Source organism: Gymnodraco acuticeps, unplaced genomic scaffold (genome assembly GCF_902827175.1).
Source record: "Gymnodraco acuticeps unplaced genomic scaffold, fGymAcu1.1, whole genome shotgun sequence".
In the NCBI taxonomy this organism is placed as follows: Eukaryota; Metazoa; Chordata; class Actinopteri; order Perciformes; family Bathydraconidae; genus Gymnodraco; species Gymnodraco acuticeps.
In genome coordinates, this window is record NW_022990135.1 from 4,457,114 (window position 1) to 4,594,954 (window position 137,841).

At 42.1% G+C, this 137,841-nt stretch overlaps 3 protein-coding genes across 10 annotated transcripts; 1 reads left to right on the forward strand and 2 right to left on the reverse strand.

Moving 5' to 3' along the window:
• The first annotated feature begins 273 nt into the window (after positions 1–273).
• Positions 274–60,052, forward strand: filip1l (filamin A interacting protein 1-like). 3 transcript variants are annotated; one of them, XM_034217027.1, is made up of 6 exons: positions 274–528; positions 21,781–22,123; positions 22,667–22,840; positions 22,935–23,113; positions 50,301–53,136; positions 59,359–60,052. In XM_034217027.1, the coding sequence occupies exons 2-6, from the start codon at positions 21,791–21,793 to the stop codon at positions 59,578–59,580; spliced, it is 3,744 nt and encodes a 1,247-aa protein (XP_034072918.1). In that variant the 5' UTR covers positions 274–528; positions 21,781–21,790; the 3' UTR covers positions 59,581–60,052. The 3 variants fall into 3 exon arrangements, with proteins under 3 accessions (XP_034072918.1, XP_034072920.1, XP_034072919.1); XM_034217029.1 differs by lacking the exons at positions 274–528; positions 21,781–22,123; positions 22,667–22,840; positions 22,935–23,113 and adding an exon at positions 32,782–33,078 and having other exon boundaries at positions 59,359–60,045; XM_034217028.1 differs by lacking the exons at positions 274–528; positions 21,781–22,123; positions 22,667–22,840; positions 22,935–23,113 and adding an exon at positions 45,741–45,967 and having other exon boundaries at positions 59,359–60,044.
• A 56-nt stretch (positions 60,053–60,108) lies between these two features.
• LOC117546701 (epithelial cell-transforming sequence 2 oncogene-like) lies at positions 60,109–67,862 on the reverse strand. Of its 6 annotated transcripts, XM_034217034.1 has the most exons (21): positions 67,602–67,862; positions 66,893–67,005; positions 66,614–66,776; positions 66,274–66,526; positions 65,900–66,134; positions 65,566–65,701; positions 65,231–65,396; positions 64,831–64,959; positions 64,657–64,749; positions 64,113–64,319; positions 63,913–64,016; positions 63,681–63,806; positions 63,517–63,603; positions 63,307–63,416; positions 62,909–63,056; positions 62,300–62,373; positions 62,043–62,199; positions 61,881–61,946; positions 61,624–61,712; positions 61,275–61,447; positions 60,109–61,192 (listed from the first exon to the last, which is right to left on the reverse strand). In XM_034217034.1, the coding sequence occupies exons 1-21, from the start codon at positions 67,731–67,733 to the stop codon at positions 61,059–61,061; spliced, it is 2,895 nt and encodes a 964-aa protein (XP_034072925.1). In that variant the 5' UTR covers positions 67,734–67,862; the 3' UTR covers positions 60,109–61,058. The 6 variants fall into 6 exon arrangements, 5 of the variants coding, with proteins under 5 accessions (XP_034072925.1, XP_034072923.1, XP_034072924.1 ...); XM_034217032.1 differs by having other exon boundaries at positions 63,913–64,319; XM_034217033.1 differs by having other exon boundaries at positions 64,657–64,959.
• Positions 67,863–68,358: 496 nt separating this feature from the next.
• Positions 68,359–71,302, reverse strand: ccdc28a (coiled-coil domain containing 28A). The gene is made up of 6 exons (XM_034216801.1): positions 71,119–71,302; positions 70,673–70,857; positions 70,371–70,549; positions 70,059–70,213; positions 69,733–69,755; positions 68,359–69,572 (listed from the first exon to the last, which is right to left on the reverse strand). The coding sequence occupies exons 2-6, from the start codon at positions 70,837–70,839 to the stop codon at positions 69,494–69,496; spliced, it is 603 nt and encodes a 200-aa protein (XP_034072692.1). The 5' UTR covers positions 70,840–70,857; positions 71,119–71,302; the 3' UTR covers positions 68,359–69,493.
• Positions 71,303–137,841: the final 66,539 nt, after the last annotated feature.

The window sequence follows — 137,841 nt, forward strand, 5'->3', positions numbered from 1 at the left end:
TGCGCTCTCTTTCACACACACACACACACACACACACACACACACACACACACACACACACACACACACACACACACACACACACACACACACACACACACACACACACACACACACACACACACACACACACACACACACACACACACACACACACACACACACACACACACACCACACACACACACACACACACACACACACACACACACACACACACACACACACACACAGTCTGTCGTCACGGTCCCCAGCCTCACACACATACACACACACACAGAAAGCAGCTTGATCATTCAGTCAGGACACGCTCCTTTTCCTCCTCTTCTTCTCTCATACCTCATCAGACCACCTGGATTGTACCAAAGGGCCAGCTGAGGACGCGCCGCAGGAGAGGAAAAGCATTTTGGGAGCAGAGCAAACATTCTCACTCAGGATAACGCTTCATCTGAGCCGGCAGGCTGAAGGCACGGCCAGTGGCACTGCAGAGGCACAGCAGCACAGTGGGCTAAAGCGTCGCTGTGAGAGGTAAGACTGGAGCTGGGCAGCGGGAGGTTGTGTGTGACAGGGGATATGTTTGTGTGTGCATGCCCTGACAAACGCATATATTCATCTCTTTCAGTTTGAGGGGAATATGCAAATGCTAAAAGGTTCCTTTCTGTGTGTTGAGGGTTAGTCAGCACTATGAGTATCACCCACAAATCTATCTTGAATGCGAATTTATATGGCTATATGTTTGGAAATATCATAAGCCAGGGGTTATAAATGTTTTAAAATTATACATGCTTTTCATTAATAATGCATTTTAAAACTTTTCTGGATTTTATACTATTCTGTTGTTCTGCAGCCCACTATCAACAATTGCTGCATTGAAATGTCTAATTTAAGTTGATAGAATAGGCTCTAAATGAGCGGAAAGTAATCTGCATTGTGGCAGCTTTTCTGCAAGATTGCTGCTAATCAGACAGATATAGAGATTAGATGCTAGAACAAAGACTACAGGAGGCTCTGGGGGTCACAGGGAATGTCTGCTGATCCTAATCTAACTGGAGTGAATGTGCTTTAATTGGGTTTCATTTATTTGTCAGGGAGACAGAAGACCTAATCAACACAGTCATTTGGTCTCACATGACACTGTGTATTGTTTTTGAAAAACATGCATTTGAGCTCAAAGTCAAACTTTTCAGACTTACAGTAAACCACCATACGCTGCTCAATAGAATCTGCTGACCGGGGTTAAACATGATACGGCCCTGGCGGCAGTAACGGACCCCGTGGTCAAACTGCCCACCACTTCAAAGCTGCGGTTATAATTCATGCGCTCCTGTGCAGTGATACTGTCTTGAGTGGACCTGGTGTTGCATGACGGGTAGTATTGGTTGCAGCCAGGGAATTTCCAAAGGGCAGCGTGTCCATGAGCAGCAGTGTCATACAGTTCCTACAGGCAGGGAGGGAGGAGGTCAAGTTACAGGCCTCAGTTTGGCAACGTACTAACAGTAAAATGTCAGGCCAATGAAGCATTTTTACTTGACTTTAATTGTAAAACTCAGACAGTATTCATTTCCATTTTTCCAAAGATATAATTACACGCTCCGACAGGAAGTCCTGCGCTGACATTGATGATGTGTTGGTATGTAGTGGTCAGCAAAGTAAAAAAGAGATGTTACCAAGAAAAAGGATTAGCACAGCTCCCACCTATCATCGGCATGCAGCAAGGTTTGCAGTTACTCACAGGTTATGAATAAATGGAGCTTACAGTGGCATTAATAGGGACATAGAGCTGCCATTTTCTACCTTTTCTACTGACATGTACTAGACTACAATACACATTAAAGGAACCAACAGGTGTTTTAGCATTCCTCCCACAAACCTCCCTCCTGTGAGTAAATATTTGGGCTGACAGAAGGTCCCCCAGCACGCTCCAGATGCAGCTTTAAAAGGCTTGGGGTTTGGCATGCGACAGGTTAATTTGTTTAAGTACGTACGATAGCGGGGCGGGGGGGCACAGCCTTCTGGTGAGGCTAATCTGCCGTAAACCAACAACAAGGCAGCTGACCAACGGATTGATCAGCAAGGGGAATGGCCTAGGGTCATATGAGTTGAAGTACTTTGTATGAATTCATCCATATCAGGGCTGCCCAAAGTTGGGCCACGAGGGTGGATTTGGCTTGCTAGACGTTAAGCAGGTCAAGAAATATCAATAATAATTCAAATAAATAAATAATATAAGTTGCTTTAAGGGAAATTGGTATCCGATTGCCATTTTGTATTTTAACAATACAATATATATATATATATATATATATATATATACAATATATGTTTTCTTTTAGCTCATTGAACCCCTTTTAGATTGAGTCTTGGGCACCACTGGTCTATATGGCCATAACAATAGTGGGTAAACATGGCGGGAATGCACAACATCTCCAATTATTATTGTCACACAATTATTTTTGGTTGAAGAAATCTGACGAATAGCATGCGATGTTAGACAGTGCATAGCATAAACACAATGCATTATATGAAATATCTTTAGATTATCTGCAACAGAACACCTTGCTGCAAACTCCTTTTAATTTCTTTCAGAGTGATTGACAGTTTGAGGGTAGTGGGGCACGGATCATTAGACGAGACACGGTTTAATAAACCTCTTGGCACCTTGAGCTTCACCAGCTGTAGGTTGGATTAGAAGGTCTGGCTGTGAGGCTTTATTAAATGCGTTTGATTCATCAATGGGGAGAGCTCAGCGGTGTGTGTGTGTGTGTGTGTGTTTTTGTGTATTACTAGTAAATAATTGAAAAGGACTACAAAGAACTGAATTTAGAGGGGAACGTTGCTCATAGGTAATGCTTTGAATTTGGATGAACAGAACTTTCTCACAGTTCCTTGTTCTCATATTGAAATCATATCATATCATGCTTCACAACAGATAAACGTCACATGATATCAGGGGACGCTTGGTGAGAAGTTCATGGGTCGTAACTGTCATTCTGCGGTGGCTGCTCGTAATAACCAAAGGCCTGCTGAAGTGTCCTTGAGCACACATTAAAGCTCTGTGCTGGGGTGCCAAGGGAAAAGTCCACAGGAATACATAAAGTGTCATGTTACATATTTGGATCAGGGTAAAGTGAAACTTGAATCAGGGTAATCAGAATTCCCGATTGGTCTTTCCCTGGGCTAGTGTGATCAGTGGTTGAGGTGACCCATGACAGATTCATACATTAGTTTATATATATTTTGAAATGTCTACATTTTAAAAGGACAGACTAATTTCTATTCAGCTGTAGAAGGACAGAAAAATATAGAGGAAGATTTTAAAGGACATATGCCTGTATAGTTTTGGTCCAACATAAAAGAGAGACTTTCAATTATCCATCACTGGTACATTTATAGAAATGACTTCACTTTTGAAACTAGTAGTGTTCGCGCATATACAGACCTCTTTTCTTGACATTGTGATGAGAGCATTGGTGTTGAGTGAATTGTTTTGAAGAGTTAAAGCAAATGTATATGTACAGTACAATTTATGAAAGAATAGAAATGTCTCCTGATGCGCATTCTGCTTCAAAACAAGCAAAAGTTGTGTCTTCATTGTGATGTTTTTGCCAAGAAGTCATTGAGCAATGATGCGTTGTGGGGTCGATCAGTCTGAGAAGCATGTTGACTGGCGTTTGGCTGAGGGACCGCTGGCTTGTTTCAGTGCTAGGATCCTGTTTCTCTCACAGAATACCATGCGCTCGCAGCTCTGGGAAAACAGCACTATATATACCAGGAGAGTGGCTCAATGTTGTCCCACATTAGTCTCTTTTATGTCTCACAGCTTGATCCGGATCTACTGCTGTCAAGTGAAGTCAAAATAAGTCAGTGGAAATCCGTTTGTACAGCGGGGTGGGCTTTGAAAGATCAGCTGGAGGGTGCTTTCGCAGAGCGTGCTCCCATGAGAGCAAGAGACGACAAGCATACGAGGCTGAGGGGCATATGACTATATAAAGGGAAAAGTCTGTATTAGGAAGAAGCTCTGGTAGCAGCAGGTAGATTCTCATTTAGCCAATTAGCCTGTCTGTTCCCATAGACTGAGATATATCCTACCTCTTCCACATGATCCATCTATGTCTGTGTCACGTTGTTCGTGAACCAGGAAATACACATTTTTGTTTATAAAGAAGGCTCGGGGGTAAATATCTTTGGAGGAATAGATGGCTATTCAAGAAAGGTGAGACTTTATACTGTCAAAAAGACAACTGCAAAACGTTGCTAAACAGGAGTGGTGTTTTTTCATTTTTGTAATGGTTTTACCCACGAGACGGCTGTTCCTGGATAACTATTGTTCACAAAATGACGACTTGAATTTGAATTGTAGACAATTTGGTTTTAAAAGCATGCAAGGAGCTGATGCTGACTCGAAATTTGAAATGATTTGCATACGAACATGATGTTGCATTTAAAAAAAATATATATATAACCGCATACAATGTCTTGAATATATGTGCCGTCTTCACGTCACGTCAGCTCAAATGCTTCAGTCAAGATGTGGACAGAATTCCATCTTCTTTATGTTGCATTTTATTGCTGACACTTTACTTCAGCAAAGTGTCTTCCCCATGTGCATCACTATAAACACAGCTTAACTCCAGGTGCATGAATAATTCACACACATATCTTATAGTCGTTTGCTGCAGCAGACACCGCTCACTATCTACAGGGAGGCGTGTGGCGCAGTGGACTAGCGCGTTGGTGTTCGGATCAGGAGGCACAGATTCAAACCCCACTGCAGTCAGCATGTTGTTGTGTCCCTAAGACATTTCACCCCAAATTGCTCCTGTGGGGATTGCCCACAGTATTGAGTATGTAAGTCGCTTTGGATAAAAGCGTCTAACAAGTAACATGTAATGTATAGAAGGGTAAAAGTGAGTAATGCCTGTCAGTACCCCATGGAGTATTAGGGATGGATGGCTGCCTGCATACAAATCTATCAGCAGGGGATGAAATGTTATGTGTGGTGAAATACAAAAGAAGAATAGCTGCAATAACAACAAAACTCTTTGAACTTGCTTTAAAGTTTACACAAGTCCTGCCGAGTAAAATACATCAACCGGCTAAAAAAAGACAGTTTCTGGTTACATACAAATTCTAAATCAATCGCCACCAAAAATATGCTGTGAACAAACAAAACAGCTGGTGAATTCAGTCTAACACAAATGAAATGCAGATGGGAGAATAAGTAAGATTGACTACAATGTTTCTGAACAGATAATGTGCTAATAGTCAAGGTATGTCTTTTCATTTCCCGAATGCTATCAATTTACGTCATCCACATTGTTTGGATTTGCCAGTGCGTCACCACCGTCACTTTATTTAGTGTCTATGTTAAATATACAACGAGGGCCCACTCAAAAGTCAGCTGGTTGATGGGGCCAATGCTTTCCATGATGCAGCAGAAATGGTCAGGGCCATGTGGAAAGAAATCATTCAGGACCTTGTGATTCAGGACAAGTGCAGTACTGGGAAGTTGGTGAAGTGGAGTGTAGGTGTCCTGGTGAAAGTCAATGGTAAAAAAGTATTTTTGGGCCCGATGGCATTACGTAATGGCCCCAAAGTCGATATTCCACTATTTGTCCACCATGTCCAGTAGGGGGGCTACCATGGCTCTGGTAACACAATCTGCTCACCGGCATCTCTAAAGCTCACTTATTAACACGTGGTTTTATCTGTCAGATTATACTTGGCTGGATCTGTAACATCCCGATATTGTAACTATGACCTCATGATAGGCAACCGGCAGGGTATCTACTACAGATCGTTTTTATTTATGGGTGTCACAAATGAGATACAACATATTATTCAGTGAGTTTAAGAGGTGCTAGTAGGTGGATTAGGTTCCTTTGGATAGAGCCATGCTAGCTGTTTCTAGTATACTAGGCTAGGCTAACCGGCTGCTGGCTATGGCATTATATTCTCTTGAAGAAAGTGAATATTTAAAAAATGTCAAACTTATGCTCATCTGCTTGGCACACTGGATGATGTAAGCGACTACTGAAAACACTAAAACTTCGCAAAACCTGCAAAAAGTGACTTGTTCTGCATGAGTGCATCTTAGCGTAGCTAGCTTTGTAGCCATACATTATGTAAAACAACTCCCTACAGAGCTGTGTATCATGCAGGCCTCAACGTGAACCAGCTCACATCTCGCAGCTATTTCTGCATTGAATTTCCACCAGGGACTTGGCGTTGGTTGTGAAATTCTTGGCATATGTAACATGATTAGATATAGCGACACAGGTGGCAGCCTGGCTCTAAATATGCACCGGAGAAAAAAAGAAAACAAGGGACCTCGCTGCGAACACTCTTTGAGCGTTAGCCCCCATTGTTGCCCCTCTATGTGTTTGCTGTTGCTATAGAAGCGGACCCAGCTGAGATGAGGGAGCTTAGCATGGCAATGCGACTTTTGCATTTGCTAAATGACAGGGTCAATTATCAGGCTATTTTCTGATGACCCACTAACATTTTCCCTGCTCCCTCTTATTTAGGAGACATGTTAAGTGCAACAAGAACAGGAGGGAAGGAAGAGAGTGTTACAGTGGGGATAAATGTCGCCCTGTGACACCTAATGCACTCGCTTTACCCCGAACAGACCTTTGAATTGTCCTAAATGAGCGTGATTTGCTCAGACTGGGGTTGAGTTTGAGTGTTGCTGGGATGAGGCCCTTCACAGCGCATGGTGTCGGTGAGGGTGGAGGTGGGTGCATTAAACCCACCTGCCAAGATGACTCATATCCAGTGCAGGGGGCCAAAGCCACAATAGTGCTTCAGAGTGTGGTGTCCAAGTTGTGAAGGATACATCCTGAGAGTATAGTGCTTTTAATTCATACAACCTTGAATCCTCCCTAAGCTGTTTTCATCATTCTACCTGCATCGAGAGTTTGCAGAGCCCTTGTTCTAGATACAAAAACGTGACCATACTCTGCAATGCTGACTCATACTGTAACAATGCACTGATACTCGACTGAAGAACAGTAGCATGGTGACTGAAATACAATGACTTTTCTTCAAGAAAAACATCACTCTGAGAGATGCTGTTTTCCTGCTCGGAGGCAGCATAGCAGCTGAGTATTAACAAAGCTAGAGAACTGCAATATAATCCTGGATTTGATGACCTCTTGTGGTATGAAGCGATGCACGATGCGAGATACGCTGCTGGACTCCCACTGTCTTGATGGATTAGTTAACATGTATATAAGAGCAACATGTCACATGACATCGACGTCTAAGATTTGAATGGACTTAAAATCACTGACCGACTCAGGTAATCACCTCACCTTGAGAGATTCATACACTGCCAGATAATGCGATCCCATAGCAGGGACGCACAATAATTGCTTATTATAAACACATCACCTCTGCCTGTTAGTAAAGTCGATACAGTCCCCATCATTGATTTGCTGTTTTTTCATTATCTTGGCACTAAATAGCATAATATAATAAAGTCGATAAAGTCACATTTCAGCTTAGACAAATGACTAATCAAACATTGGTTGCTGAAGGACAAATGAGCAGACAACAGTACAGACCCTCAGTGGGACGTTGGTCCAACACCACCAGGCAATGTCTCCGCCTCGCTGGCCAGGGGATTGGATGAGCCCTAATTTTAGCCCGGGGTTTGTCGGCCACTGGACATATTAGATTACAAGCAAATAGGCGGTGATGCCACGGTAATTGGTAGGGGAGAAAATAAGGAATATCATGATATATTAGCCTAATATGCGACGTGATATTTGTTGTCCTGAAAGTCAGAGTCCTAAAGCCATGATGATCATTAACTGAACTCAAGTCCAGACATAAAAACATAGAGGAGGAAAGTAAGTGCATCTGCTTACACTCTACTAACTGCCAATCTAAAAACATCATATACATGAGTGTGTGTATATATATATACAGTATACATAATGAGCACGTTCATGACATATGTTCATGATTTGTGTGTGTATATATATATATATATCATGTCGTTTCAATAGCTGTTGAGACATTTCAGTGGATGTATACAAGGTGGAGTCACCCAATGATTAGTGGACTACAGTTTGGGAGCCTCTTGTTTGTCATTTTGGTTAAAGTTGTACGAAAAGAAACCCGACAACGCCCAAACCGGACAGCATCGTGGTGGAGACCTGTCAATCCCAAAGTAGCCACACCCTCAAGTGTATCCTGCTTTTTATCATCCATGTTACTCTAAATGGGACCGTAATTTCAGCCTGCTGATGACTCTAAAGAAAAAACACCGGAGGTTCAACAAAGTAAGTCGGCTTCATCCTCTGGGAATCCTGAAGATCTGTTAAATATGTCATGGCAATCCATCCTAAATGTGTTGAGATATTTCAGACTGTTATTGTCAGCTAAAGTGGTTATTAAGGGTGGATATTTGACTTTATATGCATGTATGGTTGCATCATTTTCTATTTTAAAAATGAATTGTTAAATGGATTCTAGTTATCAAAGCCAAAATTCAAAAGTGATGCAAAAACTGTAACTTTCATATAATACAATACTACACGAAAAATGACCGAGACTTCCAGGTTAATCTGTGAGTGAGAGGCAGTATGTGTGACAGCATGTAGACCTGATGGATGCTGAGACCCTGTAATATTCGACTGTCAATCCTCTGTCACTCCGCAGATGGATGGGTAGAGCGGGAATGCACCGGTGAATGTGTGCATGCATGCTGATGCATTCACATTGCTTATTTCTGTATCTTAAGTATGGAGTATAAGAGGCAGGTATGAGAGGAAAACATGAAGAGGATTTTATTTTAGGTCTCACTTTTTGAGAAGAAAACGGGACATTTTATTCTTAGGCTTAATTTGTACTTTATTCTCAACATTTAGACTTTCTACTTTATTCCAGAAATTGTATTAGTACATGTTTCTGGTATCAGTACTTTACTCCACTACATATTTTTCTGATGACTTTTTACTTTGACTTCTTACATTAGTTTGAATGTGTGTTTGGTGGCGTGATCATTATTATTTAGAGTCATTGCGTGCCTATTGATTTGAACACGATCTGTGTATCCATCATTTCCTGGTCTTCTCTAAAGAAGAGGGACCAATGGAAACGTTGTCATGTTGCCATTGTTCAGCATGGAAACATTCATTAGCTAACAATGACGTTATTGTTCTATTAATATAAAGGGAGGTCAGGTACTCTTTAAAACAGCTGGTAGTTATGGGTACTTTTTACTGAAGTACATTTCAAAGCCTCTTTACTTTCACTTGAGTAAAGAAGTTTAGTCAGTGCTTCTACTTTTACCAGAGTGATTTTAAACACGAGTATCTGTACTTCTACCTGAGTAAAGGATGTGTGTACTTTAACATCTCTGAGTATAAGTAACCCATAGCTTTTCTTGACAGTCGGTTAGTAAAAGGCCAGAGGGAAGCTGAACTAGTAGATCGATTTATTTCCATACTGAAACAGATGAGTACATTTACGTGACTTCTAAGATCACATAGTGCAGATGCAGTTACTGTGACAGCCTGCTAACTACCTGACTCTAATATGTGAGAGTCCTCAGTCAGGGGAGCTAACGTAAAACAACGTTACAACTATTTCTTTTTATCCCAACCAGTGACCAGTGGTCATTATTCCTGTACACTAGCTGTTTCCTGGTCAATTATCTTTGTCTAAATCAATTGATCTCTCTCAAAATAAACAAACAATATAGTGGCTGAATCAGACCGAAAGCATCTTAGGCATTTGATGACACAAGCTGTCTGCAGGCTGCTAATACAATGATCCATTTAACGTAGAGTAAACTAAACCATGGCAGATTGGAGGGGCAACAAACACCACACCTTTTGGAAGATTTGCCCCCCTAAGAACTCTGCTAAATGGGAAAATACATACAAAAATGCCCAACTACAAAACACATGTTTTACTTATCTTCTTCAACTTCATCCTTTGTTCGGCTAAACTGTTCCCCAGTTAAATCTGATTTTACTAGATGTGGTTGTGTTTTACACTTTCAGGCTTTGTACTGTGCTTCCTCTAACTAGTTTGGTGAAGTTGAATCAGAACTAGCCTCAACATGTTAATATAATAACTGAATAAATATGCCATGGCTGCATCACCAAGTACACAATCTCCAAAAGGCCATTTCAAAAACTAAAACAGTGCTGCCCTCTGCTGGCTGAACAGCAGAGTCTGTATATTCTCTGAACAATACTTCAAAATAAGGCAATGTTAAAATTGGGACTTGAATTGAAATGCACTCGAAAAGATAAAATAAATACTGTCGTAGGCTGAATAAACGAAAAATGCCATATATGGAAGCAGCCATGTGTGTCAGGGTTTTTATGAGAACGCTTTTTAATCAACATTATTTGGATCTGACTGTGATTTATTCTCTGGGTGTGTATTCGTGTGGGATGCAGGGGATCACAGTGTGAGGATGTTAGGGCTTGTACCGGAGGCCATTTGTCTTTCTCCCTGGTCTCCCATGTGGTGGCAGATCATTCCAGACATTCACACCTCCAGACCATCGGATCTGTCTGGAGCTGCTCTGTCACACAGGACACTTCAGAGGGGGGCGGAAGGGATCAAGTTTTAAAGCATGGAGAAGATCTGGATCTTTTTAAAATGTCACCTAATACATTCTTGTCCATTTCATTTTGAGTGGGAACACTTTTCGCAGCTCTGGCGGCATTTGATGTGAATTGAATGCACATGAGTGTTTTAATATAAAAGTGAATATCTGCAAGGGCCAATTGTAATGAATGCTATCAAAAAGATGCCCTGTATTTTCTAGTTCAGTGCATTCAAACATCAAGTTGGTGGTGGTTCCCGAGTGTTTGTTCCCACATGGGGCCGTTCATTATCAGCTTTATCAGCTAATGCTCAATATGTTCACCAGCTAGTTGCCCACTGTGGTTCAGTTATAGGTCATGCCATATCGGCTATTACTACTGTTATGTGTATGATATTACTATCCCGCAGCATTTCCTGGCCAACTCCCACCCCATCAGTCTCAAAGCGTCTCTTTCTCGTAATCACCTGCTCTAGAGAAGACACGGTTTCAGTCTGATGACACGACAGGAGCAACTGCCAATGCATGGAAGCCGATACAGGATATTAAATATATTGGGCGTGTTTAGAACGTGTACCGAGGCCGACATCAGGGTTAAACATAGAGTCAGAGAGCAGCAGCACGAGAACAAGTCTCACTCTGCGTGCGTCATGTTTTGCTGATGTTTGAATCCAAACTGAATGACTGGCCCCATTAAAAAGTCATTTGGTCCCGGTTATGGTTGAGAGGTCGCTGAACTTCTGTACTGCTGTGTGTTTTTGTTTTCACCAGCTTAACCTTGTTAAATGTGAAGACCTTGGCACGAGGTAGATAGGCTACAGTGAAGGGAGGCCTACACGATTACAGATGTTACACACAGTCAAACACAGCGCTTGGAGCCAGCCGTGAGATCACGAGAAAGACATTCTCATCGGCAAAACTGTTGGACAAAAGCGTGAGTGTGTGAGTGTGTATGTGTACATTCTGTACAGCAAGTGAGACTAACAGCATATAGCCTATGCTTGGCAACGTTTCATCAGACTTGGCTCTCCTCTCAGACTGAGAACTCCTTCAAATGTAAACCTGGCAGAGGAAGCATCAATGCTGTGTCTCTCCTCCTTTATTCCACTCTCCTGACTGTCACCAGCTTTATGTCATGAAACTTGAAGGTGATGAGAGATAACAAACAGATCCCGCTGTTTCTTTTCCCCCCTCGACGTTTATCTGAGATTTAAAAATGTACTCGTTTTTGTTTCACAGTGACATTTCATAAAATGCTTAAATGATCTCAAGCCAAGACAGTTTAATTTACATAGCTGACGATTACATATTTGTAAGGGCTCTGCAACATGTACCATATAAGGAATTAAGGCTCCAACTTCAATCAATTCATCTGCCAACTTTCATTTCCCCGTGTTCTGTCTGTTTAATGTTAGAACATAGTCTGACAGGCTGAGATCACATCTAATAATGACTGGTTCATCTGACCAAGACAAAGACATGTGAGCTAAATATAACTTAAAACAAAGAATAGCAGCATATTTTAACATTTGAGTTTAGTTTCGCTTGAATAGTTGAGACACGATTTAGGTCCAGAAAAAACAGCCAAAACACACGCAAAACAAGAAAAGGTTAACAACAGAGGAGATAACAGAGGAGTGATTTGTCTTCCAGCACAGGCAGACATTTAAGCTTATTGTAACTTCACTTGAAGTTTGAGATGAACCTTTACTGACGTGAAGGTGCAAGCTTTAATGGAAAAAGGGCTCCCTCTGGTGGAGAACAGCGTGTTTCTGTGTGTTTTTGTACCTGTGATATCTTTTGGTCAGATTTCAAATGCACAGTGGAACTATGTTAACACATATGATCTCTGTCCTTGAGACACACTTTCTAGTGTGCCAAATGGGATGCACCAGGCAACAATATGATCAACAACTATCTGAGTATCTTCACAAAGACCTTTGCAATTGTTCTAGCTAAGGCAAATCAGAGCAGACTGCCTTTTCCGCAGGAGGGCTTAAAAAGACAGGCTCTAAAACAGAGCAGAGATATATTCTGAAAGAAAGTAGGAGGAAAATAAAGTGTTTTTTGAACAATAAAGTGTGTAAACATGTTCTAGTAGAAATGCAAATATAGTATAAAGTATTATATATATAGTATTATAGTAAAAACCTATTAATAAGCATAATAAGTCAACATTTAAATAGGAACCAAACCAGTAAATCAGCAGTCATGTCACCTTTTTTGGCATAAATAGCTCAAAAATATTGGTTGTTTTTGTTTGTAAATTGATTTGATTTTGCCACTTCTTGAACCACTTAATGTGTAGGGGGGCTTTGCATTGCATGAGTAACAGCTTTGCTACATGTGAGCAGGGGGGGGGGGGGGGCTGAGCCGTGGGGCACTTCACTGCCGAAGAATTCCCAAACCACTTCTTTTGTTGCTTTACAGTCCTCACACTAATGCTCTCAGGAAACATCCCCGACGGTTTTATGGCTCTTCATCCGACCTCGAGGCCTGAAGGCTGATCGCTACCGTTACCACGGCAACCCCTGCGCTGTTTGTAAACATTTCAATTATTTTTATTTTTTCCCGGCTACTTGATAGAAACCTCTCCGGCACGGCATGCTACTCTGACAGCTATGACTTGGGGAATGTTAGCATTAAACCATGATTTAACACTTTTTAACAACATTTTAAGAGTTGCAATACAAGTAGAAACATTATTTTCTACTGTATATTCATATTTTACAATGGAACACCTAGTCTTTCACCCCAAAGGTATCTGCCTCAAACATATGTATTACCACTTAATGGTATTGATTAACACAGTACATTTTCCTGTATATCATGAAGTCATTTTGAAGGGCTCAGAAGCTTACTTTATTAACAGCTAAAAACAGTTAACTCCTGTACCATACAAAACAATATAGGCTATGTATTATATGAATTTTTATTCTTATCAAGCTTTAAGATGATTTTCACTTTTCAAAAAGCGCTGATTTTGGCTTTCTGACCTCCTCTGGCTCTGTAAGTTTGTAGTTTAATCATCACTGACACGTCTATTTCTCTTTGGCTCTTTCTGTGGCTTACACACAAAGACATAAACATGACTGTGAATACTGATGTGCATGGTTGAAATGTGGAATGTGTAAAGAAGAATGGATTCATTATTGATTGTGTGAATAATGCAAGCATGACTACTACATTCACTGCGAAGCACATTTCAGATATTTAACACTTGAGCTATATGAGCATGGATCTGAAAGCTGTACTACAGAACAAATATGATATTTGCTGATATTTGATTATACAGTCAAGCACATGGCTGTGACCCCACATTCATCACACCACACCAAGACGTTTAACCGTGTGAAGAATGTGGATTTTACATGAAGCAGACCGTGCCGCAGTGAGTTAGCGCTGATATTGATGCGTGAGTGAACAGTGGTGCTTTGAGTGGAGACGTGCTGGGATGAAAACAAGCCTTTAAGACCTGATTTGCTTCTCCTCCACATGATCAATTTATCATGGGCTACAAACAGATGGGTTATTGACACAGACACACTGCTGTGGTAGGTGTAAAATAAGTCACAGGATATCTATTTTTTTCCTTTTCAAGAGCCTAGGTACAGTATTCCAACACAACAAGTCAAAGTTGTGTCTAGGAATAGTCTGTGATTTGTAGATATCAGTTTTACGTCTTATTTTGTGTACAATTTATCTTTGGCAATTTTCTCAGAAATAAAAAGACAGCTAGCGTTAATCCAAAAGGCAGCATTTGCTTTGAATATTTCAAACTTTACTCCTATTGTTATTCTTATAGCCCTACCGTTATTTGTATAGTCACTGAGAAATATCAAACCCTTTTAGTAAGATGCATGTGGGCCAAGTTTATCATAAATTCATGTTGCATGTTGACAGGTTTATCTATGTGTGTTCACCAATTTTGCGAGAGTTGATATCACTTTTACGAATATGAAAAACTCCAGAATCTCATACACACTTCACGCTTTCACGCCACAATTTGCCACAGCAGACTGGAGTATTTCCTGAAATGATTGTTATGCACTGGATCCAGAATGCCCTTTTGAATCCGGAATCAATCGTGACTCCAAACTACAGCCAGCAGAAAATAACGCTATGTCCCAAATTGCTTACTATTCTTTAACTTTAAGTACAACACCAGTCAGACTAATGTGCTAGAAAACCTGTGGCCATATTTTGGATATCAATAAAGCATTAATACAAAATCAATTCTCCTCCTCACGCCGTGTTGTTGGAGAGCTACACTGTGCATGTCTGAGTCCATCCAAGTGGGAAAAAGTTTGACAAACGTTACATAATCTACTCGAGCCACCTGAAAGCATTTAGTCCCTTCAGAAATGATTGTAAGTGGTGATTTAGTGCACACTTTGTGTACAGTAAGCTGCATATAAACCCTCCAAAGGATACACTGCATCTCCTCCATCTTCCCCTCCCCTCTCTTCCCTTTCTCTGCCCTCTTTTGATCTGCCTTTCTCTCCCCCTCAATCACATTGACAGCAGCGTGATGTCAGGCTGCAGGAATTCACTCTGTAATTTGTGCCTGTGCAGCGGTGGGTGTGTACATGCAATGCACATGTTCTGTGTGTTAATGTCCACACACACTCCTGTTTGCATGTGTGTGTGCTGGAGGAAAGAGTAAAGAGGTGTGTATTCTCTTTGTGGCACACCTGCTTCCTCACCTTTAACCCTCTTGACTTTAACAGCCCTTCCTCTGCTTTACAGTACTTCCAGCTCACATGAGAAGTGAAGTCATCACTAAAAAGCCAGCTTGTTTGAGCTTAGAGACAGCAAGAGTGGGAAGAGTGCTCAAAGGTATATTGACTAAGTTTGGGTACATTGGGGAAAGTTATGTGGGGCAGGGGTGTGGTGCTGGCTTAGATTATAAGTCCCAACAGTCACAGAAAAGATCCAAAATCATAAAGCCCCAAAATAATAAGCTTAATGGTTTTCTAAAGTGTTCAGATGTGCGATGAAATGACTTGATTGGCATTAAAGACAGACTTTATGAGGGGGTATGAGTTGCTGACTGGCTGGCAGGCGCGCTTGGTGAGTTCATTGCCTAAAAACTCTTTGAATGAAAGAGCCTTTTGACCTGGTAGCTTTTCGGAGAAACCTTGGTGGTCCCGGCTAGACAAGCCCGAAACTGCCAAGTGTTTCCAGTAACAGCTTTGCTGTTGGCTTCGGACATTGTCCTCGCTGCTTAATGAGAGCACAAGGTAATGGAAGGGCCTCAGGGACGAAGGGGAAAGAAGGAAAGATAACTTATGAATGAATAAGAAAGCTGTTTTTATTAATATTGCTAATTTTGAGTGTGGCTCAAGGGATGGCAGTGGTCCACCGCTTTGGTCCATACTTAAATATCTCTTCAAGTATGAAATGGATTGCCAGTATCATTTTGTACAAACATTAATGGAGCCCAGATGATGTTTTTAACAAATTAAGTGATGTACTCTACAAGTACCATCATCGGGTCAACACAAAATAATCACATTTCAAATACCCTTTGCTTCGATTCTGTTTTAAGGCTATCGGATGTCATCAGAATACGATTAAATGTCCAAGGATTTGAACCCGTGCAATGAAATTCCCTGTTCTTTACCAAAGCCTGTATATAAGAAGGGGAATTGTCACCGGAGTGAACAAGACATGTTCAGGTGACCAATATTTTGCATTTTCATGATGTGAAAACAGTGAAGAAAAACGTAAAATAAAACCCAATAGAACAACCCCCGTTAGCCACGTAACTGTATATAAGAAGCCATTGTAAGCTTGTTAGCATTCAGCTCAAACCATAACCAAAATAAAGTTTCTGGATCCGTGTGTGCTACAACCTTGATCCTCTATAAAAGCTACTGTATGTACCTTCATATGCATACCTGAAGCTAAAAGTCATAGGGAACATTAAACCAAAAAAAAAACATTCATTAATCCTTCCTCTGTGTAAAATCGTGCTTGTGCTTGAATGATTCTTTTCAATGTGTTGCCTTTAATGCCGAAACCAAGCCAAGCAGCCAAGTCCCTTGTATTAAATCTTAGCACCTGTTAATCATAACATCACCTTCTGGCAGCGATCCCTGCTCACAAAATGAAAAGTGATCGGAGTTTGTTCAATCGGCTTTGACAAAAACGCCCAACACTGTCTGGATGGGATTAATAAGAGGACAAAGCATCGGTTTAGTAATCTCTGGGCAGTTGTACACATGTCATACACGCTCATTCAGGATGTTATTATGAGTACTTCAACAGATGAAAAGCATGATGTATTATTATTGCGTATGAAGCACAGGAACCAACATGATAAGTGTTGGATAATATTGTGACTTCAGGAGCAGAACAATACAAATCTATTTCATTTTCATTTCAAACCTTTATTTAACCAGGTGAATCCCATTGAGATCATCGATCTCTTTTTCAAGGGAGACCTGCTGCAAGTAGGTTCCACATGAAGACATAAACACAGAAAACAGAAAAACAAAAAGGACATCATACAACACAGATACAGGGATTTACAATGTGCATACCTAACGATATTTACAGGTACCAACAGAATCAGATTGCATAGCATCTATCCGAGCTTTAAAAACAGGCAGTGGAACCAAATTGCTCAGTTTCCATTCTTTTTGCAGACTGTTCCAAGTTAGTGGAGCTGCGCACCTAAAAGCTTTCGTCCCTAAGACAGGCCTAGCACTTGGCACATGTAATAAAACCACATCATGAGATCTCAGGCAATAGCTACTTGCAACTCTCTGTGTGATCAGAGAGCAGATGTAAGAAGGTAGTTTACCCAGCATGGCTTTGTATATGAACATGTACCAATGACTGAGCCTCCGTACAGTTAGTGAAGGCAAACCTGCCTTGGCATACAGGGTACAGTGATGAGTAAGTGCTTTACAGTTAGTAACAAATCTCAGAGCACTGTGATAGGCGGCATCTAACTTGATCAGGTAATGGACAGGTGCATTCATATAGATCAGATCACCATAGTCCAGCACAGGTCAAAAGGTCACAGAGCCTTTTCCTGGCCTCAAGTGAGAAACAGGACTTGTTTCTGAAAAAGAAACCTAGCTTCCCCCTCAGCTTTCAAAGCAGATTATTGACCTGACATTTAAAAGAGAGGCAATCATCAAGCCAGATACCAAGGTGTTCATAACAGGCAACCACTTCAAGTACTTGCGTAGTAACAATATCCAAAGTGGTCTCCGGTGTCTTTTGAAAATACCATTACCTTGGTTTTATCAACATTTAAAATAAGCTTAAGCTCCGCGAGCTGTGTCTGGATAATGTTAAAAACAGCCTGCAATTTAACAACAGCCTCCTTAATGGAGGGACCTGCACAATACATCACGGTATCGTCCACATAAAAATGTAGTTGCTCCATCCACATTTTGACCTAAGCTGTTGATGTAGATGGAGAATAATAGTGGACCTAAAACAGAACCTTGTGGTACACCATTTGTAATGTTTAACCACTCAAGAAGACAGCTCATCAAACTGAACACATTGGGACCTTTCAGTTCACAAACCACCCCACTGCATGGCTGGATATGCCGATACTGGCCAGCCTCTGCTTCAGGATTTGATGATCGACGGTATCGAACGCTTTGGAAAGATCAATAAACAGCTGCACAACTCTGCTTTTTGTCTAAGATATTAGCAATATCATTCACCACTTTCATTGTGGCAGTGATGGTGCTATGTTGCTTTCTGAAGCCTGACTGATGTTTAGACAGGATGTCATTTTTACATACAAACTGCTTTACCTGTTCACTCACAAATCTATCCAAAGACATCATCAGAGAAATATATGTATTCCCTACCATGAACATTTCAAATGTGCTAAATGGGCCCTAAAAGGCTCTCACAGGGTTATCCAAGGATCCGAGCAACAGATGGCGGCCAATTAACGGTGTGTGTTTGCAGTTTAGTCTTCACACCTTCTCCGAGCTGACGACACAGACAACAGCACTGTCATGGAGAAAATATGTGCGAACGCAGCGCACACAAACATTTTAAGAGCCAGTGTTTTTGCCTTCTTCGGCAAAGCAAGACCCAGAGGAAAATTCCAAACAGTGACTTTATTATGCCGCGCTTTCATTTGGCACCGCTTTCCAAATTCACACCTTGTGTTTATTTAAATTTGGACTGTTATGCTGGTGTCACGGATGAGTTTTATCATATCTACTTAAGGTCAATCCACTTAAGTGCAAACTGTTTTTCTCACGTTCAAACTGTTTATTTTAGATATAAACCTTGATAGTAAAAGCTCATTATGTTAATGATGTTAGTATATTTTGGCTTTGTCTTGATCTCATTCAAATCTTAAAGGCCAAGTAGATACTTGGATAATGGAAGAAAGGTGTTTCATGCTATGTAACTACAATTCAACACATGTTCTCACATCAGTTCATGTACACAAGGCAGTAGAGCTCTGGCCAGCATTGTTGCACGCTTGCTCACCATTCCAGTGTTTCCAATTTTGACCGCTTTCCTCCAAGTTTCAGGATCATCGCGCGCCAGATATATAACACTGATCTCAAAACTCATTTATTCGACTCCCACCTCGACAGTGAGGGAGCGATTTGGAGATATATAAGATCCAATACGAAGCTATTCTCCTGGCCCCTCAGTGAACCTTTTCATGAACTATGTGATATATTTCTGATCCATCTTGGAGATTTTGCAGATACGTGATACTTGCATATGTAGGAATCCCAGCGGGACCGCGTTACATGTCTGTGACCTTTGGATTGGTTGTGCATTCTCTGCTCAAATCTGCAGACTTTGTGTGTGTTGCATAATAGATAGTACATTTCAAGCTGCAGTTGTGCAGGAGTGAGTGAAAGTTGAGTTCATTATGTATCTAGTGCTTTAGAAAGGTTACATTCTGTTGTAATGACACACACGGGGTAAGGTTACAAACTGTTCTGTAAACTTAACATACTGGGCAAGAACGGTTTGCATGGACACTACGTATATCTGTACAAACACACACTGCGTATATCTGTACAAACACACACAGTGAGTGCCTGTAGCCCAGATCTCTGAGTAAGTCGATGTGGAGTCTGTCTTAGACTGCAGGGAATTACCTCAGCTCTGAATCATGTGGCGCCTTGCCGAGAGTGTGCACAATGCAATCATCTCGCCATCTTTCTTCCTCATTAACTGTCAGAGGGCCTCACACAGAGGGTGGACACACACAGAAACACGTTGCATAAAAGGCGCATTTAGGCGTATTCAGTTGGAGTGGTGTGATTTTGGTCTGTGGCAACTTTGGACCAAGTTTGAAATATATACAATTATAACATATGTTTTTGTTTGTTTCATTTGCGAGACGGAAAAGGTGAATGCTGGATGGATCTGTAAAGATAACTTGGTTTAGGTTTAATTAGTGGCTATAATTGCAAGGTGGAATAAGTCTCCATATTTGTACTTTTACAGCAATATTATAGTAAACAAACATTACATTGTGCAACAGGAAGTCTACCAAAGTAACAATAAGGTAGTACACTGTCTTGATAGTATACAGAAAAATATATACTAAGTATTCAAATGATCCTTGGCAAGTATGTGAGCAGGACCCTATCACAGATATGTTATTCACTATATTCTATTACTGGAATGTTATCACTAACAAATGATCATCTAAATACATGCATACATATACTTTACACATAGTAATGTATTTGATTAAACTGATATATCAATTGATTTAATTTAATTTGTAGCTGATACCTTTTTTTCATTCAAGTACAAGTCAATTGCTTCGTCACAAGATACCAGGAGGAGAACTTTATCATTCATTACCAGAAGCACACTTCAAATATTAGTATGTTGTGTTGCCTAATGGATACAAATGACTAAATAAAAGTCAGTTAGTAGCACACTGTTGTGAAATACCATCTTAAGCCGAAACAGGAACTCCCGAGCTCAGTTACTTGGAAACATTTTGATATGAGCCGCGCTGGGTAGAAGGTGATGTAATGCCTTTGGGCAGATTATTCTCTCTCACATCAAACACACACAAAATGAGTTTCAGCACGTTTTCATTCTAGTGCTGCTTTGTCTTTTGGGTATATTTACTTAAGCTGAGCATAATGCTGAAAAATAAATACATTACGGGCTTACAGTTGTTTGGCATGTAGGGCTGCAGTTTACAGCATACATCTATTTATCATAGTTCCATCTATCATAGTCAGTGAGTCACTAAATGGCCCATTCATAAACCAGATGTCACAAGAACACACTGTTCACTACAAACAGACCTTGGTAGGTAGCCATGATGCTTTTTTATTCGTACGTCATCTCCTCAGATGTTACGCCATCAGACCACCTATCATCATCTGTAGTAAAGACAAAGAAAGTACACAAAAAGACCACAGCGCTCGAGTGGCTATATCCTCTGGCAGGACTGATTTTGGCCGCCTTTTTCTAGTCATTTAACGTCAGAGGAAAATGAATTAGCCGTGAATGGCGGTCAAAGCACTGAAGGTCCAGATCCAAAAAGCCTTGGAACTGTCTGAACATGTGCGCTATAACCGCGCTTTGTGGCCGGCGGTACGACCGGGTGATGATGACTCTATTCTGCTGAGTGACTAATAATAACATGGAAGGCTATGACGACATGTTGCGCTGAGCCAATGACTAACGTGGGTCTGAATGTGACACGTAGGTTTCGTTTACGGATCATGATGAAAGATCAGTTGTTTGGAAAAGTGTGACGAGATCCAAATGCACAGTATGACATGTGAGAAACAAAAGTTATGTCGAGACATGCACAGCCTCCAAAGACGTTGAAAGATTGGAAAGACTCAAAGATTTCTGCTGCCTTTGGTAATGTACCGAACATTTTATGCTCACAATGGTTGGAGCTGATTAAGTGAAAGTGGGATCCATGTCTACTAATGCCAAAATCCTCTGGCCAGAAAATGTCAATTAAAACATCTCATCAGGCACAAAGTAACTCCTGGAACCCAACAAACCTCAAAGATTGATTACACATGTAAGAGCATCTGAGAGTGTTTTGTTTCTTTAAAGCCCTTCAAGTAAAGGTCATGGATTCAAATTGGCACATTTTGTATTCTGTTTGTTGTGTTGCCTGTGAGTACAGCCGAAAATATAGCCTCCAGGGCAAAACTAATAATAATAATGATGTTAAATATTCCTTATCTCTTCAACAGGTAGAGGAACATGCGGTCCCGCAGCAACAGTCTGGAGGACGTGACCAAGGCCAATCCGGAGCAGGAAAAATCAGACTCCCGCAAGGGGTCTGTAGAGCGAGAGGTGCCCTCAGGAAGGGCCGAGCGCCGCAGCAGACACCGGGAGCCGCCGGATGACACCGGCACCATTCAGAGGAATCACAAAACGGCCAAGAACAGCCCCTGTGCCGGTGGGAGTGGAAATGGAAGTAGTAGTGGGAGTGGGAGTAGCGGTGCTGCAAAGGGAGCTCGGAAGGAGAAGACCAGGGACCTTTCCCGAGATGACCTTGTCTTTCTTCTGAGCTTGCTAGAGGGAGAGCTGCAGGTAATCCAAAGTGTATGAGTGAGCCTTAGAACAATTAGTCGGTCCAGCAGACATGGCAAAGGCCCCAGTTGGACATATAGTCAGAAACAATGGGTCAGTGGGCCCTAAAGATGGACTGTGTTACAGGCAACAGCTGAGGCTACTTCCTGTCATTCCAGCCCTGGATCCAGGAATCTGCTGGCACTGTTTGTATGATAGGAACAAGGCTAAGTCTGCATTACGGGCTGAGGCTTTAGAAGCTACATACAAAGAATCAAAGTCAACAAAGATAGAAGCATCTATTGGAGGTGATTTTTAAGTCTGAATCTGTGGGCCTGCCTTCAGCTTGCTTAGTTTTGCCCTATTTGTGGGATTTTTTTATTTAATCTTAAAGACACTTAAGAAGTTCATGAGTAAATGTCCCTCACTAAAACGTAAGCCTGAAGTTATTTTAACCATCATTTGTTAAGAATAGAACCGTCTCTTGCTGTTCTGCTGCTGCATATTGGAAGTCTGCTTCATAAAGTTAAATCTAACCAAATCCACCTTCTTCCCCGACTACAGGCCAGAGATGAGGTGATCACGGTTCTGCGGGCAGAGAAAATGGACTTTGCACTGCTGGAGGCCAAATATGGCTTTGTCGCACCGCCAACAGTCCTGCAGTCCCTGCAAAGAGACGCCATCCAAGGCAAGGCTGAAATGTTCCAAGAGGACATCTACGAGAAGCCAATGATAGAGGTAACAGCAACTCTCAATCAGAATTAGCGACCGCATATATGGGTCTGAAATAAGCTCCATGACAGGTGTCTTCTATGTGCTTCCCCCCCCACAGCTAGACAAGCTAGTAGAGAAGCAGAGGGAAACGCACCGGCGGATGTTGGAGCAGCTCCTGATGGTGGAGCAGTCGCACAAACAGGCCCTGTTCAAGCTGGAGGACGAGAAGAGGAACCACGGAGAGTTCATGAAGAAGAGCGATGAGTTCACCAACCTGCTGGAGCAGGAGCGCGAGAGGTCAGTGAATCAATCACCACGAGCAAACTATTAGCTCAATTGTTTCTTCAACCCTGCAGTGTCAAAATGTATTTAAGTTGGCTTCCTTGGAGATATTTTTGGTGACATGTGATCTAAATGCAATTACTAATAACATCACATCTCAAATGCTGATTTTGGATGCCCAACTACATTCTTCCATCAACCTCAAGAAATAGGGTGCCAATGACCATTAGGCCATTTTGATTCCTGTTTTTCAAAGCCTTGTCAGAATGTTCTTCCTGACATCGGTAGAGTTTTATTTAAATTATGACTACAAAGAAACAACATACGAATGACATATTATGGGATACTCAAGTGGATGTTATACTAAGTTGCAGCAGTTTTAACTTCTGACTACTAAGCAAGTGTCGCATGAAGTATTATCGGATGGGACTAGACATTCCACAACGAGAGGTTATAACACATTTCGGACCTTAATTAGATTGCCTGATCCATTAAGATCTAACAGGCAGAACATAAAAAGCCTTAAACTATATCAAGTGACATTCATGTCATCACCACACATGCATGAGTTCAGCCCCTAAATGCAGTATCTAAGTGAAGCCAAATGTACGACTGATGCGGCTTTCCTATTTTAGGACTATCTGTCATCTCTGCTGTCCGTACAGTACAAGTGTCTTTAGGAATCAATGTCAACGCGCGCATGTTGGACGGCATCTAGAGTCATTTCAGCATTTAGAGGAGAAGAGCGATCAAATGTTTGTCTTTTTCTATGACAATGAGATGAAGGATAAGAATAGTGGCCTTAAATAAGCTTAAGCGCATTGCTCATAATTAGCTTGTCCGCTAGTAAAGGAGTTGTTAGAGTCCTCCTTCCAATCCTATGTAATGCTAGCATTAAATCAAATTGTTCTTCAGGATTACAGGGGAAACAAAAACAAAAGAATTCCATTATAGGTACTTAACTTTTATTATCACTGTTTATTGATGTGCTGTAGCACACCAACGTTTTTTTTCTTTCTGGAGAGGGTCCAGGGACTGAGAGTCGAGAGAGAGGGGCAAGAGTTTGTTCACAGATCATTTTGGTTTGAGCTTGGATACACAAATAAGCTTTAACTTTACAGCTTTGTTTTATGGTAGCACTGAGGATATACAGTATGTGAAGAGATACGGGGGAGATTCCAGGACAATTGTTGTAGTGAAACAGGTTTGTTTTACCAATAGAAAGCACTTTAAACGGAAACCATTTGTGCAACTGAAGATTGTGACTACCATGCTGTATAAGTCCTGAAGCTCAAATGAGTGACATACCTCAGGGCTGATACAGGGGGTCAAGCCTGGACAAGGTGAAGCAAACTTTTAAATAGTATCACCAAAATACATCAGGAACGACTAGCAACTAAGAGTTTTCTTGATGACATGGAAAACAGACTTTAGCCTGTACAGAAAGACCAGTGTAGATTGAAATGTCTTTGTTATAGTCAATATGGTGTTTAAAATGTAGCCCTTATCCAACACATTTAAAAAGTGTTGGTACGTGTCATCAGATTGAACAGGGGGAGAACAGCAGAGTCATGTTGGCGATGGTTGACTCTTCATATAGCTACAAAATCTCAAATTGTCACATTACTTATTACCTGGAAACATCATCCTCCCAATCTGATATATTATACCTGCAAAACATCTGAATTGTTAGATTGTCATCTTTAATCACTGCTAGAATGTTTGTACCGTACCAGAATTCCTGGTAGCACTTATTCTATCAAGTGCTATGAATTACAAAACGTCATTGAGAGGCCTTGATAACATATTACAGCATGTTGTGTCTGTTAGCTGTAATTTCATCTGTGTGATGTAAGCAGACATTGTACTGCGCTTGTGTTAAATATCCAACCTCACACTGGATTACGAGACATTACAAGTATTTTTTCTGACTGTACAGGCATGTTGTCGTAACGGCTCTAATGGTGGAACTGTGATCCATTAAATAGCGTAATGTGAGATAAGTCTGGGACGGAGCTGTTTAACATTGCCAGCTAAGACCTAATGTGGAAACATGTCCGACTGGTTTCTTCTGTAAATGTCAAACAAGAGAGCCGTCACTGGGCTGTGCTATGTTTACTGCTTCCTCAGCAATATCACATATCATACACACACACACACAGGGTATGTGCACTAACCCAAAACCTCACCTACGACTCAAAGGGGCACACTCACAGCCGTAAAACCACACACACACACACACACACACACACAAATGCGGCCTCAGCAAATCATCTCACAAAAGAAACACAGCTGGACGTCGGCCCGTGACCTATTTGGGACGGTCACATCATTCCACTTCAGCCGTAGCAGAGTGTTTGAGTTGGACCGGAGGACAGTTTGACGACGGTCTGCGCTTTGTCACCAAGCATGTCAGGAAGGACAGGCTGCCATGAAAAATAGGCCTCTCTGTCAAGGATCGGGCTAATTACTGCGTGAGAAAAGGCGAAAAGATTTATACGACTGAGAGCAGGCCAAAAAAAGAAGAAGAAAAACTAACCTAATGGCTCGAGAAGCATCAATCACACTGCATGTTCAACATGATGCCAGATTACCATGGAAATAGTTGATGATGGTGTATATGTTTAGTGTCGGGTGCGCCAAAGACTCCAGCCTGAGTACATGTATAGAATTGAGTCAAAATGTGTGTTAGCATCTGCTGTGTTCATCTGTCCTGAGATTGGACGCAGCTTGTGTACTCTCAATGGGAGTGTGTGTCATGTGTTAAGTTATTAGGTAAACGTGTCTCCTCTTACTGTACCTCATTCCCTCCTGGAGTTGTTTTCCTAGACAATCCTCACATGAGACATTAGATTTTTTAGTGCCGCTACACAGATAATGAGTTATAACATGGTACGGTACTATGCACATGAGTTAGAGTACATGTGGGGCTTCATAAATGAGAGGCCAACAGCATTCATAATATGAACTGAGCAGTTTAGTTTGATGGACCTATATTAGAACTTGGGTTTTATTTCTTCAGGGTTTGTACATAATTGGTTATCAAAACAATGTTATCAGCCTTCACTTTGTTCACTGATCTCCAACATTACAAGCAGCCAATACAATTAGGGATAAACTCTGCTGTTGAAAGGTCCAGTGCTGATCAGAAAAATAAAACCTTTTATTTCTGTATAACAGTCCACTGATCCTCTAAAGCCCGTCGCTCGAGCACAAAACCCAGTTTGTTCAGCGATCCTGCTCTGCTCTGCTCTCCTTCCAAAACATTATTACAGAGGGCTAGAAAAACTGCTAACCCAGAAATAACTTTGACTGAAGAGTGTTTTGAGTTTGGGCATGTATCATATTAGAGGCACCACGTCACAGCAGGCTTTCATTTCTCTCGCACCGATGCATCATTGTTTCATGCATTTTCGCCCGATGTAATCATTTCCTTTTACGGGGTTCTGGAAAGTTACATCCTAAGGTAAGAGCTGTACATGGGAATGGACTTTAAGCGCTGTACCTCTGCTGCCTTTTTTACTCTATTATCAAAGCAGGATGCTATTAAGACAGTAGACCCTGGAAGCTCTTAAAAAGCATGCAAATACGGACATGGGGGATGGACTGGACTCCCCTCTGATAAATTGGCAATCGAGCGACGAGTGATGACCTCATCGGGTGCCGGGTACAGCAGGAACAGCAGGAGTGTGAGAGCGAGAGCGGCATCCTAACCATCAGCAGATGTGACTTTAAACATGACTTCACACACACACACACACACACACACACACACACACACACACACACACACACACACACACACACACACACACACACACACACACACACACACACACACACACACACACACACACACACACACACACACACACACACACACACACACACACACACACACACACACACACACACACACACACACACACACACACACACACGCCATGTATACATCACTTCAGGGGACATTACATTGACTTACATGCATTTCATGGAGACTTATCCTAACCTTAACCAACACATGCCTAACCCTAACCCTTACCCTTAACCTTACCCTAACCCTAATCCTAAACCTAACCAAGTCTTCACCCTAAAATTAATGATTCCCCTTATGGGGACCTCCAATTTGTCCCCATAAGGGAAGCCAGTCCCCACACGTGACTATGTAAACAGATTTAGGTCCCCACAAGCATAGTAATGCTAGACCACACACACACACACACACACACACACACACACACACACACACACACACACACACACACACACACACACACACACACACACACACACACACACACACACACACACACACACACACACACACACACACACACACACACACACACACACACACACACACACACACACACACACACACACACACACACACGCTGTATGCAGCTACGCCACGGCAGGCTGTGTGCTGGCCTTTGTTCTTCTGCAGAGAAATGCATTTGATGACCATCTGTATCCTCTGATTTCATGCACAGCATAACAAAATGACTGATGCTAGTGTGTCATGTGAGAGAGTGCATGGAAATATGAGTCTCCTGCTATCTTTACCATTTAAAGCCACACCAGGCAACTCCACATGTTGATGTCTGCAGATGACAGCAAGGGGCAAGAAACATGAACCTGGACACGCAGAAATCCTGTGATGTAATGGCAGTAAAATGTTTATCGGGCCAGCTGGTCTGGGATCATTTTAAACCAGAGGGAGTAGAGAGGCAAAAGGTCTGTTACTGAATCCAGGGTTTGTACAATTTAATACTTTAATGAGTTTAATTTGGCAGTTAAACATAATAAACTCTACCACAAAATCATAAACAGAAAGACTATGTGCTATATAATGATAAGGTCTTTGGATTTTAATATTGTCAACACTCTGACCTAAGCCTGTTATATATAAGGGCTCACTTAATGGAACAACAAACTGCTACTTCCACCATTTTCTTAAATAATTTTCATTACTTTTTTATAATTTCTTTCTTTTATTCTTGTTAATACTTGCCTGTGTCCAGGCCTCTGAATAAGTCTGGCATTTTTAATCGGTTGAAAAATGATCAACCGATAAATGAGCATTGCATGTACAGTAGCAATTAGCTTAGCTTAGATTAGCATTAGGGACTAACCCCATTGTCAAACTATGCATCATAGAAGACTTTATCGCCGACATCCCAGCTTGTTTTAGTTTGATCTGCTGAACTCTGTCTGATAAACACAGACATAATGTGGATAAATCAAGCAACATTATCTTATCTCAGACATGTCAGTGTCTGTTTGTACTGTATGTTGGCCAATGAACATAAAGAATCGTCAGTAGAGGAATACCAAAACATAGAAACACCCTATAGTTCTACCATTAAAGAGAAATTACAATCTGATAGTGTCTTGGTTCATATATTTAATGGAGAACATAGTTCGTTTTTGTTATGTTTTCATAAAAAATATGTTGTGATATTGATAGTTAACCAAAAGTGGTCGTCACCGCAGAGTTTGTTATTTTGTCCATGCGCCATCACTGTGTGAGGCCATATCAATGTCAATATGATCCTAGGCTGCATGACAGCATACACAACACATGAATCAAATGTGCGGGGGTGTTGGATGTCCATCTATTTCCTTACATGATTAACAGTAATGAGATGGGCGTAGTTTCCCCCAAAAATATTTGTATTTCCTGTATTCAATTAGTCATCATGATGAAGCTCAACAGTTGTTCATTTGCCATAGAAACAAAGCGCTGGGAAAACAGCCCGCAGAGGATATGAAACAAAAGCGCGTTGACGTAATTGACTGGCCGAAGAACAAGTTGTTATCACTGAGTTTTCTTATTGTAGATACAAAGCACGGTAGCTGCTAACGTGACACCACATGACCTCCCTCCATTTTGATGGTTCGCAGGGCACACAATATATCTCCATGCCATCTGGCTGACTGCAGCAGTGACATCACTCATGTGGATCAGATCGAGAACATTCTTCCACGATGTCCTCACTGTCTCTCAGATGCTTATTATCAAGACCTGCCCTATTCTTTGAAACTGAACAGATTTTTTTACGATCTGGGATCTTTGCTTATTAATTATCACTGATCCTGTCTCTGCAGGTTCACCTCAGAGGCAGGTTGTGAGCCCTGCATGAAGAAAAAAAAGAAAAGTTATACAAGATTGTGAGGAAGTTGTCCAGCAGCTGTTTCACTCTATATACAGATCTGTCCTCACATATGCGTTGTTAGGATGTTATCAGTAACTGTAGCTGACATGTGATGGCTGAGGCTTTCCTGAAGCACACCTGTATTCCTCCTGAAAATATTTCAGCCCGCTGCAATGCATATTATACATTCCTCCTCAAGGCCAGATTTTGATATGAGGAATAGATGGAGAAATCGTCTGGTCAGTTTCCAAATATATCTTCTAAAAAAAGTCTTGTTTATTAAAGGCTGGTACGGGAAAGTACACACAGTTCTTCTGCGTCAAACACTTCCTTTTATGGGAAGGACAGCTTACTGTGACTCCTCTACATGACGCTACTCAGATATTTCTACGCTTTGAAGCCTCACCAGCATGTTGAGGTCAGGAATCACACGGATACGACACATTCAGGGACACCCTCTGAGCACACATATGACACGCAGCCTCCTCTCAAAACACATTCTGACAAATGCTTCAGTACCTTGCTCAAAAACCCTCACAGACAAAGAGAGTCAGAGTTTTGGCCCTTTCGTGGTAAAACTCAATACTGTATCTAGACTGTGGTAGGTAAACGTCAGTGGCTACTGAGCTAATTGGGTCTGGTCGGCCAACACTCCCTTTTCTTCTTTGGCCAGATACAGAGCAGATTGCTCCACTGTCTCCTCCACCTCACGCTAATTTATCTGACTGTACTGTAACTGTCAGGTTGACAGGATTAAGAGTAGGGAACTGATCCTCCTTTTCTTTCACTTCACCTTAAAAGCTGTTTAATTGCACAACTTTATCCAAAACCTGGAAGACATTGACTATGATTTATTTTAAAGCTATGTATTTAAAAAAACGATTTTAAGAAAACTTGCATTCAAAATGTTTCAGTCTGGAGGGTTTAAATAAACGCTTTAATGCATGAAAAGCGTTTTTGTAAGCAGTAGTGTAAATAAACATATTGCATGATCAGACAAATGACCTTAAACGTTTTTTCAAAGAGGTTTAGATAATGAGGGAAGCTGTTGTTCACAGGTGAAAGGAATGAGCTCATAGCTTTGCCTTTTGGATCTGTTGTGTCGTGTCTCTAAGCAAAGCATGTCCTTTGAATATCATGGACTGAATGCTTGTTTTGTTCTGGTTTCAGCACGGCCCCCTGAACACAGCTAAAGCAATTCATGATTTTCTGATAAAATATCTCTTTTTGATTTATCATGGAGTTATCTCATACACAAAATATGAAGGTATTCTTTAAAAAGATAGAGACAAGGTGCACTAGGGGTAACTCTGCACTGCAGATGTGCTGGGAGTGGTGCATCAGAAGATGTTAAAAGACAAAAGGCAGTAACATAAAACAGACAGCACTCACATGAAAGGGGTTTTATGTGTACACCCTTTCCTTAAAGTGTGTGTATTAGTATTAGTCGACTACATCTGCAAACTAGGTGGTAATCTGGCCCAGAGTCATTCCATGGCGTAATGTGATTACATCTCCCTGACAGAATGCAGCGATTAGACCTCACCGACCGCAAGGACGCAAGACTTACTTCTTGTTTCCAACTTGTTATAAATGAGAACAAAATCCTAAAATAGAACTTAAATGATGCAATTCTCTGTGAGCGTGAGAAAAAACACAGTTTAGGATTGGACAAAGTCAAAAGAGTGCAGAAGGTGTTGTCCTAAATGAGGTCTCATTATCTGCATTAACCATGTGGAACAATAACCTTTCCTAACAAGAATTTATGTAAGAGAGTCAAATACTCAGGGTTTTTACAAACGTGTTTCTGTTAAGATATTATTTCATTAAACAAGGACAAAACAGGTATATCTTTGTTATGGCAAAATGGCCTCAGTGTTCTCAGAGCATTTGAGCAGCATATTTGTGACTTCGAACGTCTGTCAGGGTAAAAAACAACAACAAGTGAATGGTCAACTGACTAGAACTTGACAAATGATTGCGGTGACTAGGAATCTGCAGGGCTGTTGAATGAGCTAATTTTCTATTTGTGAAAGGAAATAGCACCGAGGGCGGAGGGCCAGGGTCAAGGAGGAAAAATGCGGCTAATGTAGAGTTAGCATGACATTTCTACGCTTGCTGTGAACCATGCATGGCCTCTGCTAGAACTGGAGACAGTGAAAGATGGAAAAACTCAATTGCAACACACAACAGCGAAAGCCAAAGAATGACATGTAAGCTTGACATTGCGGAGGATACATTTACCCGCCAGCAAGAACTAATCTCTCTGATTTACCTTCTTCTCACATTTGTTCTAGCAGACACCTTCTTGAGTTACAGCTTGGCAAAACATGGCAAAGGGAAGCCATTTCTCCCTGCCGTCCTGTCAGGCTGGAAGGAAGCGACAGCGAGAAAGTTGCACATTACGTCTTTGTAGCTGGCAGCTGCAGAGTCTGAACAATGAGACTGAGCCTGTGCTGCCGGCCAACTAGCTGTCCTGATAGTGAGTGAAATATGGAGGAGGAAAGAGCCAGCCTAGATCTGCCAACTCAAATGTCTCATTGTGGTGAATGGGCTATGGGGACAGGGCAGCGATGAATTGTGCAAACAGGGGAAATGAATCAATGGTGGTGACATTTTACCGGATTGCTGCACTGCTGTATCAGGCCTAAGAGTCTAACTCTGGGTTTGAAAAGTGAGGCCAATGAAAAAGGTAATTTAAGTTGCGTTCAGTTAAACTGGGCGCAAAAAGAAGTCCAATTGTGTCGACGTCTATATTTAGAAAATGTGTTTTTACGGCAAGACCATGGCAGATGAGTCTAATACATACGCTCATTTGAACACAACTCATTACGTCATATCCTGTTTCACCCACTGGGAGGAAGAGTCAGATAAACCATGGGACTGTATTTGGCGCAAAAAATACCTATTTTGTTTATCTTTCTTCCTCTGCAGCATTAGTGATTTACTGTATGCCACCATTGTTGCTTTCACTTTCCTGTGTTGGAGCTTTCCACACCACCTTTACTTCAACTGGGTACAACAACACAACCACAAAAAACTAAACAACATAGAAGCATAAAAGTCTATATCAAGCTGAACATTTTTGGTATAAACACACAGGGGATGGAGATTTAGCTTATCTTTGAACCTTTTGCTATTTTAACTGTACATATATTATTTATTGAGTCATTGTGTCTGGAGGGATTTTATGGGAACTGTGTAAAATTGAAATTGCTCATGTAACTTCAGGAAGCACCTGATTTGGAGGTGGTAACTGTTCATTATGGGACATTTAGGGCTTCATTTACTTTTCCCTGACGAAGTTTGTCTGGAAAAACAAAGCTACTATTTAAGGTTTATGGCAGTTTACAGCCTTTTATTTGCAGCTAAGGAAGTTGGAATTATATTTGTACATTCTTTAACATTCATCATCAACTTTTAACTGTTAAAATCCCCGGGTTACGTATCAAATATTGAGGAAGAGAAAGTAAGAAGTGACTTTATGGTTATCGTGGGGGTGACAAAATCACTGCGAGAGAACCAGTCGAGGTGGTCCAGTGTCAGGATGTGATATGGAAACCGACTTTTTAAACTTGGGGATTGACTGTTTGGCAGGGAACAATAGAGAGCTGTCAAAGGGACCACCCTGCCGCAGTGCATCCTGGGATATTGACAAGACGCTCAGACTGCCCAGGAAATAAGAGCCACGGTTGGGTTTTAAATTCCCTCAGCCCAGATCCGATGGAAGGTGCTGGAGATGATTGATGAGAAGGTTTTCCTGTTAGCTTATGAGACTGGAGAATAGCTGGCACTGCTCTTTTTCAGGGTTGAGCTACAAAGGTAAACATTATCTTTTCAGACACACCTTATCCCTCAATAGCAAAGAGGGAGGACATTTTTTAAACTATCTGTGAGTCATTTTGTGAGAAATCTTTTTCATAAAAGAGTAATCTTTTACGTAAAACATTGCAGGAATGTAATTTAACTCTCAATACAATGCATGACTTAAAATAAAACCAAATGCAGCCTTTTTATGGAGGGAGACTAGCAGTGCCAAGCTAACTTATTTGCCACTGCTTGATAAGATATATTCACGACGACGATGTGGAATACACTTCTTTAGCTGCAACAACAAAAAAACGTCCACCTTCCTCTGCCCAAAACAGCCAACCGCATTCATCCTAGAAGTCATTTCCAGAGTGAAACTGCCTTTCTGATCCTAACCCAAAACCTCAATTACAATGCATTATTCCAAAATGTAGTTAAGCAGTCAATTTAGTTTGACTTGGAAATCTTGGAGTTGGGTTGACCTGGCAGCCTCAGTGAACGCTGGCACATTGTTTGATATCATTGCAACATTAAAGGATTAAGACGTGGCGAGATAATATTTTGCAGCAGGATTTAAGATCGCTTGTACACAATAAAAGCCAGGGATGAAATCAGACATTTGTCAAAGTCCAGTGGCTGACTTCTCAAGAGATTTGGGATTGAAACCAAGCAACTAGTGCTGGCAGAAAAGGCTGGGTGGGTTGTATGACTAAAGGGCGGAAAAACAGTTTGGAGGGTCGATCCAGTTTCAAGAGCCTCTAGTGAAGTAGGAGAAAGAGGAAGTATGCCTGTCAGCAAAGAGACAAGGAAGGTTGGATACTAAAACCCTTACGAGGCTTCTGAAAAGAGCCGAGTGTAACGTTCAATGTTTTACGTTAGATTTATTTTGTAGTCTCCTGGATGAATAAAGCCAGGCTTCTTATCTCATTCCTTCAGAAAGACACTGATGTTTTGTTACAGTGTACCAGGGTACCTGCAGTCAGGACACAAGAGGGAGAATAAATGCTATGCCTGGATCTCTTTAATGTAATGTAAGTACAGCGTGAGCTCATTTCGAAAGCCCACTCCTTTTTTTTTAAACAAAGAAAATGATGAGCTCACATTTCGACAAGCCTTATTTTACAGCCAGTTTATGCTCAGCCTGGAATATAAAAAAATGGGTTCAGCTGCTTATCCTTTTTGCTCAGTTAGGCCTTGGTGTCGTTTCAGAGGGACTGGATGGCATCCAAATGTGTATATTGCATTTCAATTGGAAGCTTTTCTTTTGCTGGGAAGAGGGAAATGAAATGCAATTTTTAGGATCAAATGAAAAACTGATTTAGTTTAGAGCCAACACACAAATATACAACCATTTGTACACAACGGCTCAGTGCGCATTTGTGAGACTAAAGGTTGAAAGGTAGGCATTTGATGGGAAGTTGGCTCAAAAAGTTATTTTAGGGTTAATTTGGACAATGTTTTAGAGCCCCAGTTAAGCCCAAAGTACACAGGTGGAGCTGAGTGGCATGCAGAGATCAATCATAATCCTTCCTTGTATAACTATCTTTAAAAAGAATGAAAGACTTTGCTCGCCAAACCCAAATCTAATGGGGCAGCTAAATAATACAACTTTAACATTTGCAAACATGTCATTGGATAACTCAGAACAGAAGAGGACAGAAGTGTATTTAAAGATCCAGATGTTACATTTCTGAAATATCTCGTAAAACCTCTCAAGGCTAGGCATCCTGCCAGAGCTAATTGCACTAAAAGAAAAGAGAATCACCATTGATCCTCATCAACACTGGACAAAGCTAAACCTCATAATCCTCAGTGCTAAAATGCCTCTCTGGAATCCCTCCAGATGTGAGCCATCTGTTGTGTTCAGTCACTGAGGTGAGACTAGTCGTGTCTCTGCAGACGGTGACATCACCCAGACAAGTGACGGGCTGAAGTCCAACATTCAGGCCTTTCATTAATAACGCTGCTGATGGGAGGCTTTCACGCAGCCCCTTGACATGCACTGAGGTATCCCACCAGTGCACTTCATCAACTTTAGAAGTGTTTTCTGTCACAGGGACACTGAAACGCCATGGCTGCACTTTACCACAGTGTCCCTAACATGCTCCTTCATTTGCTTCCCTGAGAGGTTTCAGATGTTATGGAGTGGCTTGGTGTAAAGTCACGGTTAAAGCAGCTACAAAATGGAGCAGATTTGACCTCTTCAAACCAGGTTGCAGAATGAAAAAGGTGACCTAAAGAATACTAGGGACAGATATCCGTTTACTGGCTTCAGTACACACATATGGAGATGGATGTATTCATGTATTCCTTTATTCCATCGATTTTACATGACGTCAAACTATTTAAGTTGTGTACTTAATTTCTCTTGGTCTTTTTCGGTTGCCATTACCTTAAGTTGGCCGAACTGGTGAGACACAGGACATCCTGCACAATCCGTCCATTATTATATAATCACTGTTATCAGACAACTGCAAAAGTACATTGTACACTACTGTTTTGACTATAGTGTCTATGCTTTATATGAGAATACTACTGTGTACAATACAATGTTGAAAACTAAGCTGTATTCTATGTGTGTACTACAATCACTATGCTCTATACTAGGATAGGATCTGGTTCCACATGGGAGTCAAGTTAAACTGAAACCAATACATTCAATTATATATGACCTCCTCCCCAGGACAATCATTCTCTAGTGACAAAGCAACCCACGGGAGATCAAAGGATGACACATAGCCAAGATAAAACATGTCTTTTCAAGGGATGATGTTGAGACAACAAATACAGATATTGGGATGACATAAAACAATCTCTGAGATTTTGAAGCAATGACGCGATGACTAAATGGTATGAGTCTGCTTCTTCTCAATTTAATTCAGAGACAATGTGAGGCCAGTGGCCAAGTCACTGCATTACATTACATTAATAAAGGATGCACGCATGGACAGGAAGTGAGCAGACATTAGAAAGAGCTTTTGTCCAGTATCCTAAAACGCCCCCAGTGAGCGCACTGGGGGGGGGGGGGGGGGGGGAGTGATGTCACGCCAACACACCCACTGAGACAGATGATCACATAGACTATCACAGCTCTGCCTCACTTAAGTCAATTCTAGCGTCACACCCTGCATCCAAAATCACTATCCTTTACATTCCTCCTGAACACAAAGAGGTGAGCAGCGAGTGGGAGGGTCCCGGGTGAGAGAGCATCTGGCTGAGAGAACACCAAGGGAGGAAAAGAAAAAGAGAGGAAGACGAGAAATGGTGAAAGGGAGGGACAACGTTTCTAATAAATCATGGAAAGGAAGTTGTTATAGCAGGCAGTGGACGGCAGGAACATCATATTAAACATTACTAGAAATGTTTAAATATAGCTGAAATGTTTTTACATTTGTTTCGTCATTTTTGTCTCAGCTCCAGTTACACGGATGGATTGTTTACATAACCGTCATGTGGGTTGTTTGGAAGGAATGAGGAAACGATTTGCCGATTTACAGAACACATATTTGTACGTTTTAATCCGATAGCATTTTTCCAGTTAAAGTAACAGCATGACCTGTCGTTTCTTTCGAACCGCTGATGTGTGTTATTACTGAGATACACAGGTCATCTGAGGTCTGGCTCTTCTATGGAAGGGAACAGAGCCAAAGGGTTATGGGACGGTTCAGATAAATGATGGAGTGGGACATCTGGAGAGTTTCATCAGGGGTGTGTCATAGACGGAGACAACGTGGTGGCACAGGCAGAACGATAGATGGATGGAAACGCACTTTAGTACATCTGAAGGTCTCATTTTATACACAGAGAATCGGATATGACTAATACCACAATCCATTATGTTCCCATTGACAGAGCATGTGTGATAGACTGGTCCCTAACATGGTGTTGTCCAGCTGCTCCTATGACAACTTTAGCCGACACAGTGCGTCTTCAATTCATGAAAGTTAATTGTTGGCCATTTACAAATATATTTATCAGCGTTTATTGCACTTAGCTTCATCCTAACGAGTCACTTTGGTTCCAAAAAATAACAATGCAAAAGCTCAATTTCACTACTACTTCCAGGTGAACTACAAAGGTTTTGAATTTAGGATCAAAATCACATTGAATTGAGGCAGCAACCTTCAACATAGTTGGAGGTGCCATAATGCTACTTAGCCCAAGTTAATTATTTGTATTATTATTTGTTTATGTCACTTTTATTTGTTTGTTGAGTACTTCCAGTAATTGTCACATGGTTTGTCTATACAAGTCACCTGTTTCATGTCGAGTGCGGATGACAGAGGGTGAGCTTGTGCTGTCATTTTTTCTGTTGACCGTTTTGTCCGTAGTTACTGCGTTTTGATTTTGTTTATTACATTTTGTAAAACGATCTTGCTTCAGTATGGACTTTCTCTTTGTAAACGCATCACAGTGTATAGCCAAGCTTAGCCTCTCGGCGACTCAAACTGAACTGGAATTTGAGCCGCCACGGGGTATGCTTTCTACAGAAGGTGTTGGCATCAAAATGGAACTGATGTAAGAAAGAAAAGTCTCACGATTCTCGCTGAACACCCTAAATAGGCACAGTTTAACACACTGTGATGATGCTAACGCCAGAATTTAGTTTCTCCACTTCATCAGGCTAGTGTTGAAATAGGAATGTGGTGACACCCCCATCACTACAGCGGATTTATTTCTCCAATAATACAGTTATGAAAGGATGATCATATTAGGAAAGCCATTTCCTGTGTTTAAAGATGTTGGACAGTGTTTGTAGATAAGTCAGAGAATGAGTAAATGGGGTCCGTATCCAAGTAGGAGTAGAATACACAGCACTGATGTAAGACTTGAGAACTTCACCAGAAGACAAGAAAAAGTGTTGGAAAGAGTAGGTGGGATAGACTGCAGTTTAAACACTATGCATTTCCCAAGACATTGGCTGGTGGTCACACTGTCATTTTTCCAGGCTGAACCAGCATTTAGACGCTGTCCCCTTTAAACACAGCCCCGGCGCTGCAGGCTTTGAAGTGCAGTAATCTTTAAATGCTTAAACACAACCTTTTGTTTGGCTGAGGGGCTGATTAGGAAAGAGGTGCGGCCGGGTGTTCATGATATAGATGTGAGAATACACTTTTAATAGTTCAAAAAGAATAGATTACCAGGTAAATCTACAAACACACAGGTGTGAAATATATCAGGGGGCTTTATAACTTGACAACTTGAGCGTGTTAGCTCCTTGAAATCTGATTAGAGAGTCTCTCTGGTGCGCCTCCACAGACTGTTTGAGATCAATGCTAATCCATCAGGAAAGCATCAAAGAGTCTCTGGAGGCAGATCTACCCTGCTCACCTGCAGATGGACAGATTACTGCATGTATGTGTGTCTTTGAGATGTGTTTGACACTTCCCTTCCTCCTGTGACTTTGCTGCCAAGTACATGAGCTTCAGGGGTACTTGTGCAGTTGTGGAAAGATTAAGGAAATATCTTTATATAGGTAGTATTTGATCTTTCTATCTGATGCAGAGACTTGCCACTCAGTACAAGTAATGGCTGCTGCTTGCTGCATAGCCCCTTAGCTGTAAAGCCACCAAGTCTGTGCAAACATTGATGGGAACAACCTCAAATGATGGCGATTTACATCAAAGTGCGGGAGCCGTAATGCTTCTCAGCTGTACCAACTGAAGCACGCCTGGCCTGTGGACTTCACACAGACACCTCTCTTACTTTCTCATTTCACGTGTGATCCTTTGTTATGCAATAGCTGTTGTTAGTGAGTAAATTACAGCCTGTCTACCTGGTCCAGCCCTTCAATCTGAAACTGCCTATAATCTTATATCCCTCCATGGTGGGATGACGTTATTACATTACATTGCATTTAGCTGACGCTTTTATCCAAAGCGACTTACAATAAGTACATTCAACCAGGAAGATACAACCTTGAAGAAAACAGAATCATATAAGTACATCAGGTTTCATAGAGCCAAACATTTCAAGTGCTACTCAACTGGCTTTAGATAAGCCAGTCCTTTATTAGTATATAAGTGCTTTGTTAATAGTTCTATCGCTCGAAGTGGAGTCGAAAGAGATGAGTTTTCAGTTTGCGCCGGAAGATGTGCAAGCTATCTGCTGTCCTGATGTCAATGGGGAGCTCATTCCACCATCTTGGAGCCAGGACAGCAAACCCACGTGTTTTTGCTGATGGGAACTTGGGTCCCCCTCGCAGCGAGGGCGCAGCGAGTCGTTTGGCTGATGCAGAGCGTAGTGCACGCGCTGGGGTGTACAGTTTAACCATGTCGTGGATGTACGAAGGGCCAGATCCATTCACAGCATGGTAAGCAAGTACCAGTGTCTTGAAGTGGATTCTAGCAGTTACCGGAAGCCAGTGAAGGGAGCGGAGGAGCGGCGTGGTGTGGGAACATTTAGGAAGGTTGAAGACCAGACGAGCCGCTGCATTCTGGATGAGCTGCAGAGGTCGGATGGCACATGCAGGTAGACCAGCCAGGAGGGAGTTGCAGTAGTCTAGGCGTGAGATGACGAGAGCCTGGACCAGAACCTGCGTCGCTTTCTGAGTCAGCTGGGGACGTATCTTCCTGATGTTGTAAAGCGTGTATCTGCAGCAACGGGTTGTAGCAGCGATGTTTGCAGTGAAGGACAGGTTGTTATCTAGGGTCACACCCAGATTCCTTGCAGTCTGAGTCGGGGAAACAACTGAGGTGCCGATGTTGATTGTTAGGTCAAGAGTGGGACAATCTTTTCCCGGGAGGAAGAGCAGCTCAGTCTTGTCAAGGTTGAGCTTGAGGTGATGAGCAGACATCCACTGAGAGATGTCAGCTAGACAAGCCGAGATGCGTGCGACGACCTGGATCTCTGAGCGGGGAAAGGACAGAATTAGTTGGGTGTCATCAGCGTAGCAGTGGTATGAAAAACCATGCGGGCTAATGACTGATCCGAGCGAGTTTGTGTACAGGGAGAAGAGGAGGGGACCAAGAACAGAGCCCTGAGGGACCCCTGTAGTTAATTGACAAGGGTCGGACTCAGACCCTCTCCAAGTCACCCTGTAGGTACGGTCTTTGAGGTATGAGGTGAGGAGGGAAAGTGCAGAGCCTGAAACTCCAAGTTTTTGGAGAGTGCGAAGGAGGATCTGATGGTTCACCGTGTCGAATGCAGCAGACAGGTCCAAAAGGATGATGACAGAGGAGAGGGATGCAGTTTTGGCAGTGTGCAGTTCCTCAGTGACAGCAATGAGAGCAGTTTCTGTGGAGTGACCTGCCTTGAAACCAGACTGGTGCGGATCCAGAAGGTTGTTCTGATTGAGATAACAGGAGAGTTGTTTAAAGACAGCGCGTTCAAGTGATTTAGACAGGAACGGGAGTAGAGAGACAGGCCTGTAGTTTATAACATCTGACGTTATTCATTTGTAATGCGGGTTGGGTATGGCCAACTATTTGTTCCCATCGACGGCTTTGGGAAAGATTTTTCTGTCAAGATCTAAGAAATATTGGCTGTGTTGTCTACACTTTGTAACCAATGTAGTCTGGAATGGTAGATGAATAACATTGTACTGTACTCCCAATATTTACAGAGAATAGGACATTTGGATTTCTAATCATAAAATAACTCCCCCAAGAGAACAACATGTACATGTAAAATACTGTATGGGTTTCTCGAGGTTGCATGAGATATTCTTTAAAAAAAAGAACCTTGTTATGTAACAAAGACAGTGAGTTATGGAGACAGGTACATTCAGACTCAACAGAAAATAACACATGTATGGTTTTTAACAGCTGTTGCCTAAAACAATGCATTTTCTGAGACTTAAACGCAGTAGCTTCACACAGCTCCTTTTTGAAAGGAATGAATGTGAGTGACACATATCTGGAATAGAAAAATAACCCAGTAAAACATAAAATGTTTTTATGAGGATTATAGACATATTTAGTTCGACAAACCTCCCCGTGTTACAACTGGAAAAAGGGGATGATAGGTCAAGGTCAACTTTTAATTAAAAAGTACATGACTTGTGCACAGACTAATATAGTTTAAGATTGAGACATTTCATAAAACAACATGACAAAAGAGAATGCAGGTTAAAGAGGGAGAACACAGACGAATCAAGCCAACACCTGACAGGCAATAGCAACTTTTTGGACTCTGCTACATTTGATCACAACATGAGCAAAAGGTCTTGAGCCACAGAATGGCCGTAAAAGCAGATTTTGGCCATAAAAGGCCAGCAAACGTCCGCATGAGGGTTGGAGCTTGGCAATCAAAATCACTTCCAGTTTAACAGCGAAGCCCATGCTGAGGCGCAGGCTGAGATCAGAAACAAGAGACAGACAGAGGCGGTCGACAAGGACAAGAGCAAAGAATGTTTAAAAAGAAAAACAAGCAGTAAGAAGAATGTGGAGGCAAAGTCATAGGTGGATAAAAAGAGTGAAAGAATGCCAGTGAGAGATAGAGACAGACTGAGAGAAGAGGCACGAAGCCATATGGATTTGATTACAAGGCGGTGATGTCACGTGTGTATGTCAGGTAATCAGGCCCAAGCATGTGTGTGTCAGACAGCGCTGAGTGTACGGGGGCACAGTTACAATATCTTGATGACAAATGACTTTGTCTGGTTCTGCTGCTCCAAAAGAACATCTTGAAATGTGTCACATGCACACACTGAGGCAGACTGAGTAAATCCCTCGCTTCCATCTGGTTTGCTCATTAATGGTTTATCAGATTCATGCTAGATATCGGATACCAGCCGGTGCACACACACACACACACACACACACACACACACACACCACACACACACACACACACACACACACACACACACACACACACACACACACCACACACACACAACACACACACACACACACACACACACACACACACACACACACACACACACACACACACACACACACACACACACACACTCTCTCACAGGTGTCTGATCTGGGAGCAACACTTATATCTGCTCATACGAACAGCTGTCATCTTTTGACGGGGACTGTAACGGAAATCAGAGATATCTCATATCATGTCTTGAGTCTCGTAACCTTAAAGATCCTTTCCCCTTAACAAATGTGTTTTCTCATGGTTGTGTCCCCTGAAATGTCTTACCTTGACTACACTGACTTGTATTGGTATTGGTGATAAAATACTTCAGAGAGCTCATTCAAATCGTTTTTTCACTTAGTTGTTGTTCTTTAGCACAAACCTAAAAACAAGCATTAAACAAGAGAATAGAAATGCACTAATATATCTATGAGATCTAAGAAAGTCATTATGGTTTAATTTCCACCTTCCTCTTGACTTTTGTCAGAAAAACATTCAGCCGTTGACCAAGTATATGCGCTAGCACTTCAATATAGTATAATAAGTATAATGCAGTGGTTAAAGTTGATCTTTGGACCTCACTGTGTTTTTCTTTGAGAAATCTTTTCTGGTGCTTTTTGATTGGATGGTGACAATGTAGATATAGACTCTAGAGACTACACTTGGAGAGAGGAAGACATGCAACACAGGTCCCCACTCAGAAATGAAACTTTGCAATTATATGGTAGGGATTTGAAGCCACAAAGACGCCCTAAAGCTGTGTTTTTTGAGAAAAGTAATTATGTCGGTCTGAACTGGTGGACTAGTCTCTCCAATGACACATCCTTTGCTACTTCATTGAGCAGATACATCTTTTCATTCATCCGTGGAGCTCATATTTAGTCGTTTGTATACTTTTCAAAGTTCCAGCATGTTGAAATGCCGAAGGACCATGCTTTGTGATTTAATGACCGCCTTGCACACGTAGCTCAGGCAAATCCAATCCCAAACCTTGACATTCTTTTGTGTATTGTCAGCGCGATAGCCATCCCGTAGGGGTTACATAATAAATCATCATCCCCCCACTATTTGTCATTTGGCAGAAGCTTGTCACAGCAAACATGTTTGTGTGGCCTGCTCTTGTGTTTGAGCCCAAACATATGTTTCATGTATACAGTACCCGAATATGTCCACATCCAGAAATAGAATCTACGAATTGTTTGTTCCAAGAACAGTTTGTTGCAAGGAAATGGCAGAGAACACACAATTATAGTTTGGAGCTGGAGGTCAGCAGTTGTTGGATTCTGTGACACTGACATATTGTGTTTTAAATTGCCTGAAATCAATCCTACTTGAACCAAGTGTGCACTACAGTTCCCCAATTCCCATTTGCAGAGTATTAGAATACCACTTTCAAGGCTTGAGTGTGGTTCAGGGAAAATGGCTCTCTCGGCAATCGAGTTGTCATGCTTACAAGCTGACATAAGACATGTTTTTTTGTGAGAGGCAAGGAAGAGTTGATACCATGTCATTGTTTTAGTACTCCTCCAGCCTCTGATCCCCTGGCCTTTGGCCGTCAACAACACATTTGACATATGGCGCTTTAAGAAAAGTCTACCCCGTCAGAGCGTATTGAATGACAAGTTTAAGACTTGCAGTATTCTCGAAACTGTTTGCAAAGGCAACATGGCAAGTTCCTCACCAAAAAGAAATGCCATCGTTGGCTTCTATTGGCGCTGGCCATCCAAACTTTTACACACAGCGTTATACATTATCATCCAACAATGGTCTCCTACAATTGGTAGAAAAGGCTGAGATTGATTGCAAGCTTTTTACATAAGTCACCGGGACACATGTTTTCGGTTTACCTCTTATAAGGAATTTGTTGCACGTCGTGTCTGGCTACAGCTGCGGCTCACGAAAGTGCTCCATCTGCCACTAAACAACCTTAGGTCACAGTGTGTACGCTGAGGATTCGTCAACATTTGGAGAACACCTAATTACATTTAGCTTGCAGTACTCTTGGCCAGAGATGTTAGCTTTCTGTTTGACATTTCTGGACTCAAAAGTTTTCCAGAAGTTGGTTACAATGGTTAGTAGATGCTTGTGGACTTAAAGCTAAACACAAGCCTCGTTTCCTATCATTATTCTACGTCTGATGTGTGATTACATCAGGCTGGAAATGAATGATAGCACAGAGAGAGAACAACCAGGGACTTGTAATTGTGCTGCGTAGCTGTTGGCAAACATTCAGTCAAATCATGAAGCCAGGTTAGATGACGTAGTTGATGCGGGTCAAAGGTATATGCTGTCTTTTTGTATTCTTACATGAAAACCCTGCCAAGTGAAGCATTCAATTCATCCAGCAAATCTCTGCGTCCCTCAGGTTGGTTGGCAAACATAGGTTGTAACGGTGACCTCAGTCATTGTAAAGCCATGAGATATTTCATTTAGTAGGCATGGAACAGGAACAGTCTTGCCCTTATTATTGTCTAGCACGGCTGGAATGAGTTGGAACTGCAACATTCTGGCTGAAACCACCACATTTTTCTCCTAACAATAGAAACACTGACAGCTAAGCAATAACCTCACTATCAATTTGCTCCCATCACATGAAAATAGATGACGCACAGTGTTAAGACTTTCAAAAGATGGATTTAGTCACAAGTTATTGTATTTGAAATGTTTGAGTAACGTTAGAGCAATCTGATAATAGAAGTTAAGACTGAGGCATTGTGAGCTGAACAATGTGCCACTGATAAAATGCAATGTGTGCTAACTTACGATATGATTACGCTGCTGTCTGAAAATCCATTATTTTGTTTGTGGAGCCATTAGCTCAGAGCCACTTATACACCCACAGGTGTTTGACTACCCCAGCCTCGCCTCAGATAGTCTCCCTTGGCTGTGGATTCCTAGTGGTGGAAAGTTACCAAGTACTTGCACAAATGCACTTTCGCGGCTATCTTGGGAGTCATTATTAGCACAAGCTTTAGAGGTGCTTGCTGGCTCATATTTGATCTTAACTGGTTCCCTTTGTGACCAGTTGTTATGCTAAGCTAACTGAACTTCTCATCTAATATCGGGCCAAAAAAGGAAATATCTCACCCTTATAAAAAAAACAATAAATCTCTTGCTTATAATAGGGGCAATTATACATGATTAGCTTTAATTTGATACTTACCTATAGTTTTAACTACTTTTATACTCTGCCTTGACAAATCTGTGAAGTTGTCAAGGCATGGCTATCACTTTGCAGCTTGATTAGGATCTGTAAACTTACTCCAATACTGATGTATACTGACAAAATGCACCAAATCTTACTCTAAATAATACAAGATAATTGTATAGAGCCTGTGTAAGGGAACATATTGGGAGAAAATCTAAATTCCTGGAAAATAGAACAATAAACTAATACACTTGTTTTCCTTAGTGAGACTGACATTGTGATGCTACTAAAATGAAATCACGCATGTTATTGCTAACCCTTCTGTAAATTGTCAGAATATCTCGACAAAAAAATATAATTTTCACTTTTAAAAGATACATGTCTAGTCTTGTCTTGTCCTTCATCACGATTACGAATTCTCTCAAGGCTTTGTTAATAACTTTTCAAGGAGATTGTTTCCCCTGTCCTGACTGAGTAAATGACTTATGTTGACAAGAGCCAGAAGAAAACAGTGTAACTGGAACTCCTCGTCTGTCTTCACCTCCTGCCCTGCCTCCGGAGCAGTGACAGAGCACGCAGATATTTCACACATTACATACGTCAAGAGAAAAAAAGCCTTTCCCTCTTTACTGACACATCCTTTAGTCAAACAGTTACTTTAGGAGACGCACTCAAACACAGCTACACATGCGAGCAAGCACACCCCCTTTTTGCGAGCCTCCGCAATGCAAAGCTCCATATAAGGGCATGGTGATGATGTAATGGTCCATAGGCAGGGAGCACATCCCTTATTGTTTGGGCCGCCTGCAGGAATGACCACATTACAGCTACTCAGGGAGTGAGACACACACAGAGAGGAAGAGTAGAGCGTCGGGTGTTGTACGGCAAGATAATGAGCTTATGGCAGTGAACCTGGGGAAGCCTTTGGCAGAGGTAGGCATGCTGAACATTACTACGGAGATCTTATTTGTCATTTTTTAAAAGAGTTGTGTGGCTTGGCTTAGTGATACATTTGAAACGTAGCATCCTTCCATGCTGGTATTCTGTACTTTTAATTGTAAGTTTTATGGTGTGTTTTTAATAGAATCTGTTTCGGCTTTAATGTTTTTATTGTGTAACTAAAGTAGATTCATTTTGTAAGTACCTCATGGTATTTACTGAATTGATTTGCGTGCTGAAATATATATAAACTATATCTGGAACTCAACTTCTCAGATCCAGTAAAACCCTAAAAAGGAACAATCCATTTTGCTTAGTGATGAATGAATGCTAAAACACATTTGGATTCATTGCTCAGAATCTGAAGGGAAAGCTATTTAAAAATGCTGCATTGTAAACTTAGTTATAAACTATTTAGACAGTATTTATATCTTTTCATATCAGAAAGTGGTGTTAAACATGTCACATTTCTGGCCCATGGGAGGAATTTCTGAAGGTAACAGAATCGTAGAAAACTTAGTTCAAACGTAAGGATCATGTGGCGTCCCATGTGTGTAGTAGAACAAAAAGGATATTGTAATAGATGCGGTATGGCAGAAACTAGATTAAACCTAATTTAACTATATTTCATATATATAGTATGTATAGTACAGCCGATTATTGTTTAGAACCAGATTTTGTGATATTTAAGCACTTTTAACAGCTTTTTATTGTCAGCTGAACTCATTTCTTGGATGTGGCTGTGAAATTCAAGATGAAACTCTAACTGATACAGAAATTGGTCAAATTAGGAGACGTTATAAGAACGTGTCTGCATTAAACAGCAAATGTTTTTTACGGAGATAATGGTGTGTGGTATTAAAGACTGTATGGGGGATTTCCATCATGTGTTTTCAGCATTTTGGAAAATACTGCATAATCTAACTCACACAACTTTTACGGACACAAAGTTAACACCCATGTCTTCTTTGGTAACACTCTATTAACCATTTCATCACTAGCAGGAAGTTAATAAATATCACAGCTACATATTTCACACATGTTGATTGCACTCTTGGGGCATATCACTTAGCCCGTGTGGACTTTACATTCAGTACAGGCACAGCATCAATCAGCGTTCCCCCCTCTTTCAAACTCTGTCACACATGAGGGCAATCGGCCCACAATCCACATGTTAAAGCGGAGGTGGCCATGAGGATATATCGCTCTGTACATACATGACCTAATCACTTGTGGTTAGGAAATGACATATGGAAGGTGAAACACAGCTTTAAGCAGCGGGTGAGCCACAGTTTCCAGCTCCAGGAGCCACGTAAAGAGAGGGGAAGCCCTCTGTGAAGCTGGGGCTAGTTGTGACTCCCTGATGGCTCACAACTGGACGTTTCCTTTTCTTTTTTAATGCCATGTATGCTTATATTTGAAGAACAGGCAAAAATACATTTGCACCAAAGCCAGAAACAGTCCCGTAAAGTTAAGACATTTGGCTAACCCACGAAATGACTCAAATCCACGCCCATGATGTCATGCATTTAAAAGGGGAATATGATTTGTATTGCAAAGGTTGCACAGAGTGGGTGGTGAGGTGACTTGTAATGTTGATAGCCATGAAACTGCTATGTCACAATCTTTATGTGCAGCACTTTAAAGTGTATTCCTCCAAAATAATGTTCTTTCAAGCTGTAGCCATCTCTGCGCTTTTAGGACACTGAGATGAAACCGGATTGGGAAAGGAAACGTGGACAAATGAGATCATAATAAGATAAGTCATGTTGATGTGTTCCCTGAATGCACATGGCAACTGCTTCTACTGACTTATGGCAGACGCTGGTCGGTTGAGCTACTACTCATTCAACAATGAATGGTCTCCAGCATTAGTTAAGGGTCAGAATATTCTTTCACCAAATGTAACTATCTATTTTCCCCCCTGCTTTCTAGTTCTAAGATGTGGCTCTTTTGGCCAAATACACTCATCTACGTGTGTGTCCATGACAAAAAGGATTTATATCCATTTCAGTTTCAAGTCTTACCAGGAAACAAAGTACATGTTCTTTCTATTTTGGCTGATGACTTCACTAGAAAAACATCAGGGACCGAGATAAGAGATCGAGTAAACAGTGATTATACAGGCGACATTTTGCAAGTGGGATGTCTGCCTGCTTTGCTTAGCAACTCAGTGTCTCTACGCAAACAACCCTTTGTGAAAAACAATGTCATTTTTCAACACATGCATGTTTCAGTAGAGGCTTCTGGCACAACACTCGTACCCAGAGTCCTTGAGAGTAACCATGATGTACATGTGTTATCAACACAGCAAGTTAATAACAAGGGCACACATGGAGTCAACAAGGCTAGGGAGAACATAATCTCAGCACCCGGAATACTCACATACCATCAAATAAAAAAGGGGTCTACGAACACATTCTGCTGAAAAACATGAGGCCTTTACGTCAAAGTAAAGGTACTGAATTTGCTATAAATACAAAGAAATAAAATATATTGCAGAATGGCCCATTTCACTATGAAACATCTATTTCATTATTATCTTTTCCTACGCAATAACGTGTAGGTAGTAGCTGGTGATGGGGTTAACAACTTTATTGTATGTTGTATTCATAGCCTGAAACTAAATAGCAGTACATAAAGCTTTTGAATAATGAACAGTACAATATCTGCATAATGTCACAGCATATAAGTAATAAGTCATTTGTATCAAGTAAGAGTATCGAGTTAATGTACTTATTATTGTTAACAACAGACTCTTAATATAATCTGGTTGAGTGGCACATATTTTCAGTTTTAACAGGATATGGTTCCCTTAAAATAAAGTTTACAGCATATTTCATAATAAGTAATAATAGTGAATTTGCTTCTGGAAATGTAGCCACAAACATCTCCGTAACCAACCACACCACATTCATAATGAATATGCATTCTTATAATACTTTATAGGATGTTGTTTGGTCTGAATGTAATTGAAACAGATGGATGCAGTTAAACATGCCCCCCCCCACCCCACCCCCTTTAGCTGCTACTGAAGAAAGAAATGATATACCCTCTACTGCTGAGAAGTGACCCACCCTTCCTCACTTACATCATGGCCCACAATCCAAGTGTACATGTGGAATTAGTGATCCCTAAGTGTGCGTTTGTGTGTGTGGGGGGATTTCTGTATAAACTCTGGGACTGTAATTGCCTTTAGAAGATGGGGGAATTCCTTTAAATGTATCAGGAAAAAACAGGGAGGGTAGGTGGTTAAAGAAGGGAGGGGGTAACGGGTTGGTAGTAGAGGAACCCCTTAATTAAAGGATTGTTCCATGCCAGGGGGCCATTTGTGTGGAAATGCCTGGCAGCTGCACACACATCCCCCCCGGGACTGTTGCCTGGGCGATGTATGTACCAGACGTACTGACCCCGGCACAAACTGCAACTGCATCCACTGGCACACATGCAATGCACCTTAACATCGTTTGTGTTCTGTACTCATGAGAAAATATGAGAAGTAGTTGAATAAATATCACCTATTGTACTGTTCTGCCTTTGGTTTGGTCTCCAGATTTAAGGATTGCATACCACTTGCTTTCATGTGCAAAAACCTTCTCTTCAAATAACCATTATACTTGCCTTTGTGCAATCTCCTCCATGTCAGCATTCATGTAATCAAAAAACATCCTGATTTGAAATGTCCTTTAAACAATATTGCTCCTCTTATCTGTTCGCATTATTTCCTGAGGTTAACATCAACATTTGGTTGCATGCCAGTCATGCCCAATTATTTCCCAGAGGACTTAATCGGCCTTGTGTTATACCCTCAACTGGATGGAAACTGATTGTTTAACTCAAGGCTTAATATGTACAGCAGGAACGTAGGTTTCCAAGCCATGGGAGGATTAGTTGGCAACAAGGGAACAAGAAAAAAGTAACCACAGGTATTTCAGATTACCAACCTGAGAGAGTTTAAGTAATGCTTTTTATGAAGTGTTGAATTTTCCATGACATAAAAATGTTAGTCCTCCGCAGAAATGCAGGGAAAATAACAGTGTTTATGATGTGTCAGGGCTTGGAGAAGTGGGCCTAATGGGTAAGGACAGTGGGGGTGTAGAGTTTCTTAAGCGCCTTTCACATATAACATATGAAGACTGACATGTTAGTTTTATCAATGATTTGAATGTGTGTTGCTCCAGAATTCACTGGAAGTTATCAAAACAACAGGGGAAAGTAACAATTTCGCAACACTAAACATTCACAAATGTTTTAAATGGATATGCCATTTCTATTTACAAGCTCTGAATTGGATTGCTCATGGTTCCCTTTTTTGTTTTTTGTACAGATTGAAGCTGTTAATTGATCAGGACAAGGCCTACCAGGAAAGAAAGGAGGAAGAAAACGACCAAAAGGTTGAAAGTCTGAAGGAGGAGCTGACAAAACTCAAGTCGTTTGCGTTGATGGTGGTTGATGAACAACAGCGTCTGACTGAGCAGCTGAAACAACAAACAGCAAAGTTCCAAGAGCTGAGTGTCACTGCTTCGCAAGCCCAGGAGGAGCTGAGCTCAGCTAATGCCCGGCTGCAGGAAGAGGATCAAAAGGTCTTTCGCTTGGAGGCGGAGCTGCATGACCACTCCGGTCGATTCCATCAGGAACAAGAGACCATGACTGCCAAACTGACCAGCGAGGACGCACAAAACAGGCAGCTGCGCCAAAAACTGTCCACTCTCAGCAGGCAGCTTGATGACCTGGAGGAGACCAACAAGACCCTGCGCAGAGCAGAGGAGGAACTGCAGGAGCTGAGAGACAAAATCAGCCGTGGCGAGTGTGGAAACTCTAGCCTCATGTCTGAGCTCGAAGAGTTACGTAAAAGGGTGCTTGAAATGGAGGGAAAGGATGAAGAGTTGATCAGAATGGAGGACCACTGCAGGGACCTGAACAAGAAACTGGAGAAAGAGGCCACTCAAAGCCGGAGCTTGAAGGCTGAAGTCGATAAACTGAACCACAGAATTATGGACTTGGAGAAATTAGAGGACGCGTTCAGCAAGAGCAAACAAGAATGCAACTCTCTCAAAAGTAACCTGGAGAAAGAGAGGACGGTGTCACAGGTTCTGACCAGTGAGCTGGAAGTCTTGAAAGTCAGGGTCAAAGAACTGGAGGATGCTGAGAGTCAACTAGGAAAGACGGAGCTGACTCTGAAGGAAGATCTGACCAAGTTAAAGACTTTGACAGTCATGCTGGTGGATGAGAGGAAGGCAATGGCAGAGAAGCTCAAGCAAATGGAGAACAAGGTCCACAACAGCACTGGCAAACTTCAGGCTGAACAGGACAAAGTGACCTCGGTCACAGAGAAGCTAATTGACGAGAGCAAGAAAGCCCTAAGGTCAAAGGCTGAGCTTCAGGACAAAATGTGTGGCGCTACAAAGGAACGGGATGACTTGAAGGCCAAGTTGAGTGCTGAAGAGGAGAAGAGCAATGATTTGGAGTCTAAGATCAATATGATGAAGAAAAGGTTGCAATCGCTTGAGAACATAGAAAGAGAATACGTGAGAAGCAGAGCTAAAGAGGACCACACCAAATCCCCCATTGCTAACCGCTTCCAACAAGAAGAGAACAAAGTAAAGGATTTGACGCAGGAGGTTGAACGCCTCAGGCACAAATTAAAAGACATGAAGGTGGTGGAAGGTGACCTCTTGAAAACAGAGGAGTTTGAATCACTGGAGAAAAGATTCAACAGTGAACAAGAGAAAGGTAAAACATTAATGGAGGAGCTGGAAATATCCAGAAATGAACTTTCAAAGTACCAGCTGGCTGAAAAGAAAGAGTGCAACCAAGAGCATGTTCTTTATAAACGCTTGAAGGAAGAGGAGGCTAAGTCTAGTCATTTGACCAGAGAAGTAGCAGCTCTGAAGGAGAAGATCCATGAATACATGGGGACAGAGGACTCCATTTGCCGCATGAAAACTGACCACTCGACACTCCAAAGAAAACTGACCCAACAGGAAGTCAGAAACAAAGAACTGGCCAGAGAAATGGAGACACTCAACAGAGAGCTTGAGAGATATAGACGCTTTAGCAAAAGTCTTCGCCCTGGCATGAATGGAAGGCGCTTTTCAGACCTTCATGTTGCCACCAAGGAGGTTCAGACAGAGCCCCAGGACCTAATGTCTCCCAACTGTACAATGACAATGGCCCCCCTGGAACGTGCTGTGGTGAACGGGAAGCTGTACGACGAGAGCGAAGCAGAGGAGAATGCAAACTACAGCAATGAGCTTCAGCTCACCAAATGCAGCCCCTCACTTTTAAATAATGTAAATAATCTAAACAACTTGAGAAGAGCTCGAGTCCCGTTTGTTAAAAACAAAGACACCTCCCTTCAGGTGAATGGTAAAGGGCAACCACGGCAGAATGGCAACCACGTTCAGCCTGGAGATGTGGTGTTGACCCACAGTCCTGGGCAGCCTCTGCACATTAAAGTGACTCCTGACCACGGACATAACACAGCAACGCTAGAGATCACCAGCCCGACCACAGAAAACACCCAGTCATTCACCAGCACTGCCGTCATACCCACAAGTGGAGGTCCACCCAAACAAAGAATTACAATCATCCAGAATGCTTCCATATCCCCGAATACTAAATCCATCTCCCCATTGATGAAATCTAAAGGGTCCCCCATCTCCGATGAACTGTATTCACCAGACAGGGCCCTATCACCTTTCAATATGGCTGCATACTCAAGAGCAATGTCTCCAGACTCTTGTGGCTCTGTAACACCAGACAGAGCCATTTCACCTATACAGATAGTGTCAGTCACAACAGGCACCCCTGAACGCTCCCTCTCCACGGAGCCACTGGAGGTTGTTGGAGGGCACGCAGTCTTCCGTGTGACCCCAGAAAGGCAAAGCAACTGGCAGATCCAGAGGTCTAACAGCTCTGGGCCGAGCGTCTTCACCACGGAGGACAACAAAATCCACATTCACTTAGGGAGCCCCTTCATTCAGAGCATCAGCACTCCAACGCAAACACTGAGTCCGTGCAACACACCTGGACTCCAGGAGCAAAGGACTCAGGTGATTGCAAATTGCAGTAATTCTACTATCAAAGCCACCAGCAAAATCACAAGTAGCATCACGATTAAGCCCACCTCCACCCAAATCCAAAGGCCATCACAAATTACAGTAAGTAATGTCTATGAGTGACCTCATAACCCCTGAAACTCTCCATCCCATCCTTTGTTACTGAGTCCTCCCCATGAGACCCAATACAACCATAGACCCTGATACCCCAACCTGTCTATACCATTTCATCTGTCCGTGATTTATGAACTTAAACCGTGGTTTGAATGTTTTTTTTTTTGGTTGGTTTGCTTGGTTATGTGTGATTAAATTGAAATCATTGTTTGCCTGCATGAGAGATCAATATCATTTGAAAGCACTAGAAATATTGATTTAATTTGACATAACACCTGGTTTTAACTTATGTGCACTTACTGTATTGTACTCAGTGGCACATTTGCCACGCAGTCAGACTATTCACACTGATGTATCATATCAGCTTTTATACTTCATATTACACATACTGCATTATGATTACGTTGTTTGGTTTTCTGAGGATTAAAGTGTGCAAACAAATATATGTTTTATAGTTTGTCATCAATGCTTGCCAATTTCATTTACTCACTAAATCCAGCATGTTATAAATGTTTATAAATAAAAAATAATTATCTGGGGAAATGATTTTTGGCGCATGCACAGTAACTTTTTAACACTTTAAATTTCAATACAATGTTTTTATGTTACAGTGTGTTAACAAAATATTTCAATTCACTTTCTCAAAATTGAACATAAAGACTGTCCAGACTTTGTTAGACCTAATTAAATAATACCCAAGTGGAAGAGTTGTCTGTAAAACCTTTGTGCTCACACTAACCAGAAGACAAGAAAACCTTCTGGGACTCTAACATGTGTTCGCTTGCTTGAGTTAAGATCATAGGCTGAGGTCATAGTTTCTTCTTACATTCAGGGCACAGAAACCAAGAGACCGAGAATGAGAACCAGCATGATGTGAACTCGCTGTTCTCCGAAATGATAGAATGGAAACCCTGCTTGAAACCTTTAAAACTCAAAAAGCTGCTTGATATGTGATTATAGAAAGTGCAACATTTTGAGTTAAAGTTGCTCTTCCCGTCTGTATTAACATGAATGAATGAAACATGGTTAGGATTGTAGGTTACTGAAACATGGTTACCATTCAGATAAAATCACCCACTTATAAGTCAAGTGTTGTAAAAGTGATTTAAACAAACACAAATTCTGTCAAATGACAAACTAAATTAGTAACATAAGTTAATCAGGCGATAAATTCAGTCTTCCTTTATCTCTTATTGGTGCTGTTCTCAAAAGTATACATCTGTAATCATCATATCATGACAAATAAATCCTTAACCCTTGTGTTGTGTTCAAAAGGTCAATTTTGACCCATGATTTATCTCAGTCCAAAACACACACAAAAAATGACTATCATCCAATATTGTTTTAATTACATCATAACTAACTTATAATGTATTCATAACCGTACAATCCTGTTGTAATTTAATGCTATGGCCCAAAACACATTACACCACATATTGCACACGTGCATATGCGTGTTAATGTTCAAGTGTTAGTGTACATATTCTTTGAGAAAGGTCGAGTTCCGGTGGGGGGAGGGGGCCAGAGGGAGGGGAGACCAGGCGCATGTTGCGAACACAAATTGTTACAGTGGATGATGGGGTGGGGGAGGGGTGTCTAAAGTCAAAGATGAAACTTGATTGCGCCAAATTTGACCTCGAGTCACCCAAAACAATTATGCTGGGTCTCCCCAGACCCAAACACCAAATTATACACTTTTTTTTTAGAGACCTTCAGACGTGGCAAAAATGGTCGAAATCAGTTTTGTAGTGTTTATATAGCTGTTGTGGAGGATATCATGAAGCCTTGTTCCAATAAAAAAAAATAGAGCGTAGTAATTATATAATTTTAACTTGAAACGGGTCACGGGAGACCCGAACACAACATAAGGGTTCAAATTAAAATATTTCACTACTGGTAGAAAAAAGAAAGACTGCCAAGTTTTTGCCCCTTTCTGAGAGTGCTGCCACCCCAAATTGCACCCCACACTTCATCAAAAAGCCCCTTCGGAAAACCTGATACAACGTCCCAAACTCAAAAATACTAATGCATTTGTTGATAGTTCAACCTCATTGGTCTTTTAGCAACAATTCTCATTATTCATCGGGTAGAAACCCAAACCAAAAACTCTGTTTTATTTTGCTTCCTCCCATGAATCATGTCCTTTGAAATGAATCATCAGTACAACTTACGAACGGTCCTCCATGTATATGCATTCTTGTACATGTGGTTTTCTATGCTCCCACAGTGGAAACATCACCACATATGATTTGTTAACTTTAATCCGTACCGAAGGTCAGAATAAATGGTGAAGGGATGGAGACAGAAAGACAAGAATGGGAGGGATGTGGGTGAGGAGACAGTGGGGAGGATGTGGGAGGATTGTATCTGTCATTAGTGTCATGTCTTAAAACCAAACTAATGTAAGAAAATGACATTTAAAAGAGAAATAAATGTAAGTATACAGCCACACTCTCTTTCTAGCAGAATGTTTTAGTATATCTGATTGAGCTCAACATCTAGCTAGTATAGTTCATAAATATGCTGGCTTTAAATTTGCCACTAAATTATCCACAGTCATGTTTACTGTGTCAAAGAAGCAACAGCCATATTTGAGGACAGCTGTCCTAAGATGTCAAGTCAAATAATGTCACTTGACCTCTAGGGTTCATCCTCATTCCCCAAACTCTTACCCACATGTTCCAAAAATAGAGCCATTTAATTAGATGCAACATCACTCTTTACTGATATCTTTGTAGCATGGACCAAGTCATAAGTGTTATTTAGATGAAGCAGAACAACTCAAACACACACACACCACACACACACACACACACACACACACACACACACACACACACACACACACCACACACACACACACACACACACACACACACACACACACACACACACACACACACCACACACACACACACACACACACACACACACACACACACACACACACACACACACACACACACACACACACACACACACAAACAAACCACTGTGACAAGTAGAAGATGATTTAATCAAGCATTACATTCAGTGAGAAGAGCAGCTGGAGAAGCCGGATCCAGAGCAGTCTGGGCACAATGAGATGATGCAGGGGCTAAACAAGGTGCTATTCATTAGACTCGAGCAAGACATGAGAGAGCATCCAGCAGCTGGGATTACTGTCTGCAACCTCAATCACCCCCTGACTCACTATAACATCACTTAATACTGTAGAGTGTACTCGTCTGGTTCAGCCAAGGAGGACAGAAATGCAAATAGTTTCTCTGCCAGACAGATAAAATGATCAAGTAACACGACGGAAGCCAAAGCCTACGGTGATCCACACTAAACTCACATTGATAATGCAGATTCAAAGCGGGTTTTGGGGGGGTGAGATAAAACATCAAAAACACCAAATACATGATGTAAGTTTAAAGTGTGATTACTACACTACACCCTGTAAAGACAAGGTGTGTTTGACACTGCAGGCGAGAGCGGATTTCCTCCTTTTAGCCCACTATGAGAATAATGGTGGAGGAATTTGCTCACCTTGATTGACAGGCACTATAAAAGAGGGGACAGACAATAACCAGCAGTATGAGGCCTTTAGCTAAACAAAAGGCCTCACAGTGCGTGTGAATGAGAGAGGGTAGCGATGTGAGAGTAGCCTCTCTCCCACCGCAACACTAGCACCAAAACAAACCCCGTGTTTAGTCGCCATGGAAACAGCCGGGCCGGTATTGCAGAGGAAGTACTTAGTTGAACTCCTGCTGCAGAGCTGATGTACGAGAGAACAATGCCGCACATTAAGGCCTCTCTCCGAGTTAAATCAACAACACCCCCATGACGTGGAGCCCTTCCACATTTTCTGGCCCATTACCTTTGTTGGAGTGTAGACCATACTTATACTGAAATGTACACCCCGTATGAATATTTAAGGATATAGTTCACTGCAGGTTTTTGCTAATTCTCAAACCCACAAGCCGCACATGAACAAATCCAAGTACTTCTCTCAAGCGAGTCGTTTGCTTGGGAAAAGAGTGGTGATGAAACTCATGGAAATACTGAAGAGTTTCACTCAGCTGCAGAAGTGCAGACCAGATTGAAGTTTGTCTTAGTTGCAAAGTCACTTGATTTAAAACAGGCATTAGGCATACAGATGTTTTAATGCTGCAGTTATAATAATTCAAATTGGATCTTTTAGGTGAGGGCATCTTATCAGAAATGGCCAAATGCATTACCTTACTAAGAAGAAACAAGTTGGGGCAGTGTGACTGAAAATGTGCAAATAAGACCCTATGGTAACTTATTGACTGCCAAGGTTTGCTATAGAGTCATTTAGTCTCTGGAGCAGAAACACTATTAACTTGAAAAGGAGTAGAGACACACACATGTGGCTTAATCTGTGCGGACTATTTGAAATAGCACTAAATTATTTCAAAAGCTCATTTAAACTATATGAAAAAGGTAGAACACATCATCCTTAAATAAATTGCAATATTTAAGATAAAATAAGATAAGATAAGATAAGATGAACCTTTATTAATCCCCGAGGGGAAATTCAGTTGTACAAAGCAGCAATAGGGTAAGCGTGAAAACACAGGACAGCAAAGATTCACACAGATTAATAAAATCCAAAAAAAATTAAATCAAGAAAAAAACGTTTTAGAAGTAGTATACTGTACAAGTGTACTCTGGCTGTTGTTGAGGTCACTCTTTCTCGTGGAAACATCTTATCACAGTAAACAGGATATGGTTGTACTGTAAAAGGCCTGATCCAAAGTGATACAGCCTCAGAGTCCTGGCACGCTGCTGCTCATGTAAACAAGTTGATTGAAATGTGATTACACAGTAAGCGGTGCAGTAAGTTGTTTAAGAATCTGAGAAATGTGATGTTTCCAATGATATTTCCTCTTCTTGTTTGCAGCCAAACACTGGTTTCCAAGCAACACACTATTATTCTTTGATACTGTTATTAATAAAGAGATAATCTGGTATTAGATTAGTGGAAATAATGAACAAAAAGTCTTCATACCGTACAAGGTTAATATGGTGAACATTTGTTTGGGGTGCAACTAACAATTTACTCAATTTTGTATTCATCTTTGGGCAATTTTTCACACTGTTATATGTGAGAAGAATACAGACAACAGGCCAGGTAATTATTGTAGAATTTCAAAAGGGGTATCCTATTCGTTTGGAATATTATTTGTTTTATTTAGCGATATCGGAGTTACAAGACAAGTGCATACATGTACAGTGTCACATATACACAGAAGACAATAAGGAGCATTTACAAGTATACAAGACAAATAACTAAATATACATGGAGACAAAAAAAGAATAGAAAAACAGTGTGTGTGTGTGTGTGTGGCCTAGCATTACTATACTTGTGGGGACCTAAATCTGTTTACACAGTCACGTGTGGGGACTCGCCTCCCTTATGGGGACAAAATGGAGGTCCCCATAAGGGGAATCATTAATTTTAGGGTGAAGACTTGGTTAGGGTTAGGGTTATGGTTAAGGTTAGGATAAGTCTCCAGGAATTGCATGCAAGTCAATGTAATGTCCCCTGAAGTGATGTATACATGGTATGTGTGTGTGTGTGTGTATGTGCGTGTGCGATCAGACAAAAAGAGAGTAATGGCAAAATTATAATTAAAATGAAATGAGTAACAATATAATAGTCATATATCCTAGGAGGGGGGGGGGGGCATATCAATAGTAGCATAACCTTAAAGAAGTAGAAAGGGGTGGTGGGTGATTATTAATTAAATGTACCAATGAATGGGTTCCAGATTGCATCAATATCATTGGTTTGTTTTTTTATGCCGGCAGATACTTTTCCCGTTGAAATATATTCCATAAGCAGGTTTGGAATTTAATAAAACAATTGACTTACAATTAAACCAGCAGGGGGGAAAAAACAATAAAGTTTAGTATCATAGTTTGAATATCTAGTTACTATGAGATCATTTTGACGACTATCAAAAACTGGACTGACTTCCAGAATTCAAAGCCAAAGTGCAGAAGTCATGCAGTACAAGTTGGAAAACATGATTTGATATCATCTAGTGGTCATTTACCAGTATTACATGAGAGCTTTACTGGATACTGGAAACAATGTAGCCTGTGGAGCAAGATAAAATCATGCATGTTGTCTTGTGCACTATTTCTCCCCAGTACAGTGTTCCCACTACAAAGTCTTTTTTATTTATTTTTGTACAGATACCTCCAGAAGCATTACGTCGACCAGGACCTACGAGAATCCCCAAACCGAAAGGCTCCAGCTCCCAGAAAGTGACAAACGGCACGGCAGCAAACCTGGGGCTGCAGAACAAGAGCCAGCAGGCGCCGTGCACACACCCAGCCGAGGAGAAAGAGCAGCACACACACTCTGCTGCAGGACAAAACAACAGCAACCCAAACCTGGCCAACCGCAGGCTGTGATGTCCCATGGACTTTCATTCATGTTTTCTTTAATCTTTAGGGGCACTAAAAAAAAACATAACTCAGCGTTTTTGCATCTATTGATATCAAAATTCAACGTGTCAAAAGTACTGCTTTCAACTATTAAATACAATCCTCATCTGTAGTGCTCTGAAGACAAGCATTTCTGTGTTGATGTGTAATGTGTACACACTGTAAATAAAGCTACACAATATTTTTAGAAAGTAGTTCCAATGTCACAGATCTTTGTGAGGATGTCACTGTGGTGAAAATAAATGAAACTGAAGTGTAATACTAGAACATTAAGTATGGTATAGTGTATGTCATGATGTTCACTGTAAAGGGATTTAGTTCCCTATTCTCTTTCTGTTGAGACATACAGATAATGACAGTCGTTTATTCATTCAAGTGGATATTTTGTTAAGTGGCAATAATGTACATAAGTGTAAAAGTGATGTGATGTAATGCAGCTCCTTGCTAGTGATTCATTCTTCAATGTGACATTTGTGTTATCAATAAAGATTTTTTATACCTGAAGAGAAATATTTCTGATCTAATTCTAAAAATGAATTGGATTTGAGAAATCATATAAATATCATGATGCAGTTTATGCTGATCAACCATTACCACATGTATACAGTTTGAAAGCAAAGCCAATTTAAAACATTCAATTGAAAATATTGCATTGAAATATTTTATTACCACTGAAAACTTGGAATATATGTATGTCAAAATTCTAGGTGGTGCAATGAGGAACAATAACAAACAGTGATTTTTGTAAGGTAAAATTAGTGATTATTTGTATAGATATACAAGGGAAAGAAATGCAAATGGCTGATACATACAACAAGTACATGCAGAGTGTACAACACACAGCTTCTTTACACAAAAGACAAAAAGCTACCGGAAAACGCAACACAAACCAATCTATAATATCCACTGTGATTCATACTGTTCGACAACTACTTCATAAAAACTACAAGTTATTTTATTAAACTGCAAAAGCTTCATGGTGCGCGAGTACAGGAATAACTAAAATATGTAATGAGCATCATTTGGTGTACTGCCATGAGGTAAATCAAAAATATACGTGTATAAATAGTTGTAATATTCCGTAAAAGTGGGTTCAAAATGTCAAGCTGACAAAGATGTGTAGAGATATTGGTTGATTTGTCACTGTCATTTGATAACCTTCCACCTGATGGAAAGCAGGATTGTGCAACATTTTACAAAATACTTCATTTGTCTTAGTTATCATTGTGACTCTAGGACTCTAAATACTTTAAGGTGGTATTGTGATACACAGTTTAAACAGTAGCAGGAAAGCTATGTTTGCAGGTATATAATATTGTGGAATGTGAAAAACAATTGGTTTAAGAGATTTTTCCTAAGCTTTAAAAACAAAGTAATCAGACTGTGGTGTCCAGTGGTGTCCAAACCTCCTCTTGTCCTGCCGGGGGGTTGTCCTGCCGGTGCCGTCACTGATGTACCGTCAGAGCAGCGTTTAAGGCGGGACGCAGCACAGACAGGAAGTGCTCTCTCTCCTCTCCTCTCTCTGTGGCACACACCCAGGAACGACAAGGACCCTCCAGGACAAAGGCATGACACACATCTAAAGAGACATCAACATTCCATCAACAAGATCAAAGACTTTTGCATCATTTGTATTATTTATATGGTAAAACAAAACTCACAGCGTGTGTGTGTGACCTCTCTGACGGACAGGCTGCAGAGAGCCACTGAAGCCAGGAAAGTGTGTGTGCTCTGGTAAGTCAGCGTGAAAGGTGTGTGATGAACACGTCGCCGGGTCAACACCAATGCGTCGTTAAACAGGAACAGGCCCACGTCTGACACATGCTCATAGATCCTGATCACACACACACAAATATAATCACACAGTTTGGCATGTAGCTGTAGGTACAGTGGCTGGTACATATAAGAAAATAGGAACAAGGGAAATGTGAAAATAGCCAATGGTGGATATGTTATGCATCAACGAATGACAGAAGAAGAACTTGAGAGAAATCAGCGCAGTGTTGTTACCTGAGCGAGTCAGGAATCTGCTCATCAGGGCTCCTGAGCAAGGCAGCATCCTGAGTTATTATCAGCTGCCTGTTTCCTTCACTGAGGTTCTGCACACACACACACACACCACAAACATTTAATTTGAACAAAAACGTCATCCTTCTAGTAGTGAAGCCTAATCTTTATCTGCAAATGGCTTTAAAAACAATACATAGACATACAAAAAAGAAGCTTCCAACTATTCGGTACAGCCAAAAAGAGGGTTCCGTCTTTACCGGGCATCCTTGGATCATCTGCTGCGTTTGCTCTATCAGCCTGTCTCTCTCAGAGTTACGCTTTAACTGAAACAGAAGAAACATGGCGCTGAGCACAGAAATGAGTCCACATTTAAAAAGTAGCGAGAGGTGCTACTTGTAGGCTCTGTGTGGGCATTGTACCTTTTGTGTGAATTCTCTGAATGTCACCAGGGTGTTGAGGGCAGAGGAGAGGTGTGTGTGGTCAGGGTGAGCGGTGTGTGTGTGCAAACACAGAGCTTGAAGCAGAGTCACATACTCCTGGATTCTCCACAGTGGACACAGCAGCAGTTCCTGTAGGCTTCACAAACACATGCATGGAAACATATCAAACACTAATCCATTGTATTTTGGTGGGCGTTGGATATAAAATAAAAATGTGTGTATGTGTGTGTTGTTACCTCAGCATGTGTGTTGAAAGAGTTCTGTCTGCTCTCTTCAGGAAAGCCCGAAATGGAGGCTTTGTCTCCCTGCACTGACACACACACACACACACACACACACACACACACACACACACACACACACACACACACACACACACACACACACACACACACCACACACACACACACACACACACACACACACACACACACACACACACACACACACACACACACACACACACACACACACACACACACACACACACACAACTTTATTGTCAATCTTTCAGTTGGTGTGGTACAGACAGAGATCGAAATACCGTTTCCCACAATCCCGAATACGAAAATACAAATATATATAAAAATATGTATATATCTATACACACAATCAACAGACACATTTTAAAGACATCAATAAATTAGTGCAACACTGTCCATAGCAGCGTTAAAAGTGTCAAATAAAGTGTCTTTACAGAACCTTGCTGTTAATAATAAATGATATTGAATTAAACCTTTACGTTATTTATTTATTTCTGACAAAAATATTTTAAAAAGCTAAAACAGAGGTTAAGGATTTCTCAGAACGCTGTACACTTAGCTAAGGCTCATTGGTGACAGTACCTTGTCGATGGTGTGGATGGCTGTGGTGTAGTTGTTGAGGTAGTTGGTGTAGACTCTAAGTTTTGAGCACAGTTTCACGAGCACATCTCCAACACACTGCTCTGCGCCCCACTGCTGCAGCCGGGCTTCTAAATCCACCTGAAACACCCTGTAACACACACACACACACACACACACACACACACACACACACACACACACACACACACACACACACACACACACACACACACACACACACACACACACACACACACACACACACACACACACACACACACACACACACACACACACACACACACACACACACACACACACACACACACACACACACCTGTCAGGCCATGTCTTCTCAGAGGGGCGCAAACAAGAGAGTGACAAATATGTGCGTGTGCCTGTTGAGCTCCAGTATCTGCGTGACAGGGCTGAGGACCATGCGGATGTCATTGTAGCTCAGAATGGCTCTGTTGGAGTTGAGCGCTGCTGTAAGAGGCTCCTGGTACACCTTCAGCACAAAGGAGGTGCAGGTATTATGACATTTTATGAATGAAATAAAGTTCAATTGCCTTTCTGCATTTCATATTATTGACAAGTTAACGGCGTACCTTCAGCACGGCGCCCAGTCTGCCCAGGTAAAGACACTCGCTGTGGTGGAGCTCTCTGGCAGCTGCCCCTCTCCAATCTAACGCTATCTAAAGATGAGAGAGAGAGAGAAATAGGTTTTGAAAACAAAGAATGCTCCATCAAACTTCACTGAAAGGATACACACCTGTGAGCTTTGTGGTGCTGACGAGAAGTCATCTGCTCTTTTGTTTTCGTCTCCACTGCTCTCTTCTCCCTCCTTATCATTAGTCCACCTTGTCAGGAAACCAGCAAGAAACTCCAGAGGTCTGGTCTGAAGAAATAAAGAATTAAACACTTATATGGACTGTTATAAGGGTTGATATGAAACGTTGTATCTTCTTAGCACTACTGTATTTGTGTATTACAGAGATCCCCACCTCTCTCTGTCGTGTGAGAGCAGTGAGTCCCTCTATCAGCGCCTCATTGAGATCTCTGGACACACACAGCTCCTCGAGGCACATTTTCTCCCACAGAAAAAGACCTACAAATGAGACGTTACAGGGCGTCATCCATTTCAACCTGAAATTGCTCCAGCCGTGTGTGTATGAATTTGAATCTACATTCATTTGAAACCCACCAAGAGCTCTGCCCCTGGCCTCCAGGCTGAGCCGATGTAGCTGTGGCCCCAGGTGGCCCCTCAGCGCCCCCAGGGCCTCCTCCATCCACTCAGCCTGTCTGCACCAGCCCTGCAGGACCCTCTCACACACAAACTGCAGCGCCGGGGCTGATGGTCCTTGGTTTGATAGTCCGGTGCACACGCTGCCGTCAGACCATTCACTCAGGACTGGGAGAGGGGGGGATATAATAAATAACAACATCTTTATTTATATAGCACTTTTCATACAGTAGGTGCTTTCACCTCAGATCAGATGTTAAGACCTTTTATGTGTTTCTTGTGGTTTTAACCTGATGCATTTCAGTTATTTTACACTTGGTGGTGGGTACTACAGTCTCGTAGTTGTAGTCCTCTATATTTCAATCCTGGTTGATGTGGTTACCGTAGCAACAGCAGGTGCGGTTTAATAGTGTAGCAAACACCTTGAATAGCTGCTTTGTTTTTAAATTCAGGAAATCTCTGTTTGATGTTTGATTGACAAATATCCTTTGGCTTCTTCACGTACTGTTTTGAAAACTTCCAGTTGCAAGACCCATTGGTGTCCGGACCTCCAGACCAGTCAGAGAAGACAGGGTCTGGATGAGAGCCGCTCCTGGTGCTGAGGGAGGGAAAGAGACAGAGAAGGGAAGCCATTGAGACAGACTCAGAGAAGTGTGTGTTTCTAACAGCGTCCACCTACCACAAGCAGCTAGCGGGGAGAAGATGTCAATCCCTCCTCCTTCCTCAGCTGGTGCCACCCAGCCACTAAGTTTTTCCCAGAAATCCCTTTGATCTGGGTTTAGCAGAGTCCTCTCTGACAGAATACACCCTAAAAAGTCAAAGATTAAAAAGTTAGCGTGGTGAGTCCATGCATAATGTAAAATCAATTCAAGATTTATGATAATTAGTCTCGGGCCAACTCCTAGCCAAGGGACCAGGATAGTCATGGACTGAGTGTAGACAAATACTATCAGAAAGAAAGTATCCATTAAATGGTTTTAGCAGATGTGCTTCACAGTATCCTGAGAGATACAGTTGGACTGGAACTCACCCTGGCAGTGTTTCCACACATTAAGATACACAGGATTATTAACTCTTACTGTGAAGCAGATGGATTTCTTCAGTTCCTCCAGGAGCAAGTAGGCCCAGTCTCTGAGCTCCCTGCCCAATGATAGCCCTCTCCACCTGGGCTAACAGAGCTGAGAGAGTCCCTCTGTGGTCGTACAGAACCACAATCACTCCTGCTTTCACACCACTCAGCAGCAGCTAGATGAAGCACAACGAGAGAGAGAAGGGGCAGACGGGGAGAAATAGGAGATGTTCATCTTCCCACTGTGCCTTTTTCTCTTTACACACTTCATCGCCGCTCTCTTCTCATACACAATAAATGGTGATTTAGGCTGTCTGACTGATAGGCTCTTCTTTTTTATTTTACCTCATAGGCAGGGATTCTGTTGGAGATCAGCAGTAAGAGGACAGGATGGGTCAGATGGGTGGGAGGGACTGTGTGTGTCAGTGCAGGTCTGCTGGTAAAAGAAGACAGCGCTCCACTTGCATTGTTCAGTCTTTCACTGAAAGAGAACAGACAGGTTCGATTAGCATCAGATAACAGCGTCATGTCTTATTACTGAAACCACCTAGACGTTGTTTGCATCCAAAGTGTCATCAGTTGTGTGAAAAAGCGTATTCATTCTTGTGTATGGCCAAAACATGTTTATGAGGCAATTGAGGGGGGTCAAATATGTCACAACCAGTGTGTAGACCCTCACCTGGAAGGACTGCAGGTCTGGACTCTGTCCCGGCTCGGAGCTGCAGACATGGTCTGTCCTCTGTCCAGGCTCTGACAGAGGCTGGGGGACCCTACAGTCCTCGGGGGCCAGGAGAGTGAGGGCCAAGAGCTAGATGTTATTCCAGAGCTGGGCCTCCCTGTCTGGGTACTTCCTCCTCTGGCTGCTCCTGGCTTTGTGTAGCTGCCCCAGGCTCTCCTGGTGCTCATAGACTGTCCTGCAAATGTCACAGATATAAACACTGGTAGGAGTTTTGTGATATCCGGTATCTTGTTTTTTCAGCTTCATCCAGAGTCCAAATGATAGTTCATAAGGTAAAAACCACTTTGATTACAGCAGATCTCTTTTCTACTTACTCTTATCCTCCTGTAGCTTGTCTCTGATCATTTGCCTGATCCTCCTCTCCTTCCTCCTCTCCTCCTCCTCTGTCATCAATGTGCTTTGTTGGTTAAGGGTCCCATACTGCTCGGCTGCCTCCCGTGGAGTGAGCCAGTCGAGGGTGGAGACGCAGGAGACGTAGTGGTTCTTCCACGCTCCATATTCTTTCTCTGCTGGAGTGTAGGGAAGGAACCAGCCTCTTGTGATGCAGCGGCTCGCCCACAGACAGTCCTGGGCAGGAAGAGGCAGAATTAAAAAGAAATATGAATAAAGTCTAAATAAAAGTTTAAAATAAGTTGTCTGTTCTGGGTCTCCCACCTGCTCAGAAAGCATTCTCCAGTGCCAGCTGACCTGGGCAGCAGAGCAGAGGTCACGAGGGGACAGAAATGACATCACGTACAGGGACAGGAAGCGTGGCAACACCGCCGTCAAGTCCACTTGTGTCACAGGAAGCGTCTCCATCAGAAGATCTCTGCAGTACCTGCTCACATTGTCAGAGGTTCATTTTAAAAATCACAATCTTTGGTTTCCATCTGAACAAAAGTTAAGAAATAATATAGCCCCAAAGTAAAGCAACTGAGAAGAGGAAGACCTTACTTGAGCTGTGACTTGGTGCCACGTGTGAGCAGAGAGTGCAACAGGTGTTTCCTCTGTCTGTCAGTCCACAGGTCAAACCAGTGCAGCACGAGGGTCATCCTCTCCTCAAATAACTAGGGAAAAGGACATCAACAAAGTTGGTAAAGTCAGTGAAGAATACATGGAAGGTGAACCTCATTGCATAAGAGTCTGACTGCTCTGCCAAAAGCTACACAACTGCTCTCCAAAACACTGATGAAGTCTGCAGGAATAACGAGAACAAAGAGTTGGGTTGATGGTGTGATAACAGCTGAAAACACTGTTCTAATGGAGCCTATTCATAACATATTAAAGTCCTGCCTTCCTTTTTAAAATATGTGGAGCACTGCCATTATTTATAAATATATCATTTCTGTATTGCTCATGGTCAATAGGTAAAATGATTATGTAATTAAATCCCTTAGTTCAAGAGAAAAAGCTTGCTGTCTGTGAACCATTTGTTCTACCCAAATGCATGAAATGGTAAAAAATGTTATATTAAGTACTAATGTTGCTTCAGCAGTTAACTATTTCGTGCTAGCATTATTGAGAACACGGGAAATATAGTTGTTAAATCCTTAAAAACCACATGCTGCATGCAAGTGTAATAATTTGACGATTACTGCCATCTGGTGGCTATAATTAAAATAAATCATAAAGGTTATTGAGCTAAGTTTTTGCCGGTTTTTACCTGCAGGTTGCTGCTCTGGTTGTTCAGGGGGGTCCAGCAGCTGAGGCGCGTGTCAGAGCGCGTGCTGCGGACCTGCTCATAGTCCGTCCCGCTGAGCTGCCACCGCTTCACCAAGTGAGGACTCGACCCCATGTTCTCACACAGGATTACCCGCTTTGAGAAAACGCCTGGAATTCTGTTTAAGTGTGCAAACGCCTATTCAATGCCAGATTTAACTCACTAAAAAGCAGATGCTGAGTACCAGGCTGCCATTGCCCCACTGCTCCCTGTAACCTTAGAGACGCGTCAACAACAGGATGCGCACATTCCTTCACAGGACAAAGGCACATGATCATTATGAAGAAAACAGACGATATTCTGCAAACCAAAAGTCAATAACATTGTAAATTCCTGTTTTAAACTTATTTGATAATGACTTTATGAATGTAAGGAATAAGAGGACTTTTCACAAGCAAATTATGCAATTTAAAAAATAATTTACAATATGCTTAAAACTAATCCTTATGATAATCGAATTTACATTTTTTCATACCCCCAACCCCTAATACTCATACCACATGATGACTTTATGGGTAAGTTGCAAGTATATGAAAAATAAAAGATAAAATTACAATCTACACAGTAATGTTATAACAAAAGTGTGATTCAAATTCATTTTGGCTTAACCTCTCCCAACTATCCCTTCACTTACCGTTTGAATGGAATATTTTCTCCCTTTTTCAATATTTTTAAATGAATGCTTTAAATGCTACAGCCAGAAGATTCAGACAACACATTTATTGGGTCAATAAAAGTCAAACCACAAAACAGTTAAAGCAGTAAAACACTTCTGAATAATCCCACATCCCCTAACAACACTGATTAAAATAAAGATTTACAATCAAAGCAGCATCAAATGATCTTTAAAACCACACAACCCAAACCAAATGTAAGTTGATTAGAAGGTAAGAACCAATAAGGCAAAAATGATGAAATGAAAAACATTAAGGCATGGTTGTGATGACAACATTTGGATAACTCGGCATGTTCCAGCATCACACCAATGAAAATGTGCAGTGTGCTCCGCGTATTGCATGGATATGTGCAAATATATATTCAACACTGAACAAGGTGTTGTAGTAGATATCAGGCTACTCATATGTAGCTAGAAATCATATGCAAAATCACTAACGTGGGTTATTTTTCTCAATAACATACGGCGCAGTCAACATGGTCAGAATCTACTGTGCATTTATGTCATTTTAAATGTAATCAATTGAACTAATTAGGATATATTGTAGGTTTTTGCTGTGTCTAGGATTAGATACAAGCTTGTGTTTAAAGCCGCTCTATGGGAAATAGTTCAAAACAAGAATTTCTCTATACATATATTGATAAGTTAATGTCTAGGTCCTAAGTTTGTGAGTGACACTGACCTGTGACATAGATAAGACAAAGTGCAACAGAGTAAGTTGATCTGAAAAGTGCTAAAGGAGCAAGTTTGCAGTCAGTTCACATTTAACAAACACTTTGAAGGAATTCATCAACTTTTGGACCAAACAAGGTGAATGCTGAATATCAATGTCACTTTGGCTAGCTATGTATTGCAAATCCAGACAGTGCGGATGTGAGTGAACTGGCTACAACTTGACTTTAAAACTGGCCAAGACAGGGATGCACCAAATACCAAAGTGTACTGTCAGATAGCAATGTAAAGATCTCAAACCTCACTAAATATAACACTGACTATCAGAAAAGGTGCTGAAATTAAAATCATGTCTATTGTTAGCATCCAAAAATAAGTGCATCCCTGTTGAGACATCTTACATCCACCCTGCTGTACAGACGCTGGTGAACAGCTGTGGCGCCATTTCTGCCACAATACTGGAGAGAACAAGTGCATCAAGCTGGCTTCAGACGGGGTTGTGGGAAGGGGTCTCTATACTGGCAGTCCTCGGGATCTCTTGGGAGTCGGCTAGATTGAGTTTCTGACTGGAGAAGTAGGTTAAAGGCAAACAAGCGTCAGGTATTTAACAATGAAGAAATCTAAAGACAAAGAGGTTTATCTTTCACTTAACAACCTTCTAAAAGAAATAAGGGACTACTATGATGCAGGAAGACCGCCCGGTGAATGTTAGATTGAAAAGGATACATGGAAGAACTCAGCTCCTCAAGCTGTGGACAAGGAGAACATTTTGTTAAACATGTCAGCAGTAGGTTGCAATCATTGGTCATGATGATGTAAAGGAATGTATATACTTGATCCTGCGACAAGTAGTTTACTACAATCTTAAAGAGTTTAACACACGGGAGTATAATCTGTTCTGCGATGTCGAGTCATCACAAGCTTTATCCAGAACGTAACGGCACAATGTGTACAAGGTATTTCCAGCTATTCAGGAAAACGACTATAAATCTTAAAATAAGAAATGTAAAAAATGGATTCATTTAAAACATATTATGCTATTGCAGTCTTACATTAAGAAGTAGTTTGTCCATGTTGGTGTCGCAGGCCACTTTCCTCTGGTCCTCTGGCATTTCATCCACCTCGCCGTAGAGGTCAAAGTGCAAACGGGCCAGTTTCTCCTGCATTTCTCTCACATGCTCCATCTGGCCAATGGAGCACTCATTGCCTGAAAACAACCACATATGTTAATGAATGTACATCAGGTATTAAAGGATTTGAAGGACATCTAGGTCTAAGACACCACTAGATGTCTCTCTAAGATTCTACAGTTTTGTTTATATCTCAAGACATGTGTGTGAAGTGTCCCTTTGAGTCTGAATTACCAAATGCTTGTAGTTTCCCTGAGTGGAAGTCATCGAGCAGACTGAGCAGGCCATTCTCCATCTCCTGTACGTCTGACACGTCAGTCAGAAAGGAGTGCTGGATGATAGGTGCCGCCTGCCCCTGCTTCTGGTTAGATTTACCACCTACACCTGGGTGCCTGGGTTTGTCTCTTACTCCCCTGGAAAAAGATACAGACAAATAGTTACCGTTTGTGCCACAGATCAGACTAGCAACCCCACATACTGTCATTGTGTATATCTGATGAAGATGATATACAACTAGGGTTAACATGAGATGCTACCTCCTAGTTTTGCTCTTTTGGCTGGAGTGAGTCCCTGCGTTATGGCTGGAGCCGACCTGCCGTCCCCCGGAGGTAGCACTGCTCTTCCGGCCAGCAGTGCCACTGGTCGGAGCCGGTGTGTTGGTGGAGATTTTGGGACTCTTTCTCTTTAGCTTTCGCTCCTCCATAACTGCATGTTACAGTCTCTATAGGGTTCGATAGATGATAAAGCACGAAACGCTGAGACAATGTACTACAGACAGCACTGTAACTCAAAACCAAACCCCGTAGTTCATAATGCAGACACAACACCCTGACAGATATTACTGTGCTTCGTGACAGAGCTTACGTTAGCTTATCAGCTAGCTAGCTAGCTAGCTAGCTAGTCGTCAAATATTCCAACCCACTAACATAATGCTCGTTTAAATTAAAGACTGCACTCAGAAGCCGGTTAGCACACTACTCACAATTGCTGTCGAGTTTATCGTTGGTCGTCTGTGGCATTGACACACGATTTAAACACTAGAAACATAAAACATGCGTATGTAACCTGTAGGCTAGTTAGCTAGCCTGTCAACTCTGAAAACTTCCTGTTTTGGTGAGACGCAGCCATGGACGCAACGCACAGGTGTTGTGTCCGCGGGGACGCGCAAGGGACGTCATTTCAGTTATTGGGCGTTTCGTCTAGTTTTCTAAGCGAAGGAACGAAATCAATGATTTACTTTCTCTCTATTGATTGATCGATATCTGTCCCATCAGATTAAACTGCAAATGGCTGAATAAATAATGTACATACAATTGCAAGGAGGCTCACAAGGACAATTTACACATCTGTAACATTTGTCATATTGGGATGAACTTCATGTTTTTATGTTTTATTCCAACAGAATACATGGTGAAAGGATAAGATGTGTTTTGTCAGTAAGTGTCTGATACTTGATAACCACGAATACAAAATACGTAAAAAATGACAAGTAGGCCTAATGATATCATGATATAGTCAGACACTGTTATTTCAAATCGAGCCTAACGAATAATTAGTTAAAAACTGGCTTTACTAACTTGAATTGCTCCTTAGAATGTAATTTTCCTCTGTGATTTTCTATGAACACATTTTTGTATTGTAATGCCACTCGTATTTTATTTATTAGTGTATTGTAAGGTGACATTGAATGTTTTGAAAGGTGCCCTAAAGTAAAATATATTATTGTTATATATCTGCCTCTCTTACACTGCCAATGTTCCTTAAGGTGAATCATGGTGTCAATAGGGAAGATGGGTAAGCAGTGTGACTTTGCTGTTAATATACAAATGGGGATTTTATAAATGACTCCATGTACTCCAAGATAATTATTATGTCTTAATAGAGACCCAATTTGTGTGATTGGTGGGCAGTTACATCTACCCATATTAGGAAGTTTAATAAATACGTCTTTGTTTGTGGATGTTGTCCAAATTCTTAGGAACAGCTCCTCTCAAAAAGGAGTTTCACTCTGAATTGTATTTGTATTAACTTGACTAAACTGTGACTCAGATATAGTTGCAGTATATAGCCACAAGGGGGAGACAAGTGAACATCCGATACTGATCCCTCTCTCCCTCTTCTTAATTAATCAAGTATTAAAGGCTAAGAAATGCTGAAAAGGCGCAGTTTGTACATTTCAATTAACATGAATGTTTTCATAGACACAAGCTGTATTCAAATGGCTGATTAATTGAATTCCAGAAAACCATTCAAGCCTTTATTAGTGTACAGCAAATATGTTTGCACTGAATGAGGATACAACTCTGCGTAGGTGAAAATCTTGAATAGCTGCACAAAAAACGGATTTTATTCACCTTCTCCTGACACCGCACTGACATTGCTTTTGTCTTTTTGGTATTCACAAAATGAGGGGCGTATAAAGCATCAGATACATGTTTAATCTGTAATAGAAATTAATTTCCTTTTGCAGCTAAAATAAAAGGCTTCCTGTTGGGGGGGGGTCAAGAAAAAAAATCAATTAATATGCTTAGAAGTCATGTTTCTGTCAATGGCCAAATTCTGGGAGCACATACCAGTGAAGTCCAATCTGTCTCCCTAATTATGATTCATGGATTCATATCCCAGGAAATATTGCAACAGTAAAAGTTTGGATTCAACCCAACATGCAGCCTCATTATAAAACATGTCTCAATAACACAGGTTCATATTTCCTGTTGAGTTGTAGCAGGATTACTTTATTATTTAAGCCTAATTCTCTGGATCAAATAGTTCAGAGCTTATTGACTTTATATTGACACAAACATGGCTTTCATTCTCTCCCCGATTGCATAATGTGATAAGGTTTTCACTTTGTAATTGGACATTTAAACCTTTTTATTTCACACAGCACCATGCCACATCTGAAAAGGTGGAAGAAATGGAAGAACTCACTGAATTTTTTCAAACTGGTGTCATGCTAGCGGATCGTTTTCTCCCTCCTCTCACCCATCTCCCTTTGTGAGCGTGTGTGTGTGTGTGAGTTTTCAGCGTGACAGTGGCTCAGTGAGGTGAACCAGGATAACATGCTACAGATGAACACATTTAGACGTCCATACAGCCATTAACTTAGTGAATGCACACACAGAAAAACACACACACACACCTATCTCTCATCCGTAATTGCCGTGTAGGTGCTGTTTGGAGAGCGGAGTACGAGTTACAGCCACTTCATTCTTTGCTCATGCGCTTGAATTATGCATTGGATTGTAAATGAGCGACAACTCGTTTAATTACACACCCCGTCTTACTGCTAATTCTAAGTTAGCTGCCTTTCTAATGCAGCATTATTCCAGCATTTAAACACAATTGCTTTAGCTGCAAAACACACTGTTATCTGAGGTCCAAACAAACGACACAAAAAGCATCAAATACCTGCATGTGGTAAGCCCACACAATTTGAGTCAGATAAATAAAACCTTCTGATTTTCTCTCTAATGAATAATGTCATTTTTTCCCCGCTGAAATTAAATCTGCTTGTCTTTTTTGAGAGTTTCTCTCCATGGGCTTGACCCCCAAATCAGAGCAGAAATGTTCATGTTGTATCAATCTGAGAATAAAAGCATGAAGGACGTTTTATTGTTTCTATTCATGTGTGTTTTCCACGTATATCCCTGTTCGATACTCTGTATCCCCCGTGTGACAGGGCTCTCAGGGGACTTGTAAAGTAGACGCTGGGTGTGTGTGTGTGTAGGTCTATCGGGAATTAGGGGTAAGCAGAAGGCTACAAGTGTGTTTGTGTGTGTGTGTGTGATTTCATCTCAGCAGCTGTGACCCAGAATAAGACATGTTTGTTTTTATCCTTTCATGTTCCTTCCTCATATACCTCTGTCACACACACACACACACACACACACACACACACACACACACACACACACACACACACACACACACACACACACACACACACACACACACACACACACACACACACACACACACACACACACACACACACACACACACACACACACACACACACACACACACACACACACACACACACACACACACACACACACACACACATCCTTCTCAGTCTACTGTATGAATAACGGCTCTCAGTATCATGTCAGTGCCTGAACTGCATCAACACAGCATTGAAAGTCCTTTTCGATGTGGCGATGCAAAGTGTTTCACTGCATGTAGCGTACACGACACTTAACATTTAATTACCTTACACAGCACACACATTACAACGAATGAGGAAAAGCATCCAATAAGATACATTCGAACTGTCAATGTCATTTTCAACAGTATGTCGCTGTATACGAGCACACACACAATGTCATATGTATGTGTGGTGATGTAGCACACTTTCCACCTATCAGACAGCCTCTCCTTTCAAATGAGTTTAGAGATTTTTTCATTTTAGAGTGACGTGATCTTTGGTACAGTTAGAGCACTGGAGACTCCAACATTTAAGGATGGAGAACAGGGACGTACATAAGAAGTACATTCATTGATAGTAGGAGCTCAACACTAATTTAAGTAATCCAGTATATTACACTTTCCTACCTACATATCCTGGTTTCTCCTCTATAACTTCCCTCCCTCCCCCCCTCCCTCTCGCCTCCTCCTGTCCTCCACTCACCACTCTGTAGAGGGTCCAAGTGGCATTTGGCTGTCCCCTGCCTCGAGGGGGTCCAGGAGATGCAGACGTTTTTGGCAGGCAGGCACAGGGATGCCTAGGGGTCCTGACGGGGACTCCTGGACTAGGAAGAGAAAGTACACATCATAAAATGCACCCGCAGTCAGAAACACATACAGGCTCTCGGGGTGCACATGCATAAGCAAACAATCGCACAAACAGAGTGGAGCTACCAGACACACATGTAAGTGTGTGTGTACAAACACTCATACACCTACCAATCAAACACTCGTAATGAAGACACAGCGGATGGTGGATGCGAGAAGGCGAGGGAAGCTGCCCCTATGGAAAAGTTTGGAGAACAGCGAATAGAGTGGAATATGCATTTTAATTGCTAAACTATTGAGTTTCCATATTGCTATCTGGCTTCTTCTAAAGTTGTGTTTACTAGAAGCACTTGATTTATTTTATATTTGCATGCTGAGAGTCAGATCTACGGAAGGCGATAAGGGCCAAAACACATTTGAATTCTGAGTTTAAGTCATAATTCTGCTAGTAAAGTCCTTACTGTGCTCATGTCCCACCACTTGTGTCCTTCTGAGTTCCTTAACGTCTCTCCTCCCTTCCCCTCCCCTCTGTCTCTCTCCAGATCTGGTCACTGGGGGATGGAGGGGAGATGGAGATGCGGGGGCTAATTGTGGGGTGCCGGAGCTCGTCGGTGCGCCACTGCTCGCTGTGTTTGGCCCTGCCATAATTACCTCGTAGCCGCAGATGTTTCCCGCCATTGTTGTGCAACCAGACAGAGAGGAAGGGACGGACGGACGGAGACAGGTGGGGACATATGAGGAGGGAGAGACAGAGGGCCAAACTTCCACACACAAGCAAGGAAACAGACGCATTGTCCCTCCTTTCATCCATCCATTTTTTGTATTCTCCTCTTTCAATCCATTATCAAAGCAACCCTTTTATATCTGCACCTTGAGTGTTGATAGGCGATGATAATTATGTGTGTGTGTGTGTGGAGTGCAGCCTTCCTACTGAGGCGGAACAAAGTAGCGTAATAACTCAGACACTGAGCTGACCCTTTCTGAGCTCCGTAGGTGTGTGTGTGTGTGTGTGGGTGCCGTTTTGTCTATTTTATTTGAATATGAGTGCTTGCACAAATACCCGACTGTGCATGTGTGTGTGCGTGTGTGTTCAAATAGCTGCTCCCCTCCAGGGGTGAATTGTTATGGATGCTGTTCTGTTGAAATCACTGTTATTTGTTTCCTTTAAAACAAGCTAATTGCAGCATAACCGATTGCCTGTGTGCGTGTAGTGATGTGTGCGTCAATTTGTTTGCTTCCTTGTTTGTTTGTGTCACACTGCAGACCCCTCCAATTTCTTTAGCATGGACACACTTTCACTCCTGCGTCAAAACTCATTGTGCTGCAGCTGTTGGGCAGTAATTTGACGTTTTAGCCATTTTTTATTTACTCTACAGCTCAATAAAAAAGGGAAGCAAATCGTCTGCACATAATTTGTATTACAAACAATAAATCTCACCCAGTGTTCAGGATTCATTAACTCTTTGGTGTTTTAATACCGCATTCTTATTGAAGAAGGGAAAGAGACTTCTTTTAAAGTGCTCAAGTCATTTGCTCCCCTCAATGTTTCTCAATGTCTAGGATGTTACTTGCAAATGAACTGTTATTACAAATCTACAGTGAAAATACTCAGAGACGGTCACCAGACATACTTTAGTAGATCAGATATTGGTCATTATCTATAATGTTTATTCTCTTATGATATTATAAAATCACAACAATCCCTGGCCTCATGTCTCCTTAACAATTTAGAAGACCTTGACTACTGTCCTCCAGACAAAGATATACAGTATAGTCATAGTTTTCCACCTGGATATGAACACTGATCATTACTGACACTCATGTTGGCCATATCTACAAAAACGTAACTCCCAAGAAATAAAGAAACATATCATCTCTGAAATACCCACAAACAATGTGAAGCAGCTGCAGTGGGTGAGTGAATGTGAGAGCAGAAACAAGACAGTGAGCTGGTGTTGAGGGGGTTAAGTGTGTGTCAGTGTTAAGTGGGACATCTCAGGCAGCCAGGCAGGTGAGCCAGTGTCTCTTTATCTGTGCGTCTCTCTCCACACACACACACACACACACCTCTGCCAGCTCCTTCCCGTCCCCCTGTGCCAGGTACGTCTACGTCCCGTCTTTGTGTGTGAATGAAAGCGCGGCAGATCTGACGAGGAAGAAAACACACACACAAGCAGGCGGCATTCTCACGGGGGGAAGTGGAGGGACAAGAGGAGGGAAGGGAGAGGAAGAGGTGGCCTCGCCTTCCCTCTCATCCCTCAATCCAACACTTCTCCTCCTTTCGTTTGGTTCCATTCGACCGTCAGTTCTTTCTGTTTCGTGCCGTTCCATGCGCTGCTGTCTCTCTGCCTCCGCTCTTCTCCTGTCCTCCCTTTCTTTGCGCTCCATCCTTTTTCTCCCCCATCGCACCGTTCTCTTTCTTTCCCGTCCCATCCTCTCTTTCTCCTCGCCTCGTTCCAGTTTCCAAGTGCTTGGACGGGGCTCGCTGCTCCGGTCACTGCTCAGGGAGTACGGTGAGCTAAAGTAGGCTCGGTGTAGAAGAACATCAGACACACACTCAGGAACACAAGCACACACTTGAACAAACGATCGGAACTGGGCCCTTTCTCTTGCTCCAATTTCAATTGTGTCTTGTTTAGCTACCTGCATATGTCTCTACCTCCTCCAGATCCCAAAGCTTATCTGCACACGCAGCCTAGAAAGCATCCGGAGAACTGGTCTGACATCATACGTATCCAAACACCAAGCGCTCACAGATAAGCTTCCCTGCTCCTATCTCAATCAGTTACTCAGCACCGCAGGCCAAGCAAAGTTCAGCAGCACAGAACTGTCCAAACCAGCAGAAGAGAACCGGCTCTATTATTCTTAAGTTGCAAATGTAAAAGTTATCAATCCTGGGAGGATGAAAAAAAGCCTTATGGAAGAGTTCTTCTTAGGGTGAAAACCAACCAGCAAACTGGGCAGGGCCTTTTGAAGAACTCAGCCATTTCAAATGAACAGGTAGTGGCATTTTTAGAGCCACACTTGACCTAGATTTTTGCTTCATCCACACGCTTGGGAATTAATCTGCTAAAACATACACTTTTAAAATGCTTTACTATCAAGTCGGCATCTACACTGCATTCACAATTTTCCCCTGGATTACAGACAGTTTAAAAAAGTTTGGTTGCTAACAGTGAAAGAAAATGAAAAAAACAAAACCGTATCAAAAGTCGATTCTGAAGTCTTTGCAAGATTATGCAAAAATCACCGCACCTACCATAAACATGCTCTCCCTTTTAGTTTTTGTCACCACAATCTTCCTTTACTTATTCATCGTCCTGATCGTCCTCATCACCTTCATCGTTGCATATTGATTTGGTGGTAGCTCTCCAGGCGTGCGCTGACCTTTCATAGGAGGTGCTCGTTCTTCAAGACTTCAAGAGGCAAGGATGATTGATGTCTAATCTTTGATATCCTCTGAGGATGTGTGTGTGTGTTTGTATGTGGGTGGGTTGCTTAGGGACCTCCTATAGTTAAGGAACCAAAGGTCCTCAGGGTATTAGAGCAGGAGATCAGGGAGTCAGCTCACACGCACACACACATAGACACACTCACACTTGCACACACGCGATCAGGTGTCTCAGCGACCTCTTGGGGAGTTCAGTGGCAAGGCGTGGTGGGAGTAGTCGTTTGAACCTGCAGATCTTAAAGATCACACACACACACACACACACACACACACACACACACACACACACACACACACACACACACACACACACACACACACACACACACACACACACACACACACACACACACACACACACACACACACACACACACACACACACACACACACACACACACACACACACACACACACACACACACACACACACACACACACACACACCACACACACACACACACACACACACACACACACACACACACACACACACACACACACACACACACACACAGAGATTAATGCTTAAAGAAGGGAAGCTTTTTTAGCTCATGGGGGTTCAGCTGTTGAACTGGTGGGAAGGGAGACAGGGGGAAAGGAAACAGAGACGTTTTTACCTATAAAAACATGTTTAATGCTACTATATTTAATTGGGCGTGGGCCAAAAAACTGCTGCCAGGGTTTAGGCTCAGGTTGGGAGAATCATGCCGTATTTTTAGCGCCTGATCATAGCTCTACTTCAAGATGAATTCAAAAGTAGGCAGTCATCCATAGGAATCCCGAACCCAATAAAATACCCAATATTAACGGTGTGTGTGTCTGCCCAAGGACAATTTAAAGTAAAACCTAATAGAGGTGTCATACATAATAACCTAATAAAAGTCAATGTAACAACTACTACAGTGCAACAAAACAGGAATATTAAATGTGGTCTCTGAAACATAAGATCTCTAGCATCTAAAGCAATATTGGTAAATGATTTAATATCAGATTATAATATTGATATATGCTGTCTCACTGAAACTTGGTTGAGACATGAAGAATATGTCAGCATAAATGAGGCCACTCCACCCAGCCATATCAATACTCATATTGCCCGAGGCGTGGGCCGAGGAGGTGGAGTTGCAGCAATCTTTGACTCAAGTTTACTTATCAATACTAAACCAAAATTAAATTATACCTCCTTTGAAAGCCTCATTTTTAGTCTTACGCATCCGACCTGGAAAACTTTGCAGCCAATCTTATTTGTTACAGTGTACCGTGCACCAGGTCCTTATTCAGAATTCTTATCAGAATTCTCTGAGTTTTTATCAACTTTGGTTCTTAAAACAGATAAAGTAATTATCGTAGGTGACTTTAATATTCATGTTGACGATGATAAAAATAGCGTTACTGTTGCATTTAACTCTATATTAGATTCTGTTGGTTTTCGTCAGAGTGTAAATAAACCAACCCACTGCTATAATCACACTCTCGACCTTGTTCTGACTTATGGTATTGAAATTGAGCAACTATTAGTCGAATCACATAATCCTGCTTTATCCGACCATTTCTTAGTAACTTTTGAAGTACTATTACGAGCAAGTCAAAAGCTCTTGCAGCATAAACCTATCTGTTAGTGCTATAGCCAAATTTAAGGAAGAGATTCCACTAATACTTAACTCGATAGCATGTCTGCATGTAAGGGAGGAAACTTATACAAAATGTACACCACCCCAAATTGATCATGTTGTTGATAGTGCTACAGATGCGCTGCGAATAAAATTAGACTCTGTTGCTCCTTTGAAAAAGAAGAAAATAAAACAACATAGATTAGCTCCATGGCATAATGCCGAAACCCGCAAAATAAAGCAAAAGTCGAGACAACTTGAAAGGATATGGCGTTCCACTAAACTTGAAGAATCTCGTTTAATTTGGCATATTACTCTCAATGAATATAAGAAAGCACTGCGTAAAGCGAGAGCAGCCTACTACTCTTCATTAATAGATGAGAATAAGAATAATGCAAGATTTCTTTTCAGCACTGTAGCCAGGCTGACAGAAAGCCACAGCTCGATTGAGCCTTCTATTCCCATAGCACTCAGTAGTAATGATTTTATGTGCTTTTTTAACAATAAAATTGTTACTCTTAGAAACAAAATTAATGACCTCTTGCATTTGACCAGTATAGTGTTATCAACAGCTCCCGGAAACGTAAGTTCATATATTACACTAGAATGCTTTTCAGCCATAAACCTTGTACAATTAAATTCAATGATTCTCTCTTCTAAACCATCAACGTGTATGTTAGACCCAATTCCAACTAAGCTGTTGAAGGAAGTTTTTCCATTAATTAGCACTTCTTTATTAAATATTATGAATATGTCTTTATTATCAGGCTATGTTCCACAATCATTCAAAGTAGCAGTGATAAAACCGCTTCTTAAAAAGCACAACCTCGATCCAGAGGTTTTAGCCAACTATAGACCTATTTCTAATCTTCCGTTCCTCTCAAAGATTCTTGAGAAAGCGGTCGCAAAACAGTTGTGTGATTACTTAAAAAACAATGATTTATTTGAAGATTTTCAGTCTGGCTTTAGAACACATCATAGCACAGAGACAGCTCTGGTTAAAGTCACAAATGACATTCTAATAGCCTCTGACAAAGGACTTGTCTCTATTCTTGTCTTGCTCGATCTCAGTGCTGCATTTGATACTATCGACCATGATATCTTATTGCAAAGACTAGAGCACTTAGTTGGCATACAGGGAACTGCTTTAGGCTGGTTTAGGTCCTATCTATCTGAACGCTCTCAGTTTGTACGTGTCAACGATGAATCTTCCACGCAAACCAAAGTTAGCCATGGAGCGCCACAGGGCTCAGTGCTCGGACCTATTTTGTTCACATTATATATGCTTCCGTTAGGCAATATTATAAGGAATCATTCTATACATTTTCATTGTTATGCGGATGATACTCAACTATATTTATCAATCAAGCCTGATGAAATTAATCATCTAAATAAAATTCAAGACTGCCTCAAGGACTTAAAAATGTGGATGACCTTAAACTTTTTGATGTTAAACACGACCAAAACTGAAGTTATTGTACTCGGCCCTAAGAATCTACGAAACAAATTATCTAAAGATATATTAACTATGGATGGCATTAATTTGGCCTCCAGTGAGACTGTAAGGAATCTTGGTGTTATATTTGATCAGGATTTATCCTTTAACGCCCACATAAAATCAATTTCAAGGACCGCCTACTTCCATCTACGTAACATTGCAAAAATCAGGCATATCTTGCCTCAAAACGATGCAGAGAAACTAGTCCATGCATTTGTTACTTCAAGGCTGGATTATTGTAACTCCTTATTATCAGGGTGTACCAAGAAGTCAGTCAAGTCGCTTCCTCTGATTCAAAATGCTGCAGCTTGTGTACTAACCAGAGTTAGGAAAAGGGACCACATTACTCTATTCTGGCTGCCTTACACTGGCTCCCTATAGAACACAGGATATAATTTAAAATTCTTCTTCTCGCCTACAAAGCCCTTAATGGGCAGGCGCCATCTTACCTTAAAGAACTCATTATACCCTACTGTCCTACTAGGGCATTGCGTTCCAAGAATGCAGGGTTGTTGGTTGTTCCTAGAGTCTCTAAAAGTACAATGGGAGCCAGAGCCTTTTCTTATCAAGCTCCACATTTGTGGAATCAGCTTCCAGTTTGTGTTCGGGCGGCAGACACCCTATCCGTTTTTAAGAGTGCGCTTAAGACCTTCCTTTTTGATAAAGCTTATAGTTAGGGCTGATTAGATTCAGCCCCTAGTTTTGCTGATATAGGCTTAGTTTGTCGGGGGACATCTTACTTCTTCCTTCTCTCTGTCTATACCAGGGGTCTGCAACCTTTTTGACCAAAAGAGCCATTTTGCTCCTTTTTCCAAAATATTTTTTTGTCTGGAGCCACAAAACATATTTCATAGTTTTTTATTGTTGTATCAGACAAAAACTACAGTTTTTTTTGCATTTATTAGGCTATTTATTACATGATATAAAACTGTTAACCTCTAATAAGAAACAAATAACTCTTATAAGGAGAATTAAAAATAATACACAGGCCTACTTTAAAATAAATTAAACACAGCACTTGGGGAATTTGAAGGAAAACAAATATTATTAAAATGGGCCCACTTTGAAATAAATAAAACATATAGCTGCACCCTAAAAAGAGTTAAAGGTAGGGTAGGTAAGAATGGAGAAACCATCTCGAGTGCGCTAGAATTTGAAAGTACACAACCGGAAAAAATATGCCTCTTCCTTCAGACTTTCTTACAGAGTCCCTCCTCCAACACACACGAACGCGCACATGACCAATGAGGGCACGGAAGGCTGACAGGCAGGTAGGCCATCCAGTTACTATAGCCGGGCCGGCTCAGAGGATTGGTCGTGCTTTTTACAGCGCTACGGCTTCCAGAGATTAATGTTTGTATGTATTTATTGTCAAAGCATTTAATATATTCATTGCTATATTCATTGGGACGTTAAGAGCATTCCATGGAATATAACAAAAAGTGTTTTCTGAAATAAATGACATACCCCATTGAATTATGACTGAAGATCGTCAGCTGTCTTCCTCTCCCTTGTTGTTCCTCGATACGTAAAGGCTGCACCACCGTTGACAACTTCTCTCTACATATCAGACATACCGGTAAACCAGCATCGTTTGCTGTGAAAGCAGACAACTCTGTCCACACAGAATTAAATCCTGTGTTCCTCCGGTACTTTTCTTTGATTTATCCATAGCTCGCTCATCGAGCCGGGGGTCAGGTTATTCGCCTCCAAGAAAAGGCGCTCGCGCGGGACCGTAGCAGGATGTGACGCATATTTTAGTAGACCTAATTCAAATCGTTTTGTTTTTTATTTATGTGTCACAGTATCACCTCAAAATACAAGATACGAAACATTTACAACCATGCAACAAAATATAAATAGTCCTACAAATACTTTTATTTTATTTCCTTTTTATTTTTGTCTAAGCTCAAGGGAGCCAGAGCAGAGGGCTTAAAGGGCCGCGGGTTGCCGACCCCTGGTCTATACCTGTGTACTCTCATGTTCCGATTAACCCAGCTTCCCCAAATGTCTTTCTTTTTGGTGTCTACATACGCCGGGATCCGGAGTCATGGATGATCCTGTTGCTGCGGTCCTGTATCCTGGATCGCGAGCCCTGGATCTTGAGTCGTGGCTGTGGTCCTGGATCATAAGTCCTGGATGGATATCCTTGTGGATTCATCTTCCTATTATACACACATGCATTTCCAAACATTTGGACTACCTATGTTGTAAATGTATTATCTCTTCAATTTACACACGGCATCTATTGCACGTCTGTCCGTCCTGGGAGAGGGATCCCTCCTCTGTTGCTCTCCCTGAGGTTTCTCCCATTTTCCCCTTTAAACTGTGGGTTTTCTCCGGAAGTTTTTCCTTGTACGATGTGAGGGTCTAAGGACAGAGGGTGTCGTATTATCATACTGATATTCTGTACAAACTGTGAAGTCCACTGGGACAAATGTAACATTTGTGATATTGGCAGTGCTTGAATTGGAATGAAAAAGGTGCCAGTACTCTAAAATCAGCAACTTTTTCAAGTCAATTTTATATATACAGCCCATAAACAAGAATTTGGCTACTATAATGCTGGTGGGTTTGTCTCTTTACTACTGTATATTTTAGAAAGGTTCACTGTACTTAACATTTTTTATGATAGGCAGCGGATATGGCTAAAGCTCAGTAAGGTCAATATTAACTGAAAATATAGCAATCAAAGTCTAGATCTTCTGCTGAAGACACATGAAGCAGAGACCTTTCAGGTGAGAGCCCCTCTGGTGGTGTTCAACATTAATGACAAGGAAACAAAGCTCTGGTCAGAAGCATTTTTTATAAAAAGCTTTAACAAAATTAAGTATTTCTGTACATTTTGAATGCAATCTAACTTTCCAACTCAGAAAACGAAAAACGAAAAAGTGCCAAAAGTCTTCTCACATGGCTGAGCTGCTTTGCAATATACTTCACCACTGAAGAATACAAATATGTATAAAGTAAACTATGATGCAATCTAACTTTCCAACTCAGAAAAATGATAAAGAGCGTGAACAAAGAACATGTAAAAACAAATGCAAAATTTGCACAATCTAAAATGAGAAACTGTAACTGCAAGTAACAAAGTCTGAGCCATGGTAAAGAGTTACATTGAACACCAAGCTGATCAGATAACTCCCTGGTTGGTCTGAAGTCCTTCTATCTCCAGGATCTGTACAAATCGGCACATTATGCCAAAAGTCTTCTCACTGGGTGAGCTGCTTTGCAATATACTTCACATTGTTAGAAAAGGCTCCAGAAGGCCTTGGGGACATCAGTATCAGGGGCTGGAGCTGGACAGGCTCTTTCATCAGCACTTCTCCTTCCCTTTGCCAGCCAGGACCTCACATACTGTTCCGGATTGAACTGTCCTAGTGATGGTCCATTACATTTAATGAAAACCAGGCTGGACAGTCGGCTGACAGAGAGAGCATTCCTTTTTGCAGTAAGGATATCGTTCATGCAGCTGAATGCCCGCTCACACTCACTAGTGGAGACAGCGATGGTTCGGACTGCTTTCAGTAGAGGCTCCATGGCAGCAGGTGTACGGGATGCCCTGGTTTCCTTGTATTCGCGAAAGCCCTGAACAGTCTCTCTTCTGTCCACTTTCAGCACTTCGCACAAACGTAGCACCTCTACGTCCCCATACTGTACGTCTAACTCCTCTTCAGGCCAACTTCCAGGATGGATAACTTTCATGTCCTGGATTAGCTGATTGTCCCGGGCCTCCCGGCCATGTAATGGGATTTCTCTTGTGCTGACATGAGAGGAGGTTGTGGAAGTCATTCTGTGTCTGTGTCTACCATACTGCGGAAAAACTGACCTGCATGAATCTGTACAAGCCTGCCATTCTCACGCAGGGCAACACCCTTGAAGGACTTCTCAGCTAGAGCTGTATGAACTGTAGTCATGTGTGGGCCAGGCATGGTGACCATGGATTCAAAAACTCGTATTTCTCGAGTTAAGAGCCTATCTGCTGTAGGCAGTGTCATCTCTCTTTTTTGGAGTTGCCGAGAGAGGTCGCTGAGCTCTGTGAGCGCATCGTACATCAGTCCCAGATTGCTGACAAACGTTGCAGATGTGAGCACATCATCCAGGCCCTTGTACTTTGCTCTGTCTCTGGAATCCCTGCTCGTGTCGTTTGCAGCATTTGTGAAGTGATCATGAAGCACTCGGTAGTTTTCCCAGACTGCTCTGACGCTCCTTTCACTTGAAGCCACCCAGCGGATGGACAAAACACGCCCTATCACCAGGAGACGCTGTCCGACTGCTTGCGCACACTGCGCTAACTGCCTCTGATTTTTGGGGGAGGCAGGGAACAAGGAATAGAGTTTGTCAAAAAAGATCTGGAAATGATTGAGCCCTGAGACCTCCTTGACCACATCCCCAACTGCCAGCTCTAGACGATGATTGGAGCAGTGCCACACAAACAGGCTTGGGAATTTACTACACAACTGGGTAGCAACGCCTGTTCTCTTCCCTAGCATGACTGAAGCCCCATCACATGCAAAAGAAACGAAACACTGACCTAAAAAGTCCTCGTTAAAATCTCTTCCAAGACACTCCATTAACGCCTTTGTGATGTCATCAGCCGTTGTTCCATCCAACTCGATCAGCTCCCAAAAAAACGTTTCGGGCTCAGCATCAGCTAATGCTGAGCGTAGACACACAACAAGCACCGTTTTACCACTAATAGTGGTAGATTCATCGACCAAAACACAGAGTTTTCTTTGGTTTTCTGTAATGTCTTTTGCCATTTTTTTCTTCAGCTCATGAACTATGTGGTCGATGATTTCGCCACAGGTTTTATTGGAGTGCAAAACCCTGCCCACGTTCAGCCCATTCAGTTTCTGTACATTCAAATCAATTGGCATGTCTGTGAATGGCCGGCTATGTTTGCCAATTTTATATGCCGTTCGAAAAACTCTGATAGTGGTGTCTAATTCAGATGTATGCATAGACTGCACTTGATGTTGAATAGTTTCACGTGAAGCAGATGTAAGGATGTCAGCAGCTTTTACATGGGCTTGTGATTCTTTATGTTCTTTGATTTTTTTCTCAGGCTAGCTTGTTGTTTGCCCTTGTCAACACCGAAATGAGACACTGCACACTCACCCCATTCAGTTGACAGTTTCAGTCCTTGTCCAGTGTGTATTCCCAAAGATTTGACATCTCTGCATATCCGACATCCTAGCTTCTTATCTTTAAGAAGGAGCCATGCATTGGTCTTGCAAAAATATTGCACCTGGTCCGTTGTCCAGCAGTCAGGTGCATCGCTTTGCCCGGTGTTGGTGGTGGCAGTTGCGCCAGCAGCAGCTAACGTTAGAGGCTCTGGAGGAGGCGGCGGAGCTAGTGCTAATGCTAATGCACTAGAATTTGGAGCAGGAGGATCAACCAAAGAAAGCTCCCCATCAGACACAATTTCCAACACAGGCACAGCATTCTCTGTATTTGAAGTTTCTTCCGGCGACAACCGCTGTCTTTTTGCACTTTTATTAATCCACCCTAACATTTTAGAAATGCTAATTTGTGACGTGACTTGCTTTCCTTCTCTCGGGGCGTGCCTGCTCTGTTCTATCACTCTACATAGCCACCCACTGGGTGGGAGTTGCACTGCATAAACACAACACACGTGCATCTAGGTATGTAAATTGTAAAGCATTAAAACATGGTTTTACTAACAGTTTTCAGTATGTTGTTACTTCGGCATTATTATTATTATTATTTTGAAACGTGTATTACTATTAAATCACGGTCAAATAGGTTAATTTTGACATAGTCGTTTCCACCACAGTATTTACATGGAGAAGATAAGCCCCGCCCCCTCTCCAGCACGTTCTGTTTGAATGACAGGAGTAAACAGCTGACAGCCGCTGTGAAACTCCAGCGGTTAGAGCGATGAGAATGTCCGGTCGGCACCTCATGACGCATCTACTGAGTACCGGGCGGCTGTATATATATATATGGATGTATAATAAGAACGGCGGGAGAGTGTTGTGTACTGGCACGGTGCATGAGTACCGGAGTACCGCCAGCATGCCGGTACTGAGCAAGAAGTGCCGGTACTCCATGGGTCAGAACCAGAAGTGCCGGTACTGCGTACCGGTGAGTACCGGCCCAATTCCAGCACTGGATATTGGGCTATATAAATAAACATTGATTGATTGAAAAGTATAGCTCAACTTTCCAGGCTTTGAATTGCTGCCCATATCATAGCTGTTTTTCCCATAAAGTTACTCACTCATGCAAAAGTTTACCGTCACATCCAAACATTTTAACTTCGTCTTGAGTGTTTGTATTTTGAAAGCAACATATGACTCGTAAAAAAACTAGGAGGAAGAGAGAAAGAATGATAGAGCTATGTAAAAGAGATGAAGAAAGAGGAGTGGGGTGAGGAAGAGGGGAGAGATGAAGCAAAAGAGAGGAGTCTTTAATGTGCGGGGGTCTTGTAAGGTCAGACGGGGGCTGGGGAGGGAGGGGAAAGGTTACAGGAAAGGTTACCATTATTTATTTAATCAGCGATCCATCACACGCACACACAAGCACACACACATGCTTAATCTTCTGTCAGATTAAATGAAGACAGAAGATAAAAGTGCAATGGTTTCAAAAGAATGTTTCATATTCTTGGGTTTATTACCAAATAGCCCAGTAGGTAGAGCCGGCGGCCCGAATGAGGCGATGTCCTCCGCGCAGCTGGTTCAAAGCCCGGAATGGATGTACTTTTAATCATTGCTATTCAACTTTAATACTTTAATAACTGATAAAAGGCCCTCTCCTCCCAAACATTTTTCCAGCACTCTCTAGTCTCTTCTCAATAACCCAATACACACAATTATCAATCTTTGATTGCAAATAGAACATGATATTCAGTCTTTGTGTGTGTGTGCATCGAATATTTTTCAAGGCAAAGATACGTTAAACCCACTGCAGCCTTGCACTTCGCCAGTAGATGTCGCTGTAACTGAAGCTTCGAGAAATGAACCTATTTTCCAAGTGGTTCGATGCTTCATTCAAAGCTTCATTTTGCCATCCCTACATACTACGTCATCGAGTGCCGCCGAAGGACTGTTCCAATGTCCAGCATACTTGGAATTCTACCGAGCCCGGCGTACTTCGTAGCGAGAAATGTCGAGGCTGCACATGTGTAGACTCCGCGGTCTTAAAATCCCCACAATGCTTTGCGCACGGACCAATTTCCCCAAATCTGTGGTGGAAAATGTAAGGCGGGGCCTCTCATATGACGCACACCTGCACAATTGCTCGCCTGTTCCACTCTTCGTTTTCAGAATGCCAGGAAGGATTCTTGCCTCGCTTCTGAAGCAAGTGACTCGGAAGACATGTGCTACTACTAAGCAAGCGTAGTCGAGATTGAGAAACACCCAGTGGCCGTTTCTCAATCTCGAGGATACTGGCTTGGTAGTCGCGTACTTCCAAGTCACTTCCTTCAGAAACGAAGCAAGTATGCTTCCAAGCCACGGCTTCGGAAAACGAAGAAGAATGGAACAGGCTAACAAGTGTGCCACTCTCTCTAACGGTTTCAACATAAACTGTACCGAAAATAAATACCTCACGATGTCTATCTAATTATGAACTTGCTTTACTTTCACGGAACACATTTTTGGTGATAACAAATGTAACAAAGTCACATATTTACCAACACATGTTCTACGCCACTATACTTACATTTCAATGTGTGCTGCGTCGGTTCAGCCATTCTCCGCAAGGGTTTTTTAAATCGGTCCGTGCGCAAAGCATTGTGTGGATTTTAAGGACGCAAAGTCTACCCATGTGCAGCCTCGAAATTTCCCCCAAACCAAGGACGCGGCCTCGGTGGAATTCCAAGTATGCTGGAAATTGGAACAGTCCTTCGGCGGCACTCGATAACGTAGCATCCTTGAAATATTGGCATGGAAGCCAGTATCCTCGAGATTGAGAAACGGCCAGTATGTCATGTTACCGTTGTAACCAAATTGAGTTTTTCCGCATGTCGTTACATTTACACTGTAGGATTTGTTCCTGTAAACTGCAGAAACTTTGAGCAACTACCGCAGTTACCACAACTGCGTTTTGTGAACTTTCCAAGGTATGTTTGGCCCAGTTCCCTGTTGGATTTCAAACCGAACCTGATAGTGACATGAGCGCGGGGCTTCCTGGAACGTGTAAAGAGAAGGCACAGGAAGACTAAAGAGAATAGGAGAGTGCTGCATGGCCTGTGCATGCAAAAGAACACTCATGAAATATGGAAGACTTTGGAATTGTCAATGTAATTAATGTTAGCGTTGAAATAAAAAAAGGTCCACCCCTGCTGTCATATCGCACACACACATCTACTTCAGAAGAGGAGATGGATGGAGAGGATGATGGGGGGGGGAGGGGTTTGAAAGCGCAGCGCTCGTTTTTTCTGCCTTCTGTGGCGGAGAATGCCCCGAGGCAAGATTTAACAGAGGGAAGAGATAGAGAGAGGAAGTGAAGGATAGTAAAAAGGGACACAAAAAAAAGAGGTGTCTCAGTGACAATGCCAACCACCACCTCCCCCCTCCATGTCTCCCCCTCTTTGCTCCGGTCTCATCGCCTTGCTTGAGGCCTCACTAGCCCTAGCGACCTTGGTGGCCACTGAGCTGGTGTGAACATGCAAGAGACGGGCCATATGGGTGAGACAGAGCGAGAAATAGATGTAGAGATTCAAGGAGAGAGCTATCTAATCCTTGATTTGTCTCTGCCTCCCTCCCCATCCCCTGCACTCTCTTTTCTCTCTCTCACACACACCGTCTGGGCTACATATGTGCTCCTTCACCCCTATCTTTTGGCCGGGGCCGAGGCCAGTGCCCCTGCCACCTTACCCAGGGCAAGGGCTGCATATGTTGGGAAGGTGGGTACTGCAGAAGGGGGGAAACAGGCAGGGTGGGCAGCAGATGGCTGAGCCCTAAGGCCTCCGCTGGTGTGGCCGATGGTGAGTGTGTTTGGATGTGGTGGGGGCGGGATGTAGGTGTGTGTGTGTATGTGCGTTGGACGGTGGGTAGGTTGGAGGAGTGTCCGTCTCTGTGTGTGCGTGCGTGTTTTCTGCTTGGAAGGATGGATGGAGGGGCACCAGTGCAGAAGAACTTCTTCTGGTCATAGTGAGAGAAAATGGGAAGAGGAGAGGGAGAGAAGGAAAAGGGAAGGGAGAGAGGAGGGATAGTGATATTGAAAATCCTCACCCCCAGGAGCAGGAGAAAAGTGGGAATGGGTTTACATGTTTGCACTCATCACAAAGTTAATGTCTCTGGGTAAAGATGTTAACATTATGTTCTACAACCTAAAACGTGTGAGTAAATATCCAACAAGTGCATTTTGAATAAATACAATTTGACGGTTGCTAGCAAGTGGCCAAATGAGACTTGAGAAGTTGTTAAGAACCAATGCTTTTTTGTGGTTTTTGTGTGTGTGTGTGTGTGTGTGTGTGTGTGTGTGTGTGTGTGTGTGTGTGTGTGTGTGTGTGTGTGTGTGTGTGTGTGTGTGTGTGTGTGTGTGTGTGTGTGTGTGTGTGTGTGTGTTGGTATGTGAGTCTATTCGGCCTGTGGCACCCTATATCCTCTCTGCCCTCTAAGGGGACGAGGAAACATCCACACCACATATACTCAGTGTCGCATGGGGGAATCAGACAGGGGGAGAAAAAGATGAGAGGGAGGCAGAAGATATCCGTTTTGTCCTTCACCTCTCCCACAATCCCCCACTTCTGCCCCATTACGGAGGGGGAGAGTGTCCTGAAGACGCTCGCAGGTATGACACAGCTGCCACGCTCTGAATCACACACACCCACACGCACACACACACACACACACACACACACACACACACACACACACACACACACACACACACACACACACACACACACACACACACACACACACACACACACACACACACCTCGCAGGTATGGGCCAGTTGCCATGCTCTGGATAATAGGCTGCTGAGGGTGCAGCTTGTTAGCCAGCCACAGCTGACACACACACACACACACAAACAGACACACACACACACACACACACACACACACACACACACACACACACACACACACACACACACACACACACACACACACACACTAGTTGCAAACGCCAACAACTGAGTAGAGAGCGACCAAGGATGCACTGATGACTCAATCTTTTTTCCTCAGGCTCTTTCTTTCTACATTTCTTTCGTCCTTCTTTTCTGGCATTTGATCCCCTTTCGGTGAATCTCCTCCTCGTCCCTATTTCACATGTGTTCTGTCTTTATCACTTCTATGTCTCTCTCAGACAGATGGGTCGGCCTGCTGCTCCTGATATTTCTATTAAAATGACATTACCGGCCGTAAAAACTTCCCCTGGATCGTCCAGCAGCCCATTCATAACCATTTAGCCCGCACCTGTTTGCTAGGGAGGTGTGTGTACCTCGTTTGTGTGTGTGTGACATGTAGGAAGGAGCCCACTGCACTGTGCCCACATCTCCCACACGGACACACACACCCAGACACACACCCCACAGACTCCCAGAAGGTCATCCCCTCTGAGAATGTCTGTTGAAGTAAGGACCTCTGTCGCGAGCTGCTGGAGGCCTGATTCACTGTTGAGTGTGTGTGTGTGTGTGTTTCACATACCTATGCATATGTGTTTTACTATATTTATTAAATAGCTAATTGTGTGCATTTCATTTAAAGCCACATGAGTATCAAGTCTGTACTTACTTTTGTGCATTATGCGGACTACCGTATTTTCGTGTCTTGATACTCAAATGTAGTGTGTGTGTGTGTGTGTGTGTGTGTGTGTGTGTGTGTGTGTGTGTGTGTGTGTGTGTGTGTGTGTGTGTGTGTGTGTGTGTGTGTGTAAATTAGGCGCCACAGGCTGTGGTTATCCATGCCTCCTGGTAATGGATACTAATGGCCCTGGGCAGGCCTCCATGGAGCAGGGGGGTAGATTTGTCTTTTTGACCCCATCCTGCTACCCTCACCCTGGGAGGGGGCGAGGGCCTGAGGGGTGGGAGGCCCTGTGGGGGTCTGGGTCACCATCAGCATGCATAACACGCAACATAAACACACATTAGAAGCAGTGGAGGTGACAGCGGAGGCATGCAGGTTCACCTCACACACACCGCATGCTTACAAAGCTTCTTCTGTGACACGAGAGGAACAGGATGATGAAAGCAGGACATAAAATGCAGTACTTCATAGTGGGGTTTTTCACCCACCCTACAGTATGTACAAATGTTTATATCTACTCTGTATTCAAAGGAAATTGTGATTGAAGCTTGAAGTGAATACATTTCAAGGACCAGGGAATTTCATACTTATTTTGAAAGTGTTGTCAAGTGTGTTTCACATTTCCAGTCATTATAAGAACTTACATTTCCTGCTGAAGACTGACATTTCGTTTTTTGTGGCTGTATAGGTTTTAAAATCGCCCTCCAAGCCAAGAAAAAGCTAAATGTGTTCTTGCCTTTCTCCTCCAAGTAGGTGAATGTCAAAAAGAGGGGAGCGGTTCAGGTAAACAGGGCTCTCAGGGGAGAGGTGACCTTTGGGTTCGCAGTCAGGGGGACAACAAGGGAGGGAGGGAAGAGGGAGGCAGAGGGGAGGGAGTTATGTTGCATGCAGGGAAAGTAGAGGAATTAAAAAAACAAGGAATGGGAGGATAAAAATGTGCCAGATGACTTAAAGTTAAGTTGACTTAAAGTTAAGGCAAAAAGGTTTCAGAAAGTAAGAAATATTGACAAGACTGTTGTGTTTCTGTGCTGAGATAAAATGGAAGATATAAAATGGAAAGTGAGATTAAAAGTGGTTCTAAACTTAGCTATTTCAACACATTATCTGGTATATGAAAGATATTTTTGAAAAATGCAAAAAACCTGTTTTAAAAATAAATTAAATGTCCCTGCAAGCGTGGGTTTTTCAATATTTAAACAAATAATCATGAAAAAGTAATTTTTGTGTACGCAGCAGGAGAGGGGGGGTGTCTTCTCTCATCATAAGGCTGTGTTCAGATGGATGCCTCCTCTCCACAGGTAACTGCCACTGCTCATAAGGACGACTCTCCTCTGTGTGCTAATGTTGGGAGGAGAACAAAAGTGACACATTCTCTCTTTGACTCTTCTATCCCAATCTTTCCCTCTCTGGAGCTGAAACGTTCCTCTCCTCTCTGTTCCCTGCTCTCTGTGCCTCTGCCCCTGTGTCTCCCAGCGTGCCGGGCAGACATCAGTAGCCCTAGGGAAGTGCTTCGCCGTGGGAAGGAGCCTTGGCTTTAAGTGGCTCTAAGTGGCTCTCGCTGTTTGTCTCTTTAGTTGTTTATTTTCTCCTTCGCTCGCCCCGGGCAGGGAGGAGAGAGGGACACTTAGCGTCGGAGAAACCACAGCGCGGCCAGGCAGGGAGGTTTAATGCCGCTTAGTAGCCTGCAGAGTTTACATGTGAGGCAGGGAGACAAAGTGCAAGTGTGTGTAAGTTTATTATTGCGGCTTTTGTGTGTCATTTATCATTAGAAATGTTATTAAGATGTCAGTGTGCATTTTAACTTTGTTGTTGTAATTATAGTGTGCATGTGTGTGTTTGTATTGACAAAGCCGAAAGGTCCAGGTATGACCTTAAGATGACATTATTTGCCATTGATCGGCCTCTGTTCCGTTCTCACTGGGACTACTGTGCCAACAATCGCCCTCTATTGTTCTGTTTTTAAAGACAACAGCTACTCTACGTCCCCTAAGGGTGTTTTTGTCAATGCCTCAAATCAGGCTGGAAACATTTAAGCTGACCCAAACTAAAGGCCAAGTATTGTGGCTCAAACATATTTTATGAGCACAACACAAACTGCATCCCTAAAATGTTGTATAATGTTTGTGTGGTTACCAATACAATTAGAATACAAATAAGAAAACAATAGTATCTCGTGGCAGATGTGCGTGATGTCATCTTGCTTAGAACTCCAGAGAGTTGTACGATACACACATTGGTTGAGTGACAAACTAAAAAGTACTGTGCCTGGTTAGAAACTCAGCATAGAGAGGCGAAGTCCCGCCCATCTACTTCCGACCCATGGGACCTTGTGTCGGAAAGAGTATGTATTGAAGTCAATGGCGAGAGAAAGATTATCTTTCGATCCCGTTTGAATTGTGCCACGAATTACACATATGATGTTTGTCAATTTAAAAAAATCATTTTGCAAGTCAAAAAACTCAAATGTGTCGTAAAACTGTGAAGTAACACTTTTTGTTGTGTGAAACCGCTCAATGAACTACATCTCCCGTCTCGCACCAACACCAAGACGGCCGTCACGTTGGCACATTTCACTTCTTTCTTTCAGAATGAAGCGGAAAGTATTAAAAGAGGTGAAAATCACTCCAAGTCTGGGCATGTTGAGAGCTGTACATACACACAAGGGGAGTCAGTCGGTTCCGTGAGAGCCAGCATGCGGGACCGCGACTCTGGGATTTGTAGTCTTTCTAGTTGCGTATTTTTCATAGTCTTATATTTCAACAGTTTTACGACAAACTGTGACTTTTTTCACATGGAAATGATTTGTTAAGATTGACAAACATCATATGTGTAATTCATGGCACAATTCAAACGGGGTCGAAAGATAATCTTTCTCTCCCCATTGACTTCAATACCCATGGGTCGGAAGTAGATGGGCGGGACTTCGCCTCTCTATATAATGCACTCTAAATGGGACCAACATTCATCTTTTTTCAAACAATTGTGTCACCTCCTGTTGGCCTTTGGAAAGAATGCAGGTTTAAGCCTTCCCAGACCTGTTGTTCATATAAAACCTGGTTAATTAGTAAAAAAAAGATGACAGCGTTTACTCCTCCTCTGGATCTGTCCGTGGTGCTGATTCTCTCCTCCCAAAGACGGAGCTGCCTAATGATTGTCTTTAACCTCGGCTCATTCAAACATCAGAAATATCCTCTATCAAACGTCGATTACAGCAGTAGAAGAAGAATTGACTTTCTTGACGGTAAGGCAAATAAGGTGAAATCATTACAGCCCTGAACTGAGAGCAGGTGTGAAAGAGAGCACATTAAAGTCACTCTGCCAATGATAAAAGAAGATTTCCATTATCAACACCAAGCATTAGTCCAACTCCATGAGGTCAAACAGAAAGTCACTTTTAGTAACTGTGTGTGTTGTTCAAAGATTAACGCAAATAGGGGTTTCATTTCTCTAAGTGATATGCAAGCCTGAGCTGGGAATTCATGCAGAATGCCGGCGAGCATGTTATGAGGATTACCTGCATGGCCTCACATTGCACTTCCTGTCCCCTCACAAACACACACACACTTGTGCAGTCGCTCATCTGTCCTTGTTCCATCCTCCCCCTATCACTCTTTCTTGTTCTCATCCTTGTTTTCTCTCTCTCTCTGCCACACACACACATGCACACAAACACACACTCTCCAGTGTCCTAGCTGTCTCAACTTGAGCAGCAAATGAATACAATTAACCACGGCTCCACAAACACACACAGGGGTATTGTTCTGCTCACACTCACTCAGACCTTAATCTGGTGCTCCGGAGGGAGCGTGTGTGTGTGTGTGTGTGTGTGTGTGTGTGTGTGTGTGTGTGTGTGTGTGTGTGTGTGTGTGTGTGTGTGTGAGTGTGTGTGAAGGCAGTCGAGGGGAAGCGCTTCAGAGCCCAGCTGACAGAAGGGGCTTCCAGGCCTTTTTCCCTCAGAGGTTTCCACGACGATGCTCAAGTCCTCGCGCCTTAGTCCTTGCTGTGCTCGCCTCAGTACCCACACACACACACACACACACACACACACACACACACACACACACACACACACACACACACACACACACACACACACACACACACACACTTCCTCTTTGAGCAATGGCCCATTCGACTTGAATGCATTTCAAACACGCACACACTGCACAGCCACAGCCTTCGGTCAGAGCCAGATGTTACGGGGTGAACAAAGGCATTGACTCACAAGTTACTGTTCTCAACAGCAGGTTGAGCCTCGGGTCATTATTAGCACACACACACACACACTCCTTCGCACACACACACACACACACACACACACACACACATACACACACACACACACACACACACACACACACACACACACACACTGAGCGCTCACTACATTGCACATCCACTGACTCTGCTTGTCGTTTCTTCCCCTTGAGCTAGTGTGTGCCGCCTGCCTAATTAGACAGCCGGTGTCTGCCTGACAAGATTTCTTGCAAGAACACCTACACAAGTGGCTGGCTAATGACTGCTCTTTAAGATGCCTCGCAGGCCTCTGAGGAGGGGGGGCCCGGGGCCTTTAACACCAGCAGCCAGTGGCGTGTAGCGTTTAGCATCAATGCTAAGCCACTAATGCAGGCCTCACACCAAGCCACTTCTCAAGCCATCCCACTGTTGCATATACATTCCTAATTCTTGAATAACATCACGAGTGTTTTGCTAGTTGACGCGCACTCCAGTGATTCCCACGCAGTTTGGTGCAAGACGGGCATAAATCCTAAATCTAGTTCACATTTTGGGCTTCGGGAAATGACAAAAAAACACAAACAAAAGTCACTTTAAACAGACTGAAGAAACAAAGGACAAGTAGTTCCAGTCTTACAGTTTCACATCAAATGTCCTCAACATAGCTTATTGCTTATAGTGGTTCCAAAACTTGGTGTGTTCCTCTTTGGATAGAGTTTCCCTAGTTGTAATAAAAGTCAACTTGAAGTGTAATAAAACCAAAAATAAGCACTTAAATACATACAGTCGGATATAGTTAATTGCTTTACAATTATTAATAAATAAAAAGTTATTTTGATTATCTCTATTGATACACTGATATCATCCTATCCGTGAGGTGGATTTAAGTGTAAAGTGAACCTGAATCCTACATGAAAATTCAACAGGGAGAAAAAAAAGTTGTGACCATTTTATAAAATAAACATTTTTGAAAGAACTGGTTTCATAGCATGTAATTATAAGAAGACAACTATTTTAGATATGCAACCATTCCAATTCAGACTAAAAACCAGTTTGGAGATCTTTTGCTGTTCTCCTGTGAGTGACAATGAGACGGGCTGAACCCTGTGAAGCGGCAGTGGCATTTGGAGTGGACACACACACGCACGCACGCACGCAGACTCATACACAGACGCACAATGTCATTACCATCGCTGCACCGAGCCAGAACTCGATCTCAAAGTGCACCAGATGTGCTCGCTTGTGCAATTATTCCAGCAAAGACATTGGCTCAGATGTATTTATGTGTGTGTGCATGTGTGTGTACATACGGTCTTGTTAGGGCTGTAAATGTCTTCCATTTGAGCTGCTGGCTGACCTTCTAGCTCTCCCTTTTTCATATCTAGCCTTTCTCAGTGTTCTCACCTTTCCTGCCAAGACAACTGTTGTCTCTCCCGTTCTCTTTCAGTCTCTTATTTTCATTGTTTCTAAATTGTTCTCCTAATTTCATAACTATTGCAGTCCCTTTTTATAACTGTCACCATTTATTTGATATCTGTGTACTGCTGGGAGCATTTGCTATTTCCTTAGTTCATTATTTCCTGCCATTAATCCCGCTCTTTTTTAGGCGGATTAACTCACCGTTTAAAAAGAGGATAATTGCAAAATGTCGATGTATGGGTAGAACCTATTTTTCTTTCTATCTATCGTATTGAAAATCTGTACATTAACCATAACCAAAATCCAGTAATGAAACTTTTCCAACACACAAAAGGATGGTATATATATGTACAAATACCTCTATAAATCCTTTTTGTTATTAACCGCCTTCAGGTATGTTTCAGTCCCTCTGCTAAGTGCCTACACACACACACACACACACACACACACTAAACCTTTGCTCAGCGTGTCCGTTAGCCGCGTCACCTCCTCGCTCCCTTTACTTTGCGTGACAGTAGTGCCAGCTTTGTTTGGGTAAATTGCTGCAGAGCCATTTGCATATGTCTGTTCTGCGCTTACAATTCACATTGTTTTTCACCGGGAACATATGCTAATATGTGAGGGGAACATGTGTGTGTATCTGTTGTGTGTGTGTGTGTGTGTGTCATGTGGCAGGACTTGTAATAATAGCACAAGGTGAGGGTGACAGAGGTGAGAGCATGTGTCGCATTAATACTCCACGCAACTATTATGCATAATTCCACGAGTCCATGTTGCTGCAGAGCTCAAGTGCTGCCCTGAGAACCGTTGTTTTTCCTCTCGATAATGTACATCTGAAGGAGTTTTTAGTCGCAGCGGTTGTAAAACATCAAATCCTGACCCGTGATGTGATTAGCTGTGGGTAACTCCCAGCATGCCCCTGGGCGTTGGTGTGTTGATCCTGCACCAGCACCCTAATAACCTCTGTGTTAACCGGAGAACACAATGCATTAGTGAACCAGCTATTTTCATGCTGCTGTCACTATTGCTGATTTCACTTCAAAACACACAGAACAATGGATTTTAACATCCAAAAACAACAACAATGATGTTAAAAGAAAAGGATTTAATATCATCTCAAACACTTTACTGTATGTACCGGTATTCTTTTTTATGGATTAAGGAGCTGCCTGTATTCATGTATGCTTCTCCTGGCATCAATATCAATCCCTTTAGATTCATAGCCAAGTGAGTGAGCGTTACTGCAGCTAGATCTGACAATAACAGACTCACTCCAGTCATAAGGATACATGTTCAAGTTGCATGTCAAAGATCATGTCCTACTGTAAATGTGTACTTCACCAAAAATACTTTTGTTGACTTCAGCGTGTACTACATGTTTTATATATTTAAATATACTTTTGTCGAGACAGGTAGATTTTTGTAGAACCCTATATTCAGGTGATGAGAAAAAAAGCCTGTAGCTTGATGGCCGATGCTGTCATTTGTAAAAAACACTGATCTAAGCTAAGAGTTTTCATACACATATGATGATATGATGATTGTGACAAAGTTTAGGCACAGCTAGTAAAATGCCTCACACCTTCAGTGACTTTTATCGACATTTCTATTTCATTTCCTGTCTTTGCTCAAGTATAAGTGCCACTTCACACCTTTGTTTTGTCTTCATGTTTCCTCTCCATCCTCTCCATCCTCCCTCCCTCCTTCCCGCCTGCCTCTCTCTGTAAAAGTGTCTCTTTTCTCCTCTTCTGCCTCCAATTAAATGCGTCGGCGTTTTATCCTATGATTAGTATCTTGGTTGTTCAGTGGGCAGGCTCATTATCTATGCGCCCGTTAGTAAAAGCCTTAACGATGCCTAACCACACGTCTAATCAGACTGGTTTTAGCCACAAAGGGCTAATTGCTGCTGTTCTGTCCTCCGTGGAGGCTGAGAGGCAACAGCAAAACCTGTTTGGATTGTAGGGTAATTTAAAAAATGCACACACACACACAAATACGCACAATAAAAATACAAATGCACACGGCATTATGGGTTGTTTCACAGAGGGGAGTCTCTCTGTGGCTTCTTGTCATCACAGAGCTGCAGGTTTGACATGATGGGATGGGGGAAAACGCTCAAGAGTGCCTCAGGTACACACACACACACACACACACACACACACACACACACACACACCTCAGCTCTAAAAGCGTATAAATACCTATCTGGGCAGTAGTACAGGTAATCACAATGGAGTTGTGAGTGTGTGTGTTTGGTCATCAGTGTGTGGATGTGTTCAGATCTCTTTGTTGATGTTCTCTCTGATTCTGTGCCAGCATCACATCCATCTGTCTCCATGACACACACACACACACACACACACACACACACACACACACACACACACACACACACACACACACACACGTATATGTTATGAGTTTTATTTTGCTAGTTCAACATAGATTTTTTTTTTACCAACACATCTGAGCAGTTAATTCCTTTTAAGTTGCCAAATGAATTCCCTCAACTTTTGCCTAAACCACACTCACACATTCAAACACATTGAAACACAGATGCATCATGGGATCACTGATTTACTGTATGCTTATACACCTAAATAAATGTGATTGAAAAATATTGAGGCTGATGAGGAACTGCACGACTGAAAGTAATTGCTGATTACAATATTCCAAAAACAAGTATTATGTAAGTATTTAAACATTTCACTTATAAAGTGGCCATTTGTATATTCAATTCCTCACCCTATCATGTGAAAATAATTGCTGCTGGTTTAAGAAAACTTATCCTAAACAACTGAAAAACATATACTTACTATAATTTCACTAAAAAGTTACGAAATGAGTCAAATAATGGATTATCACATATTCCCCCCGTATTTTCCACCTGTGGATTTCAAGTGGTGCTCTGATTCAACCAGTCTGCTAGCATTTAAAAGTGTAAAAACAAAAAAATATATTTAATGTGGAACAATTAGTAAATGATTTGTGCAGTTAAAACGTAGTATTCTTTACATTTTAAAAGGCTTTAATAAGAAATACTAACCATCCCCTTTAATATATCTTATTTCTTGTAAACGTTCCAGGTTGGATTTTGTTTTAAGATAAATGATTAAATGGAGATAAGGAAAACACTGCTTTGTTAATACAAATTAGTAACAAAAGCCATTTCGATTTTAATATGACTTTTGAGTACCAAGGGCTTGTTTTTCTCCCTTTTCATCATATTGTGTACCTAGCTGCTGTGGCATGACATACTGCAGTGTCTGTGTTTGACCAGTAGGTGGGGACATGTTCAGTCACTCCAACATATCTGTCCTCCTGCATCTCCGTCCAGCTTAACTTAAAACAATGAAGCTTTTTTAGACCACTGCAATGACATGTTGTTTTTGGTTAGCATCAATATGGTTCAATCAAACATTCACTTTGAAACTGTGTTAAAAGGTTACTGAAGTCTTCAAAGTTACAACCAACAAAAAGTACAAAAAATGGCCGCTGGTCATGATTTCAGATTTCTCTAAGGGAAAATAATCAAAGAAGAGTGAAATGTGCTAATGTGTTAACCAATTTTATATTCAAATATAGTTATTTATTACTTCTCGCGACTTTCAGCCCAGCTCTCCTAAGGCTCTCGATTGTATTTGTCCTGCCTGAGAGCGCATATCAGATGGCACCTCTTGATGTGTGTGTGTGTGTGTGTGTGTGTGTGTGTGTGTGTGTGTGTGTGTGTGTGTGTGTGTGTGTGTGTGTGTGTGTGTGTGTGTGTGTGTGTGTGTGTGTGTGTGCGCGCGCGTGTGTGTGTGTGGCACTTCGTGGGTCCTATTTTGTTCGGTTCAGTAAGTATGTCTATGTGTGTTGACCTGATAATCTGTGTGCTTTATGGAGTGCTGTTCACACATAGGCCTCCACTCTGATCCCAAACCCAAACACTCCCCCCCCTTATCAACACTCACACACACACATACACACACTTACACACACACTGCCATATCAGCTCTGCATCCTGGGGTTAATCACTGAAATCACTTTTTTCCTCCATGCTACTTATTGTGTGAATGGGAAGATTTACAAATCGGGAAACTGACATTTCAGTCGATTACGAACACACCAATGTATTTATAATAATGCACGAGATTCTAGAAAAATAAACGGGTCTTGCTGTATTTCATTTCCACAGCTTGACCCATCTCCCTCCCTCTGTCCCCGTGTTTTTTCCCCAGAGGCCAGTAGTGCTGATCACACACTGAAACCTACGCAGATCCCAAACTCAAACACAGATTATTTATCGGGAAACACACTCCCTCGTAATCCCTGGATATCTGCACCTGTGAGTGTGTGTGTGTGAGTGTGTGTGTGTCTCCGCCCTGTGTGCATTCTCAGATCTTGTGAACTCAGTTGGAATCAAAATGTAAAGAATATGTAATGCTCAATACAAAAGACTGTATGGACACAGTGCTGCCTTTAGATACACCATGTGTTCTTGTCTTATCTCACTCCATATATTCCAAAGTGACTCGGTACCAAGCGGTTTATACTTCATAAGCACGAGTTCCATCCCCAGCTGTAACCAAGGGGTTTTTAAGCGCTGCTGATGAGTAGAAATAAATGTTCTAATGATTAAATGGGGCGCGCTGAGGTTTCCTTGTTGATGTCAATTACATCTTTAATTAGCGCGTGTGTAATGTAAATACAGTCTGTTCTGATTGCTCCTGTGCCTCCTGTCCCACGGTAAAACAGATTTTCTCCCTCATTAGGCAGTCACTCCTTCAAGTGCCCGCTTCCCCCAGGACCTGCCCTGTGTGTGCGTGCGTGTTTGTGTGTGTGTGTGTGTGTCAGCTAAAAAAAGCGGAAGCATATGGATCCATATGGAAAAGTGCTGTGAGAAAACAAAAAGCGGTTTCAAATTGGAAGGAAATAACATTATAATGGTAAGGGGGGGAAATGTAATTGTTCAAAGATTTGTCAATGTATCCTCCTTTTATTTATTATATGTCAAAAAGCATGTAATCATCACCTTCTTTTATGCATCCAACAATGATTCAGTCTAACTATGAAGTCTCCTTTAGTCGCTCCCATTGTGGAAAATGTCATTATTTACGTCTTGTCATTATTCTCGAGGTCATGCTTTGTGAGAACACGAGCGGCCTGCATGTTTCACAGCACAGTCTTCACAGGAAGTAGGCGTGCAGGAGTCCAGCCTTACAAAGACTCTGCCAGTGGAAAGTTCTGGAAAGCACAGTTTGATGTAGAAGACGGAGGAAAAAGAAAGAGGGGTAGTGGAAACAGAGGGATAAACATGGCAAGTCAGCGAGGAAACGAGGGAGGAAAAGAGGGAGAGATGCCATGTGTTGCACACCTGAGCCCTGAGAAAAGGAGAGGAGGTGGAGGAGGAGGAGAGAGGGGGATGATGGGAGAGAATCAGTTCCACTACACGCTCATTACCACCTATTCATCTGGAAGACATCTCTGCACAGATCCAGCGCTGGCTAGCTCTCAGTGTCCCGGTGTGTGTGTTCATGTGCCTCTATTTGTGTGTGTGTGTGTGTGCCTTTGTGTATTTCCTCCCTTTTTCTAATAAGATAAATGGCTCTGTAATGACCCAGATGTACATTTGACCTCCCCCGCTCTTTTCAAGTCGTTTCTCTTCTTCTTGGGACTTCCTCCTCGCTCTTACTTTGAAGGCCGTGACAGTAATTAAACCCCTTTAACGTGAACAAGACAAGTGCTGACGTCTTCTTAGTATGAGTTGACGTTTGCTTGGGCTTTTGTGTTCATTAGGCCAATTTAGGCCTTGCGTCTTAAGAAGAACAGGAAGCCACTCGAGCACACAAATGGTCAAGGACGAACCGAGAGGGTTGAATGCTAATATGAACATGTGTTTATGTAATGAATGGGAGTCTTTATGAACTCGTGCTTCCACTGGTCTTTAAAGTCAGTACGGTGAAGGTACACAGGGGGAGACCTTGAGAAATGACGAAGATAGAAAAATGGAAGAACACCATAGAGTTTCACAGGAAGAGTAGAGTGGTGTCATTTATATATTTATTTTTTCGGTATTTTAGCACAATCTACTGAAGGGTCTATTTCTGCTGGACAAACTTGTGCCTTAAAAGTGTGAAACTCACTTCTGAATGTATACAAATATTAAAGGGGACCTATCATGCAAAATACACTTTTTGATGTCTGTTATACATAAATATGTGTCCCCGGTAGGGTTGGGTATCGTTTGAATTTCCACGATTCTGATTCCGATTCTACTTTTCGATTCCGGTTCTTAACGTTTCTCAATTCCGATTCTTTGAGGGGCAAGGTAAAAATGATGAGACATGCTTCTTCCACCAAGAAAATTACATTTATTCGAGAAACTTTTACACAGGTTAGTTTACAGTAATATTCACATTAATCAGGCTGTTTATATTCACTGCTATGTAACTGTAACCTGAGAACCACTGAAGCTACAACAGTGCAACAGTCCAACTTTTAAAGGACCCCCCCCCCATTTAAAAACAGTTCTTGTTGAGAAAAACAAGCATATCTGCCTTCTCAGGCATACCGGGAAGAAATGTTTGAACATTTTAAAGTACAATGCTTCAATCTGGCAGAATTACTAGAGACTAGATCTAGGGGGTACAACTCTTAAACACCCATATGAAAAAGATCGGTTTACATTTTAATAATTAAATAAGTATGTGAACATAACCAATAACCTACCATAGCCAATAACAAATACATGTAATTTTATTTTTGTTGTTCATTCATATCTTACTATTTTATTTATGCATATTTTTCTATCTCTCCAGTTTAAAACGATATGTCTGGTTTACTGTCCTATAGTATACACTGGAATGATTTCAAACCTGTTTTATCCCAATAATTATAAAGGAGTGCCTTGGAAATATGTGTTTACATAAATTGTGATCAAAACGCTTGAGACCCACTGAGATAACTTAGACTAAAGTGAACTATCTAAACACTCTTTACCTCACTGAGCTGTAGTTATCAGCCACTCGGTCTGACTGGAGAGGACTCTCCCTCCACATCATTGTAGAAACATCTTCTTCTAATATCCGTTAGAGCAGCTAGCACCAGATGCTAATAACAACAGCGCTGGTACCGGTGCACCCTCCCTTTCTCCCTCTCTCACTCGCATTTTGGCTGTGAGCTGCGGGCTACCAGATAAGCCAACATCCCCCATTTTCATCACTTACAGCACCCATCATACAGGGCAAATGAAAAGTGTAACCGGGATGAAAAGGGTGTTACATTTACTTAATTATGAATGTTGTTACATCAAGGCCGAAAATTAGGATGAGCACCAACGGTAAAAAAAAAAAAATGTCCCCTCCCAGAGCTGCCAGCGCAGCGCCTCCACAGATCTGGCGCCCAAGGCGAACATCTATAACGCCAGTGCGACGGGCCGGCCCTGGTCCCAGGTTATGCTAAAGTGTAGGTACAACGCTACATTACCCGCCCCGCCGCAGTCATACAGTAGGCTACGGAGAGCGGCGAGAAACATTTCCTCAGGCATCGAAAAGCGGAACCGAAATTCACATTTCTAAATTATGCCGTTGGAATCGAAATATTGGAACCGGTTCCGAACCGGAACCGGTTCTCGGTACCCAACCCTAGTCCCCGGTGTGTCGGGGAACTCACGCAGCGTCAGAAAATAAAACCCTCTCTCTTTTCCTCCGTACCCAAATCTCTAAAAACGGGGGTACAACGGAGCTGATCCAGATTTGTGTCCGATATGACGTAATATCTGAAATATAGGCTGGCTTTACACCCACGGCCCAATCAGAAACTGCTATCAAAAACAATGCCCGACTGTTTTGGACGTAATATGGTCGGTGTTTACATTAGCATCGCTAACACTCAGAGCTAACCTGTACTGGAGAGCATGTGTGTGAAGAAGCAGGAAATAAAAAGGAACTCACCTTGTGGTATAACCGGCAAGAGAGAAAGCCTTTGAGCTCCATATTGTTTCAGAAATAATCCTTGATAATCCATGATATGGCGTTTCATCACGGCAGTATCTACCGGTAGAATCTCCCGCATGAGCTCAGCCCCCTCCTTTTTTTTATCAATCTTTTTAAAAAAAAAGCTTTATACCCAAATCAGCACTTTTTTTAACAGGAAGTGAAATAGAGGGATATGAGGCATGGCTAGAATGGGTGATCTGTTTGGTATTTTGAGCAAACCACTTCATAGACATGTTCTTTATATATTTTTGATGTATCTGAGACTTATGCTATTGCCTAAAGATAGCATGATAGGTGATCTTTAATTGGAAATCAACTTTAAATAATATGTTGTTGGTAAGTAAGAACAGTGAGAGGGAGAGATAGAAAAACAGGAAGGACAATAAGGTCAGGAGATAAAGTAGAATAGAAAGTAAAGTAAGTAAGTAATACATAAATAAAATAAAGTTAATCAGGTAAAAAAAAAAAAATATGATATCACCATGAACCTTCCGCAGTTGATTACATAAAATAAGACAAATGTTTTTGTATTACACATTTGATGAAATGTTATGTTTAAATATGCAAATGGTACTTATATTATTCAATAGGTGCCATTTTGCTCACATTTCTGTGCAAGAAATCTGAACATTGGATAGAACCAGCAAAGGTACTGGAAAACCAATTTCTTTGCATGTGGTGTCTCGCCATAAAATGCTTTGGAAATAGACAAAAAGTCTCCAAAAAATATGGAAAAAGTGGCTGAAGATAAACAAATAGTTTAAAGGCTTTGGAAACGCAAACATTGAAATCACGATTGAAGTGTAACAAAAGTTCTCCATATCTCTTTTTCCAGTACAATCCAAACTACAAAAAGAATACATGTTCTCAAACCCAAAATGTACACCTTAAAGTGTCACCTATTACTTCCTCTACTGCCTTCACTTCTCTATAGATGCAGGCCATAATGGCTCGAAGCACGGAGATAATGCTGCCAATATCAATCATTAAAAGTAAAACCCATTCTGCTGCATACCATTAAGTATCCAAATGTCTATTCCAATATGTTGCAAAACTTCCGAAACATGATCAATCAAAGCTTTTGTTGCACTAGGTAAATGCCTGTTTATGTGTAGACGTGTGTGTGTGTGCCTCAGCAGCCATATGCAGTGTGTGTGCTGCAGCTGGCAGCCTGGCAGACAGGTGGGCCGGCAGCACTTCCCTTCCAAAGAGTCGTAGCCTCACAAATGTTCCCTCCTCCCCGTCCTTCCCTCTCGCTCCTCCCCCGTCCTCCTCGTCTCGTTAGCTGCTGTTTTTTTAATGCGCCGTCCCAATCTGGAGGGACATATGCAGCCCCCCCCCCCCCTCGTTTGGGCTCCTAAGAAATGGTCCCACATAAACGTGGCAAATTAGTGAGACCAAATGGCCTTTTATGAATTCTTCTGTCGCTAAAACGATTTCAAATGGCCACTTTTATTTTCTCTCTGATGTACATCTGTTAAAGGAAATAAAGGAGAAAACAACAACAGATTTGTGCATGTGAGCACATGGTCGTGTACACAGGGAGCAAGATGAACAATATGTCTGTGTGTATGTTCACATGTCAAAACGTCCATGCCTAGTAGTACATGTATTGATGAACATATTTTATAGAAAGTAGGTTCTTTGCATGCTTTTAGATCAGAGGGTGACATTCCCAAATCTGGATGTTCCTGTCCGGATTTCCTTCCCAAATAGAGCTATTGTGTCTGAGCGAAAGACACACACAATGTCACCCCACCAGCTTGAGCATTAGTCTGTATAAGGGTGTGTGTGTCTGTGTGTGTGTTTGTGTGTGTTGCAGACTATCGTGCCAGAGCCCTCTGCCCCTCTCTCCATCTGCTGAAGCCCCCCAGGCTGGACCAAGGTCACTTCTTTCCTCTCCTTTAGCATGGATGTGAATCTGTGTGCACACTTTGCTGCACATGCATTAGTGTGTGTGTGTGTGTGTGTGTGTGTGTGTGTGTGTGTGTGTGTGTGTGTGTGTGTGTGTGAAATATATGTTTTAAAGAAGCTGCCAAAGCTGCAGGGAGACACTTAGAGAAAAGGATAACGTGATTACATGCAAAGTGCTCCTTATTAAACATGATAAGAGTTGATATTTAATAAGGTTGTCTGGAAGTATCAAATGCTTCTTAAAGCTTTGGTTTTTGTCACCCTCATGTGCCAGTCGGGTGGGGTTTAGCTGTAGGTACAAGGTGAGTTTTAACTGCTCGATCTGATGAATGGAAACAATCTACTCTGCCAAATATAATGATCCTTAAAAGATTTAACGACAACAAAATATCATTTCTTAGTGGAAGAAACCTGGCAGACAAGGGAAAAAAAGCATTTCTCCACCCCAACACGTCTTGAAACACACACATTGATGCAGACACACACACACGGAGAGCAGAAAGTAAACATTGACAGAGCGCTGCTCCTTCTCTCGGTCTTAAGATGTGATTCCTCCCTCCGGAGGGAGCAGACTGGGCACACTGCCAGACGCTGTAGTCCACTTAGCTGCTAATAGCTCACATAAGCACTGCACACTCTCTCACACACACACGGACGGACACAATGACTATTACAGTGAGTACACACATTATTATACCAAAGCAAAAACAAATAATCAGGTGAACGCTGTCTAAAAAGGTGCGTTTTAGCAGCACTTTAGAAGAATGTACCAGCCGTTATCGGGTAAAGGACGAGCAGGGACTAGCTGCATATGCTAGGAGCTTCATATCATAGGAAGATCTGTAGTGCATCTCCTCAAAAGTTCGACGAATGTAAACTTTCTCACCCTTGTATGCGTGAAGAAAAAGCACAGCCTGCTGGTGGCAATGCTACAAGTCATATTGTCCTATTCAAATACAATATTCATTCAATCTTGACAGCCTTGCACCTCTATCTGAATGCTTCGAGGCTGGTTTTTCTTACGATATAGTCCTCAAGAAGAAGACACTCTGAATCATGCTTTTATATAAATGGAAACCTTATCATTTGAATTTTCACATGTCAAATGGTGTCATACGGTCATACTCTTGTCGTGTCTTACTCTTTCATTAGCTGTGTCTCGGCACCAGTTGCCATGCGGGTGAAGTCTCGTGATTGGGTGCAGGTACATCGGTGTGCAAACAGTGAAGTCAACGCGCTCTTCTTTCAGCACTGATGACAAACTGGAGAGGAGCCAGAGGTTGAGCTCTTTTTGTGTTTTCTAATTAATCTATTCAGCGCATCAGACACAAAGTAACAGCCTTTTTGTTACACTGAGGTTATACAAAAAATAAAAAAACGCTTTTAAAAGCCTAATGTCAGAGTGGAATACAGCAGGGTGTGTGTGTGTGTCTATACTGTGTGTGTTGTATGTTGTTTAGATACAGTGCGTGTCTCAAGGTGAGTCTATCTCCTCGCTTATCTGCTGTGTCTTCAAGGTGTACTGTTGATTGGTCGATAGGGACACACACACACACACACGCACACACACACACACACACACACACACACACACACACACACACACACACACACACACACACACACACACACACACACACACACACACACACACAAGCATTGAGATTTTCCATCTTTTCATCTGCAATACCTACTCTCCTCCCCTCTCTAACATTTACACTTAACTCTAGGGTGATCCTATTTTAAAGGTACAAATTGTATAAAAAAACTAAACAACAGATGAATAAAGTGTTTTTAATTATTCCTTATATGTAGTTATATATCAAATGGTTATTTAAGTATTTTAAAGTTTTCTTCAGTTCAAGTTAAGAAAGTGAAATGTTTATGACAAAACCCCATTATATGTATACTTCTACTTGCTGCGGAAAACTGGGTTTCACCATTAATATATTATATACATATATAGTATAGTCGTAATTACAATGTATGTCTTATAAGTTAAAAGAAGATTAATTAGTGATCATTAAACCATTATATGACACAACAATGAAAAGGATTTGGAGTTGCATATATTAATCCTAACCCTAATAAATAAGAATGTTTGTCTTTTTCAGTTAAGTAGTCTCTTACAAAGACCAACATCGAAGTATGCACACACACCTAGGTATCCATGTCATTAGAACAGTTTATCCTTCCCTATGTGCTTCCTTGCCCAAAACTAACGGAGCGTCCACACAGCAGTGTGCGTTGACGCTTGGCGGTGGGCGTGTCTGAAGCTTGGGGATTTTTTGCGAGCAACGCGACCAACAACCAATCACATGAATCTCCCGCCCCCGACATACAAAGCAATAGCAATGTTAAAACGAAGTAAACTGGATATAAAATCCCCAAAGAGGCGAAAACCTACCAGATTCACCCACTGTCTCTGCCACCTCCCTCCATGCCTCGCTCCTCCGGTTTGTATCCCGGTAGATGAACAGAGACTGATCATACAGCACCGGGTGATTCACTACCGCTATAATTAATTTTCCCTCCATTTTTTTGAATATGAGGAAATGACCTGCGTAGTCTCCCAGCATACACGCGGTTTGATTGGCTAGCGCTTGTACTGGCAGATTTGCATAAACGGGATTTCATTGGCTGACGCCTCCGTCGAGGCGTCAAAAGTTGAACATTGCTCAACTTTTGAAACCAGCAATGCTCCACGTCGCTTCCCAAAATGCAGTTCGGCTAAAAGTGACGTCACCCCATTCAAAGTGAATGGGCAGAAGCGTTGGAAGCTTCAACGCACGCCGCTGTGTGGACAGGCCGTAAGACTCCAGGCGACTGCTGTTCACCAAGAAAAGTCCAAATTGGTTTCAAAATCCTCCCAATTGTTGAAGGTGTTAAGGTTTGCCAAGCGCGCTAATCAATACGTCCACCATTTTTGAGTTAAATGTAAGCCCTACATTGTCATAGCAATAGATTCAAACGCTGACTTTATTCCTTTAGCTCGGACAAAGACATGACCCTGACTCCAGGTGTGTGTCCCGGTGCAGCTTGCTAGTCAAACGGGTTGGAGAGCGACCTCTTCTGATCGAGAGTCCTCAGAAACTGAGAAAACAGCTGGAGCAAGTAGGAGGAATAGCCGGCAAACACAAATCTAGAAACTTGGACCCAAATATACAAACACAGGCTCGAGCTTACGCCTGCTTGTTTTCTATACACACACACACACACACACACACACACACACACACACACACACACACACACACACACACACACACACACACACACACACACACAGTGCTCTGCATACAGAGAAATGTCACCTTACTCTTGCACGCTGTTAGCCAATCACTTCCATGCCAAACTCCTCTGCCCCACTGGAACGTGGAGCGAGTGTGTGTGTGTGTGTGTGTGTGTGTGTGTGTGTGTGTGTGTGTGTGTGTGTGTGTGTGTGTGTGTGTGTGTGTGTGTGTGTGTGTGTGTGTGCAATCGTTGGACAGCTCTTTAAAGTAGAGAGTTGCCCGAGGCAGAGTAGGTTGAGCGGACGAAGACAGGCAGATAATGGAGGGGCATCTGTGTGCCAAGGACTGCACCTCAAAGTCACACACACACACACACACACACACACACACACACACACACACACACACACACACACACACACACACACACACACACACACACACACACACACACAGAACCCCCACACACATCCCTGCCCGCACCCTATACATTGTCTGTCCTTGTGTGGTTTTACTTATCATTTATCTGAAAGCTTTTCAAAGATGTCTCTTTCTCCATTTTTTCCATCTATATGTCGCTGTGCCTCCTTTCTCTCTTTCCTTGTGTTTTTTCCCTTTGCCCTCTTCCTCCCCAACCTCTATCCACTCATATCTCCCTTCAATTTCACATATCTTGAATTAGCTGCAGATAGCCTTAAGTACCCCACAGTCCACTTCAGATAGGCCCTCATTCCCCGATGGACAGATATACAGTATGTGTGTGGGGTGAAGAGGCCAATGTTCACTAAAGGGGCTTAATGTGGAGTTGTATGTGTAACGGGGCCATTGATGGTGACTAGATAGTATCAGCATTTATTTTTTATGAAGGTTTCATCTCAGATTTCTTCCCAAGGAACCGCCATTCTAGCTTTTTTACTCACTCTACACTCAGTCAGATGCCTTTGAGTAGACGATAATCTGATTGGTTTCAATTAGAAATGATTAGTGGGCATCAATGGTTACTGCTATATCTTGTGGCAAACTTTCTGAGCAATACAGTTGAAAAGGATAGATAAGTATTTCATGACTACAGCTTATACTGTACTGAATATGCTGCAAATGACTTACGAGAATCATGTCAAGGAGTACAACTTTAAATATATAAACAATTTATTACAATATGCATCTTGTTGAACTATACCAATAGTTTCTACCCGGCTTTTGCAGTACTTACAGTCCATAAAAACATTGTTTGAAAACTCACATCTAGACTTAAACTGTGTGGAACTGGTCCACGCTATACCTTTTTCTGTAAGTGCACCGACTCCCATAAGGTTTGTATAGTATTAGTACCATCCACAAACAGTACAGCTTCAGTTCATGTGCAGATGAAATAAAAGGCCTCCTGCCATAATTGCCCGTCTGTTAAACAGCCTCCCGTTCACTTTTTACCGTGTGTGTCTCAGTTGGAGGATGTGTGTTTATGTGCTGCCAGAGTGTGTGTGTGCACCTGCACTGTACGCTATGGACCCACTGCAGGATAGATTATCAGCCAAAAAGCAGGTTTGATTTACACAAATTGAGTACCAGAGCTAACAATATTCATTTAAATTCTCTTAAAAAAAAGGAAAAATGTATAAATGTTAGTGCAAAAACAGGTTTTGATGTAAAATGTTGGCATTTATAGAATCAGATGTTACATGACGTGATGTCAAAATAATTAGGAATGTTTCTGCAATCTAAATCGTCAAGGCTGCAGTGGTATGTAAAATGTCCGAATATTGAGAAAAACTTCTTAAAACTACAGGTCATGTGTTTAAATGTCCGTCATAAAAGATACAGCACATAGAAAGACTGTAAAACTCCATATTTGAGAGGCGGAACACATTTTTTGTACATTTTGAAAAAAAACGTTTTCCCATAGAAAATGCATGCGGGTCATTTTTGACCCACTTATGGAAGCCTGGGGTAGTAATACAAAAACTACAATTTCTTAAAATCTAAATAAAAAATGTAAATGGCAATGATATCCAAAAGATGTTTTTTGAGGAATAGCTGGAATATGAAATGATAAAAATATAATTACAAAGATACTTCAAGAAAACCACCTCACCGGGTTAAAAAAGACCCACTTATGGAAGCTTGGGGTAGTAATACAAAAACGACAATTTCTTAAAATGTATAACATTTCAAATTTAAATTAGAATGGCATGATATCCAAAACATGTTTTTTGAGGAATAGCTGGAATATGAAATGATACAAAAATGTACTTCAAGAAAACCACCTCACCCTGTCAAAAAAGACCCACTTGTGCATCTAAGGGTTAAAACAAATACTATTTTTGGATGATACTAATCGATCTAGTCAACTAAAACGATTGTCAGAGACTTTTATAGTCCCCGAGTCATTAGTCCGAGCTTTATTTTGCTCCAACATATCAGACATGTAGAAGTAAAGTGCAGCTAAACAAAACAATGCTACATTCTCAATCACAGTTACTGAGTTCATTATTTCTGATCAAACATCTGAAGACGAATTCAAACCTCGCGCTGCCAGTTTCTGTATGGCACTTCACAAAATGATTCCTTCTGATTTACACTCTCAGTGTATGTGCACGTGTGTGTGTGTGTGTGTGTGTGTGTGTGTGTGTGTGTGTGTGTGTGTGTGTGTGTGTGTGTGTGTGTGTGTGTGTGTGTGTGTGTGTGTGTGTGTGTGTGTGTGTGTACGGCAATCCTACGAAGGCTGCCATGTTCACTCTGCCAGTTGGATTGTCCCCAATATGGCAATGGACAGTAAACACCTCCTCTCACACACACACAGAAATAATTTAAAGGGTTAAAATGCAGACTGAGCACCAATAAGCAATTTGCACATGGGCAGAAACTCATTTTGGCCTCTAGGTGGAGCTTTAGTGGAGCTAAACCATGAATATACTGTATCTAATTATCCGTCCATGAGCTAAAACTGAAACTAGCTCAACATTGCATTAAAGCGAATTCATGTAGTGGACATCCAAGTGATGTCATTTGGCCCCAAAAACACATTTTCGGAGCAGAAGATATCACTGACAAAAACAACACATTGCTCTTATTATTCACGGCACACATACATTCCTTACAATGATTAATTCACACCCTTTAATCCCAGGGAGGAAGAGCAAACAAAACTGCTGCTTTGCTTCATGTGCCGGTCACCATTCCCAGCATGCATCATTTAGCAGACTGCTGCCATCAGTGAGCGTTGACATGTGACCGCCTCCAGACATATTAAAGAGTAACAATAATGATCGCAGGAGAAGCATGGTATACAATTAGAAATAGCTTACTATAACTTTTATGAAATGTCTTACGGCCTTTGTTGCTTTGGGTTGAGTCTAAAGGAAGGATATGTTTGTGACTAGCATGTTAAAAACAGGAAGTATTTAGCAGCTGAAGAGACAGATCTTTCCCAACAGAAACCGTATCTGCTTTATATGTAAATAAGCAGCTGCTTGCTAATCACCATATCAACTTTATGAGCGGATAAACTTGCGTGTTTCTTTCTTTAACAAGACTATTTCAGAATGCTTATAACCATTGCTTTCCATATTAAATGTCAACAAGTTTCCGATGTTACTGTATGAATGCAGCCATCTTGTTGTAGCTATGCTACTCAAAAGGCATCAACAGATGACTGATCTTGACTGTAAAACTTTGTCGCTAAATAAAACCGTGGAACCAGGCGGAGTTTTTTTCACAGCGCCTGCAATCAGCCGGAAAACACAGAACCATCAATTAAGTGAGCAGCTAATCTGCATATCCTTTGAGATTTCTGTCAATCTCTATTGTCGCCGAGTCTTGTAAGCAACATAACATTCTATTTAAAACATGTGTGTATGTGCTCATGTAGACACACACAGTCCTTCAGCTGAGTTCTAATGTTCTTTTTTTGACGTACACAAGAGTCCTTTCTGTGTGGAAATGAATTGTCTTCGATTAGTTCAAGTCTTTGTCCTATAATTCACATTACATTTCAGTCCTTGGTATTATCCTTTTGCAGTTTAGAGAAAAGATGTTGTGGTCACCTCTGGTGCGGTATGAACATGTGTCTTTGTCTCCTCACAAGGCTGCGAAGGCTGCGTAACAGTCTCTTTTATTCAGTTTGACCATGACGGACTAATATCTGCCTGTCAACCAACTTCTATTCACTCCACTATGAGACTAGAGACTGATACTTAAGACACACACCTCCATGCCGGGTGCCTGTACCCTCCTCGTGGATTAGTGGGTGGTGAAGGAGCCACACCGGGCATTATGTACTGTTCTTGCTCCAATCAATTACTATTCATTTATTCTAAAGGAGTGCCCGCCTGTGCCCTGAACTGAGGAGGTATTGTGCCTTGCAGTTTATTCAAATCTTTTTTATTTCCTACAACACTTGTTCTGTGTTTAATTCTCACCTTCTGGGCTGTGCGTTCACTTATTTCTCTCGTCTGTTCCCGTTCCCCCCATCCCTCTCTTTTGTTATTATCTCCTAGTCTTTCTCCTGCTCTTTGATTACTTGCCACCGTGATACTCCCCTCTCATCACTCTGTCCTTCCGTATTTCTTTTTTAAATCTTCCAAATCATGCTCGCCTTATCTTTTACGTCTCTCCGTGGATTTTTCATTTGCCAACCCTTTATTTTGGTTTCTTATTTTGTGTAAACTGTTGGAAATATGTGCAGAATACAGCTTCCTCATATGTGTGAACCTAATTGGCAATCCACCTGATTCTGATTTAAAGTTACATTTTCAATCCAACTCATTTGACATGATCCAATTTCCTATTGGTCTTTTGCACATAAATGAGAGAATGTATTTATTTATATCTTGTATTCTTGACAAGGGTACAAACTGCACAACCCCTTCTTTTCAAGGCACTGTTTGGGTATAACAGTATAAAATGACTTCCTTTCACATGGCCACTGCCGTAGTATTTTTGGAAACTGAGCTCAGGGAAGTCGCTGCATGCTTTCGCTTTACAAGCAGAAGGTTCATATACCCTAACTAGATGTAGAAACTAAAGGTGTTATTTTGTGTTATGCTTAAATATGCAGAAAGTCTAAAGAAATATATTTTCAAAAAAAATATTTGTATTTAACTATTCCTTCTAAAGCAAGTGGCAACCAACTTCCTCAGCATGGAGGCAGTAGCAGCATTTCTTTAAATGGGCACTCCAAAAGTGAGTCAATCCCCATAGACCCTCATGTTAAAACGCCACACTTTGCAGCAGAACTAACTGGTGTTCATCTCTAATTCTTTGTTCATGATATATTGGAAATATGGCCATACCAATATTCATTCTCTTTGATCAAAAGTCAGGAGCTGGTTAGCTTAGCTTCACCCAAAAACTAGCAACAAGGGACAGCTAGCCTGGTTCTTTCTTAATGTAACTAATATGTTACCTTAAAGGTCCCATGTCATGCTTTTCCGGTTATTACCCGTTAGACCATAGTGGTAGACTCATCAGAACAGAGTGGGTGAGCTGGCCAATCAGAGCACACTGGGCTCACAGGGAGGGGGGGCAGGAGCTCCAACAAGGCGTGTAGGACAGAGAGTGAATACACATACTATACAGAGATGCTGTATGAGAAACCAATGTGAATTTGGAACATTGAACAATATAAATCTATTTTAGTAGACCTCAACAATGGAATTATGATCAGTAGAAATGGCCGTGACATGGGACCTTTAAGATCTAAATCTCACCTTTTTATATGATACCTGGAATCAAAGTGTAAATATGTAAACTTGTGTTTTTTACAATTCCTCAGCCAGGAGTTTTACCGCATCTATCTTTATAAAGTTGATAATTGGAGTATTCTTAATGTGAGAATCTGTAGGAAAAAATAAAGGAATCTAAACCCCGATTTGAAATTCTCGTAGACCTTCAGTCGCCAAACTCGCACCGCCCTGTCGTTCCACTGCATTGTGTCCATGTAAAGTAAGTAGTAAAGCCTTGTAGTCCTAATAACATCCAATTTTAAGCCCTTCACATCCATTACCAACAATACAATTATCCCCCCTCTCTCTGTCCCTCACTCTCACACACACACACACACACACCACACACACACAACACCACACACACACACACACACACAACACACACACACACACACACACACACACACACACACACACACACACACACACACACACACACACACACACACACACACACACACTGCATTAGCCTTTGGAGAGCACAATATGTTGGAGTGACATTGGTCTAAATGGACTGCTTTATGTTGTGTCTATGTGTTTGTATCGGGCGTCTATGTGAGAGGTAGTTACTTCCTTTTAAAGAGACGATATACTCAAACATTGTGTATAGATTTTTAAACTGATCTGAACACATTTCACTAGTTTATCAGCAAACTGTTGATGTCATATATGTTTTTATTTACTGATAAGAAGGGTATAGAAATAATGCTAATGGCACTAGGTCTCTGGAATGTGTCTTTCTGATATGATGTGCAAATCCTGATACTAAAGAGTTAGACAATAATTGTTTCTGCATTGTTAAACATCATCCTTAAGAAATAAACATTTTTTTTGTCAGTTGGAAGCCTTAAAGATACAAAGGGTGGATTTGAAATGTGAGACCATTTCAATTTGTAGTCATTATTAAGATACAAGGTACCACAGGACAGACACAAGATACTAAATGAACAGCAAACAGACACCACTCCTTATACAGTCGAGCCCCACCTCCATTAGGTGATACAACTGAACTATCAAATGGATGCATTAGTGAAATAATCCAATTAATTGCATTGTGTAGAGCCTCCTGAGTGGTGCTCTGATGAAGAAATATTTGTATGTATGAAAGGGATCAGCGGCACAGTCATTGTTTGAATTACACTCCAGATGTACACTTACACATTCCAACTGATTCATTCACACATTACGAGAGTTCCTCATGTAACATTGCATACATCTGACTGAAGGCTCGAACACTAAAAACGACTTCTTGTTTTTTAAGCGGAACTTAAGAGCTTCTTCAAAAGCAGCTGTAACATGCTAACAAGCTAACATTATTGCTGTTGTTTTATTTTACAATATTGGCATTTAAATGTTGACTGTATGGCCCTATAAAGAACCGCATGTACTTTTTTGCCACTAGGGGTCTCTCAATCTTTCATTTTGAAGCCAAATTCAAAACCAAAAATGATGAGAACAAGTAAAAACAACAAATAAAGTAGGGAAAATAAGTCGATGTTTCTCTTGTTGCGCTATAGCTGCCGCTAACGCTAGCTCAGCTGGTTTCTCTGATTAGTTAAGAAGCAGACATCTACTGTAATGACTAAAATCCATCATCTGGTTAAAATATAGAGGTAAAAAGATCTATATTAAGATGTATTCTCTCTTTTATGAACATCTCTCTCTGTCCCCTTTAATGATTTCGTAGCTTTTTAATTACATTTCTATTTTTCTAAATTGTACATCATTTCATCTTTTGACCTTCCCTCTTCTGTGTCTTCGAGGCTACATAGGATCACCCCCCCCCCCTCCCCTCCCATTGTAAGAACCAACAAGTCTGGCAGACAGAAAGAGGTCAGACTTCTTATCCCAGCTTCATAATGGTTTCTGAAGAGCAGAGCACTGTGCATTGCAATAATTACCAAGCCGTCGGACAATAGACGCTGCATAATCAGTATGGAGATGTATGCTGTCTGCCTGAGCCTCTCCGAAACAAACCAAACACTTAGCGAATCCCTGCTTCATTCGGAGTATGTATTCATCTGCTTTTCATTCTCTCCATGCCTTGTGTTATATTACAATTTCGCACTCACTGCTCCCTCTTCCTCCCCTCTTTCACCCGCACTCACTTTGCTCCTCATCCTTCTCCCCATGTCTTCATACTAAAACTCTCCACGATGGAACAGGCCGACAAAACACAGACTCACTTCAATTTACAGCAGGGTCAAGAGTGTCTGTATGAGTGTATGAGTGTGTGTGTGTGTGTGTGTGTGTGTGTGTGTGTGTGTGTGTGTGTGTGTGTGTGTGTTACCACCTGTTGGCCCCAAGGCTGCAGCAACCACTTCAACATCAACTTTGCTCTTAAATGTCCCCTTCAAAAATCCCTTTCGCATACATATTCAACATCTGCATGTTCCAGTACCGCACTGAAGATATCTCACACTTACGTTTCGTGAATTATTCCAAAAAGACGTCTTCTTCCTTTGCAGCCATTCTGAATAATTTGCAGGCTATGGGGTTACGTTAATACATTGAAAAGAAACACAAGGGTACCAAGGGCAGGGGACCCATTTGTATTGAATAATTTGTATTATTCAATAGCTTCAGTTGTCTAACTTTAACCAGTGTTGGACAATCTGAGTGCATTTACTTAATTACTGAACTTTTCACTTTTTTTTTTTTCAAAATCAAAAATCTTTTTATTTTGTTTCGACAATCCATAAGCAGTGTTTGTCATATTATAGTAATGGTAAACATAATATATGCCAATACAGATGAGCCATTGGTCTGTGCTGATTGTATGTACAAAATAAAAAACAACAACAAACAAACAATAACAACGACTAAAGTAATCCCCTACGTTCACTGCCAGTGATCCTTATTCACACGAATATAACTTTTCACTTGTTAAGGTACTTCTACTTACTTGAGTATTTCTCTGCCAACTTGTACTACAACTCCGTTTCATCTCAGAGGCAAATGATATTATTTGTGCTCCTTAGTGTTCCTGATCGTTGTTCTTAATAGTAAGTGTCGTGGCTTCCTTCCTTGTTTTTCCACCGAGCCACTAAACAGACAGTTCTAACTCGTTTCTTTCCTTAAATTACTCACAGTTTGAAGTGTTGCTTGGCTTAAAAGACTTGTACGGTTTGTATGTACGGTTACGAGTACGAGTACGGTTAAAAACTGTTCCTCGACGGCGTCTCTCAACAGGTTGCCCATCACTGTGGCGTTAGCACAGGCGCCGTGGGAATTGTAGTCCTTTATAGTGCATTGACTACAGACGTCACAATTAGGTGGCCTTTCTTATCAAATCAAAATACTGGCTCTAACAGTAAGTAATCAGTATTGACTGAGTTCACAGGTAGACTGAATGGAATCAGGTCAATGTGTAACTTCAATTTCGTTTCATATCAACATTCTTTCAAGAGACTCACTGTAGGATTGGTTACTGCAAGTATGGTAACTCTTGACCTGTCAACATGTGCTTTTTGAATAAAGACTCAGTGTATCACAGCTAAACCGAGTCTTGCCATAGTCAACATTCATATCCGATTTAACGCATATAAAGAATACGTTTTGTTACTCAGAGCCAAAGGGCATTGACTGGGGGACAGATATATTCAGAGAGGTATTTGCAAATCAAAATCACAATGACAGACCAAAGCAAAAGGACTAAGTTCAAAATGACAGCAATCTATCATTCCATGAAGTCAAAGAAGGACAATGACATTTGGATTTTAAAGTCAAATATAAAATAAAAGAGAATATGATACAGCATGGGAGGTTTTTACAAGGCCATGTTTTCTCTTAATAGGACAGAACGAAACAAATGTGAATAATTTAAAAAGAAACCTTCTCGAATAATATTTTTAAAGGAACACGCACAAAGGACATTATTTCCCTGTCTCTTGTGGCATCAGAAAGAAATTAATAAAAAATGACCTCCGTCCAAATATTGGTTTCTTTCAAAGTGATCAAAGAGCAATTATGGAATTTGTAAAGAAACATGAATTCAACTATTTAAAGTTAGACATCTTCCTTAATTGAATAAGCAGCAAGGATAAAAAAAAAAAAAGTTAATTAGTTGTTTTCTTCCTGCTATTGATGACTTTTTATTACACTGCTACAATATGCATAATGCTATGTCTGTTTACCAAACCAAGGTCAGCACCTGTCTATGAATCTACCACCGCAGGTTTAAGGGGAAATTCATTCAGAATCGAGGATTTGAAAGAACTTAAGGTTTCCTTGAAAACTGCGAGCAGAAAGAGTGTGTTGGAGAAAGAAGATGCTGTAACACACTCCTAAGGACACACCGTTCTGTTAGCATGCAATCCCACACTCTAACATACTGCCTATGCTTTTTTTCTTTTCCAATTTGCATATGAGGTCGTTAATTGTCTCAAAGCCGCGGACTTAATGAGTGGATGGCTGAGAAGCTGAACGGGATGCAAATAATAACATTTGATAATGCGGAGCCACAAAAGAGGGGGAGAGGCCTCCCATTCACCGAGATGGGACTTGAGGTAAATATGCACAGTAATTATATATCGTGCACTTTAATTATGAGGCTACACAGGGAGCGAGAAAGAGAAAGAGAAAGAGGAAGAAAGATAGACAGAGACACATTGAATTAGACGTAACAGCATATAAATTAAACATTTGAAATAAAGACACAATGAGCCAGAGGGACACTAAGAGTGAGCAAAGGGAGGCATTACTGAGAAAACCGCAAAAAAGGGCGACAATGATTAGCCGTGGACAGACACACACTTTTGCACACGTTCTTTGGGTACACACACGGCTTCATTTCAGTAGTGTGTGTGTGTGACATCAACTCGATAACAAAGTAAGCCTCCCAGTAAATGGCACTTATAAGAGATGAGAATGTTGAATAAAAGGCAAATCAATAACCTCAAGGAACAGCTTTGTGTGTGTGTGTGTGTGTGTGTGTGTGTGTGTGTGTGTGTGTGTGTGTGTGTGTGTGTGTGTGTGTGTGTGTGTGTGTGTGTGTGTGTGTGTGTGTGTGTGTGTGTGTGTGTGTGTGTGTGGGTCCGTGTGTGTGTGGGTCTGTGTGTTAATGTGCTACATTATGTCCAAAGCATAGGAGTGTGTGAGCCAAGCAGGAGGCCACACACTCATTACATTTGACTTTGCTGAATAAAATAGGCTGACCATTTTTTAGTCAACTATTAGTTTAACTGTGTGTTATCTCTAGACACATTTGGGAGTGAAATGAAGCCAAATGGGGACACAATTGATTTGTGTATCTTTACACAAGCACATACCGGATGAAATGTACAAGATTGACATGTTTATGACGTAAAATTAGCAAGACAAAACATGACATGTTGTAGTTTGTTATGTGACATAGTGATGCAGGACTGATCAGAGCCCATCCTTTTAATATGAGCAATCCACTTATTTTATTTCTTTGTCATTTTCATTACTATTACATTTTCCCGCCATCAGTTGTATTCATTCAGCTGTCGTTGGCTGCTGGAATGTTAGCATTTAGCGCCACGGCTATTCCTAATGCTACCTTCAAATAATTCCAATGCATGAAACCATTTAATGTTGACTATGTTCTCGGTTTTAACAGTGTCAGGTTCTCCGACAAATACCCTGACAGACCATGGGTGAGAAGAGAACAAAATCATATCAAATAAAAAGAGGGAAAGAAGTTACGGCATCAGCATGTGACAGGTATTTAAAATATAAATATATTTACACGGATGAATTTTGTGAAGAACATTTTTGGATGGATTGATGGAGAGAGAGAGAAAGAGAGAAAGAGCTCTTCAGAAGGGGGATGAGGAGGATGAAGAGTGGGTATGGAGTGGACAGATGTGCTCTAATGTGTTTTGGCCTGATCTCTGCAAGGACAAAAACAGGAACGTGCACACACACACACACACACACACACACACACACACACACACACACACACACACACACACACACACACACACACACACACACACACACACACACACACACACACACACACACACATCTATTATCTGCTGTTTTTGTTACTCTGTGGTGAAAGAAAGAAAAGACTGTTATACATTGCTTTTACTGGATGTCCCTCTTTCTACATTTATTTTTCCCTTGTTTTTTTTCTTTAATATTTCAGCAATAACTTGCAGGAAATATCCTGATCAACCACAACACACACACACACAACACACACACACACACACACACACACACACACACACACACACACACACACACACACACACACACACACACACACACACCACTTCCCAGTTTACATGGAAAGAAACCTAATGTGTCATCCAACCTCTGCCGCTGATTTCAGCCAATCACACAATTAGAGAGCTGATGACCCATCTGTCCATATGATTGGCTGATGGATGTGCCTGAGTGTGTGTGTGTGTGTGTGTGTGTGTGTGTGTGTGTGTGTGTGTGTGTGTGTGTGTGTGTGTGTTTATATGTGAGGCGGTCTGACGAGCCCCCAAACACATCTAGCCAGTGACAATTTTCTTTTGTTGCCGGCAACCAGCAACATTTTCAGAGACAGACACGGAGCTAATGCCAGCCTGTGAACAACTTAATAGCACTTGAACCAGTTTGCCAACTTGGAGAAATAATTTCATTCAATTAGATAATCTCCCCCCCCCCTCCCCCCTTGTTCTCTGGAATGAGTCACGTGTGCTATAATAGCCACATAATGGCTTGAAAGCGGGTTGGCCAGATGTAGGCTGAATAAAAAGTGAAATGTTGAAGTAGAAGAGACTCAGTGTCAAGCTTACTATTATGAAAGGAAGGTTTTGTATACAAGCATATAGAAAACACACATTCTGTACACACACACACGGCTCTATTTGCTGTCTATTAACAGTGTGTGGTGCTGAGCGATAGGAGGCCGATAGCATCTTCTCCGATGGTATCTGTTATCGAAGTACACGCGTCCTTCAGGCGTCCATCGTGCTATCGCTCCTCTCATCTCTCCTCTATCTCCCTTGCCATCCTCCTCCCTCCTCACCTTGCCTCCCCTACGCTCCTCACTTCTCACTCATCATCTGTTTGTGTTCCCATGATTTCCCCTGTTTTCCTTCATTATTAGTAGATTGTGTTTCATTTATCCTAATGTGTCCGTACTTCCTTCTCTACTTCAAGGAATACTCCACCCACAACTGACGGTATGTGTATCAAACTGTGTTACCTTGAGTGTGTAAAGAAAACTTTTTCCTCTCATGCCTTCACACTGAACACAGAATAAATAGAAAAAAGAAATGCAATGATGTTGTCTTCAAGAGTCTGAGGTAACATGGAGTAAGAACGATGGATAGAACAACCACTAACTTCCTGTCGTCCATTAAACTTAAAACCATATCAAGACATTACCATAACAAAGAAATATATGCCTTGAAGTCACAATGAACCTGTACATGCCGGTGCATTAAAGGATAGATGGATATGCTTCTGCCTTTGCTGAAATAACTCCATGAATGACAGCCGTGTTAGACAATAACCTGGATGCTGAAAAGCGACTACAATTAAGACTGTATGTCGAATTGTATTTGAGTTGTTTGACCTTTGCTCCTCTGAGAACATCACACTCCTGGAACACAAACCCAGTGACTGAGACACACACTTTTAAACAACCACACACACACACACACACACCGAACTTCATTTCCAATCAATTTCTGCATTTTTCTTCAAGTGGTCTCTTTAGGTGAAAGGCTGAATTGGACCGATGGCTTCCATCAAGGATTTCTGCTAAGTACTGTGCTCTGCTGAGAGGAGGAGAGGGGGCGGAAGACAACTTCTCTCTCCCTCTTGTCTCTCCCTATCTTTCGCCCTTTCTTCATCACCTTTGCCCACACACGCACACACACACACACACACACACACACACACACACACACACACACACACACACACACACACACACCACACACACACACACACACACACACACACACACACACACACACACACACACACACACACGCACGCACGCACACACACACACACGCACACAGCTCCTCCAGGAGGCAATCAAGCTCTTGTGGAGAGGTTGGAGTAGTTCATGCGGATGCTGCGCTGTGAGTGGTTACTTGAGTCATGAGGTCATGTCTTAGCCACCACTCTCCCCTCGCCCCTAATCATCCCCCATTACCCTATTTGTGTGTGTGTGTGTGTGTGTGTGTGTGTGTGTGTGTGTGTGTGTGTGTGTGTGTGTGTGTGTGTGTGTGTGTGTGTGCATTTCTAGTATGTTCCTATACATGCATACTTTTAGTTTTCTTCACGTATGCATGCAGATCTGCGTGAATAATGTGTGTTTGCATATGAATGCTGCAGGTGCAAGTGTGTCTGTGTGTGTGTGTGTGTGTGTGTGTGTGTGTGTGTGTGTGTGTGTGTGTGTGTGTGTGTGTGTGTGTGTGTGTGTGTCTGTGTGTGTGTGTGTGTGTGTGTGTGTGTGTCTGTGTGTGTGTATGTGTGTTAGAATAGCATCCTCAGAAAACTGCCGGGGCCACGGAGGTGACGGAGGAGATGAGAGGAGAGAGAGAAAAGGGGAGATTAAGGAGGTAGGTGACGGGTGAGATGGTTGATGGGAAGGAAGGAGCTGGGCGAGGAGAGGAGGGAGGGCGGGAGGAGACCAGGGGTGAAGAAGGGGCGTGAAGGAGGGATGGAGAGAGCGAGGAAGAGAGAGCTCTTGAGAGGAAGAGGGTGGTAATTACTTGAGTTCCTTCTCTGTCTGTCTCTTTCAACGAGTCGAGTGAGTTTGGAGTCTGCGGAGTCTGTCGATATGCACGGGGGAAGAAGAAGAAGAACTCCAGTCATATATTGGTGTGATTAGCATTTTCATAAATGAATTAATCATTATCACTTCAGCAAATTTGATCAGATACACTCAGATAATGGGGCCTTGCCAGTAAGTGTTAGATTGATTACAATAATAATTGCATTCAAACAGCCTAGCACAACTCTTTCCAATAAACGTAGCTAGCCACACAAGCTGTCAAATCTAACGACAAAAGGTAGACAAGTTGGTAACACCTCATCAAATATGACAACGTAAAATTAGCATAGTGTGCGTAGAAGTAGTACCCTCTCTGTGTAATTACTTTCTTCTGACAATGAGGACAAATGTACCAAAAGTTCTAATTCAACCTGGGGAAAGCAGGCAGGATAATAAACCTTTTACTCGTCAAACGGTGTAAACGTAGGAGCAACAATCGGACCGCCGTGCCAGGCCGCGCTGACAGAAATGATGCATGTGCTAACCTATAGCCATGCCCTTGTCAAAACACTACTACTGTACCAGCTGATGGATGAAGGGACAGCTAGAAGGAAGGAAGGCTGATGGATGGAGGGAGTGCTGAACAAGTGAGATGGCGTAATTGATGGAAAGGGACGGGGATCAGAAAGAGACAGCAGGTGTGAGCCAAAGACAATGCTCAGACTCTTTGTGTGAGTGTCACTCTGTTCCCTGACTGTCATCAGAGCTGTGTGTGTGTGTGTTAGTGTGTGTTAGTGTGTGTTAGTGTGTGTTAGTGTGTGTTAGAGAGTCAAGAAGGTGTTGAACTGGCCACACCTTTGTCTGTGATGATGAATCCCTCTCTGATTCCCAGCAGGAGGAACTCAAACCCCTCTCATCCGTCTCTTCTGCCTCCACCCTCTCTCGCTGTTCCTCGTTCTCCTTTGCGCCGCAGGACCCTGTTCTTTGACAAAGGGCTGACAAATGAAGTCAAGAGGCGGCAACGCTTCCAACTGGAGGAGCATCTTTCGCGGAGGCAGGGTTTTTCTCTCATACAATTCTCTTCTTCAACTAGAAAAGAGCATATAGTTACATTTGATCTGTATTTATCATGTAGAATTGCTTACATGTGCTACTAAGTACACCAAGCTAAAGGGAATGTCATTTGATGTCAGCTATTTGGAGAGTTAAAAGGTCAAAAGCCCAATGAATGAACCACTTCATTAGTGTTTATGTTACTAACACAGCCGCTTACTTCTTGAGGCAAGTGTGCTTATCGCCACTTCATTTCTTTTCCACGTGTCCTCAGTGGCATCTCCCTGGTGACCATCTCCAAACAATCCTCCAGCCTGAGCGTCTCCAAGACACATACTACATCCTGAGGGCTCTCCAGCTTCCTGTCCTTTTCCTTACAAATGTTATTGTATCTCTTGTTCTTCCTACTTCCTCCCTCGGGTTCATTACCTTCATAAACTCTCTCTTTCTCACTTTGTCGGTCATTGTCACATCCTCTCCCCAGAGTGTTTCCATTTCAGTGTTTGCTCAGCAGGGACATTCTTCACAGTGTCAAGAGTGTCCCCTTTTTAAGAAGAACGGCAATCAAACACTGTTTCTCTCTTCTTCCAGCCTCATCCCTCTCTCTTCTCGTCTTTCCGCGGGATTAACCCGTGTATTTGTTCTTCTCATCCTCTGGGACGCGTGCTTGTTCCCCTCGTCTTTTATCCTCGCTTTCATGTCCTTCCTTCCTCTTGTCTTAGCAGCTGTTGTGTGCATTACAAAGTTATCAGTTCGTTTACAGTGTTGACAGTAGTCTGTTTGCGAAAGGGAACATGGCTTACATGACATGCGTGACACAACATGCGGTACTATTTTGTGTGTATCAAAAGTAGAATAGAATTTGAGATTAAATATTTATATTTGTGGCATAAGATATCAGGTGATTTCTAATTTAACTAGAATTTATATTTGATGTAATATATTTGAATTCTTATTTGTAATCATGAATAAAGACGGCGCAAAAAGGTTTAACCTTATTAATTTGATATATGACTTTATGAAAAGAGTTTTTTGACCCTCCTTGCTCCAAACAAACGTATTATTGTTTTTTGGGGGATATTGTTCCCTTCTTTAAACCAAAAAAGACATGGGAAATAGGTAAGAGGCAACATTTGAGTGACACAGCAAATGAATAGGATATCCTTTCCCTGTTTGGATCATTACTGAGTGCTTTACCATTCACACGATGTCCCATCCAATCCCTTACAAATACAATAAGAAAGGAAACTCTTTTCCTTTTCTACTCCGGAAAACTTGGAAGGTATTATTCCCTTATCTCCCATTCCCGCGGAGAATCACATTGTTCCAGCAAGTATAAATAGAAATCAAGAAAAAGCAAGTTGGAGACACAAACTTTTCCCTTTTTTCCCTTTAAAGCCACTCCACTTTTTAAAACCATCTTCGTCCGTGGAGCCCAGAACCATAATCCGGGGAATAAACTTCCACTAATGCTCTTCCATGTTCTTCTTCAAACGGCCTTCAGTTGAGTAGAAAGGACTGCTGTCTTGGCTGCCATTATGCCGTATAGACTGACAGTATGGCACTAGAAAGAGAACCATATGCTCGCTGGAACACAATGGCTGTTGTGTAGCCGCACCTATCCTCAAGACGACACAGACTCAGGTGAAGGGATGAACGCACACATCCTCAGCATTTAGCATTAATAAGCATACATTTCCCCTCGTAAAAGGTAGACATGTGCTACTCTAAGCTCTCGTGAATGTGTTGTGTATACCTTCCATTTCTTTCTATTTTTTCCAACAATTCTTGGCTCGACGGCCCTTCTTTCCTTTTCTTCTGCTCACTTGCCTGATTGTCTCCCCCTCTCCTCTTTTTCTGTGCCATGCAGTGAAAACAGGACGCATGTGACAGACCAGGAGGCTCCTCACTGTCCCTGGGCGTTCTGTGTGTGTGTGTGTGTGTGTGTGTGTGTGTGTGTGTGTGTGTGTGTGTGTGTGCGCCTAAGTGTTTCTTCTACCACATGTGTGTATGTGTCAGCAAGATAGATGGACACAGCTGTCAGCTTAACACTTCCCGTAGCCCCTCCGCTGACCTTGCGTTAACCTGGAAGTATTCCTCAACACCGCGGCTTAAGTCTTCCTGTTTGGAGCCACTCCAGGGCTAAGCAGCTTGTCACACATACACACACACACACACACACACACACACACACACACACACACACACACACACACACACACACACACACACACACACACACACACACACACACACACACACACACACACACAAACACACACTAATCTGGGCGCAAACAAATTCAAGGATGTTTCCGCTCGAGAGAGAGAGAGCGACAGAAAAAGGGAAACACACTTTTCTTTCTTATGTCCTCAGCATCAGCGTGACCTAACCTTCACCCCTCACCATAACCACTGAGGATATACTCAAGGTACGGCTCACACACACTAATGACATCCATCAAATGACATCTATTGAGCTTGAGTGGTTGTTCTTACACATCTTAAACACCTCTCTTCCTCCTCTCCTGCGAGCACAAGAATAAAGGAGCCACAATAAAGAATAAGTAGAATAAAAGCAAAAGGTGACCAGTGTGAATGGCCCTGCCGATACTCTGTGGTTTTGACGACTCAAGTGTGTGCTGCATGCTTATGTGAGAGTGTTTTACACGGTGAGAAGGTGTGTGTGTGTCCGGGGTTGGAGTGCAGAGCTCCACTCCAGAGGCCTTGTTGGGCGACGAGGCCCGGGGCTCGCCTGAAGGCACGGCCCGTCTGGAGGAGCCCTTGGCTGGGAAGCAGCTGAATAAAAGATGGGCGGGAAGTGTCAGTCTGAGAGGCCAGGAGCGCTGGGAGGCCTCAACGCTGAAGACAAACAGATGCTAGCCGAGACAGCAAGGGAAGACAGGAAACTCCTTTTGAAATGATCAGTGGTCCTCACTAATCCTTATTTATCAGTCAATGAAAAGAATCAGATGAAAATAGAATTTCACAGTTAGGTTTCTCAGACAGAATTGAGCATTTGGGGCCTCTTAACAAAAACCTGTCAGAACAGTACAGTATCCACTTTATTTCCTCTGGACAGTGTCACCTCCTCTCACTCTCTATGCTGTAAAACACATCCCTAAGAGTCCTACAGTAAGTGTGTGCTAATGAGTTGAGTGTGTGGGCAGGGATAAGTACTGCGTGTGTGTGTGTGCACGTGTGTGTGTGCGCGCGTGTGTGTGTGTGTGTGTGTGTGTGAGTGTGTGTGCGCGTGTGTGTGTGTGTGTGTGTGTGTGTGTGTGTGAGTGTGTGTGCGCGTGTGTGTGTGTGTGTGTGTGTGTGTGTGTGTGTGTGTGAGTGAGTGTTTTGCATTTGAATGGAACCTGAAGAGCCCCAATGTGTTTCACTAGCACTCTGCACAAACACAGCTAGTGTTTCATAGACACCTCTCACACCTCCTCAAGTGCACATGCGTGTGTGTGTGCAGGCATATGTGTGTGTGTGTGTGTGTGTGTGTGTGTGTGTGTGTGTGTGTGTGTGTGTGTGTGTGTGTGTGTGTGTGTGTGTGTGTGTGTGTGTGTGTGTGTGTGTGTTCAGACACATTATCAGCCATTTCAAATAACAATGATGTGGGTTGTTTTCATGAGGTGTGATGCTAACGCTAATCATTTGAGTAACACAGCCTTGGAGGATTTGTTTACCCATCGGAGGTTAACAGTCAATAGAAAAAATCTGTGTAAGGGCTAATGTACTGCTGGATGATAGAGTATTGAACATAGACTGTATAAAATATGGAATATGTGACTTTTCACCTTTCACCTTTCACTTAAAGCAGCCTCTCCCCTAATTAAGCCAAAAATGTAAGCCCTAATATACTTTAATTAAAACAGTTGAGTCATATGAAGATGAACTCGCCGTACTGTCATTAATAGGGAAATAAGACCGTAACTGCATGTGTACCTGGCTATAAAGATCATGATTACAACTCCCTTCTTACCCCTCAATTCCACCGGGTCCGTCTGCGTCACGTCACGGCTGCGCCAGGGTTTTGGTCCGGCCTCCTCCGGCGTCATACCCAGGGCCGTCCCTGGCCAACTGGAGGCCCCACGCAAAGTTATATGATGAGGCCTTCTGTTTTGCGAGTGTCGTCGACGGGGGGTTGAGGCTCCCCCCGCAAGATGAGGCCTCCTCCGCGAGGTGAGGCCCCCTCCGCGAGGTGAGGCCCCCTCAGCAAGATGAGGCCCCCTCCGCGAGGTGAGGCCCCCACAGCAAGATGAGGCTCACCCAGCAAGATGAGGCCCCCTCCGCGAGGTGAGGCGCCCTCAGCGAGGTGAGGCCCCCTCTGCGAGGTGAGGCCCCCTCAGCAAGATGTGGCCCCCTCCGCGAGGTGAGGCCCCCTCTGCAAGGTGAGGCCCCCTCAGCAAGATGAGGCCCCCTCCGCGAGGTGAGGCCCCCTCAGCAAGATGAGGCTCCCCCCGCAAGGTGAGGCCCCCTCAGCAAGATGAGGCTCCCTCCGCGAGGTGAGGCCCCCTTAGCAAGATGAGGCTCCCCCCGCAAGGTGAGGCCCCCTCAGCAAGATGAGGCTCCCCCCGCAAGGTGAGGCCCCACGCAGTCTGCATGATCGGCCTGTAGGGAGGGACGGCCCTGGTCATACCCTACCGGCCACGTTTCAGAAGCGGAGCGTCTTACGTGCCGGCTCGCAGTTTTTGTTGATTTGGGCATATTTCCTGGACAGACTACTTTGTACAAGTTAATAATAAACGACATGAATCAAAGATGTGTTGCTTTATTTTAGTGGTAAAAAAATGCATTCATCATCATAATTATTCTATTTATATAATTTACACAGTGCCTGTTAACCGGAGGAGAACGCTGGCATTTCTCCTCCTACTTGAAAGACTACGGAGGGATAGGGTCTGCAAAATTAGTTTATTTTGGGGATTGACTGGATGCTCTGACCGGTCCACTTCCTGCCCGGCGCTATGCAACACCTTGCGTCGAGTCGAAAATAGTCTTGCATCCTATTTTGAGCGGAGCCCATTGCCGAGACGCTTCTGGACGCTTCTGAGCCGTACCGCGGCGCGTCTGGTGGAATAGCACCCATTGACTAGAGTGGCCGCGATCCTTGCGCAGCCGTAACGCGGCGCAGACGGACCCGGTGGAATCGAGGGGTCAGTCTGCTATTCATAAATAACAGACCATAAAATCCCTTAATCACAATCAAGTAGTCATTACAACCTCGTATAACTTTTATATGTAATATTTAAGCAAGACATTGCAAATGGAAGTTCCAAAACTGAGGGACATGACCACCAGAGGGTCTGCTTAAGAGATGCTTTGCTTCAATTGGCCACAAAGTGTTGAAAGTAGAGATCTCTTTGTATTAAGAGGTCACAAACATGTGAGCCGCTGTGTGAAAATCAGTGTAATTTAACTTTTTTAAGTAACATGACTAAAGATCCATAACAATATAACATGTATTGTGTAAAACCGTCACGTATCAGTTCAATTATAAACACTGTTTGTTGGGATATTCTACAGTCTATAAAGCGTAGAAGAAAAGAAGAGAGGGGCCAGGCGGGCAGGAAGAGAAAGATGAACACCGAAAAGCTTCTGACTAATAAAATATACAAGGGGGAATGAAGGATGAATGGAGAAAAGTACAAGGGGGAATTGAAACATAACAAGAAGGGCAAATGACAGGAGACAGAAAGCGATGGAGACAGAGGAGGAGGGAGGAGCACGTACTGCGTTAGTTATCTCTGCCTCTCAGTGTTAGCTGATAGAATTGAAGTGTTTAGCATATATGCTAATCATTCACACAGGCACCGGATTATCACCGTGCGCTGCCAAGAGTCCTCTCCCTCCGCCCAATCCCTCCATCCACTCCTCTGGCAATACCTTGCTCTTTACCTTTCCACTCATCACCCAGAAATCCCCCTCTCCATCTCCTTTATCTTGATCTTTTCAATCTTCCCTTCTTTCTACGTCCCTCTGTTTTATCGATGAGCCCTCTGGAAGACACGCTGCTCTGCGCGTCGAACAAGACAGCGAGAGTTTTACATCTGACGGGCGCTCTCTCACGCGGTGATCGGCTCAATGCAGGCTAATAATAGATGATTGGTCATCATGGGTGGCGAGCTGAGAAAAAGCACACAGCAGGAGTTTATAAAACATGAATATATTAGAGCGTGGAGAGGGATAGGTTCAGAGGTGGAGGCAGAGTGAGAGAGCTGTTGGTTGTAGCATGGGGGGATTCAAATTCCAGCTCTGAGGTTATCTCGCTCACCCACAGTGGCCGCTGTGCAAATATTTTACTAAAGATTTTATGGACACACACACACAGACTGCATTCAAGCTTGAGCTTTCTCCCTCTGTGGCCCTGACAACCCACCAGGCACACACACACACATCCAGGCCAAAGTCCTTTAAAAGGCACGGGATGTTTTATCTGTATCTGTCCACCCAGCTGATGTCATGGCTCTCATTTGTGGAAGCGATTTCAGGTCCTTAGCCCGATCAGTGTCCCGGGGGCTGGGTGGGTAAAGGATGTGGGGGTATTAATGGTTATAGAGACTGCCCTTCAACACAGTGGTGTTGCCTCTGACTTCAGGGATGTTTTTGAGTCACAGTTGTGGTTCATGGGCCCACAATTCTCGGTGATTATTGATTAAAAAGTTGTGATAAAGAAGATCTGAGGGACATTCAAGGAAGCGGGGGTGTCAAACTTAAGGCCCGGGGGCCAAATCCGGCCCGCGACTTCATTTTATGTGGCTCCACAAGAGCTTGCAAAGAATATAATATGTTTTACAGAAGCACGTTGCCCATACATGGAGCACAATGCATCTCAGAGTTTGACTTTTTTCTCAGAATGTGACTTTTTTTCTTCTAAATATGCTTTTTTTCTCAGATTTGACTTTTTTTTCAAAATATAACTTTTTTTTCAAAATCTCACTTCTTTTTTTCTTTTTTTTGCTTTTCTTTTTAAATCATTTTGTGACATTCTCACAGAAGAGACTTGCAAATGATTTTCCCTAGCCTTCTGCTTTCAGACCTAGTTAATTATGAAGTTATTACCCTATCCGATAATAATCCAATGCAGAGGCAATGATGTCATATAATACATTATTATATATATACTGTATATATATATGTATTTTTATATAGTCTTAAAGTTACAACCGGCCCTTTGAATGCAACCATAATGCGAATGTGGCCCGTGATGAAATTTAGTTTGACCCCCCTGCATTAAAGGAATCGGGAAAAAAAGCCTATGTTTACCAGACAGTGGTGTTGTTTTCACCTGGAAGTAGGAGGGTAGAAATGGGGGAAGAGGCCTTATCCTGGTCAACAAATGCCATAAAAACACTAAAACAAACAGTAAATTGTTGCATTAAGTTCATAATTACCAGAGTCTAGTAGTCAGAGGTGTGTCATTTGTCATTATGTGTGCTGGGGTGGTTTTGGCGCAGTGGTTAGAGCGTTGGTCATCAGATCAAGGGGCGTTGGTGAACTCCAGTTCGAATCCCGCCTCGGCCTTCACTGCGTCAGGCCGTTGTGTCCTTGGGCAAGACACTTTACCCGCATTTGCTCCTGTGGGTAATGTCTGCAGTAATGACTCTTACATGTCTAATATGTGTAATGTGTAAAGTACTTTGAGCACCTGTAAAAGCGCCCTGTAAAAATGTAATGCATTATTATTATTATTATTATTATTATTAATAATAATATTAATATTATTAATATTATTATTATTATTATTATTATTTATAATGTGCACAAATGCATATATTTGAGTCTTCATCCTCTCTATATTCTGTCATCAGAATCAAATCGGCATGACAAATGAAAACTTAAGGCAAGGTTCATTTCATATGCATGCAAGCAGTTATATATATATATTTTCTTCTTACTTGATACATAGAAAATAAACGGTGTAGTATGTGAGACAGCGCTGCTTTCCTCAGCCACAACACTGCCACTGGCTATATGGCGCCGTGGTATAGATATACATGATGCATATAGAGTATTTTTAAATATGTGGAAACTAAGATGCCTTTAATGGCAGGGAATGATCTGGCAAGGGACACACACAAACACGCACACACTAATTTTTGCTTATTATTCTCCTTTCATCGCCCTCGGGCTATGTGCGTCTTCTGCGTGACAGCATTTCCTTAGACGTCAGCTATAATGGCCTCTGAATGATGTGTATGCATGCTTGTAACACAAAAAAAACAAACCTTGACCCATTTGTGTCCATCTGGATTTCACATATCTGTCTCCTGCTCTGTGACTTTGACCCTCTCAAGGCTCAATATGGACACAAACTTCTTGTAGACACACGTGTACACGACACACTGCAGAGGTGAAACACATATTGTAGATGACATATTAAGCTTTGAAGGGAATGTGATAATACAAATATTGGTCTAGTGCTTTGTTGCCATGATTTGTAATTCTAAAAAGTGGAAAAAGTGTTAAAGATGCCGGCACATTCCCTGGGGAAGCATCAGCACCACGGACAGAGACAGTGCTGAATCAAAGTAACTCATATCATTGGTATCATTTTTGTTATCTTTAAGCGATGTTAATATTGTGATTTAAACATGGGTTCTTTTCTCGATCTTAAGTTAGTTATGCTCACTTTTGTAAAAACGTCTCTTGCAGTGTATATAATCTCGAGAGGATCTATCTCAATAGAGATCTAGGATAGTATATAGATATTAGGATGCTCTAGTAGAGCCTATATATATATGCTATATCCCTTCTCTAGCTTCTATCTATCTCTCTCTCTCTCTATCCTCTATCTCATCTCTCTCTCTCTCTCTCTCTCTCTCTCTCTCTCTCTCCCCTTGCAGGTAGTGGCAGACTACAGCAGAGTCCCGGTGTGAGGTCACAGGCAGCCTTCTTGTAGCATATGGACTTGTTTCCTTCCAAGAATAGCCCGGGCCAGATGAGACCACACACACACAGGACATGAAGTAACATGCGTATCAAATAAAGGAAACGTTTGCACTACGCATATGTAAACAACTTCAAATCCACTCTGGCAGTGGAAGTGTCTGAGATTAAAGGACTATCTGATCTCACTTCTCATCTTCCCTTTGACCCAGAGGCTCAATGTACTTGCCGTGGAGTAATCTTGGTGTTAAGACACACACACACACACACAGCAGTCAATATGCCAGTAATCCACTGAAGACCAGCGGAAGAAGTGTGAGCGCTCGCACTCAATCATTCACACGAAGCAAGAAGTGCCGTCTCATAATCTGGCACTGACTTCTTACAGCATGACGACACACACTCCAGCAGAGCCTTGTAATCTTAAATAAGCGTCTCAAACACACACACAGCAGCTAAGTGCTATGGAGTCATCTTCAGCGGGCTTTGGTGGGAGCTGTTGAGAACACACACGAGCATATGCAGGAGGACACACACACACAGAGCTGGTAATCTTCCAGCCAGCTGAAGTGTAATCAAGAAGGAGACAGCCATATGTCTGAGGGTGCTGAGCCCTGGCCTCTCTTCTCCTGAGCAACTGTTTCTCTCACGATTGTGCTATTCCTTCCACGTCTTTGTGTTCTTTCTCGTCCTTTTTGCTTTCTTGCTCTGCATCAAGAATGGTTTAGTTGGAGAGGAAGGCCACTGTGCACACCGTCACACACCTGAGGCTGCTTAATAACATCCATTTTACAGCCGAATAATAGCCACGAAGGGAATACAAGTGAATAAGAGTGCTAGTTTGCGTTATTTCCTGACCTTCAAATGTCCTTTCTCTGAGCTTTTGTATCTACAACACAATGGTCATCTATTGGTGTATTAATGTGTGTTTATATGTATGTAGTGTGTGTCCCGGTCCCCTGCGTGGAGACAGCTGGTGTGGCAGTGACCCCGGCTGGAAGGAAGCCTCGTGCACAACTCCCGGGGTCCTTGCATGTTTTCAGTGGCAGAGGTTCGGAAAAAAACGGGCGCGATTTATTTTCACTCTTAGTAACTTACGACACAAATAAACCACCTCCTAAGTAGTCCCTGATTGTAAAGATTGGGTTCAATTCCATAAAAGCAATGAGAATAAAGTATCCCTCAATCCCCGCTCTGTTTCTTATCATCTGTTTTCCTCTCCTCTCTCCTAATCCTCCATCCGTCTGATGAAATGACCATATCTAATCCTTTGGTCCTCTTGGGAGAGATGCAACTGTATTAAGACAGTAAATCCATGTCCTTACAACCGCTACACATGTCTTTCTTTATTATCCCCTCTTTCTCTTTCAATCACTTCAGTCTCTTCACGTCCTTCTCTTAAACCTTCTCAATCTGTTTTACGTAATTATATCTTGTATTTCCTGAGCTCTCAGAATGGTACACGCATAATCTCCCATTATGTTTTTGTGGATTTAGCTTTATTGTTTGTCTTTTTGCGTGTTTCCTAATTCCTCACAGTCTAAAGAACACAGTCTGCTCTTCAGGCATTCAATAACTCTGCGTATCCTTCCAATGTGCTCCGACAGTGGAACACGTTCAGCAAGAACATGCATCTGAAAGCCACGTCATTTACAACATGAGGTTTTTCATTTGTACACAATTCCAAGATTCTCAAACTTTCAAATTCCTCCTTTTCCAACGAGTGTTAATCAGTTCAACTCCATCTTGAAACGGCCTCTTCCTGCCCATCTCTCCCTCTCCCCCCTCTGTGCAGATGTGTCTTTCTTCTTCATTACACATTAGCTGCTCATCCCCGTGGACACCGAGTGTGTGTGTGTTTCCTTTGGAGCCCTTCCAGGTGTCTCAGTGCCACCCTGCTGATCAGACAAGCAGAAGAAAAGCTCTGTGTTTTTCTGCTCCATCGACTGCAGCCGCTGCATCGCGTCTGTCTGCAGGTGCCAGAGACCTCGGATACACCCCACTGACGCTCTGCTCTTCAGGCTCATGTCACCACATATACAGGCAGATATCATGTCTTTTACAAAAAGAAGTGTCAGTAAGAAATGTAAGGTGGTCTCAAATAAGTCTAATCAGTTCAAACACAAAAGGGTGACTGTGGCTCTGTCTTATCGTGCTTGTTGGCATGCGGCCTATGCAGCTGGACTGAGAGCCTTGGGCACATGGATACACACACATCACTGACACACACGCGTGCTTGCAAGGGGCGGCAGAGGTTAAAGAAGGAGAAAGGACCAGCTGCTAGCTTTCTAATGTTTAAAAGCAAATGCGAGGAGATTTAGAGCGGGGGTGAGGGGAGGGGGAGAGATGAAGAGAGGATGAGGAGGGAGACCAAAGGGGAAGGAAGGATGCAGGTGAAGGGGGAGAGTCGTTCCCTTTCTCAGTGAGAGGATGGAGGAAGTGTGAGGGGTAAAATCCAGTTGTTGATGTTAAAACTAACCATTCAACCTGAACTCTAAAAATAAGCGCATTACAGTTTTGTAGAG

Bases quoted from the DNA above. Each gene is read 5' to 3' on its own strand.
- ccdc28a (XM_034216801.1), bottom strand. From the start codon at position 70,839: ATGGAGGAGCGAAAGCTAAAGAGAAAGAGTCCCAAAATCTCCACCAAC. The intron at 69,756-70,058 runs GTAAGACTGCAA...CCTTGTCCACAG, and splicing joins TGGACAAACTACTTCTTAAT to CTTGAGGAGCTGAGTTCTTC. The intron at 69,573-69,732 runs GTATCCTTTTCA...CTACTTCTCCAG, and splicing joins GAGGAGCTGAGTTCTTCCAT to TCAGAAACTCAATCTAGCCG.
- LOC117546701 (XM_034217030.1), bottom strand. From the start codon at position 67,733: ATGGGGTCGAGTCCTCACTTGGTGAAGCGGTGGCAGCTCAGCGGGACG. The intron at 66,527-66,613 runs GTGGGAGACCCA...CTTCCTGCCCAG, and splicing joins GGAGAATGCTTTCTGAGCAG to GACTGTCTGTGGGCGAGCCG. The intron at 61,193-61,274 runs GTGAGTTTTGTT...ATGTCTCTTTAG, and splicing joins AGAGGTCACACACACACGCT to ATGTGTGTCATGCCTTTGTC.
- filip1l (XM_034217027.1), top strand. From the start codon at position 21,791: ATGCGGTCCCGCAGCAACAGTCTGGAGGACGTGACCAAGGCCAATCCG. The intron at 22,124-22,666 runs GTAATCCAAAGT...CCCCGACTACAG, and splicing joins TGCTAGAGGGAGAGCTGCAG to GCCAGAGATGAGGTGATCAC. The intron at 53,137-59,358 runs GTAAGTAATGTC...ATTTTTGTACAG, and splicing joins AAAGGCCATCACAAATTACA to ATACCTCCAGAAGCATTACG.